Raw genomic sequence first — 141,776 nt, forward strand, 5'->3', positions numbered from 1 at the left:
AGCTGGTTCAGAGGTCAAGGAACACTAAGCAGGGTATACAGGTAAGCACAGCATTGCCTCTATCCTCCAAAAAGTGGCTTCACCACCGCACAAAGAAACACAAGACCACATCAGTTCGCATTACAAGTTTACACGGGTTAGGAGACGAGCCTCTATAGCTGCATAGTCTTCAAGTTCAGAATAATTTGGTTTAGTGCTCTTGTTGACCGTCCTTTACAAGCACTAAAGCGAAGACAAACTACCCACTGGGTACAGACGTCAGTTCAATCTAGTTTTGATTTACATTTGGTTGAGTTGTCAACAAACGTGAAATCAACAAATTCACCACGACATTGGATTTAGGTTCAAAGTTGGATAAAAAATAGATATAAATGCCCTTACGTTGATTACTTTTTGCAAATCAAATCAGTTTTCCACATTGATTCAACATCATCACATATATTTTTGGGGTTGAAATTATGTAGAAACAACATTGATTCAACCAGTTTTTGCCCAGTGGGTAACAATCTTCCCTGTAGATTTTTGAGTCTCTTAACAATATTTGTAACAGTTAATAGTAATGTTTGTGAGATTTTAGTATTTGTAATAATAATAGTTGTAACGGTTTCATTTGTGTATCATGTAACTTGGGCAGAGGTACATGTCAACATCAAAATACATTGTGAAATGGAAGAGACAGAAAATTATATTTTAAAATGTTCTGCTTAAAAAAAAAAACAATGGCAAAATCTTAAACATATTCTGCAAAATCTTTGTATCGCAAAGTAGCACGTTTTTAAGTGTAGCTTCCCACCATGTGTATTTTCAGTTTTATATTTAAATGTCTTAATATAATGATTTAATATGTGAATTTGTAAATCATAGTTCAAAGCTATAATGGTGTTTGCTGAATTTATTTTGATGCTGTATTATGGGAAGAAATATAGACCATTAATGTGAACTTGTTGTTACAGTGAACTCCTAGACAAAGTGGGAGAAAAGCACAAAGTGATTGTACAACATTTTGTGGATGTTTGTATATTATAGATGCAATTTAGTATATTAAAAAGCACAACTCTACTTTAATTCATTGATTCCATTTATCACAAATGGGCTTTTGAATTCTGTACAATCAGTTAAACTACAACGAATCAAATGTTCTTATAGGCAGTTAGCATCGAAATCTTATTAAATGAAGTATTCTAATTCCTAATTATAAACTGGATGCTTCAAGCCCTGACTGCTGATCGGCTGAAAGCCATGGTTTATCAGACCGTATACCACAGGTATGACAAAACATATATTTTTACTCTTCTAATTACATTGGTTTATAATAGCAATAAGGCTCCTCGGGGGTTTGTGGTATATGGCCAATATACTGTACCATGGCTAAGGGCTTTATCCAAGCACTCTGCATTATGTCATGCGCAAGAACAGCCCTTAGCCATGGTATATTGGCCATATGCCTTATTGTTTAATTCTATGGCAGCTACACTGTATTCATACAATAGCACAATTAGAACTACAGGGCCTTTAGAAAGTATTCAGACCCCTTGACTTTTTCCACGTTTTGTTACGTTACAGCCTTATTCTAAAATGTATTAAACTGCTTTTTTTCCCCCTCATCAACCTTCTTTTCCCCTCGTCTTCTTGGGTATGACGCTACAAGCTTGGCACACCTGTATTTGGGGAGTTTCTCCCAATCTTCTCTGCAGATCTTCTCAAGCTCTGTCAGGTTGGATGGGGAGCGTTGAGGCACAGCTATTTTCAGGTCTCTCGAGATGTTTGATTGGGTCGAAGTCCAGGCTCTGGCTGGGCCAATTAAGGACATTCAGAGACCTGTCCAAAAGCCACTCCTGCGTTGTCTTGGCTGTGTGCTTAGGGTCATGTTCCTGTTAGAAGGTGAACCTTTGCTCCAGTCTGAGGTCCTGAGCACTCTGGAGTAGGTTTTAATCAATGATCTCTCTGTACTTTGCTCCGTTCATCTTTGTCATCATCCTGACAAGTCTCCCAGTCCCTGCCGCTGAAAAACATTCCCACAGCATGATGCTACCGCCACCATGCTTCACCGTAGGGATGGTGCCAGGTTTCCTCCAAACGTGAACCTTGGTATTCAGGCCAAAAAGTTAAATATTGGTTTCATCAAACCAGATAATCTTGTGTCTCATGGTCTGAGAGTCTTTACGACTTTTGGCAAACTCCAAGCGGGCTGTCATGTGCCTTTTACTGAGGATTAGCTTCCGTCTGGCCACTCTACCATAAAGGCCTGATTGGTGGAGTGCTGCAGAGATGGTTGTCTATCTGGAAGGTTCTTCCATCTCCACAGAGGAACTCTGGAGCTCTGTCAGAGTGACCATCATGTTCTTGGTCACTCACCTGACCAAGGCCCTTCTCACTCGATTGCTCAGTTTATCTGGGTGGCCAGCTCTAGGAAGGGTCTTGGTGGTTCCAAACTTCTTCCATTTATGAATGATGGAGGTCACTGTGTTCTTGGGGACCTTTAATGCTGCAGACATTTTTTTGTACCCTTCCCCAGATCTGTGCCTCAACACAATCCTGTCTCTGGGCTCTACGGACAATTCTTTCGACCTCATGGCTTGGTTTTTGCTCTGACATGCACTGTCAACTGTGGGACCTTTATATAGACAGGTGTGTGCCTTTCCAAATCATGTCCAATCAATTGAATTTACCACAGGTGGACTCTAATCTCAAGGATGATCAATGGAAACAGGATGCACCTGAGCTCAATTTCGAGTAAAGGGTCTGAATACTATGTAAGTAAGGTTATTTCATTCTTCTTTCATTCACATTTGTAAAAATTTATTATAACCTGTTCGCTTTGTCATTCTGAGGTATTGTGTGAAGATTAAAGATTTTTTATTGATTTAATCCATTTTAGAATAAGGCTAACATAACATTTTGAAAAAGTCAAGGGGTCTGAATATTTTCTGAAGGCACTGTATGGACAGTGATCAATAGAATTCTAATGCTACGGGCAGAATCATCAATAGAATTCTAATGCTACGGGCAGAATCATCAATAGAATTCTAATGCTACGGGCAGAATCATCAATAGAATTCTAATGCTACGGGCAGAATCATCAATATAATTCTAATGCTACGTGCAGAATCATCAATAGAATTCTAATGCTACGGGCAGAATCATCAATAGAATTCTAATGCTACGGGCAGAATCATCAATAGAATTCTAATGCTACGGGCAGAATCATCAATAGAATTCTAATGCTACGGGCAGAATCATCAATAGAATTCTAATGCTACGGGCAGAATCATCAATATAATTCTAATGCTACGTGCAGAATCATCAATAGAATTCTAATGCTACGGGCAGAATCATCAATAGAATTCTAATGCTACGGGCAGAATCATCAATAGAATTCTAATGCTACGGGCAGAATCATCAATAGAATTCTAATGCTACGGGCAGAATCATCAATAGAATTCTAATGCTACGGGCAGAATCATCAATAGAATTCTAATGCTATGGGCAGAATCATCAATAGAATTCTAATGCTACGGGCAGAATCATCAATAGAATTATAATGCTACGGGCAGAATCATCAATATAATTCTAATGCTACGTGCAGAATCATCAATAGAATTCTAATGCTACGGGCAGAATCATCAATAGAACCCTAATGCTATGGGCAGAATCATCAATAGAACCCTAATGCTATGGGCAGAATCATCACTAGAATTCTAATGTTATGGGCAGAATCATCAATAGAATTCTAATGCTACGGGCAGAATCATCACTGCTCTGTTTCAGACTTTTTTCTGATTGTCAATTTCAGACAGAATAAAATAAATGTACAGTCAATGGTGTGAGCAGTTGTAGTGACATGCTAAAACATTCGTTTTAATATTCCCCCACTGATGACACACCTGAAATAATCATGAATTGTTGTTGTCAGAGCACTTCAAATCAAATGTTATTGGTTACATACACATATTTAGCAGATGTTATTGGTTACATACACATATTTAGCAGATGTTATTGGTTACATACACATATTTAACAGATGTTATTGGTTACATACACATTTAGCAGATGTTATTGGTTACATACACATATTTAACAGATGTTATTGGTTACATACACATATTTAGCAGATGTTATTGGTTACATACACATATTTAGCAGATGTTATTGGTTACATACACATATTTAGCAGATGTTATTGCAGGTGTAGTGAAATGCTTGTGTTCCTAGCTCCAACAGTGTAGTAATATCTAACAATACACACCAATCTAAAAGTAAAATAATGGAATTAAGAAATATATAAATAATAGGACGAGCAATGTCAGAGTGGCGTTGACTAAATTACAGTAGAATAGAATACAGTGCATATATATATATACAGTGCCTTGCGAAAGTATTCGGCCCCCTTGAACTTTGCGACCTTTTGCCACATTTCAGGCTTCAAACATAAAGATATAAAACTATTTTTTTGTGAAGAATCAACAACAAGTGGGACACAATCATGAAGTGGAACGACATTTATTGGATATTTCAAAATTTTTAACAAATCAAAAACTGAAAAATTGGGCGTGCAAAATTATTCAGCCCCCTTAAGTTAATACTTTGTAGCGCCACCTTTTGCTGCGATTACAGCTGTAAGTCGCTTGGGGTATATGTCTATCAGTTTTGCACATCGAGAGACTGACATTTTTTCCCATTCCTCCTTGCAAAACAGCTCAAGCTCAGTGAGGTTGGATGGAGAGCATTTGTGAACAGCAGTTTTCAGTTCTTTCCACAGATTCTCGATTGGATTCAGGTCTGGACTTTGACTTGGCCATTCTAACACCTGGATATGTTTATTTTTGAACCATTCCATTGTAGATTTTGCTTTATGTTTTGGATCATTGTCTTGTTGGAAGACAAATCTCCGTCCCAGTCTCAGGTCTTTTGCAGACTCCATCAGGTTTTCTTCCAGAATGGTCCTGTATTTGGCTCCATCCATCTTCCCATCAATTTTAACCATCTTCCCTGTCCCTGCTGAAGAAAAGCAGGCCCAAACCATGATGCTGCCACCACCATGTTTGACAGTGGGGATGGTATGTTCAGAGGGATGAGCTGTGTTGCTTTCACGCCAAACATAACGTTTTGCATTGTTGCCAAAAAGTTCAATTTTGGTTTCATCTGACCAGAGCACCTTCTTCCACATGTTTGGTGTGTCTCCCAGGTGGCTTGTGGCAAACTTTAAACAACACTTTTTATGGATATCTTTAAGAAATGGCTTTCTTCTTGCCACTCTTCCATAAAGGCCAGATTTGTGCAATATACGACTGATTGTTGTCCTATGGACAGAGTCTCCCACCTCAGCTGTAGATCTCTGTAGTTCATCCAGAGTGATCATGGGCCTCTTGGCTGCATCTCTGATCAGTCTTCTCCTTGTATGAGCTGAAAGTTTAGAGGGACGGCCAGGTCTTGGTAGATTTGCAGTAGTCTGATACTCCTTCCATTTCAATATTATCGCTTGCACAGTGCTCCTTGGGATGTTTAAAGCTTGGGAAATTTTTTGTATCCAAATCCGGCTTTAAACTTCTTCACAACAGTATCTCGGACCTGCCTGGTGTGTTCCTTGTTCTTCATGATGCTCTCTGCGCTTTTGACGGACCTCTGAGACTATCACAGTGCAGGTGCATTCATACGGAGACTTGATTACACACAGGTGGATTGTATTTATCATCATTAGTCATTTAGGCCAACATTGGATCATTCAGAGATCCTCACTGAACTTCTGGAGAGAGTTTGCTGCACTGAAAGTAAAGGGGCTGAATAATTTTGCACGCCCAATTTTTCAGTTTTTGATTTGTTAAAAAAGTTTGAAATATCCAATAAATGTCGTTCCACTTCATGATTGTGTCCCACTTGTTGTTGATTCTTCACAAAAAAATACAGTTTTATATATTTATGTTTGAAGCCTGAAATGTGGCAAAAGGTCGCAAAGTTCAAGGGGGCCGAATACTTTCGCAAGGCACTGTATTAAAAAAATAAAAAAATAATCACATTTTATTTGTCACATGTGCCTAATACAACATTTCAGCCCTAAGCCTTTTAAAACTACTGGACGACTGGCATGTTGTCATCATCATCTTCAAATGTAAATATTTATTAAGTGAATGTAGAACATTTCATTTCTTTTTGGTCTCCTCTTACATATGATATCATGCAGTATTGATGACCAATTATTTTAAATACCCATTTACAGGTGGGTGTTAAAACATTGTCGGTAGATGGGGTTATTTATCCAGGTCAAGAGCTTTGAGGTCTTGTGAAAAGCACTATAATTGTTATTTTTGGTTTATTTGGACTGTTGTACCTTGGAGAATGCTTTAAGTAATCTCAGCTATTTCGATTATTGCTTAACACAACGGAAGAAGGTATGCTTGGGCAAACTTTTCGTGTACTGTACATGAAATAGGCCTGTAAAGCACTAGGATTAATACCAATGCACCACACCCTAGCTCGTGACCTACTTTTCAGGTTGCCATTGTAAAGATCTGGCTCAGCTCAAATGTCAGCCTCCTATGAGGATAATCTATGCCCAAATAGGGTAAACAATCATTTGATTGGATCAGTGATCAGACTCTGACCAATCAAAAAAGCTGTCTCCTACCAAGACACAAGAAAGCGCCTTGTTGTAAGGAAGTAGCCTACAATCAAGAAATGTAGAGGAGCAATGATGTGACGGCATCTCTATGCAGCTGGAATGGGTAAGTCCTATTCGTTGCTATAGATCAGTGCTTGACTTGGACTGAAATAGGTGCCATTACTCATTTTGGGTGTGGGTACTGTTAATATTTAAGTGCAGGAGCTCCACAAACTTTTGAGCAAAAATTCTATAAGAGGAACAGGAACTCAAACAGTAGAAAATCTGAGGTGCCAGTACTCTGCTCAGGTGAGCTCCTGCCCAAGTCAAGCACTGCTATTGATTAATTGTATACTTTATTAATGTACAATTTGGAGTGGGCACATGAAGGCAATAATAATAATAATAATAATAATCAAAGTGATATCGTGAATTAGAATAAAGGTCATACGTTATTTTAAATGTTTGAGTAAACCATCGATGTAGAACCGGAATAAACATTCTACCAACACAAACAAAAAATATACAACCATCTATTTATTTTACACACTATGATGAGCTACTTTAATGAATTAGTATGGGTATGATACATGGATTCAGTGAAACGAAACTAAGGCAGCAATCAGGCTAGTGGATCAGGTTACACATTTAAGAGGTGACATATACCAAATAAAGCACATTTGTGGCCAGTTCTGAATAAGTTAATTATAGCATTCTGAAATGGCTTCAACTTGACATGTAAAAAAGTGAACACTTAAAATAATCTCTTTACATTATGATTGATGAAATTAGCTTTGTGATTTAAAATAAATGTAAGTCCTGAAAATAAAGTAATGTATGGAATGCATTTTGAACCAGCAGCTATCGTGTAATAATTTGATTTGATTTGAATAACGCTCGTCAATTTTTTTTTCAGTGTTCGTTTATTCAACTTGTGTTCAAAACTGGATGAACATTCTATTCCTGTTTTGAAGTAAGCATATTTTGACAAGCATGTTTTTATATACATTTTGGTTTAATAATTTCAATGAATCACTTCAGCAGTGGCGTGTATTCATGGATCCTTCAATTCGCAAGAGGCTGAATATACAGTTGAAGTCAGAAGTTTACATACACCTTAGCCAAATACATTTAAACTCAGTTTCTCACAATTCCTGACATTTACTCACAGTAAAGATTCCCTGTCTTAAGTCAGTTAGGATCAACACTTTATTTTAAGAATGTGAAATGTCAGAATAATAGTAGTGATTTATTTCAGCTTTTATTTCTTTCATCACATTCCCAGTGGGTCAGAAGTTTACATACACTCAATTAGTATTTAGTAGCATTTCCTTTAAACTGTTTAACTTGGGTCAAACGGTTCGGATAGCCTTCCACAAGCTTCCCACAATAATTTGGATGAATTTGGGCCCATTCCTCCTGACAGAGCTGCAGTAACTGAGTCCGGTTTGTAGGCCTCCTTGCTCACACACGCTTTTTCAGTTCTGCCCACAAATTTTCTATGGGTTTGAGGTCAGGGCTTTGTGATGGCCACTCCAATACCTTGACTTTGTTGTCCTTAAGCCATTTTGCCACAACTTTGGAAGTATGCTTGGGGGCATTGTCCTTTTGGAAGACCCATTTGCAACCAAGCTTTAATTTCCTGACTGATGTCTTGAGATGCTGCGTCAATATATCCACATAATTTTACTTCCTCATGATGCCATCTATTTTGTGAAGTGCACCAGCCCCTCCTGCAGTAAAGCACCCCCACAACATGATGCTACCACCCCCGTGCTTCACGGTTGGGATGGTGTTCTTCGGCTTGCAAGCCTCCCCCTTTTTCCTCCAAACATAACGATGGTCATTATGGCCAAACAGTTCTATTTTTGTTTCATCAGACCAGAGGACGTTTCTCCAAAAAGTACGATCTTTGTCCCCATGTGCAGTTGTAAACCGTAGTCTGGCTTTTTTATGCCGGTTTTGGAGTAGTGGCTTCTTCCTTGCTGAGCGGCCTTTCAGGTTATGTCGATATAGGACTGGTTTTACTGTGGATATAGATACTTTTGTACTTGTTTCCTCTAGCATCTTCACAGGGTCTTTGCTGTTGTTTTGGGATTGATTTGCACTTCTCGCACCAAAGTATGTTCATTTCTAGGAGACAGAACGTGTCTCCTTCCTGACCGGTATGACGGCTGCGTGGTCCCATGCTGTTTATATTTGCGTACTATTGTTTGTACAGATGAACGTGGTACCTTCAGGCATTTGGAAATTGCTCCCAAGGATGAACCAGACTTGTGGAGGTCTAAAATTAGTTTTCTGAGGTCTTGACTGATTTATTTAGATTTTCCCATGATGTCAAGCAAAGAGGCACTGAGTTTGAAGGCAGGCCTTGAAATACATCCACAGGGACACCTCCAATTGACTCAAATGATGTCAATTACCCTATCAGAAGCTTCTAAAGCCATGACATCGTTTTCTGGAATTTTCCAAGCTGTTTCAAGGCACAGTCAACTTAGTCTATGTGAACTTCTGACCCACTGGAATTGTGATACAGTGAATTATAAGTGAAATAATCTGTCTGTAAACAATTGTTGGAAAAATGAATTGTGTCATGCACAAAGTAGGTGTCCTAACCGACTTGCCAAAACTATATTTTATTGACAAGAAATTTGTGGAGTGGTTGAAAAACAAGTTTTAATGACTCCAACCTAAGTGTATGTAAACATCCGACTTCAACTGTATCTCATCAATAGAAAGCAAGCGAAACAGCGCCCCTCTGTCTCTGTATGTGTAGCCCATCTATCTGATGCTGTCTGGTCAAAAAGAGTATGACATTGTTGCCACCCGTGGCATTGAATGCAAGGTAATTCGGTGAGCATTTGGCCTCCCTTGATAAAAAAAAAAAACTACAAGTATTAAATAATAGCCTATCAGTGTTGAGCTAAACTGTTAATGGTCCTGGCGCACTAAAAAAAGTGTCAAGGGAAGCCCGTTTGGATTTGGCTTCACTTCAATCACATCGAGAGCAATACTTCATTGACAGAAACTACTTGAATTGTTGCATCTCGTTGTGTTGTTGGATAACTAGCTAAAATTGTATTTTTCCTAAATTAGCCATGGATGGGGATTTGGACTTGTGGTTTTTCTTAATTCTCTGTACTGTCCAATGATTATAACGGCGATTCTGATCCATTCATACATTGTTCCCCTGGCCTGAGAGGATGGACGTACAATATATAGCTAGATGTAGTAGGCTAATATTAACTAGCTAACATTCTCCATAAAAGAAAGGCTAGCGAGCAAGCATTTTAGCCAGGTAGCCTAGGACAACAACAAAAAAAGCATGTACTGTTGGACAGTCATAGACTGTTTCATCAACATGAAAGTGTGGAGGATGGCATTGGCGTTTCTCTACAAGTAGGGTGAGTCAACGTGTTTTTTCTACTTGCGAACACCCACACACAAACACACAACAGAACCATGGACAGCCACATAATTTTTAGCTTACGTTGATTGGAATAAATTGTTTTTGACATTTTTTTTGTTGTCACAGTATTAGACTAAGCATAGGTGATTAGATGATGTTGAATTGGTGCCGGAATACTGGAGGTAGCTCCTGTTTTCTTTGAGACTTGCGGTAACTCGAAAATGTAATTAACATTAACTTGCTTGACTATGCTGTAGGTCACATAACTTGTTTGTTACATGTATTATGCTTTGTGGACTCCACCGGACAGATGTTTCTCTCCGGTTTTGTTTTAAAACTAAGGTGTGGTTTAATTTATTCTGCCACGGTGTCTTCTTATTGTCTCAGCCTTAGGCCTATACAGTACATTCAGAAAGTATTCAGACCCCTTGACTTTTTCCACATTTTGTTATGTTACAGCCTTATCCTAAAATTGATTAAATCGTTTTTTCCCCTCATCAACCTACACACAACCCCAAAATGACAAAGCAAAAACAGTTTTTTAGCCATTTTTGGGATAGGGATGTCCTTGTCTCATCGCGCACCAGCGACTCCTGTGGCGGGCCGGGCGCAGTGCGCACTAGCCAAGGTTGCCAGGTGCACGGTGTTTCCTCCAACACATTGGTGCGGCTGGCTTCCGGGTTGGATGCGCGCTGTTAAGAAGCAGTGCGGCTAAGTTGGGTTGTGTATCGGAGGACGCATGACTTTCATCCTTCGTCTCTCCCGAGCCCGTACGGGAGCTGTAGTGATGGGACAAGATAGTAGCTACTACAACAATTTGGACACCACGAAATTGGGGAGAAAAAGGGGATAAAAATTCAGAAAAAAAAAAAAAAGTGTTCTGGAAATATAAAGTTCATAATATTTTATTGATCAAACATTCCAATTGCAAAATTATGCATAAACTATGAGGTGGACTCCAGTTACATACCTGTGGTGTGTCATCTTCATCACCACATACTCTGCCAGAGACACGGCATGGTATCGACGAAGATGCCATAATGTTGACTCATCGAGTTCCTGTGTCTTCACCAAGGCCGTGAATCTCAAGTTCTGCCATCTGTAATACATACGCAAATACAGTGCCTTGCGAAAGTATTCGGCCCCCTTGAACTTTGCGACCTTTTGCCACATTTCAGGCTTCAAACATAAAGATATAAAACTGTATTTTTTTGTGAAGAATCAACAACAAGTGGGACACAATCATGAAGTGGAACAACATTTATTGGATATTTCAAACTTTTTTAACAAATCAAAAACTGAAAAATTGGGCGTGCAAAATTATTCAGCCCCCTTAAGTTAATACTTTGTAGCGCCACCTTTTGCTGCGATTACAGCTGTAAGTCGCTTGGGGTATGTCTCTATCAGTTTTGCACATCGAGAGACTGACATTTTTTCCCATTCCTCCTTGCAAAACAGCTCGAGCTCAGTGAGGTTGGATGGAGAGCATTTGTGAACAGCAGTTTTCAGTTCTTTCCACAGATTCTCGATTGGATTCAGGTCTGGACTTTGACTTGGCCATTCTAACACCTGGATATGTTTATTTTTGAACCATTCCATTGTAGATTTTGCTTTATGTTTTGGATCATTGTCTTGTTGGAAGACAAATCTCCGTCCCAGTCTCAGGTCTTTTGGAGACTCCATCAGGTTTTCTTCCAGAATGGTCCTGTATTTGGCTCCATCCATCTTCCCATCAATTTTAACCATCTTCCCTGTCCCTGCTGAAGAAAAGCAGGCCCAAACCATGATGCTGCCACCACCATGTTTGACAGTGGGGATGGTGTGTTCAGCTGTGTTGCTTTTACGCCAAACATAACGTTTTGCATTGTTGCCAAAAAGTTCAATTTTGGTTTCATCTGACCAGAGCACCTTCTTCCACATGTTTGGGGTGTCTCCCAGGTGGCTTGTGGCAAACTTTAAACGACACTTTTTATGGATATCTTTAAGAAATGTCTTTCTTCTTGCCACTCTTCCATAAAGGCGAGATTTGTGCAATATACGACTGATTGTTGTCCTATGGACAGAGTCTCCCACCTCAGCTGTAGATCTCTGCAGTTCATCCAGAGTGATCATGGGCCTCTTGGCTGCATCTCTGATCAGTCTTCTCCTTGTATGAGCTGAAAGTTTAGAGGGACGGCCAGGTCTTGGTAGATTTGCAGTGGTCTGATACTCCTTCCATTTCAATATTATCACTTGCACAGTGCTCCTTGGGATGTTTAAAGCTTGGGATTTTTTTTTGTATCCAAATCCGGCTTTAAACTTCTTCACAACAGTATCTCGGACCTGCCTGGTGTGTTCCTTGTTCTTCATGATGCTCTCTGCGCTTTTAACGGACCTCTGAGACTATCACAGTGCAGGTGCATTCATACGGAGACTTGATTACACACAGGTGGATTGTATTTATCATCATTAGTCATTTAGGTCAACATTGGATCATTCAGAGATCCTCACTGAACTTCTGGAGAGAGTTTGCTGCACTGAAAGTAAAGGGGCTGAATAATTTTGCACGCCCATTTTTTCCGTTTTTGATTTGTTAAAAAAAGTTTGAAATATCCAATAAATATCGTTCCACTTCATGATTGTGTCCCACTTGTTGTTGATTCTTCACAAAAAAATACAGTTTTATATCTTTATGTTTGAAGCCTGAAATGTGGCAAAAGGTCGCAAAGTTCAAGGGGGCCGAATAATTTCGCAAGGCACTGTATATGATAGAGTTTGAACATCTTCATCCAGACCCTTGATTCAGAACCTGGAACACAAATGTTGTGTATTTAAGTCTAAGCTGTTGGGGCGGGGGTTCGAAGCTGACATGTGGAATTGTTTTAAGATGGTCATACTATGGATCATTTAGCTATTTGATTTGGAGTTTTAGGACCTCTTTAGGTTTAAAATATAAAATTGTTTGTAAACTTTTGAATTTGGCCTTTCACTACTATAGCACATAGAAACGCATTGAATAACACATTCATAAATGGCAAAAATGACAGTCCAAAAATAAGTGTCTGTCCTATATCTAGGAGATATAAGAAAGCTCAGAACAGAAAATATATAAATATATATAAGCATTTTTTTATACATATTTAAACACTTTTTGGGGAGTAGGCACAAAACTAAGCTTTTTATCCAGTACTGGTTACCTTCAGACAAGTCACTAGCATAAACTGATGGATTTTGATGGTAATGATTTTATTATGTTACTTATATTTAAGCACCAGTGCATCAATAAACTCTAGGGGGTTTTAATGCATGTTTGAACAAGAAAAATGAACTGACTCAGGGGCTGAATAATTTTGCACGCCCAATTTTTCAGTTTTTGATTTGTTAAAAAAGTTTGAAATATCCAATAAATGTCGTTCCACTTCATGATTGTGTCCCACTTGTTGTTGATTCTTCACAAAAAATACCGTTTTATATATTTATGTTTGAAGCCTGAAATGTGGCAAAAGGTCGCAAAGTTCAAGGGGGCCGAATACTTTCGCAAGGCACTGTATGTGTATAATTATTTTATTTTTTACACATATAACTCATTTTTTGGGTAGGCACACAGTGGGAACCACATGTGGAGATGATCCGTTCATCTACTCTGCGTCTCACAAAGACACAGCGGTTGGAACCAAAAACCGTCCTGTACTTCCATTAAAAAATGTTTAACCGGTACCGGTTATCTGCAGACGAGTCCCGTGACACTTGTGGGGGTCATAGAACCAAACAGAGAGAACCATTGTGAGAGTCTCCCCCTTCCATAGAGTGTTCGGACACTACAGACGCTTTGTGAGAAGACTGATTTTCGGGATGTCTCACACACCAACTAGCTCTGCCACCTTTCACTGCTGATGCGAAAGTGCGACATCGGCAGATATGTCTAGATTAAATTGACGGATTTTGATGGAGATTTTTTAAATTATGTTACTTAGATTGACACACCGCTGCATCAATTGACTTTTGTGAAGAAAAATAACCGTGGCACACATCTGAATGCACTCACAATGATTCCTTTCGATTATTCCTCACAACGATCTGTTTTCCTGAAATGCATTGTGAAAGCCTAACACCCTAATATCGTATTTTATAACACGCTTTCAAATGATGCCCACCTGACCCAGATTGCGATTTATAATGGAACGTTTCTGGTTTGCGTGAACAGTAATTGTGTGATGGTAAGGATGTAGGGTTGTGTTCCAAACAACTACAACTGTGCTTGCTCTAGTTCCTCAACGACACAGCTAGAAGAGCTCAAAGAAGCTCCCTATAGTCCTAGACTCTTCTTTGAGTCATAAACGTGCATTGAAATTACTGAGGAACTATGCACACTTTGGAGAGGTTTGTCCACTTGGAGACACCAGTTAGTCAGCTCACTCAAACCCTCAAACTCAAAAAGTTTTTGTCTTATGTTGCACCTACCCCATATTTGCCAGGAATATTATTCTCATGTTACTGATTGTATCCAGAGTATATTCAGATTTCGTTAATATTTATGCTTCTGCTATTGTTGTCCTCACCTATTTGGTTGAATAATTTTCCCATAATCTCAAAACAATTGCTACCATGGTTATGCATTTCATAGTTCTTCTGTGAGAAACATTTCAGTTTAGCCCTATCCATATACAGTTGAAGTCAGAAGTTTACATACACTTAGGTTGGAGTCATTAAAACTTCAACCACTCCACAAATTTCTTGTTAACAAACTATAGTTTTGCCAAGTCTGTTAGGACATCTACTTTGTGCATGACACAATTCATTTTTCCAACAATTGTTTACAGACAGATTATTTCACTTTTAATTCACTGTATCACAATTCCAGTGGGTCAGAAGTTTACGTACACTAAGTTGACTGTGCCTTTAAACAGCTTGGAAAATTCCAGAAAATGATGTCATGGCTTTAGAAGCTTCTGATAGGCTAGTTGACATCATTTGAGTCAATTGGAGGTGTATCTGTGGATGTATTTCAAGGCCTACCGTAAAACGCAATGCCTCTTTGCTTGACATCATGGGAAAATCAAAAGAAATCAACCAAAACATTGTAGACCTCCACAAATCTGGTTCATCCTTGGGAGCAATTTCCAACCGCTTGAATGTACCACGTTCATCAGTACAAACAATAGTACGCAAGTATAAACATGATGGGACCAGGCAGCAGTCATACCACTCAGGAAGGAGACGCATTCTGTCTCCTAGAGATGAACATACTTTGGTGCAAAAAGTGCAAATCAATCCCAGAACAACAGCAAAGGACCACAGTAAAACCAGTCCTATATCGACATAACCTGAAAGGCTGCTCAGCAAGGAAGAAGCCACTGTTCCAAAACCACCATAAAAAAGCCAGACTATGGTTTGCAACTGCACATGGGGACAAAGATCATACTTTTTGGAGAAATGTCCTTTGGTCTGAGGAAACAAAAATAGAACTGTTCGGCCATAATGACCGTAATTATGTTTGGAGGAAAAAGGGGAAGCATCACCTCAAGACATCAGTCAAGAAGTTAAAGCTTGGTCACAAATGGGTCTTCCAAATGGACAACCGTAAACAATCCCAAGCATACTTCCAGAGTTGTGGCAAAATGGCTTAAGGACAACAAAGTCAAGGTACTGGAGTGGCCATCACAAAGCCCTAACCTCAATCCCATAGAAAATGTGTGGGCAGAACTGAAAAAGCGTGTGCGAGCAAGGATGCCTACAAACCGGACTCAGTTACTGCAGCTCTGTCAGGAGGAATGAGCCCAAATTCACACAATTTATTGTGGGAAGCTTGTGGGAGGCTATCCCAAATGTTTGACCCCAAGTTAAACAATTTAAAGGCGATGCTACCAAATACTAATTGAGTCTATGCAAACTTCTGACCCACTGGGAACGTGATGAAAAAAAATAAAAGCTGAAATAAATCATTCTCTACTATTATTGACATTTCACATTCTTAAAATAAAGTGTTGATCCTAACTGACCTAAGACAGGGAATTTTTTACTAGGATTAAATGTCAGGAATTGTGAAATACTGAGTTTAAATGTATTTGGCTAAGGTGTATGTAAACTTCCGACTTCAACTGTAGGCCAAATCCCACAAGTACAAAGGGTTAATATACCACATCCACGATTTCCTATGTTTTGGAATTGAAGTATAGAGAGGGTTGAGGTACGTCAGCAAGTCTAGACCATCTGACCCGATGCTTTGGAGGGAGCCCTTTGAGTCATAAACTCTGATCTGATTGGATGATTGTCACAGAACACAATGCCACAGATGTGTCAATTGGCATGCTGACTGCCAGAATGTCCACCAGAGTTGTTGCCAGAGAATTGAATGTTAATTTATCTACCACAAGCCGCCTCCAACATTGTTTTAGAGAACTTGGCAGAACGTCCAACTGGCCTCACAACCGCAGATCACATGTAACTAAGCCACCCCAGGACCTCCACATCCTGCTTCTTCACCTGCTTGATCATCTGAGACCAGCCCCCAAGACAGCTGATGAAACTGAGTTTGCACAACCACTGAATTTCCGCGCAAACTGTCAGAAACCGCCTCAGGAAAGCTCGTCATCCTCAGCAGGGTTTTGATACGGTGGGCAAATGCTTACCTTCGATGGCCACTGGTACACTGGAGAAGTGTGCTCTTCACGGATGAATCCCGGTTTCAACTTTACTGGACAGATGGCAATATGGCGTCGTGTAGACGAGCGGTTTGCTGATGTCAATGTTGTGAATAGAGTGCCCCATGGTGGCGGTGGGTTTATGGTATGGGAAGGCATACGTTTTCGGACAATGAACACAATTGCATTTTATTGATGGCAATTTGAACGCAGAGATACCGTGACAAGATCCTGAGGCCCATTGTCGTGCCATTCATTCTCTGTCTTCACCTCATGTTTCAGCATGATAATGCACGGCCTCAAGGATCTGTACACAACTCCTGTAAGATGAAAATGTCCCAGTTCTTCCATGGCCTGCATACTGTACTCACCAGACATGTCACCCATTGAGCATATTTAAGATGCTCTGGGTTGATGTGTACGACAGCGTGTTCCAGTTCCCGCCAATATCCAGCAACTTCACGCAGCCATTGAAGAGGACTGGGACAACATTCCACAGGCCACAATCAACAGCCTGATCAACTCTATGCGCAGGAGATGCATGAGGCAAATAGGGGTCACACCAGATACTGACTGGATTTTTGATCCACAAGGTTTCTGTGACTAACTGATGCATATCTGTAGTTCCAGTCATGTGAAATCCACAGATTTCAATTGATTTATTTCCTTATATAAACTGTAACTCTGTAAAATCTTAGAAATCTTTGCATGTTGCGTTTCTATATTTTTTTGAGTGTAGTTTCTCTACTGAAAAAACGATCAAACTTAGCTCTGTATTATTATCAGCCATCATTCACCTTTCACCGTCTCCTTTCATCTCTTTGGTCGAAAATCCGGTTCGGAGAGCAGTCAAGCCGTGATTGGTCCAAAAACCTGACCAATTGCATTTCAGTGGACTGCTACAGGCTATGTTAATTGTCTTGAATTTCCCTGTTAAAAAGTAAAGTAAGCAGTTGTGAGAGCAAATTGGTCATTGGGGAGCAAACTGGAAAATTGGTGTGATGGGAGAGAGAAGACATCCCTGTGGGGAGTCGGGATGTGGCGTATTTATGAAAGTGCAGTAAAGTCTTGACATAAAGTAAGTATTTCTTCAGGTGAACAAAAATCTCTACTCTCTAATTAATTGTGGAAATGCAGTTCTCTCGCTCAGTCACACTAGCAAGATCAAAAGATAATTTGCACGCACCACACTGGCCTGTCCTCTGCTCGCCACATTTCTTCTCTAGACTCAAGTGTTTGCTCGAGCAATTATGTTTCATCTTGCTCGCGTGTGCCATCTCGCGCCAGTTAGACTTTTGAGTCATAGAAAAGTGCCTGATATTCTAACAGGCTGACCACACCGCTGGTGTCGCTTGCGCCAGTGTTGCAAAATAAATTTTAAAATCCATGTTATTCAATTATTGCGCCAACGAGCGTCTGCGTTGCCAAGGGCTAAAATAGATAAAAATCAGTTCTATTTCTGATGCAGATCGCGCTGCAAGTCCTGCCTCTTCCATATCCTCATTGGTTTAGAGAAGCAGGTACCCACGTGCCATCTCCTCATTGGTTATACCCACGTGGGTGATGGAAAGACGATCTGTTTTGCCGGTCGTTGTGGTAATACTAAAAAAAAGTTTAGATGCCAATCACCATATAAATTAAAAGATGAAAAATCCTGGAAGGAGGAGAGATGACTGGAAACGGTTGACGGTTTTATGTGTGGATTAATTGTTGGAGTAGAGGGCCTTGTGCATTTCAGGTAAAATAACAACTCAATGTTTATATCCCAGGACAAATTAGCTAGCAACAGCAAGCTAGCTAAATAGGACAAATTAGCTAGCAAGTGCAAGCTAACTAGCTAAATTGCCATACATGTTTAATGCTTTTCGACCTGTCCCCAAGTTAATGTAATTGGTTCAGATTTTGTTGTGAAATTTTAAGCTGCATGTCGTGATCGCGTTTGGTGTAGGGGGACAAAATATATTTATGCACAATGGCACACAATGGCTTACGATGGCGCAGGCGCGCAGCCGGTTAGGGTTCTGTGTAAGAATTGATTTGTGTCGATTCAGCTGCGGGGATCGGGGCACCACCAGTACAGAGCTTGCTCAGGAATGGCAGCAGGCAGGTGTGAGTGCATCAGCATGCACAGTGAGGCGAAGACTTTTGGAGGATGGCCTGGTGTCAAGAAGGGCAGCAAAGAAGCCACTTCTCTCCAGGAAAACATCAGGGACAGACTGATATTCTGCAAAAGGTACAGGGATTGGACTGCTGAGGACTGGGGTAAAGTCATTTTCTCTGATGAATCCCCTTTCCGATTGTTTGGGGCATCTGGAAAAAAGCTTGTCCAGAGAAGACAAGGTGAGCTCTACCATCAGTCCTGTGTCATGCCAACAGTAAAGCATCCTGAGACCATTCATGTGTGGGGTAGCTTCTCAGCCAAGGGAGTGGGCTCACTCACAATTTTGCCTAAGAACACAGCCATGAATAAAGAATGGTACCAACACATCCTCCGGGAGCAACTTCTCCCAACCATCCAGGAACAGTTTGGTGACAAACACTGCCTTTTCCAGCATGATGGAGCACCTTGTCATAAGGCAAAAGTGATAACTAAGTGGCTCGGGGAACAAAACATTGATATTTTGGGTCCATGGCCAGGAAACTCCCCAGACCTTAATCCCATTGAGTACTTGTGGTCAATCCTCAAGAGGCGGGTGGACAAACAAAAACCCACAAATTCTGACAAACTTCAAGCATTGATTTTACAAGAATGGTCTGCCATCAGTCAGGATGTGGCCCAGAAGTTAATTGACAGCATAACAGGGTGGATTGCAGAGGTCTTAAAAAAGAAGGGTCAACACTGCAAATATTGACTCTTTGCATCAACTTCATGTAATTGTCAATTGCTGTGGATTGTGTAGCCCAATCACAAGGCATGTCTACATGCAGCCAAAACAGGCCTTAAAATACAATCACAGGTTGGAAAGCAAATGGATTCTGATGAAAAGAGAAGACTAATCTGTCTGTAGGCTACCAAATACAGTGATTCAGAAAGTACCAAATACAGTGATTCAGAAAGTATTCACTTGTTCCACAGCCTAAATTTAAAATGGATAAAATGTTGATTGTGTCACTGGTGTCACACAATATTGTGTCACACAATATCCATAATGTCAAAGTGGAATGGATGTTTTTAGAAATGTTTTCTGAAAAGCATGGTGAAGTTATTAATTACACTTTGGATGGGTTATCAATACACCCAGTCACTAAAAAGATACAGTCGTCCTTCCTCACTCACTAGCCGGAGAGGAAGGAAATCGCTCAGGGATTTCATCATGAGGCCGAATGTGATTTTAAAACAGTTACAGAGTTTAATGGTTATAAAATAATAAAATTGAAGATGGATCAACAACATTGTAGTCTACAGAATACAAATATTCCAAAACATTCATCCTGTTTGGAACATGGCACTGAAGTAATACTGCAAAAAATGTGGCAAAGTTATTAACTTTTTGTCCTGCATACAAAGTGATATGTTTGGGGCAAATCCTATACAACACATCACTAAGTACCCACTCTTCATATTTTCAAACATGGGGGTGGCTGCATCATTTTATGTGTATGCTTTTCATCGACAATGACTAGGGAGTTTTTTTAGAATAAAAATAAATGTAATAGAGCTAAGCACAGGCTAAATTCTAGAGGAAAACCTGGTTCAGTCTGTTTTCCAACAGACACTGGCAAACAAATTCACCTTTCAGCAGGACAATAACCTAAAACACAAGGCCAAATGTACAGTTGCTTACCAAGACGGCATTGTATGGCAAGACTTGAAAATGGCTGTCTATCAATGATCAACAACCAACTTGACAGAGCTTGAATAATTTTTTTAATAATAATGTACAAATATTGTACAATCCAGGTGTGCAAAGCTCATAGTGGTGGAAAAAGTACCAAATTGTCATACTTGAGTAAAAGTAAAGATATTTTCTATTAAGGTGACTCAAGTAAAAGTGAAAGTCACCCAGTACTACTTGAGTATAATTTTAAAGGTATTTGGTTTTAAATATACTTAAGTATCAAAAGTAAAAGTATAAATAATTTCACATTTCTTATATTATTAAGCAAACGGCACAGTTTTCTTTTTACTTTTGTTTTTGTTTTTTTAATTGAAGGATAGCCAGGGGCACACAACAACACTCAGACATAATTTACAAACTAAGCATTTGTGTTTCGGGAGTCCACCAGATCAGAGGCAGTAGGGATGACAAGGGATGTTCTCTTGATAAGTGTGTGTGAATTGGACAAATTTTTTTCTTTAGGAATGTAGTGGAGTAAAAGTAGTCAAACATGTAAATAGTAAAATACAGATACCCCCCCACCCCCCCCCCAAAAAAAACGACTTAAGTAAAAATTAACATCTGTTGTTCTGCCCCTGAACAAGGCAGTTAACCCACTGTTTCTAGGCCGCCATTGAAAATAAGAATTTGTTCTTAACTGACTTGCCTAGTTAAATAAAAGAAAGTAAAATACTACTTAAGTACTTTACACCACTGAGAAACTTACCCAGAAAGCCTCACAGCTGTTATCGCTGCCAAAGGTTATTCTAACATGTATTGATTCAGGGGTGTGAATACTTATGTAAAAGAGATATTTCTGTATTTAATTTTCAATACATTTGCAATTATTTCAAAAAACCTGTTTTCAATTTTTTATTTTGGAGTATTGTGTGTAGATGGGCATGAAATAAAATAAATGTAATGCATTTTGAATTCAGGCTGTAACACAACAAAATGTGGAATAAGTCAAATGTGTATGAATACTTTCTGAATGCACTATATATATTTTAGATATAGGCTACCTTAATTTAAATTACCACATTTTCATGAATTTGATTATATAATCTTGAAGTATAGGCAAAAAAAACTACCAGGGAAGCATACAGCAAAAACTAAACAATTTGGTTTGTCTCTCTTTTCTATTTCAGTAATATTTTATTCACAATGAGCCATTCAATGGAATCTGCAATTCAGATTGAAAAGTGGACGAAGGAAGAAGTTCATCAGTGGTTGACGACGCAGGTTAACATTCACCATATATATGCAGACAAGTTGCTAGAAGAGGAGGTATCAGGGGAAGACCTAGAATACTTCCAAAAGAAGGATCTTCTGGATCTGAACATAAAACATGGTCCGGCTGTGAAAATTGTGTCAATGCTTGAGGATTTGAAGAGTGGATTACAGCATAAATCACAATTTCCTGCATACGTCAAGAAATGGACACCAGAACAAGTTTGTCAGTGGTTAAGGGAAGAGGCGAAGGTATACCACCAATATGTAGACCGTATTTTGGAAGAGGAAGTGTCAGGCGATTGCCTGTTTTGCTTCAAAAAGAATGATCTTGTGGAACTAGGCATTAAACATGGTCCTGCTGTTAAAATAATTGGCATGCTAGAAAAGTTAAACAATGGACCAGAGCCTATATTACAACCCCCCACACACATCAACGGTGACCAAGAAAATCTACAGAAAACACCTGAGAAGCAAGTAGAACTATGTCAAGTTCTACCAGTTCAGACTGTATCCCCCATGAAGACAGAACCAAACACGGAAGAGCTCAAAATAGTGGAAACATCAGGGAAAACGGTTACACGAAAGAAGGAAGAACCAAAACCACAGGCCATGGTTGCAGAAAAGTTACCGTCCAAGGTAGGGGTTGTGTAGCATCTTCCTTATTTAATGAGGTACGCTTCTCTCGCACACACACACACACACACACGCAACATACAGTAAGTCCTTGCTTAGTAAAGCAGGTTATATTTGCAAATTAAACACAACAATACGTGTGTGGCAGCAAACCATTACCATTTTGATTGACTTCTCGGCCCCCCAAAAAAAACATTTAAAACAAACCCTATTTCATTCCCACAGATCTCAAGCACGCCAAGTTCCCTTACCTTGCTCCAGAATACCCTTGATGACTTACATCAGGACGAGTTTAAACGCTTTAAGTCTTCTCTGAAAGACCTAAAACTGAATGGATATAGACCGATTGCACGGAGTCACTTGGAAGACAGCAAGACCCGCACAGAAGTAGCGGACTCGATGACAAAGCACTATGAGGAAGAGACATTGAATGTCACTCTTCAGATTCTAGGGAGAATCGAACACAATGAACTGGCTGCCCGTCTGAAAAGGGATATGGGTAAGTGAAACAATATTCAAATGAGTCTTTGAATCTCAATCACAGCCAATTAACATTGGACCTGTATTAATACAATATAACTGTTTTTAGGTTAAAAAGTAATAATTGTCAATTTGTCACAAACAAGACCATCAGTAATATTTGTTAGGATCACCAGTAATTGATTTAGTTTTGTAATTATTTCTTCAGGTCCACAAATGATGACCGCACAGGACCCCAAAAAGGATTTGAGGAGAGAGACCAATCAGGGTGATAAATTGAAAAACATGTTAACTTGTGGAGGAAATATGATGGACTACTATGATCAATTCGTTATTGTTGTGAACAAGTGTCACAGTGAGCAAATAGAACATCTACAGTTTCTGAGCAAGTTGAAATTGTTCTGTGTCCTGGACTTTGATCCTGACTCTGCAGCTCCTGGTGGCGTATGCAGTTCATACAGAGAATCAAGAGTGGCAAATCTCCATCTCCCAGCCCAATTCCAAGGCGAACCAAATGTTGTGATAAAAAATCTCAACCTGTATAAGCAGACCAGCTGGGTGTTTTGTAATGGGAGGCATGACCTTGACAGGGAATCGGATAGACAGCTGGACTACAAAGACTGGTTCAGGGGAAAACGCAGAGAGATTGAGCATATGGTTTCATTCATTTGCAAACCTGAAGTTCTTCCAAATGGAAGAACTCTTGTCATATTTCTTCTACTGTCACCTGTAACTGATAGAGATCCTGTCTTTGATACTTTCCTGGCATTCTACTCACATGCCGAGGAAAGCATTGTGAGTATTTGTGAATCTAGGAGCACATTTGAGAAATGGAAAGACTTGATACAGGAGAAATGTGAGTCTGACATCACCAGGCAATCAATATTTGAATTAACACTCGGTGAAGTCAATGGTACTATAATGTCACTTGGACCACACAATCAGCCATCAGGAAGACTCCTTCCATCTTCTGACTCCAGCACTGTTGTTCTCCAACAAAAGGATGAAGACCGGATGACAGCTCTAGACATTTTGTGTCAGAATGAATGTGAGAAAGTCTATGATGAAAATTGCACAGAGTTTCAAGACTTCAAAATTAAAGTTGAAGAGGAGTTCTACAGAGGGGGTAAAGTCAACTGGTGGAACTTCTATTTTTGTGAGAAACCCAAAGCAAAGCCTTTCATTAGAAGAGACAAATATGACAATCTGAAAAAGATGGTGAAATATCAAGATCCCAAAACCACATGTGTTTTGCTGAATTTGTTCCACCACCCAGGTTGCGGAGGCACCACCTTAGCCATGCATGTTATGTGGGATTTACGCAGAGAGTTCAGATGTGCTGTGTTGAAGGACAATACATTACCAAAAGCTGAAGTGGCTTTTCAAGTCAAAAACCTAATGAGGCTCGGGAGCCAGAAATGCACACCAGTTCTGCTGTTAGTAGATGACTCAAAGGAAGCAGAGAACACACAGGCTCTCCAGAACTGCATTCGTCAAGCTTTTGAAGAGGAAAACACAAGCAGAACTGTAGAAGATTCATCAAACTCAAAAGTCATTATTGTGAGTTGTGTTCGTTGCCATAACCCTGAGGACCAGTTCAAACACTGCTCAACAAACAGACTGCAGATAACTGCTAAACTGACCAAAAAGGAACAAGATGATTTTGAGGAAAAACTGGTGGAACTTAAAGAAAGTCATGAAAAACCTGAAAACTTCTACAGTTTTATGATCATGAAGAGTAACTTTGACAAGAAGTACATAGCTGGTGTTGTGAGCAACACTCTGAAGGACTTGGACATGAGCACAAAGAAAGCTCAACTCCTTGCTTTCTTAGCACTGTTGAACTCATATGATGCAGAATCAGACATATCTATGTCTCTCTGTGAGGAATTTTTGGGGATGAAAAGTTTGCGAATGGCTTACTGGGGTGAAGATCGTGTACTTGACAGAATGGAGCCTTACTCCAATTTGCTAAAACAATTAAATGTTGAGGAACGTGGAGGATACAAAGCAATTCGAATCCTTCATCATGATATAGCCTCTGCATGTCTTGAAGAGTTGGACAGACGCTACAACATTAAACGGAGTGAAATAACCTTGGACATGCTGCACTATGATATATTGTTCAAACCCTGTGTAGTAAAAGACACCCTCATGCTAACAATTCAACGTGTGCTAGTTGAAAGGCAGCGCAAAAAAGTTGGAGCGACTCATTTTTCTCCATTGATAGAAAAGATTCACAGTCAAGAGGGAGGACAAAACATCCGAGACATCTTTGTGAAAGCATCTTCCCGGTTTGTTACAAGGGCATCTATTCCTCAAGCTCTTGCAAGGTATCTCTACCTCTATGAGCAAGATTTTCCCCAAGCACTCATTTGGGCAGTAAAGGCCATGGGCGTCAAAGAAAACTCATACACAGCTGATACAGTTGGACAGGTTTACAAAAGTAATCTTAAACACAATATTCAGAGTGAAAAGCTAAAGACTCCACTCAAGCCAGAGGACTTTGAGACTAACCTAAAGATAGCACAAAAAGCCTCAAATGCCTTTCAAATGGCTCAAAAGCTGGCCATGAAGAATGAAACGGAAGAGCAAACTGATGAAAATCTCACAAAAACACCCTACAACACCTCTGGTTATGTGGGAGAGATGGAAACTACACTGACAGTCTTTGAAATGATAAGCAACCTGCCATTCTTTGAAGGTACTGATAAAGTGAAAAGGATGTACATGCAGAGCTTTCTGAAAGGAACATTACCCATCAAACATGTGCCCAAAGAAGATAACGAAATCAACAGTAAATATGTTGATATTATCAAAGAACATACACAATTTCTCCTTGCTTTGAAACCTCAGGTCAAGGAAGTTTTTGAATTCTTCAATGGTTACTTCACATACATAAAAGGAAACAATACAGGAGAGCTTGAATCATTGAATCAGAAGAAAATCTCTGATCATTTCACCAGATACATAACACTGGTCTGCTCTTCCCCAGCGGAAATATTTAAAGAACGAGCGGACAAACCTGAACTCAGATTAAGCGTGGATATTGAAGAGCATAGGATGTTTCTGGAGGAAAATAATGCAGACACCTTTGCAGGGATACTTGCAAAGTTGCATCAAAAGATCGACAAGACTGCAGAGGAAGTGGAAAAAATCACAGAATGCTACACATTCCTGCGCCAGAATTCTGTGCAAAATAGAAAAGTAGAAACCAATTTCATTTTGGTAAATATAATTCTCCACACACTGAAGCCAAGATCTAAACACGTGAAGAGACACAATGAACTCAGTGATATTCTTAAGAAAACATTGCAAGATATAGGATTGCAACATCCCTACCCAGAGCCATACTATCTGGCTTTGTTGTTGCTTTGGCCAGATTCAAATGCAGAAGACACCAATATAAGGGCATATGTGAACTCACTTGGGAAGTCATCCCACAGGCAAATGTCTTATTTGTTGAGAAAGAGCAGCACCATTGCTCACTTCTACTTGGGTCCAAAAAAAGGATTACAAAGACTTGTAACTAAACCCAAACTTGATGAGTGTTTTTCACGCCTACCACGTGCTGATTTGGCCCAACTTTGGCGGAGTGGAAACATTTTTAAGGAGAGGGAAATCGTTGACCGTCTCTATAGGGTCAATGGAACCGTTGAGCAATCAGAACTTTATGCCAATTATGGCAAACTCAAAATCCCAGTTCGGCCAGCCTATCTGGGTGGAATAAGAAGTGGTTTCAGCACTGAAAAGGTGTCGTTCTTCTTAGGATTTGCCATAGATGGACCACTTGCGTACGATATCAAGTATGAATAGGCTATGAGAAGCCCATGTTAAAAAGGCCTCAATGATTCAACTGTATGTTGCGGTCCAAGAGTGTGGACCATGGGGGAAGTATGGATTAACCACAACCTGACAATCAAAAACAAGACAACCATCTACAAAACACATTTGCTTAATGGAGGCATGGATAATCAATGCCAGAAACCCACTGAAAGAAAACAAATCAGTCAGAAGAAGAAGAAGTCCAAGCATGTGGTGGAAAGCAGACCAGTGTCTACAGTCTACACACAGGCTGGATAACATCAGAGAGGTGACATGCAGCGGCCGAGACCTCCAAATGGTTATCAGCCACATCCGAAAGGCTGGCCTCAGAGAATAGCGCAGCTACCCTACTCGCTACAGGGATACTACACAGCGAGAGCTGGATGGACTAGTGTTGAATCAAGACGGGATCGTCATCCCAGCTTCACAGGAAGAAGATGTTCTACAACCGATACACAAAGGTCACATGGGGCTGACAAAGTGCCAGAGAAAGGCCCAAGATGTCTGTGTGGTTGCCGGGCATCAGCACCCACAAAGCAAGAAAAGTGACATCATGCAAGTTCTGTACAGAGAATAAACCAACTCAAAAGAGAGGGCCACATGTTACGACACCTTTATCTAAAAGGTCTGTGTCAGAAGATCACGGTTGACCTGTGTGAGCAATAGAGGGCAAGAAATACCTTGAAGTGGTGGAATACTTCTCCAGAGACATAGACCATCTACCAACTACCACAAGTGAGATGGGGGATTCCTACCAAACTCGTTAGCGGCAACGCTACCCAGTTTGTCTGTACTGAGTTAGACGAGTTCAGAAAGAAGTATGGTTTCATCCATATACCACCTCCAGCCTCTATTACCTGCAGGCAAACGACGCTGCAGAAAAAGCTGTCAAACAGCTAAACAAATTCTCAAACAACCAGCTTTGATGTGCTACCGAGCCACGCCTATCAGTGCAACGGGAGCAAACCAGCGCAACTCATGACAGGACGGCAGATCCGGATGACCGTCCCCATGCTGAAAAACTACAACCAAAGCACATCAGCCACGATAGTGTGAAACATAAGGATCAGAAAGTCAAACAAGCTTCTACAACAAGAGGTATTCAGTGCGCCCCTTACCTGAACTATACCCTTGACAGAGTGTAAGGGAACTAATCTTTGGGGCGGCAGGTAACCTAGTGGTTAGAGCGTTGGGCCAGTAACCGAAAGGTTGCTAGATCGAATCCCTGAGCTGACAAGGTATGGTCTCCATTAGGATACTTGTAGTATAGGCTACTTGTTTCTGTTAAACAGCCACCAGACTACCATGAAGGCACATGTTTTACTCTTCCAATCCTCTGGGTTATATTTGGTAGACACTGTGATTTAGTAATACTGTTCAATACTTCTCTCTTGCTCATTGAGACAAGAATGAGAATGATGTGTTTTACTCAGTGTGCATAGGCGCCAGCACCAAACAACAAGTGTTCTTACTGGGGAGAGTGACAACTAATGAGGTTACTGCCAGAGTTCGACCTCAGAGCTGTATATACTTTGAGTCTCTAGTGTTTGGAGAAACATCCAGCGAGATTGGAAATGCTGATGCAATGAGGAGTTTAAATAATATATATATATATATATATATATATATATATATATATAGTCCTTTCAATCTGGATGTTCAAGAATGTAAAATATCTGTGAAGTTTACATCCTGCCATCCTGGGAGAAACCAGGGAAGTAACTGCTGGAATGACGAAAGACTGTCAAGACAAGACATTCTACGTGCTCCTGGATGCAATATCCAGAAATGCAGGAAAATGCATGTGATGTCTAACAAGTAGATTTGAGAATGGAGAATAATGAAGCATTGTGTGTGTGCATTGTTATTTTTGGCATATCAAGCCGAAAAAAATGAATATGAAAAGTTTTGTATCAAGGTGACACTTATCTTTATGTTGCAGCAGGACTGTGAATACACATATCTATTGTAAATATCTCAATTTCACAGATATTGTACATGTTGTAACATTGTGGTAATCAATGTAAATAACTGTAGGACCAACTGTACAATTATGTAATGAGCATATTGTATTATGAGAGAAACTCATACGAACAACAAGTACAGTTGTACAGGTAGAGGGATATTCTGCAGATACGAAGGCCTGAAAATTGAAATGTATTATACACTATGTGTTATTCTCTAATATTGTTGAGTTACTTTCTTGTTTATTTTGATGGATTATAAACTAGAATTGCTCCTGAGTAGAATGGACACCCTTTTGCTGCGACACAACGTACAGGCAATTATGTACTGTGCAATATGCATGTCCAGTACATTTTTCATTTTGGGACATCATGTAATACGAATGGGCTAAATAACAATGTGTTTAAAATGTGTTTTCTAAAGTTTATAATTGTAATATTATTAATAATATTGTTAATACTATTAAGAATAGCATTGTTTTATTTGTATTACTGTTACCATAATCACTACAGTTAATGCTGTTAACAATATTGTCAATGCTATAATATGATTTGTGCTATTAAAGGGGCAATCAGCAGTTGTTACATCCATTTTTGGACTTATAAAAAATATGTATTCATTGATTCTTGAAGAATTTAACTTCTAAATGCCTCATGAGCTTTGTTCAACTGTCGTGCCCCATCAGAACCCAAAATATAAGCTTGTTTTTCTCCAATGTTTGTAAACATAGAACATGTGAACAATATAGCCTCAAAACATGGTTCAAACTATAATTTTGATATCATAGATGGTCAGTCATCCATAGTTCTGAATTTGAGAGGGGTTACATATCCCCAGTCTCATCCCTCAGGTTTTTACTGAATCAAAGACAGTCTGCTTTGTTATCATTTCTACTGCTGATGGCCGCTTTTTCGTATTGTTAAACAAAATGATAAGTCTTACAAATTTCGACCATTTGTAATAAAAACCAATTTTAAAAAATAGCCTTCATTTGCAGGGAAATCGCAGAGGTCACGGCCTTATTCTTCAAATTGTTTACTTCACAAAAACATACATTTTCAGGAGCAATTCTGAAAAAAGTTTATTGCACCTTTCATATATTGCTTGCAGCACTTTTGAAATATGAATATTAATGGAGGCACACATTAAAAATGATTTGTTTTATAATTCCATTCATTTTGTTACAAAACTAGTCCTCAACTGTAAATGTTAAATAGCCCACTAAAGACAAAACGAGTTCAGTCAAAAATGTTAAAATGCTGAATTATTCATGACTAATCGTGTTCACGGTATACTCGGTGACATCACATCTCCAGCACTTGAGCAACCAGAATGGTTTCTCTCTAGGTGAATTCTAAGGTTGTCTTTCGCAGCAAACCTCTCCCCACACTGTATGCAGATGAAGGGTCTTTCTCCTGTGTGAACACTCTTGTGTCTGATGAGATTACTAGAGTCCGCAAACCGCTTTCCACACAGTGGGCAAACAAATGGTTTCTCTCCCGTGTGGACATTCTGATGTTTCTTCAGATAACCGGCTTGGCCAAACCTCTTCCCACACTGAGAGCAGCTGAAGGGTTTCTCTCCTGTGTGAACCCGCTGGTGAGACTGAAGATACTTTGGACAAGTGAAACTTTTTCTACAGAAGCCACAAACAAACCGTTTTTCTCGCTTGCCAACCCTGTGCTGAATTGTATGTCCTGCCATGTAGCGTTGGACTATGCCCACCTTTGACCTTGCGGTGTTCTCTCTCATATTTTCTTGACTGTTAGAGAAAATATTTCCAAAGTTTTCACTAGCCTCGGAAGAGATGCTGTTTTGCAGATGCAAATCATTACTGCTATCATTATCATAATAATTATCATTACTGCTAGATTGATATTTTTCTTCATAGGGTCCAGAATCAAGCATTGCAGCCTCTGGTTTCACATTGTGAGATTCAACAGCGAACAACGTTTCCTCAGCTACGGAAGTCTGTCGTTGTTGCTTTGTGTGAGCTGTGACACGAGTGGGGCTCATTTCTGCAGCATAAGAGCAAGCTGGATCCTCAGAATCTGTTTCAGTGCTTCTTGGTGTCCACAAGCCTGAGTATCCCTGCCTCTGTACGTGGTGTGCAACGTTCGTATGCTGAAGTTTCTGGAACGTGCTCTCGCTTTCTTGGTCTGCGTTGATGTGAGAATCATAGTCCTCAAAGAGACTGTCGGTCTGAGTGTGCCCAATCACATCGCTTTTGTCTTCATCAGCACCTGATTCAACACTGCCTATAGAGAGGAAATAATTGATTAAATATAACTGAACAGTGAATCATAGTGTATAATTGCCTTTCCTTGACATTTGGAGAAATCATTCTAAGATGGGGTTGGTATTTTCTATTATAGATAATTCCATTCCATATGACTGGCATTTTACAATTTATTATAGGCTTCCATTGCACTTACTCTCCCCTTTTATCATTGGGTAATTCTGTAGGCTTATGGTGCCCTCCAGTCTTTCCTCTTTGATTTGGATGCACCCAGGCTTACGCATCTCCTTCACCATAGACTGTAAGGGAACCAGATTCATCCTTTCTTTAAAAGTTTTCAACAATATGACGTCTCATAGATCATTATATAAGTATGGTCTGTATTGTTGTATGTATTGAATATGCACTTTTTTTATGACCATTGAGAAGGACTCCTAGACCCCCCATACTCAACTGGCGGACCGGATCTGGACCTAGAACGCGGTCAATTCGGACTGCGGGTTCCGAAAAAATTAAATATAAAGTTGGGGCTTTTTTACTCAATCGGGGCTTCAACCCCTGGTATCATATAAACACACATAAGACATGGGAGAATGCGTAGAAAATTTCTGGAAATTCACTTTAGAACAGTAACAAAAAAAATCTCTACCCCATGCAAAATGTGCAGAATTGTGTGAAATCTGCTTTAAAAATGCAACATTTTCTCTCCGCAAACAAGAGGGTGTGAGCAGATTGGGGTTGCATGGGTTGCGACGTGACGGTTTGTTACTACGCCGATAAATTGCATTATCCAATCCGATCTTAACCACCTAGGAAATTTGTGTGACCAGACCTTCTCAAATAGTACTTGAGTATCCCTGTCCTAGAGTATCATACCAGTACTACATTTTTAACTAGGGTGCCTGAAACCGTAGTTAACATTTTCCACATTATTAGTCATCTACCTTCATGACAGCACAAGACTGTTTTATAGAATCTTCATTTTCGTTGCTTGGATGCTCCTCATCGCTGCAAAGGTCGTTCAACTCTTTCCCCATGGGACTCCCGTTATATCGATTTTCACCAGTCTCTAAATACACAAAAAGAGTTAAAAACGGACCTGGCACAACAGAAATTAGGAGAAAACCCATGCAAACTATAGAATTGACTACGGTGGATAGTAAACTAGTGGTGGTATCAAAAACATTGGTTAAATCCCTGCAATTGTAAACAAAAGTTACCCAAGTTGAGGACTGGTCTCACTGGGAGGTGATTTCTGATGGAGCGCTCGTGAGCTAGGCCAACTGACTTCTTTCCATGTCCATGCGCATTACGTGTCTCCATTATATGTAACTTCTCCCTCAAAACGTCATTTTCTTTTTGACTTCGAGATATTTCCAAGTGTAAAACGGCGTATCCATCGTCCACAAGTTCGCATATTTCTGACACGGCCGCGTTCATCAAGACCTCCATAATGGAGGTGAGCTGTGTGTGAAAAGGAACGGAAGACGACATTGTGTCCCACAAATGGACTGACAATCTTGTTACAGCAAGGTACCTCCAAATATTTTGTACCCTAATCCACACAGACACACGGCATTTGTCTATGAGTCAGTTGATGTTGTTAGAGGATTTATAACGTTACAGTTGTAACAGAGACTCCAACCTACCGTAAAGGAAGAAGCATTCCGCACTACAAGACTGCGTGAGAGTACTACGCCAATCACGTTTCCAAATTCTTACCCAATGGGGTTGCTTGTTGGAAATCATTGCACACAATGCGCACGCGCTTGTCCAGCGTGGACTACAGACATAAACCAGAGATGAAGGCGGTTTTTCGAATCTTTACATAATCCATTTAGAAACCAATTAAAAATATAGTACATTTAGTCCCTACAATTTTCGGATATGTCTGAGTGTCATAGAAATGTGAGAATAGAGGATATAGACAGAGGACACAGATATGAAGACAATTAATTAACTCCATTTATTTAAAAAAAATCTTGGACCCAAAAAACCACATTGTGTTACAAAAAAAATATTATTTTAAGTCAATAAAGAAACATTACAATACTGTTCTATATATAATTATGTGGATGGACCTACACATAAACATAGCATAGGCCTACGTTTGAATCATTTTAACATGTTTTAAACTCAAAACCACTGGTGGAAAAAGTACCCAATTTTCATATTTGAGTAAAAGTAAAAGATACCTTAAAATAAAATGACTCGAGTAAAAGTCACCCAGTAAAATACTACTTGAGTAGTCTAAAGTCTAAAAGTATTTGGTTTTAAATGTACTTAAGCATCAAAAGTATAAATCATTTAAAATGTCTTATATTAAGCAAACCAGACAACACGATTTTCTTGTTTTTTACATTTACGGATAGCCAGAGTCACAGTTCAGCACGCAGACTTCATTTACAAACGAAGCATTTGTATTTAGTGAGTCTGCCAGATCAGCGGCAGTAGGGATGACCAGGGATGTTCGCTTGATAAGTACTCGAATTAGACCATTTTCCTGTCCTGCTAAGCATTCAAAATGTAACGAGTACCTTTGGGTGTCAGGGAAAATGTAAGGAGTAACAAGTACATTATCTTCTTTAGGAATGTAGTTGAGTAAAAGTTGTCAAAAATATAAATAGTAAAGTGAAGTACAGATACCGTAGTACTTAAAAGTATTTTTACTTAGGTACTTTACACCACTGCTCAAAACGTTACAAAATATGCTTAAACCTAAAATCGGTGTGGCTAAATGGGCAAAACAACACTAAAGTGATAACAAGCATTGACACTCCCCAGGAAACATTCCCATGCCTTGCCACCTGATTAACTATTGTCTACTAACATTGATTTACTTGCTATTGTGATTAGTCGCATGTTTTTTTTTAATTCATAAATTGTTTGTATTTGATTATACAGCAAATAGTTAGAATAGTCAGCATTGGACAATAACAATTTCATTGTGTACAAAACATTAGGAACACCTGCTCTTTCCATGACATAGATTGACCAGGTGAATCCAGGTGAAAACTATGATCCCTTATTGATGTCACTTGTTTAATCCGCTTCAATATAACGCGAATGTCTAGCTACCCAAAGGTTGCGAGTTCAAATTTGAGCTAATTACCAACTTTTCAACTACTTACAACTTTTTTTAGCTAACCCTTCCCCTTATCCTTTTAGCTAACCCTCTCATCGCCTATAACCCTAACATGAACTCTCTCTTTTAGCTAACCCTTTCTCCAACCTTTTAACTTAACTCCTAAAAGTAACCATAACCTTAGCCCTAAACCCTAGTTTAGCTAACGTTAACCAGCTACAATTCGTAAGATATTTTACGTTTTGCAGTTCGTAACATTTAATACGATTTGTAGTTCGTAACATATCATAGTCTCTGATTTACATATAATATAACACGAAATGCTCTGAGACCAATGCAGGAAGCTTGGCCCCAGTGATGTAAGCACTACCCTCTGTAGCACCTTACGGTCAGATGCAGAGCAGTTGCCATACCAGGCTGTGACGCAACCGGTCAGGATGCTCTCGATGTATTTGATACCATTCCAGCCATTACCACGAGCCCGTACTCCCCAATTAAGGTGCCACCAACCTCCTGGGACTGGGTTTATGAAATTTGGACTCTCCATGGGAACGAGGGCTTTCCTCCGACCCTCCTCGTCTACAGACACGCCCATTTGCTGCAGTTGAGCGTCCATAGCAACAACTCCATGGGGGGGAAGTGACTGACAGGAGTTTTGAAATAATTCCAGTGACACTAAAGTTCTTCAGTGAGGTTTTAGCTAGCTACTTTGCTCTCTCATGGACGCTAATATTTATAACAACGCTATGCAGAACAAAGTTGCTTGGAAGTGGCGAGTTATCGACTACATGCGAACATGCTAATGTTAATTGGGCTATTTTTGGCTAACGTTAGATAGCTCGCTATAATTAGTATTATTGTTTACATTTTGTAGCTAGCTAATGTTAGTTGAGGATGTCTGCATCCATAAAATCAAGCCCGTCACCTCCTGTCTTACCGAAACCAGAGGGCCGAAGGATAAAGTCAAGTCATTCTCTTGTATCGCCTGTGGAAGATCATGACAGAGGTAAACTATGGACAGACAGGTGTATGCGTGGTGTTTCTATCCTGCTTGTTAAGCTAGCTACTAGCTACACGGTTTGTGCTATCCGGGATCCTTCGGACGTCCCTGGAGTTGACATTTTAAAATGGTTAAGGTTGGTTGGGGGGACGCCCCAAGGTTCTTACATAGCACTGGCCCTAGTTACATATAGCTTGCAACAGTAGCTGTGGCAGAACATGTGCTCTCTCTCTATTATGTACCTATGAATTCCAATATTTCAGCTTCCAGACATTTTCCCTTACAATACAATACTTTGCAGAACACCTTTATAAATACATTTGATTGATTGACTCAATTGAGCATTATGTTGTATGTTTGTGTCTGTCCTCAGCCCTTTTAGAACTCCCTGAGCTGAAAGAGAAACAGGTGCCAGTGACAGATCGATCAAAGATGCAGCTTGTCCCGATGCAGAATGACTTGATCCCAGATGAGCTCCTGGCCACCCTCACCTCAACCATCTGTCCCCATGATAGGTTGGGACCCCCAAAGCTAACCAAGACCCCCAAAGACTTCAAGGTATGGTTTATGTATGGTAACTGATCCAGGGCTTTAGTGCGGTTTGGTCCAGCATAGATGTCAAATGCCAGAGTCAAGTCTAACCAGATTCCTCTCACATGACACACTACATTGTTTGTAAGTAAATCGTTTTTTTTGTTTGTCTATGGTTGTTTATTCTTGGTTTAACTGCCTCCCTTAGGTCTATGGAATACGACACACGGACGCGGTTTGGCATCACCCAGTTGGACGCAAGAAATACAAATACTTTCTCGACCAACCAACGTCATTGACTGGAGCGGGCAGGTTTGACCAATACGAATTCTTGTTGGGAATTTGCAATGCAAAGGGGACATGAGCTGCCATATCAGTGTATCTAAATGTTTATAGCAAAATGCATTACTCATTTTCTGTCTGTGATTGTTTTGTGTTGTGTACTGTGTGTTGGCTCAGGGACATCTCCTTTTTGTGTGATTCCATGGCCTCTCAGAGGGAGAGGATTCCCCTGCCACCCATGGCTGACAGGGGCACCACCCACACACAGGGCATTCAAAAGGCAAGCAGAGCCCGGACATGCATATAAAAACACAAATGGACGCTTATATTTTGCAATGTCCGGGGCCCCAGATTGGCATAGGCTGCACATTTTAGACCATTCCATTGGTCCTAAAGTGAAATCTCCACGCACCGGGGAAGCGGGAGATGCAAACGAGTGCACCCAAATGCCATTGCCTTTAAATGTGTGGCCATCGTCAATGAATTGATCTGATTCCAGACACGGTCATTACCAGACACAGTCTGTTCTGTGTTGTTTAACAGGCCCTTGTGTTGTTCTCCCCAGGACATGAGCCTTATGGAGAGCCTCATCCCAGAGGAATATCACATTGTGAAAAACAAAGGGGTTCAAGGACTGGAGTGCTATGACGAGTGAGTGAGGAAGATTCTACTGTGTGTTGTATTTTCCCCCTCCGCTGACTTCTATTCCTCTCTCCCGTTTTAGTAAATTCACAGTACTGTTGGAGGACGACGAAAGGATGCTCAAAGTCTTTCCATCAATGTGAGTGAAAAAGTGATCATGTCAACATGCAGTGTTCTGAATGACTGTAACAACATGGCAAATGTCTATAGCAGTAATCAGAGTTACAGGAAGTGCAGACTTTTGTTCTATCTCAGCACTAACACCTAATTCAGCTGATCAGATTATTGATCTGTACACACACTGTAGCTCTCACGACCAGGGTTGGTGACCACTGTTATGTGTGTGTTTCTGTGCGTGTGTGTGTGCGTTTTTGTGTGTGTGTTTGTGTGTGCGTGTGTGTGTTTGTGAGTGTGTGTGTTTGTTTGTTTGTACGTGTGTGTGTGTATACTTGTGTGTGTGTGTGTGTGTTTGTACGTGTGTGTGTTTGTACGTGTGTGTGTTTGTACGTGCGTGTGTGTTTGTACGTGTGTGTGCGTGTGTTTGTGTGTGTGTGTGTGTGTGTTTGTACGTGTGTGTGTATATGTGTGTTTGTGTGTGTGTATGCCTCAGGAGGCCCAGTGGGCGGCTGGAGGCAGTGCAGCTGATGAAGGTGATGGATGAGATGTTGGACAGAGCAGGGGTCAACCAGGAGTACAGAGCACTGACTGGACTGTCACAGGTAAACCAGGACACAGGGTCAATCCCAAATAGCACCCTATTGCCTAGGTAGTGCACTACTTTCGACCAGGGCATATAAATAATGCACTATATAGGGAATAGGGTGCCATTTGGGATGCAAACAGTATCATGTTTATTCTATAGCTTTCTGTCTCTGACATTTTATCACATTTGTTGTCATGTTTATGACAAGATTATGACACTGTAATGACGTACAGTTCAAATCAAGTGTGACCGAATTGGCATAGGTAACATATGTAAGTTTCCTGAAGTGACATAATGTATGTAACTGAACTGGATTGGACAGGACATTACCGTTGACTTAATCCAACCATCTTAGCTCATTTTTTTCTCTGTGCCTTGTCCACTAAATATGTTTGATGATATCGTTTGCGTTCCAAATGGCACCCTATTCCCTATAGTGTAATACTTTTGACCAGAGCCCTATGGGTCCGGGGTCAAAGTATTACCCTATGTAGTGAATAGTGTGCCATTTGAGACACACATCATCTCTGTGACCCCCTACCCAGATGCAAGGCCTTCTAGAGCTGGTGCGTGTGGAACAGAACATCTACAACATAGTGTTCCATGAGCTGATCAGACAGGTCAGTGTGGAGTGTGCTGAGAGAGGACAGCTCCTGGCTAAGCTCAGGTAAGTACAGGGGGGAGGGGACTCCATGAACCTTTTTCTCCAGTGTGCCCTTATGAATGCGATCCAGGATCCAGTTCATACAATGAGTGGACAAAACATTAAGAACACCTGTTCTTTCCATGACATAGACTGACCAGGTGAATCCAGGTGAAAGATATGATCCCTTATTGAGGTCACTTGTTAAATCCACTTCAATCAGTGTAGATGAAGGGGAGGAGACAGATTAAAGAAGGATTTTGAAGCCTCCCGGGTGGCACACTGGTCTAAGCTGTGCCACCAGAGACTCTGGGTTCGAGCCCAGGCTCTGTCGCAGCCGGCCGCGACCGGGAGGTCCATGGGGCGACGCACAATTGGCCTTGCGTCATCCGGGTTAGGGAGGGTTTGGCCGGTAGGGATATCCTTGTCATATCGCGCCCAATGGGCCGCAGTGCACGCTAACCAAGGTCACCAGGTGCACGGTGTTTCCTCCGACACATTGGTGTGGCTGGCTTCCGGGTTGGATGCGCGCCTTGGTTGGGTTGTGTTTCGGAAGACGCATGGCTCTTCTCTCCCGAGCCCGTATGGGAGTTGTAGCGATGAGACAAGATAGTAACTAAATTCAATTAAATGTTTTTTTTTAAATGGTCAACCACAAACCTGTGGGAAGCATTGGAGTCAACATGGGCCAACATCCCTGTGGAACACTTTCAACACCTTGTAGAGTCCATGCCCTGATGAATTGAGGCTGTTCTGAGTGCAAAAAGGAAGGGGGGGTGTAACTCAATATTAGGAAGGTATACTCAGTGTAGGTCTAACTGTGTCCCTCCCTGTGTGCTCCTGTGGTCCAGACAGAGGTATGTGGCTCTGTTGGACCGTATCCCCAGGCAGCTGAAGGGTCTCCACACAGAGACACTGGCCCAGAGAGCTCTGGACCGCAGGCTCACAGAGGAGATCATCTGCTTCAGGAGCTCCATCTCTAAGCTTAACACGTGAGCCTGGGACTGTGTGTGTGTGTGTGGGGGGGGGGGGTGTCTGCAATTACAGAATCTATATTGATATATACAGTACATCATTTAGAAGATTTTTTTCCCTTTAGCTATGTATATGATTTTTGTCTGTGTATTCTTGTGCGTGTGCACTTCAGAGAGCTGTGTAAGATGAGGGAGCATGACGAGTATGTGTCCAAGCAGGCTGAGAGAGCACAGGAGGAGCTGGCCAAGGCTCTGGAACAATCACAGAAGAACTCTGAGTAAGTGACTGATTGGCCATCATACCTGCTGCTGTGCATACTGTACACGGACACTATTTACTAAGTTTAATGATTTAAGCTTTGCTCCTTGTCTTCTATCCCCTATCTGAATATGCTTTATGTCTCCTATCCTTCTACCCCCTATCTAAATTGTGCAAACTTTGCAAAGATGAAATCTCTGAAAATAATCTGGGATAATATGTACACAAATGGCTAAATATGAACAAGTAGGAACAACTCTTATCTACTGTACTATAAACTGTACTAGGATGTATGACCTATGACCTCTATGTACCTGTGTCCTCAGTGTGGTGGGAGAGTACCATGGCCTGTATGAGATGCAGAGGAGGAGATTGGAGGGACAGGTGGCCAGACTGACGGATGAGAGGGACCTGTGGAGCAGAGTCACTTACAACCTGGCCCTCAAGGTCGGTCTCTGTCTGTCTGTCCGCCCGTCCGTTCATCTGTCCTTCTCTCTTTGTTCCTCTGTCTGTCTGTCTGTCCGTCCGTCCGTCCGTCTGTCTGTGTCAGTCTGTCCGCCGGTCCGTTCCTACCACTTGTCACTCAAGGTCTGTCGGTCTGTCTTGTCTTGTCTTGTCTGTCGGCCTGCTGTCCTTCTGTCAGTATTTCTGTCTGTCTTTCGGTCTAACTTTCCATCTATCTTGTCTGTTTGTCCGTTCGTCAGTCCTTGTCAGCCATCTTGTTGTAGCATTAGCAACATTAGGACATGTTGAAATACAATAGAATGCATAGCTATGTTAGGACATACAGTACCAGTAAAAAGTGGACACACCTACTCCTTTACTCGAATAATAGTGAAGACATCAAAACTATGAAATAACACATATGGAATCATGTAGTAACCAAAGAAGTGTTAAACAAATCAAAATATATTTTAGATTCTTCAAAGTAGTCACCCTTTGCCTTGATGACAGCTTTGCATACTCTTGGCATTCTCTCAACCAGCTTCATGAGGAATGCTTTTCCAACAGTCTTGTAGGAGTTCCCACATATGCTGAGCACTTGTTGGCTGCTTTTCCTTCACTACGCGGTCCATCTCATCCCCAACCATCTCAATTGGGTTGAGGTCGGGTGATTGTGGAGGCCAGGTCATCTGATGCAGCACCATCACTCTCCTTCTTGGTCAAATAGCCCTTACACAGCCTGGAGGTGTGTTTTGGGTCATTGTCCTGTTGAAAAAAAAATGATAGTCCCACTAACCAGATGGTATGGCGTATTGCTGCAGAATGCTGTGGTAGCCTTGCTGGTTAAGTGTGCCTTGAATTCTAAATAAATCACTGACAGTGTCCCCAGTAAAGCACCATCACACCTCCTCCTCCATGCTTCACAGTGGGAACCACACTTGCGGAGTTCATCACAAAAACACGGCGTTTGGAACCAAACATCTCATATTTGGACTGATCAGACCAAAGGACAGATTTCCACCTGTCTAATGTCCATTGCTCGTGTTTCTTGGCCCAATCAAGTCTCTTCTTTTTATTAGTGTCCTTTAGTAGTGGTTTCTTTGCAGCAATTTGACCATGAAGGACCTGATTGGCGCAATCTCCTCTGAACAGTTGATGCTGAGATGTGTCTGTTACTTGAACTCTGTGAAGCATTTATATGTGCTGCAATCTGAGCTCTAATGAACTTATCCTCTGCAGCAGAGGTAACTCAGGGTCTGCCTTTCCTGTGGCGGTCCTCATGAGAGCCAGTTTCTTCATAGCGCTTGAAGAAACTTTCAAAGTTCTTGAAATGTTCCGCATTGACTGACCTTCGTGTCTTAACCTTTTGCGTGTAGGGGGCAGTATTTTCGTTTTTGGCAAAAAAACGTACCCATTTGAAACGGCCTATTTCTCAGCCCCAGAAACTAGAATATGCATATAATTGTCAGATTATGATACAAAACACTCTAAAGTTTCCAAAACTGTCAAAATATTGTCTGTGAGTATAACATAACTGATATTGCAGGCGAAAACCTGAGGAAAATCCAATCAGGAAATGCCTCTTATTTTGAAACCTCTCTGTTCCTATGCATGCCTATCCTCAATTTAAAGGGATATCAACCAGATTCCTTTTTCTATGGCTTCCCTAAGGTGTCAACAGTCTTTAGACATAGTTTCAGGCTTTGTTTTGAAAAATGAGCAAGAAAGATCACATTGCGTAAGTGGATAGGTGGGGGATCTGAGTGAGTTTTGCGGCCATTGTTTCTCCCTGTCTTATTGAAAAACCTACACTCCCAGTTGATATATTATCGAATATATATATTTTAAAAACAACCTGAGGATTGATTATAAAAAACGTTTGACATGTTTCTGTGGACATTATGGATATTATGTGGAATTTTCGTCTGCGTTGTCGTGACCGCTCTTTCCTGTGGATTTCTGAACATAACGTGACAAACAAACGGAGGTATTTTGGATATAAAAATAATCTTTATGGAACAAAAGGAACATTTGTTGTGTAACTGGGAGTCTCGTGAGTGAAAACATCCGAAGATCATCAAAGGTAAACGATTCATTTGATTGCTTTTCTGATTTTCGTGACCAAAGTACCTGATGCTAAGTGTACTTAACGTTTTGTCATGCGATCGATAAACTTACACAAATGCTTGGATTGCTTTCGCTGTAAAGCATAATTTCAAAATCTGAGACGACAGATGGATTAACAAAAGGCTAAACTGTGTTTTGCAATATTGCACTTGTGATTTCATGAATATTAATATTTTTTGTCATATTATTTGACTGTGGCGCTATGCTATTCAGCAGTTGCTGATGACAATTATCCCTCTTAAGGGATGGGTAGCGTCAAGAAGTTAAAGTAATGATGGACTGTCGTTTCTCTTTGCTTATTTGAACTGTTCTTGCCATAATATGTACTTGGTATTTTACCAAATAGGGCTATCTTCTGTATACCACCCTACCTTGTCACAATACAACTGATTGGCTCAAACATTAAGAAGGAAATCAATTCCCAAAATTAACTTTTAAGAAGGCACACCTGTTAATTGAAATGCATTCCAGGTGACTACCTCATGCAGCTGGTCGAGACAATGCCAGGAGTGTGCAAAGCTGTCATCAAGGCAAAGGGTGGCTACTGTGTAGAATTTAAAATCTAAAATATATTTTGATTTGTTTAACACTTTTTTTGGTTACTACATGATTCCATATGTGTTATTTTATAGTTTTGATGTCTTCACTGTTATTCTACAATATAGAAAATAGTTAAAATAAAGAAAAACTCTTGAATGAGTAGGTGTGTCCATACTTTTGACTGGTATTGTAGATTTCAAAGTGAAGACGAGGAGAGAAGGGAGCAGAACCGCAGACTTCTCTCGTCCTGATCCTAGTGTTAACTGGGGTTTATTCTTTTGGCACCAAACGGAAGAAACAGGGAGGAGCTACCAGGACATTTTAGTTTTCCGTTGCAAAATATTTTGCTACGAAGTACCGTTATGAATACAACCCTATATATCAGAGTTGTTGATATTGATTTGTTTCCTCCCAGGTGATCAAGTTGAACAACCTCCAGCTGGCCAGCAGGCTTCACGTCAGTGAGCAGACCTGGACCAAGACTGCTGAGCACTTTACACTCTTCCTGACCTCCAAGGTAAACTCCACACTGTCATAGGCCATTCACCGTAGATGGGAATTCCTGCTTTTCTGAAATCATCTATTATTGATACGGTATTCTATTTTTCTATGTTGTCCTGGTCTCGTCCCTCATATGACAAATTGACTGAATTGGAATAAAACAACTTCATACTGATGAAAATAATAATGAAACATAAACCTTATATCTCGTAGGACACAGAAGACCTGAACCATATCATGCAGCTGACAGAGCAGTGGAAGGAGCAGCTGACGTCCTTTGTGCAGAGTCTGAGAGAGGCTGAGCACGGTCACTGTGAGGGGATAAGTAGCATACAAGCTGACATCGTCAAATGGCACACGTTTGTTGGCACCAACATCAGGTAGCGTAGACATGCCCACTGGCACCTACTCATAGAAATGACTGTCAGCCTGTCACGAGAGCAGTTGTCATTGTTTTGTCTTCATATCATTGTGATGTTTGTTTGTTTTGTAGGAGCCCGGATCCGAAATTTGAGAAAGTTTCAGAAGAACAGCTTTATTCAGATTTGAAACAGTGGTCCAATGTAAGAATTGTTCTTCTGTTCCTGTTTTAATGTTGAGGTTTTTAACGCTTTCATATGTGTATCACTGGATATATTTTAGTACTAGACTGGAACAAAACCCTGCACACTCTGTGAGTCCTCAGGACCAGGAAAGAAGAATACTGCTCAACTGTATGTCACCAGTGTAGCACCACTGTAATACCCTTTTCACACTACTGAGTGAAACCGTGCTGAGCCAAGCTTAGCTGTACTGAGCTGGCCTGTTTATTTTATTGAACCTTTATTAAACTAAGCAAATCAGTTCTTCTTAATCCCAGATGGTGTAGCAGTCAGATGTCTTTGTCGTGTCGCATGTGTATATATATCTTTTATATATTTTTTCTTTGCATATTTTTCTAAACCTTAACTTCAAAATACTCTCTTGCAACCCGCCTCACCCAATGTGGTATGGATCTGCTTTTTTCGAAAGTGTTTTTCCCTTCACTTCTGAATCGGAACCCCCAACAGAAGCTAGCCAGCTAACTAGCTACTAGCTAGTAGTCAGCTAACCACTGCTAGCGGTCATCAGCTATCCTTTAGCTCGGAAAACTCTCGCCTGTTTGCACAACACGATTCAAACCAGAGCATACCGGACCTATTTTTCTCTCCATATCCCCGGTTTTCCCACCGCAAGCTCTGAACCTTTTCACCTGGATCATCGCAGCTAGCTAGCTGCAATCCTAGTGGCTACTCCTGGCTAATGTCTCTGTCCCGAAGCAATCACCAATTAGCCTGAAGCTAGCCCATGCTAAGCCCATCTCCCGGCTAACTGAAGAGGTCCATCAGCCATTCCTGGGCTACAATACATATACCTGAACCCCTTTTACTGCCGGTACGAAGCCCCGCCGATCCTTCACGAAAGAAGTACTGACATAATCTGCCCCAGGAGGTTATTAAACTGGCCCCTCCGTTGCGACGTCCCCTGAATACCCATCTGCTAGCCTGCTTTCCGCGGCCCGCTAGCGGTCTAGAGCAAATCGGACCGTTAGCTGAATTTCTTTGGCCACTATACCTATTTTGCCAATTGGTCTGGACCCCTTTACCACATGGAACTGGACCCCTTTACCACACTGAACCCTACTAATCCATCACAACTGACGAGGAGTCTCCGCACGAGGAGGCTATAACAGACTTCCTCCGTTGCGATGTCCTGGCCGGGGCTAGTTTGCTAGCCCCGGCCAACTAGCTGACTGAATCGCCGTGTCTCCAGCCAGCCTTACTACTCACTGGACTCCTGTGATCACAATGCATAGGTTTACCTCCACTGAATCCACATCCTACCATACCTTTGTCTGTACATTATGCCTTGAATCTATTTTATTGCGCCCAGAAACCTACCCCTTTTACTCTCTGTTTCAAACATACTAGACGTCCAGTTCTTATAGCCTTTGAATCCTGGCTTAGGAAGACCACCAAAAACCCTGAAATTTCCATCCCTAACTATAACATTTTCCGACAAGATAGGACTGCCAAAGGGGGCGGTGTTGCAATCTAACATTTTTATACTTTTAAAAATCCACCTTTCCAGAAACCAGAAAGTCTCTCACCGTTGTAGCTTGCTTTAGACCACCCTCTGCCCCCAGCTGTGCCCTGGACACCATATGTGAATTGATTGCCCCCCATCTATCTTCAGAGCTTGTGCTGCTAGGTGACCTAAACTGGGACATGCTTAACACCTCGGCCATCCTACAATCTAAGCTTGATGCCCTCAATCTCACACAAATTATCAATGAACCCACCAGGTACAACCCCAAATCCGTAAACATGGGCACCCTCATTGATATCATCCTAGCCAACTTGCCCTCCAAATACACCTCTGCTGTCTTCAACCAAGATCTCAGCAATCCCTGCCGCATTGCCTGCAACTGTAACGGGTCTGCGGTCAAATGACCACCCCTCATCACTGTCAAACGCTCCCTAAAACACTTCAGCTTGCAGGCCTTTCTAATCGACCTGGCCTGGGTATCCTGGAAGGATATTGACCTCATCCCGTCCGTAGAGGATGCCTGGTTATTCTTTAAAAGTGCCTTCCTCACCATATTAAACAACCATGCCCCTTTAAAAAAGTGTAGAACCAGGAACAGATATAGCCCTTGGTTATCTCCAGACCTGACTGCCCTTGACCAGCACAAAAACATCCTGTGGCGTTCTGCATTAGCATCGAATAGCCCCCGTGATATGCAACTTTTCGGAGAAGTTAGGAACCAATATACAGGCAGTTAGGAAAGCTAAGGCTAGCTTTTTCAAGCAGAATTTTGCATCCTGTAGCACAAACTCAAAAAAGTTCTGGGACACTGTAAAGTCCATGGAGAATAAGAACACCTCCTCCAAGCTGCCCACTTCACTGAGGCTTGGAAACACTGTCACCACCGATCCACCACCAATCCACTATAATTGATCCGCCACCAATCCACTATAATTGAGAATTTCAATAAGCATTTTTCTACGGCTGGCCATGCTTTCCACCTGGCTAACTCTAGCCCGGTCAATAGCCCTGCACCCCCCACAGCAACTTGCCCAAGCCTCCCCCATTTCTCCTTCGCCCAAATCCAGATAGCTGATGTTCTTAAAGAACTGCAAAACCTGGACCCCTACAAATCAGCCGGCTAGACAATCTGGACCCTCTCTTTGTAAAATTATCTGCCATAATTGTTGCAACCCCTATTACTAGCCTGTTCAACCTCTCTTTCATATCGTCTGAGATTCTCAAAGATTGCAAAGCTGCCGCGGTCATCCCCCTCTTCAATGGGGGAGACACTCTAGATCCAAACTGCTACAGACCTATATCTATCCTACCCTGCCTTTCTAAGGTCTTCGAAAACCAAGTTAACAAACAGATTACCGACAATTTCGAATCCCACCGTACCTTCTCCGCTATGTAATCTGGTTTCCGAGCTGGTCATGGGTGCACCTCAGCCACGCTCAAGGTCCTAAATGATATCATAACCACCATTGATAAGAGACATTACTGTGCAGCCGTATTCATCGACCTGGCCAAGGCTTTTGACTCTGTCAATCACCACATTCTTATTGGCAGATTCAACAGCCTTGGTTTCTCAAATGATTTTCTTGCCTGGTTCACCAACTACTTCTCAGACAGAGTTCAGTGTGTCAAATCGGAGGGCCTGTTATACGGACCTCTTGCAGTCTCTATGGGGGTGCCACAGGGTTCTATTCTCGGGCCGACTCTCTTCTCTGTATACATCAATGATGTCGCTCTTGCAACAAAGCATCCTTCACTCATGCGTCAAACACCCTCGTAAACCTGACCATCCTACTGATCCTCGACTTCGGCGATGTCATTTACAGAATAGCCTCCAACACTTTACTCAACAAATTGGATGCAGTCTATCACAGTGCCATCTGTTTTGTCACCAAAGTCCCATATACTACCCACCACTGCAACCTGTACGCTCTTTTGGCTGGCCCTCGCTTCATACTCGTCGCCAAACCCACTGGCTCCAGGTCATCTACAAGTCTTTGCTAGGTAAAGCCCCTCCTTATCTCAGCTCACTGGTCACCATAGCAGCACCCACCCGTAGCATGCGCTCCACCAGGTATATCTCACTGGTCACCCCCAAAGCCAATACCTACGTTGACCGCCTCTCCTTCCAGTTCTTTGCTGCCAATGACTAGAACGAACTACAAAAATCGCTGAAGCTCGAGACTCATATCTCCCTCACTAGCTTTAAGCACCAGCTGTCAGAGCAGCTCACAGATCACTGCACCTGTACATAGCCCATCTGTAAATAGCCTGTCCAACTACCTCATCCCCATACTGTATTAATTTATTTATTTAGCTTGCTCCTTTGCACCCCAGTATCTCTACTTGTACATTCATCTTCTGCACATCTACCATTCCAGTGTTTAATTGCTTTATTGTAATTACTTCGCCTCCATGGTCTATTTATTGCCTCACCTATTTATTGCCTTATCTTACCTCATTTGCACACACTGTATATACAGTGCCTTGCGAAAGTATTCGGCCCCCTTGAACTTTGCGACCTTTTGCCACATTTCAGGCTTCAACATAAAGATATAAAACTGTATGTTTTTGTGAAGAATCAACAACAAGTGGAACACAATCATGAAGTGGAACGACATTTATTGGATATTTCAAACTTTTTTAACAAATCAAAAACTGAAAAATTGGGCGTGCAAAATTATTCAGCCCCCTTAAGTTAATACTTTGTAGCGCCACCTTTTGCTGCGATTACAGCTGTAAGTCGCTTGGGTTATGTCTCTATCAGTTTTGCACATCGAGAGACTGAAATTTTTTCCCATTCCTCCTTGCAAAACAGCTCGAGCTCAGTGAGGTTGGATGGAGAGCATTTGTGAACAGCAGTTTTCAGTTCTTTCCACAGATTCTCGATTGGATTCAGGTCTGGACTTTGACTTGGCCATTCTAACACCTGGATATGTTTATTTTTGAACCATTCCATTGTAGATTTTGCTTTATGTTTTGGATCATTGTCTTGTTGGAAAACAAATCTCCGTCCCAGTCTCAGGTCTTTTGCAGACTCCATCAGGTTTTCTTCCAGAATGGTCCTGTATTTGGCTCCATCCATCTTCCCATCAATTTTAACCATCTTCCCTGTCCCTGCTGAAGAAAAGCAGGCCCAAACCATGATGCTGCCACCACCATGTTTGACAGTGGGGATGGTGTGTTCAGCTGTGTTGCTTTTACGCCAAACATAACGTTTTGCATTGTTGCCAAAAAGTTCAATTTTGGTTTCATCTGACCAGAGCACCTTCTTCCACATGTTTGGTGTGTCTCCCAGGTGGCTTGTGGCAAACTTTAAACAACACTTTTTATGGATATCTTTAAGAAATGGCTTTCTTCTTGCCACTCTTCCATAAAGGCCAGATTTGTGCAATATACGACTGATTGTTGTCCTATGGACAGAGTCTCCCACCTCAGCTGTAGATCTCTGCAGTTCATCCAGAGTGATCATGGGCCTCTTGGCTGCATCTCTGATCAGTCTTCTCCTTGTATGAGCTGAACGTTTAGAGGGACGGCCAGGTCTTGGTAGATTTGCAGTGGTCTGATACTCCTTCCATTTCAATATTATCGCTTGCACAGTGCTCCTTGGGATGTTTAAAGCTTGGGAAATCTTTTGGTATCCAAATCCGGCTTTAAACTTCTTCACAACAGTATCTCGGACCTGCCTGGTGTGTTCCTTGTTCTTCATGATGCTCTCTGCGCTTTTAACGGACCTCTGAGACTATCACAGTGCAGGTGCATTTATACGGAGACTTGATTACACACAGGTGGATTGTATTTATCATCATTAGTCATTTAGGTCAACATTGGATCATTCAGAGATCCTCACTGAACTTCTGGAGAGAGTTTGCTGCACTGAAAGTAAAGGGGCTGAATATTTTTGCACGCCCAATTTTTCAGTTTTTGATTTGTTAAAAAAGTTTGAAATATCCAATAAATGTTGTTCCACTTCATGATTGTGTCCCACTTGTTGATGATTCTTCACAAAAAAATACAGTTTTATCTTTATGTTTGAAGCCTGAAATGTGGCAAAAGGTCGCAAAGTTCAAGGGGGCCGAATACTTTCGCAAGGCACTGTATACTTTTTTTCTACTGTATTATTGACTGTATGTTTGTTTATTCCACGTGTAACTGTGTTGTTGAGTGTGTCGAACTGCTTTGCTTTATCTTGGCCAGGTCGCAGTTGTAAATGAGAACTTGTTCTCAACTAGCCTACCTGGTTAAATAAAGGTGAAATAAAATTAAAAAAATTTAAAAAAAAGTTAAGAACAGATATTTACATTGACTGCCTACCCAGGCCAAACTCAAACCTGAACCACACTAGGCCAATTGTACGCCGCCCTATGGGACTCTAAATCACGGCCGGTTGTGATACAGCCAGGATGCGAAACAGGGTCTATAGTGACGCCTCTAGCACTGAGATGCAGTGCCTTAGCCTCTGCACCACTCGGGAGCTGCTGCTGTGAGTCAGGTATAACGGACAGTCCCACTGACATCTCCATCCTCTCCCCCATCCTTCAGGCGTTGACCATTCAGTGTGAGCGCTACGGGGGCGAAGACCTCCTCTCCTGCCAGGAGACCCTCAAAATGCTGGGCCAGCTGCAGGAGGCCTGGGAGGAGGTGGGCCTCCGGCTCTTCAGGAGACACCCGGCCCCAGACGGCGAGCCCCCCAGGGGCCAGGAGGCCATGAGGGAGCTGGGCCTGGCCGTGTCGGAGCTCCACAAGCAGCTGGGCACGCGCATCAACGGCGAGAGTGGTGAGCTTAGAAATGGAATGACCCATCGTCACAGAAAAGTTTATTAGAATTGGGCTGCATGTTCTATAGATTGTATTTCTATGGCGGTGAGAGAGTGTGAGATACGGACGCAGTCTGGAGGGAATATACAGCAGATCCCAGGAAACCGGAGCCGAAGGTAGAATTCTGGAGAACTACGTACTGGGTGTGCAGGGTTTTTTTTCATCCCATCACGAACCCCCCCTGATTCAACAAATGTTGGTCCATACTGAAGAACCCTGATAATCCCATACATACCTGAATGTATCCCTTACCAACGGGTCTGTGTGGCCCTTTCAGGAATCCACAAGCAACTGATGAGTCTGGTCGGGGTGATGGAATTCTGGGCCACCCGACTGAAGGCCCTTGTTGGCCGCACCGAGAGGCTGCCCCACTGTGATTGGCTGAAGCTGGAGAAGGCCCTGGGTAGCTGGATGTTGCTGGCGGAGGAGTCCTTGAAGCACGTCCACAGCACCCAGCCTGAGAATGAGAGGGTCAAGCACAAACCACACGTCCAGTGAGTTCTCCTGGCTCCTCTTTGTACGTTATATGTTTGTCCCAAATGGCACAATATTCCCTGTATAGTACACTACTTTTGACCAGAACCCGTTTGTTGCAAAGCTTCTTTTTTTTTTTTTGTCAAACAATTTGTGTCTATTCCAGGATCGAGATCAATGATGTCTTCAATACTCTCCGGGAGTTCATCTTGACCCAAGCCAACTTCTTTGACTGTGAGAACCGAAGGCTATGTGAGGAGGTACTGGAGATGGGCATAGCTGTCCCTGGATAGCAATTCCTTTACCTGCTATTGGAATGTGTGTACGTTTGATTTTATGGATGCATTCCAAATTGCACTCTATTCCCTTTATAGTGCACTGGTTTTGACCAGAGACCTGGGAAGATATTAATGCGTCCCAAATGACACCCTATTCCCTATATAGTGCACTACTGTTAGGGAATAGGGTCACTATAAAAGGAGTAGAGTACCCCTCCAGCCCCTACGTATTGTCTCTGGCCTGTGTTTCCAGGTGAACTCCATCCACACGGCTCTGACTCGCTGGATGGTGGACATGCTCCTCCAGATGGTCCCAGACCACTGTGACGACCAGGAGCAAGACGCCCTGCCGGGGATCAACACCACCGCCATCATGGAGGTCTCCCTGGAGCAACTAGAGGAAGACGCCAAGAACCTCTCAGAGAAACTGGACTACTTCTCCAAATATATCACCAGGTAAATATCAAATCAATCTTTATTTGTCACATGCGCCGGATAAGTGTAGACCTTACTGTGAAATGCTTACTTACAAGCCCTTAACCAACAGCGGAGTTCAAGAAGAGTTAAGAAAATATTTACCAATTAAACTAAAGTAAAAAATAATAATAATAATAATTTTTTTTAAGTAATAATAATAATAAAATAAGTAACACAATAACACAACAATAACGAGGCTATATCCTGGGGTACTGGCACCGAGTCATTGTGCGGGGGTACAGGTTAGTTGAGGTAATTTGTACATGTAGGTAGGGGTGAAGTGACTGCCTAGATAATAAACAGCAAGTCGTAGCAGTGTACAAACAAATGGAGGGGGTACCGGTGGCCATTTGTTTAATTGTTCAGCGGTCTAATGGCTTGGGGGTGGAAGCTGTTAAGGTGCCTTTTGGTCCTAGACTTTGCGCTCTGGTACCGCTTGCTGTGCAGTAGCAGGGAAAACAGTCTAACTTGGATGACTGGAGTCTCTGACAATTTTATGGGCTTTCGTCTGACACCGCCTGTTATATATGTCCTGGGTGGCAAGAAGCTTGGCCCAAGTGATGTACTGGGCCGTATGCACTACCACCTGTAGCACCTTACCGTCAGATGCTGAGCAGTTGCCATACCAGGCGGTGATGCAACCGATCAGGATGCTCTCGATGGTGTAGCTGTAGAACATTTTGAGAATCTGAGGATCCATGCCAAATCTTTTCCGTCTGCTGAGGGGGAAAAGGTTTTGTCGTGCCCTCTTCACAACTGTCTTGGTGTGTTTGGACAATGATAGTTCATTGGTGATTTGGACACCAAGAAACTTGAACATCTGGACCCGTTCCACAACAGCCCCGTTGATGATAATGGAGGCCTGTTCGGCCTGCCTTTTCCTGTAGTCCACAATCAGCTTGTCTTGCTCACATTGAGGGAGAGGTTGTTGTCCTGGCACCACACTAACAGTTCTTTGACCTCCTTCCTATAGGCCGTCTCCTCATTGTTGGTGATCAGGCCTACCACTGTTGTGTCGTCAGCAAACTTAATGATGGCGTTGGAGTCGTGTTTGGCCACGCAGTCGTGGGTGAACAGGGAATACAGGAGGGGACTAAGTACACACCACTGAGGGTCCCCAGTTTTGAAGATCAGCGTGGCAGACGTGTTATTGCCTACCCTTACCAACTGGGGGCGGCCCGTCAGGAAGTCCAGGATCCAGTTGCAGAGGGAAGTGTTTAGTCTCAGGGTCCTTAGCTTAGTGATGAGCTTTGTGGGCACTATGGTGTTGAAGGTTTTTTTTTTTTTTCACGTGTTCCTTTTGTACAGGTGGGAAAGGGAAGTGTTGAGTGCGATATCTGTGGATCTGTTGGGGCGGTATGCGAATTGGAGTGGGTCTAGGGTATCCGGGAGGATGCTGTTGAGGTGAGCCATGACCAGCCTTTCAAAGTACTTCATGGCTACTGACGTGAGTGCTACGGGGCGGTAATCATTTAGGCAGGTTACCTTCGCTTCCTTGGGCACAGGGACTATGGTGGTCTGCTTGAAACATTCAGGTATTACAGACTCGGTCAGGGAGAGGTTGAAAATGTCAGCGAAGACACTTGCCAGTTGGTCCGGACATGCTTTGAGGACACGTCCTGGTAATCCATCTGGCCCGCGGCTTTGTGAATGTTGACCTGTTTAAAGGTCTTGCTCACATCGGCTACCGAGAGCGTTATCACACAGTCATCCAGAACAGCTGGTGCTCTCGTGCATGCTTCAGTGTTGCTTGCCTTGAAGCGAGCATAAAAGGCATTTAGCTCATCTGGTAGGCTCTCGCCTGGGTTTCCCTTTGTAGTCCGTAATAGGGCATAGCGGGGTGAGATCTTGCGTGGAGCCCCAGATCGAGGGAGATTATCAGTGGTATTGTATGTCTTCCATTTCATAATAATTGCTCCCACAGTTGATTTCTTCAAACCAAGCTGCTTACCTATTGCAGATTCAGTCTTCCCAGCCTGGTGCAGGTCTACAATTTTGTTTCTGGTGTCCTTTGACAGCTCTTTGGTCTTGGCCATAGTGGAGTTTGGAGTGTGACTGTTTGAGGTTGTGGACAGGTGTCTTTTATACTGATAACAAGTTCAAACAGGTGCCATTAATACAGGTAACGAGTGGAGTGTGAGAGCCAGAAATCTTGCTTGTTTGTAGGTGACCAAATACTTATTTTCCACCATAATTTGCAAATAAATTCATCAAAAATCCTACAATGTGATTTTCTGGATTTTTTTTCTTCTCATTTTGTCTGTCATAGTTGAAGTGTACCTATGATGAAAATTAAGTGGGAGAACTTGCACAATTGGTGTCTGACTAAATACTTTTTTGCCCCACTGTATGTACATACGGTCACTGTGGGGACGACGTCGTCGATGCACTTATTGATGAAGCCGATGACTGAGGTGGTATACTCCTCAATGCCATTTATCAGAAGCTTTTTTCCGACTTACAGTAGTGCGTGCATACATTTTCGTGTGGGTGGCCCCAGAGGGAATCGAACTCACAATTCTGACATTGCAAGCGCCATGCTCTACCAACTGAGCCACACTGGATCGTAAATTTTGTAAGCATACCGATGAGTGGATCATGTGGATTTCGGGTGTAAGAAGATGGTTCACACTAACTCAGAGCTTTTTTTTCTCTCTCTCTGTGCAGCTCTTGTCGGGCCATTGTGGAGGAGGAGATTCAGAGGAGCATGGCTCGGGATGACTCAGAGAATGAGCTTTCTGAGCTCAGTAAACTGCAGGTACTCACTGACCCACACAAAGGCTTGCTGTGTAGAGCCTGCTAACATTCTCATTGTTTTGCACTCAAGGATGTGAATGCTAAGCTTGTGTGTTTGTGCTTGTGTGTGCATGCGTGTATATGTGTTTGTGTGTGTGTGCGCGCGTTCACGCTGCTCAGAGGGAATGTGGCGAGTGGATGGAGTCCTGTCGGATCCTGCTGTCCGACAAGAAGGGCAGTCCCGTGGAGCTGCTCGTCACACTGAATTTGGTCCATCGTTCTTTCACGGAACTCCTTCCCTCTGCGATGCCCAGCATGGAATCTCTGGTGAGCCTGTCATAATCCTTTACTGTGATCCCTCGCTACCTTGCAGTTAGCCACCTGATGTGTGAATACCATCCCACTGGGCACTGACATCAGTTTAATGTTTAGTTTTGATTTACATTTGATTGAGATGTCAACTAACGTAAATTCAAAGTGAATGAATTTTTTTGCCATATCATTGTAGGTTAAATATATAGATGGAGGTAAAAAGTTGGGTAAAAAAATAATAATCCCAAATTCCTTCATGTTGATGACTTCTTTGAAACCCAATCAGTTTTCCGTTTTCATTTGTGAACATCAGTAGGAAAAATATAGCCTAAATTGTTGTTGGTGAAATGACGTGGAAACAACGTTGATTCAACTAGCTTGATGGCTGTTTTGATGTAATTTTAAACATTTTTAAAAAGTCAAGAGCTTTGTTTATGTGATATAAACTCAGCAAAAAAAGAAACGTCTTCTTACTGTCAACTGCGTTTATTTTCAGCAAACTTAACAAGTGTAAAAATGTGTATGAACATAACAAGATTCAACAACTGAGACAAACTGAACAAGTTCCACAGACATGTGACTAACAGAAATGGAATAATGTGTCCCTGAACAAAGGGGGGGGGGTCAAAATCAAAAGTAACCAGCTGCATTAAGTACTGCAGTGCATCTCCTCCTCATTGGACTGCACCAGATTTGCCAGTTCTTGCTGTGAGATGTTACCCCACTCTTCCACCAAGGCACCTGCAAGTTCCCGGACATTTCTGGGGGGAATGGCCCTAGCCCTCACCCTCCGATCCAACACGTCCTAGACGTGCTCAATGGGATTGAGATCTGGGCTCTTCGCTGGCCATGGCAGAACACTGACATTCCTGTCTTGCAGGAAATCACTCACAGAACGAGCAGTATGGCTGGTGGCATGGTCATATGCTGGAGGGTCATGTCAGGATGAGCCTGCAGGAAGGGTACCACATGAGGGAGGAGGAGGTCTTCCCTGTAACGCACAGCGTTGAAATTGCCTGCAATGACCACAAGCTCAGTCCGATGATGCTGTGACACACCGCCCCAGACCATGATGGACCCTCCACCTCCAAATTGATCCTGCTCCAGGCCTCGGTGTAATGCTCATTCCTTTGACGATAAACGCAAATCCGACCATCACCCCTGGTGAGAGAAAACCACGACTTGTCAGTAAGAGCACTTTTTGCCAGTCCTGTCTGGTTTGTGCCCATAGGCGACGTTGTTGCCGGTGATGTCTGGTGAGGACCTGCCTTACAACAGGCTTACAAGCCCTCAGTCCAGCCTCTCTCAGCCTATTGCGGACATTCTGAGCACTGATGGAGGGATTGTGCGTTCCTGGTGTAACTCGGGCAGTTGTTGTTGCCATCCTGTACCTGTCCCGCAGGTGTGATGTTCGGATGTACCGATCCTGTGCAGGTGTTGTTACACGTTGTCTGCCACTGCGAGGACGATCAGCTGTCGTCTCACAGTACGGACATTGCAATTTATTGCCCTGGACACATTTGCAGTCCTCATGTCTCCTTGCAGCATGCCTAAGAGACAGAACCCAAACTGGCTGCGTGCGTGCGCCATCGTGCATAAATGTATTTTGTCCCCCCACACCAAACGCGATCACGACACGCAGGTTAAAAAATCAAAACAAACCAATTATATTAATTTGGGGACAGGTTGAAAAGCATGAAACATTTATGGCAATTTAGCTAGGTAGCTTGCAATTGCTAGCTAATTTGTCCTGGGATACAAACATTGAGTTATTATTTTACCTGAAATGCACAAGGACTTCTACTCCACCAATTAATCCACACATAAAACAGTCAACCGAATCGTTTCTAGTCATCTCTCTTCCTTCCAGGCTTTTTCTTCTCTTGACTTTATATTGCGATTGGCAACTTTCATAAATTAGGTGTATTACCGCCACTGACCTCGTTTGTCTTCAGTCACCCACGTGGGTATAACCAATGAGGAGATGCCACGTGAGTACCTGCTTCTATAAACCAATGAGGAGATGCCACGTGAGTACCTGCTTCTATAAACCAATGAGGAGATGGGAGAGGCAGGACTTGCAGCACGATCTGCGTCAGAAATAGAACTGACTTCTATTTTTGCCCTTGGCAACGCAGACGCTCGTTGGCGCGAGCAAACAGTGTGGGTGCAATAATTTAATAATATAGATTTCAAAATTTATTTTGCAACGATCATGCACGCGACGCGAGCGATGTAGTCAGCCTGTAAGGCACATTCACGCAGATGAACAGGGACCCTGGGCATCTTTCTTTTGGTGTTTTTCAGTGTCAGTAGAAAGGCCTCTTTTAGTGTCCTAAGTTTTCAGAACTGTGACCTTAATTGCCTACGGTCTGTAAGCTGTTAGTGTCTTAACGACCGTTCCACAGGTGCATGTTCATACATTGTTTATGTTTCATTGAACAAGCATGGGAAACAGTGTATAAACCCTTCACAGTGAAGATCTGTGAAGTTATTTGGATTTTAACAAATTATCTTTGAAAGACCGGGTCCTGAAAAAGGCAGTTTATTTTATTGCTGAGTTTATAATTACATCACCTGCTTTCCTCAGATGAACCTACCGGCAGTTGTTCCACTAGAAGCTTTGGATGAAGAAGAGGAGCCGAACAAGAAGAGTCCAATGGAATTCATTGAGGTCGTACACATGGTGAGCTTATACCTGCAGTAGCTACACCAAAGAATACTACTAAAACACATTTTGAAACAAAACTGCCCATGTCCTATTCCAGTACCTGAGAGGTGTTCAACAAGGACTCCTAATCCAAATCATTGAAATTACCTGACTTGGTACCGGTACCCCCTGTATATAGCCTCGTTATTGTTACTTTTTATTTTATTTTTTTACTTTAGTTTATTTAGTAAATATTTTCTTAACTTTACTTCTTGAACTGCATTGTTGGTTAAGGGCTTGTAAGTAAGCATTTCACGTTAAGGTCTACACCTGTTATATTTGGCTATGTGACAAATAACATTTGATTTGACTTGCAAGTGACTTGTTTTTATACAGCTCTGGGGTGAGATCTAGAATGAGCTTCCCATCCCCCAATCCTAATCTTTACCATTAATGGGGAAATGCTAAACGGACCCTAGTTCTATTAGCAACTTCACCCATCACATATTTTCACTCACGATTTAATATTGTTCAGAGAGCCAGAGGTTGGATGTCTCATCGACTGCAGTTTTGGAATTGTTCTGCAATACCTATTTTTGACCTGTAGGTGGAGGCAGAGTACCCAGAAGAGGCCTTGGAGTGCTCACTGGCCGGCTCTATTATGAAGCTGATAGGCCATGATGGTAACATCATTGAGCGAACCCTGGGGGAGGATACTATTCAGCTGGATGGGGTCAGTACATGGTGCTGTGTGTTTTACCAGTATATAATTTCATTATGAAAACATTGTTGTAGAAAGACAGACATTCAGATCCAATGTCCAAATCTTCTTTGTTTGGCCCTCGGCAGACTGAAGACATGGTTGCCCGTCCACACACACCTAACGGTCAGAGAGCCTTTGATGCCCTGGCCACAGTAGGGGTTCTGCAGCACGAGTTACTGTAAGTTATTTGTCATTCATGAGCGGCCACACTATCTAAAGTGCTTCACTTTATTTTTCTGTCCGACAAGGGCCATCTTGCCTGTGTGCTTTTTTGATTTTGTGTGCCTGTTTGTCTCTGTCTGTCTGTACCTGCCTGTCTGTCTGTACCTGTCTCTCTGTCTATCAGTGGGGTTGAGGCTCGTGTCCAGCGAGCAGAGGAGCGGGCCCTAAAGGCAGAGGAGGCCCTCCAGGCTGCGCTGGAGAAGATCCAAGATCTGGAGAGACAGCTACAGGGTAGGCCCAGTCTGGAGGCCAAAGGTAGGTCAACACCGTAACACTCCTCTGTGATAGGTCAACACCGTAACACACCTCTGTGATAGGTCAACACCGTAACACACCTCTGTGATAGGTCAACACCGTAACACACCTCTGTGATAGGTCAACACCGTAACACACCTCTGTGATAGGTCAACACCGTAACACACCTCTGTGATAGGTCAACACCCTAACACACCTCTGTGATAGGTCAACAATATAACACCTCTGTGATAGGTCAACACACCTCTGTGATAGGTCAACAGCGTAAAACACCTCATTGATAGGTCATCACTGTAACACCCCTTCAGTGATAGGTCAAAACTGTTGAATTTGTGTTTTGGACACTCATCCATACAATTTGCATTGCAGTGAGCAAGCAGTCTGTGGCAGCGTCTCCCAAGTCAAAGGTGTCCAGCCCTGAACCCAAACCAGTGAGTCAGAAGCCTGAGCCTAGCCCCAGACAAACCAAGCCCAAGAAACGCTGAACCCTGAAAACAGTACTGTAGCTTCAGATGTAATGTGAAACTCTGCTCCTCTGAGGATCCAACGACTTTGTATTTGACAAACGAATAAACGCAAAGTGATGTCTAAGTATTGTATGACTTGGCGTTCAACAATGTTTAATCAGTTGCCTTTTTTTGGGTTGTTCTGTCATCTGCATGCTATTTGTTAAGCAATCATGTCCTTACAGCAAGGTTATGTGACATTTGGTTCCCTCTATAGTCATGTTTATACTATATGGTTCTATAGTCATGTTTATACTATATGGTTCCCTCTCTAGTCATGTATATACTATATGGTTCCCTCTATAGTCATGTATATACTATATGGTTCCCTCTATAGTCATGTTTATACTATATGGTTCTATAGTCATGTTTATACTATATGGTTCCTTTTCAATAATAATAATATTTATTTATTATGGACCCTATTTACCCTCATATTACCCTGTCTGATTTAGCTGGTTTGCAGTGTGTCGTCATCAGTATACAATTAAAACATATTTCTACTGAGTTATATAAAACAGAGTTATATTTTCACACTTCTTCAATCTGATATGAAGGGTGTATCTCAATCTTAAATGGTGTCCTCTCCTTGCTTCCGTCTCTTCATCAGCACTGATATGAAACAACTGGAGTGGCAAAATCAGGTTCCTTGGGACCCAACATGCAGCTCTTGCATCTGAATTAAGACGCTTCCCTTTGTCTACTTACTACATCATGGGCCATCGGTCTTTCTCTTTAGTCTCTCCTGTCAGAATGGGATTGGCTGGAGCTGGGGTGGTTAAGCATCAGAGGGCAGGTCAGAGGGGATGGTGAGGGTGTGTAGCAGGAGGTGGGCGGTGGTGGGGGGGAACCAGAGAGGGCGTCCAGGGAAGACTTCAGAGTCTCACAGGCTGCAACAATCACCTACAGGACAGGGAGGAGGGGATGCTAGGGTTGGCAATGCTTGCTGTTTGGCTTTTTATGTTTATCATTCCTCCATTCTGACATACGTTGATGCCTGGACACACACACCTCTTTCATTCCGTACTTTTATTTGGGCTTGTCTCAGCCTCTACAGCTAGACTATGCTGCAGCTCAATGGGGAGACGAAGGTCCTCTCTGAATTGAACACGGTGTAGCGGTGGGGGGCTGGCCAGCAAGTGACTAGAGTGTGAAGTAACACAAGCGTAGACCAATTTTGACCTTTCTCCTGGAAAACGCCATAGCGCCGGAAAACAATAAAACCAAAACCTAGCTCTTCTTTGAGCCTTTCTACACGGGTCTTCCGGTCCCTCTGCTACCGGACAGCTAAGCTGTTTACCGGCATATCCAACAAAAGAAAACAGAAATCCAACAGGCTTAATCTTACTGGGGTCAGGTCTAGGGCCAAATAACATCCGGTAGGTTCCTGTCCAGTTGGGTTCGAGATCCCTCCCAGCGTTGGAGGGCTTTGTATGTCAGCTCTTGCTGCTCCAGACCAAAAACAGATCTGGCTAAAGCCAGGTAAAAAATAATAACACCACCCAACCTCCAAGCTAAGCTTTATTCTGGTGTGTGTCATTAGGCTCTTACCCTTCCAGGTCTACCTCTCTTCTGGCCAGCAGATGTCGCCAACGAGCAGGAATAGAACGGCCTTCACACACCCACCCTTTCAGTCCATCACAATGGTGAAATGCGCACACAGTGGACACATGTTTTTGGAAATTCCAACATGTACCTGCTCCATTCACAGAATGTTTTACGACACCAGCCTTTGAAAACGAACCAGCCTTTGAAAAGTTGTTTTGTTCAGGAAATGTTACAAATGCCCATTTGTAATTAGTCATTGATGATAGTCTTACATTTTTGCTCTGTCCATCTTGATCCCACATTGGCAAGCTACAGAATCAATAGCCACATGTAGATATAGAAGGCAGCATGATTCACTCTAGTGTTGAGAATATATACCACCATCCATTCAGAGCTTGCTTGGCTTAATGGACCAATTAATGGACCAATTGGATAGTTCAAACTGTAAACCCCACCTATCTGGCACTCTAGTTAGGTTAGACTGAGCAAACAGTATTTGAACAATTTTAAATAGTATCTGATCTCAGGTATACAGACCTGTATCAAAGAGTGAACTGTAGGTTAGGTACCTGGATCTCACTTAAATGTAAACATCTCTGTCTGTCACCTGCAGCACGGTACTCACACTTGACAGGGCAGTCCAGCATAGAGCCATGTTCTCCTTTCAGTAAATATAACATTCCCTGCTCATCAGATCCTTGGTTACCACCTGGAAAAGATTCATGCTCAGAGAAAATTATATTTTAATATTTGATGTAGTTTGTGTTTCTCTGTAGAGTTGTCAGAGGAGTTACCGTACTGTGACCAATTGGATAACAATTGAGCATTTTTGGAAGGATTTCCACTTTCTAAAAAACATAGAGGAGTGGGAGGTATAAAAGTAGGCCTTGGTCCCGGAAGCAGTAGATAAGGATTGGAGAGGTACTGACTTACTGTGTAGTGTACAGTATAATGAACATATGGACAATGGAGGTTGTTCACAAGACTTGTGCTGTGGTAAATCTTACCAGTTGCCTTTTCAAATCCATTTTAAACCCATTTGAGAAATTCAGAGAGATTTGTTTGAGGCATGTGTCATCTCGCCTAAGACAATTCTTCCATGTTCTCATTTTTTTTTTGTCATTGTGTTTTCCTGTGTCACCATTTTATGAGTAACCCGCAAGGTGTGTCCCCAAGACAATCCAATTATTCGTAGAAACTATGAATGACTCGTTCAATGAGTCATCAAATAATATTATAATAACAAGTCCCCTGGGTCTCACTCGCAGTAAGTGAAGATCACAGCTCTCTCATGCTCCCTCACAACCTGTCAATCAACACAGTGTATATGTCTGAACTGATTGCCCCCCATCTATCTTCAGAGCTCGTGCTGCTAGGTGACCTAAACTGGGACATGCTTAACACCCCAGCCATCCTACAATCTAAGCTTGATGCCCTCAATCTCACACAAATGATCAATGAACCTACCAGGTACCACCCCAAAGCCGTAAACACGGGCACCCTCGTAGATATCATCCTAACCAACTTGCCCTCTAAATACACCTCTGTTGTTTTCAACCAAGATCTCAGCGATCACTGCCTCATTGCCTGCATCTGTAATGGGTCAGCGGTCAAACAACCTCCACTCATCACTGCAGTGGGCAGCTAAAAAATCCACTATAATTGAGAATTTCAATAAGCATTTTTCTACAGCTGGCCATGCTTTCCACCTGGCTACCCCTACCCCAGTCAACAGCACTGCACCCCCCACAGCAACTCGCCCAAGCCTTCCCCATTTCTCCTTCTCCCAAATCCAGTCAGCTGATGTTCTGAAAGCGCTGCAAAATCTGGACCCCTACAAATCAGCCGGACTAGACAATCTGGACCCTTTCTTTCTAAAACTAGCTGCCAAAATTGTTGAAACCCCTATTACTAGCCTGTTCAACTTCTCTTTCGTGTCGTCAGAGATTCCCAAAGATTGGAAAGCAGCTGCGGTCATCCCCCTCTTCAAAGGGGGAGACACTCTAGACCCAAACTGCTACAGACCTATATCCATCCTACCCTGCCTTTCTAAGGTCTTCGAAAGGCAAGTCAACAAACAGATTACCGACCATTTAGAATCCCATGCAACCTTCTGCGCTACGCAATCTGGTTTCAGAGCTGATCATGAGGGCATCTCAGCCACGCTCAAGGTACTAAACGATATCTTAACCGCCATCGATAAGAAACTATACTGTGCAGCCGTATTCATTGACCTGGCCAAGACTTTCGACTCTGTCAATCACCACATCCTCATCGGCAGACTCGATAGCTTTGGTTTCTCAAATGACTGCCTCAACTGTTCACTAACTACTTCTCTGATAGAGTTCAGTGTGTCAAATCGGATGGCCTGTTGTTCAGGCCTCTGGCAGTCTCTATGGGGGTGCCACAGGGTTCAATTCTTGGGCCGACTCTCTTCTCTGTATACATCAATGATGTCGCTCTTGCTGCTGGGGAGTCTCTGAACCACCTCTACGCAGACGACACCATTCTGTATACTTCTGGCCGTTCTTTGGACACTGTGTTAACAACCCTCCAGACGAGCTTCAATGCCATACAACTCTCCTTCCGTGGCCTCCAACTGCTCTTAAATACAAGTAAAACTAAACGCATGCTTTTCAACCGATCACTGCCTGCACCCTCCCGCCCATCCAGCATCACTACTCTGGACGGCTCTGACTTAGAATATGTGGACAACTACAAATACCTAGGTGTCTGGTTAGACTGTAAACTCTCCTTCCAGACTCACATCAAACATCTCCAATCAAAAGTTAAATCTAGAATCGGCTTCCTATTTCGCGACAAAGCATCCTTCACTTCACTTGTCGCCAAACCCACTGGCTCCAGGTCATCTAAAAGACCCTGCTAGGTAAAGTCCCCCCTTATTTCAGCTCACTGGTCTCCATAGCAGCACCCACCTGTAGCACGCGTTCCAGCAGGTATATCTCTCTGGTCACCCCCAAAACCAATTCCTCCTTTGGCCGCCTCTCCTTCCAGTTCTCTGCTGCCAATGATTGGAACGAACTACAAAAATCTCTGAAACTGGAAACACTTATCTCCCTCACTAGCTTTAAGCACCAGCTGTCAGAGCAGCTCACAGATTACTGCACCTGTACATAGCCCATCTATAATTTTGCCCAAAAAACTACCTCGTCCCCTACTGTATTTATTTATTTATTTATTTTGCTCCTTTGCACCCCATTATTTATATTTCTACTTTGCACATTATTCCACTGCAAATCTACCATTCCAGTGTTTTACTTGCTATATTGTATTTACTTCGCCACCATGGCCTTTTTTGCCTTTACCTCCCTTATCTCACCTCATTTGCTCACATTGTATATAGACTTATTTTTCTACTGTATTATTGACTGTATGTTTGTTTTACTCCATGTGTAACTCTGTGTTGTTGTATTTGTCGAACGGCTTTGCTTTATCTTGGCCAGGTCGCAATTGTAAATGTGTACTTGCTCTTAACTGGCCTACCTGGTTAAATAAAGGTGAAATAAAAAATAAAATAAACTGGTTACCAACATAATTAGAGCAGTATAAATACATGTTTTGTCATTCCCGTAGTATACGGTCTGATATATCATGGCTGTCAGCCAATCAGCATTCAGCACTCGAACCAACCAGTTTATAGTGACATTTAAGATATTGATAATTTCTTACCTTCCTCCTCCTGCCATTCACTCTCTATTAAGGCCATAAACTCTTTGTTCTCCTCTCCGCTCACGTTCTCTCTCACGCTATGCACGTCCACAACAGTTGAGGTGGACATGACTGGCCTGTCTTCTATCTCTTCCTCTCCCTTGGTCTCCTGGGTAATCCCTCTTGGTACTACCTTCCTCATGTTCCTCAGGGAGCCTCACTGTCTTGGTGCCCCTGTGACCGCGGCCACTGAAAGTCGGGGACCCAGAATGTTCTCTCTTCGCCATCTTCCATGCCCGCGGCGAGGGGAAGCTGACTCCGGGTGTTTCTCCATCCCTCTTGGCATGTCTGTGGCTGGTGAGAAGCTTGCAACCCAAAGCTTGTTGCTAGTTGGTTTGCTGTTTGAGTGGCTGTCTTGGTTTCAACGGCCCTCCCTTCCTCAGTTGTGATCACCTGTAGGACAGGAAGGAGGCCTTTGTCAAGGAATGCTAGTTTGAAATATAAGTTGTAATTTTTTGTTTTGTTTACATGATCATACCCAGTCATGTGAGGAATATCATTGGAAAAGGGATTACTTTGAAGATCTTTGTGCTTGGGTCTGGGAGTCACTGTTGGGAATGTGCACACTCAGATGTTTGTGCTTGGGTCTGGGAGTCACTGTTAGGAATGTGCAGACTCAGATGTTTGTGCTTGGGTCTGGGAGTCACTGTTAGGAATGTGCAGACTCAGATGTTTGTGCTTGGGTCTGGGAGTCACTGTTGGGAATGTGCAGACTCAGATGTTTGTGCTTGGGTCTGGGAGTCACTGTTAGGAATGTGCAGACTCAGATGTTTGTGCTTGGGTCTGGGAGTCACTGTTGGGAATGTGCAGACTCGGATGTTTGTGCTTGGGTCTGGGAGTCACTGTTGGGAATGTGCAGACTCGGATGTTTGTGCTTGGGTCTGGGAGTCACTGTTGGGAATGTGCAGACTCGGATGTTTGTGCTTGGGTCTGGGAGTCACTGTTGGGAATGTGCAGACTCGGATGTTTGTGCTTGGGTCTGGGAGTCACTGTTGGGAATGTGCAGACTCAGATGTTTGTCTTTTCCAAAAAGGTGTTGGTTTTTAGTACAGGAAAGGCACACATCCCCCCAGACATAATTTAATTAAACTGTAAATTAAGTATTTGACCTACATTTCCCCATCTGTAATGAATTCTCATCAAGGCCCTCACCTAAGCCAAGAAACAAAGTATTTTAGTTTATTCGAAATTATTAGATTTGATGAACAAATTATTGAATAGTCTGTCATTCATATGTCTTATTATTGTTCATTAATATTAGGCTATTAATTATGGCTCCGTTGTTTCAGCTTTTGAAATAATTCATTGTTTTAATATAATAATTGTATTGTATTCATAGTTGTAGTAACTTTTGTAGATGTATGTAATAACTTTTGATAACGTTAAGCAACTTGCCATGGCAATAACAAGGTTAATCATGATTTTGGAAGTGATTTTGTCTGTATTTGCTCGCCATACTTGCACGTACACGTGAGTGTTCGTGATTCGAGAAAATGTGTCTTAAGTGGGTAAACCATTCAATGTTCCTATATATTGCACAGCTTTGGAAGAAAACATGTGATCTGAGACTACTAGGTGTGAATAAGCCAAATGCATTTAAAAAAATCTAAATTAATATTTAAGTAGTTATCTTCTAACTGTATGGCTCGTGACGTGCTCTGCTTTTGTCTCGCTAGTGTGGTGGAATGTATCTCTGGTCCAGCACGTTACTAACGCCCTGCACCAGAGCTAAGTGGAATGTATCTCTGGTCCAGCACGTTACTAACGCCCTGCACCAGAGCTAAGTGGAATGTATCTCTGGTCCAGCACGTTACTAACGCCCTGCACCAGAGCTAAGTGGAATGTATCTCTGGTGCAGCACGTTACTAACGCCCTACACCAGAGCTAAGTGGAATGTATCTCTGGTCCAGCACGTTACTAACGCCCTGCACCAGAGCTAAGTGGAATGTATCTCTGGTGCAGCACGTTACTAACGCCCTGCACCAGAGCTAAGTGGAATGTATCTCTGGTGCAGCACGTTACTAACGCCCTGCACCAGAGCTAAGTGGAATGTATCTCTGGTCCAGCACGTTACTAACGCCCTGCACCAGAGCTAAGTGGAATGTATCTCTGGTGCAGCACGTTACTAACGCCCTGCACCAGAGCTAAGTGGAATGTATCTCTGGTCCAGCACGTTACTAACGCCCTGCACCAGAGCTAAGTGGAATGTATCTCTGGTGCAGGGCGTTAGTAACGTGCTGGACCATAGATACATTCCACCACACTAGCGAGACAAAATCAGAGCACATCACGAGCCATACAGTTAGAAGATTACTACTTAAAGATTAATTTAGATTTTTTTAAATCTAAATCTAACCTGTTTCAGCTGTGCTAATTGATGCTATTTGGACAGTGTTGGCTACATGCTGTTAACGAATTGAATCCATTAATTTATCTGCACCTGCAGAGTTCAGACGAGTACCGTGGAATAAATTGACAGGCTGATTGACCTGTAGGAAAGGTTGGTCTTCACGAGTTGTTAGTGTAAGTTAGCTAAAATATGGAAACTGAATGCTTGTTAGACTGGCTAGCCTATTTCATCTTTTTTTTGTGAACAACCTACAGTACTTTGATGAAATACGTTTCACATTGTGACCGCTTGTAACAGTCGTTAGCCTAATTAGCTAGTTGGTCCAATGGGGGGTGGATTATTTGCACATTTCAGTGTTTATTGTTCAGAAAATGCATTAGTTAGCTAAACTGTAGCCTCTGTCAAGTCTCGCAGAATGACCCAGGAGCAGTTGCTTTCGAGCCTGAAGAAGGATGTGCGCTCCCTGCTCATCTCAGCCAAGCAGGGCCTGACCCCAGATCAGTTGAAGAGAGACTACATCAACATGCTGGGCCACCCCATGCCCCTGAGGATCCTTGGCTTCCGCAACGTGCTGGACATGATCCGCGAGATGCCCGACGTGGTGCATATCCTCTATCTGGGAGATGGCAGCATAGTGCTGAAGGGTAAGTACTGAGTACTCGTCCCACTGTTGATTTGCTGACTGTTATGTCAAAGCAAGTTTGTTTTGTCTTTAACACGTGACATTATAGGCAGAATTGTTTTGGCACACAGCATGCTATAGTTTTCATATTTGTTGACAAGAGTTACATTTTCCCTCGTGCTTGAGTATAGTATGCACAGTATCAGGAGAGGAAGAATATACCAGAACACAGATATCAATTCAACTCAAGCATATCAACCCATCACTCCAGTGGCATACCGTAGTTTCAAGGTAGTTTTCCGCAAGGTCTGAGCAAGGCCTTTTTGCATTGAGGTTTGAGCGAAAATATTTTACAGCAAATGTTCTGTAATTCTAAACATTTTTGCCATGGCTTATGACCTGTTCTGTTCATATGCTATCTGGGAAGGAGGGGGGGGGGGGGGGGTGACCTCCAGGGGGTCCCAACCAACATTATTTGTTGATTTTTTTGGGGGGGGGGGGGGCCCAGAGCCTGTGGGCCCTCCTGCCTTGCGGGGAGGGGGGGGGGGGGGGGTTCTATTTTTTTCACCAGTGCATCTTTTTTTCCCCATTCTGCAGCGGTGGCTGATGATACCACCAGAGGCATAGTGGAGTTGGTGGCCAAGCAGCGCAGTGCCAAGAAGACCCCTGCTCAGCGTGGCGGTGTGGGCTTCTTCTCCCCACGCTACCAGCATCACAACCCCATGGTCCTGCCGCGGCGTGGCCGTGCACCCCCGGCCCTGCCGGCTCAACTCCGGGCCCAGCTCCACCAGCTGCTCTCCCATGGGGCCGTGGGTTTATCGGAGCTGGAGACAGCCTTCGTCCGCCGCTTCGGCTTCCCTTTACGTGTCAACAACTACGGTTTCTATTCCATCGCCGAGATGCTGGCGGCGGCCGCCGACCTGGTGGCAGTCACACAAAGCAGGATGGGCTCCCAGCTGTCCCTCAGGGGGGCAGTGGTGGCATCACGGAGGACTGGACCCATAAAGCCGTTATTCCCATTGAAGCAGACCTTCAAAACTGTTCCTATCGTAAGGCAGATGACCCAGACAAACTCAGGTTGGTTGGTCCCACAGTGAAAGCTATAACTCAATTTTAAGCATATAGTGTTTAATTTAATTGATTGCTGCTCATGTACAGTACACATTGATAAAAAAACAAAAAAAAGTTTTATATATATATATCCAGTCCCAGTAGAAAGACACACCACGGAGTCCAGTACTCCGAATCCAGTGTCCAATACTCAGAATCTTGTGGTACCAGCGCCACTCCCTGAGGCTGCAGTCCTTAACAGCCCAGAGGGAGACCAGGGCTCTCTGCCAATGGATTACACAATACCACAGCCTGAACCTGAACCCACGCAGGATGGACAACTGTTTCAGAAGTGTGTCATCAAGGTGTGTACACTGCTGTCTGTAGCTCTGTGGTGTGTGTGTTCAGCCACGTAAAAATAGTTTCCCCCGTGATCTTGTTTTTGATTGGGTGCACAGCCTGCCAACGTAACATTTAGATCTGCCAACATCAGGCTTACAACCAAGTTACTGTGCTGTATATTGGGTCTGTGCTGATTTTTAGAGAAGGGAATCGAATGTGCTTCTGAATAGCAGTAGTGAAAAGTAGAACAAATGCCTTGTAGCCCCTCCCCCTTGTCATGTTTTGCTTGTGTTGATTGGCATCTGCAGCTGGAGGAGGAGCTTAGGCAGCGTATTCTGGAGAACGGGGAAGCGGGCACTGTCAGTCCAGAAGTAAAGGCCAAGCTTCGCCAGGTCAGTCCACGGGATGCATCCCAATGAGCACCCTATTCCCTTTATAGTACACTACTATTGACCAGGGCCAATTTTACCAGGGTTCATATAGTACACTACTATTGACCAGGGCCAATTTTACCAGGGTTCATATAGTACACTACTATTGACCAAGCCCAATTTTACCAGGGTTCATATAGTACACTACTATTGACCAGGGCACTATATAAGGAATAGGGTGCCATTTGGGACACATGCTGTCTTCACCTAAATACCAAATCCATCTAATGACAGTAGAGATTCTAACACGATCGAACCTTCCATATAGGTTGTAGCCCAAAACAGTGAGGGACTGTCCGTCCACGATCTCCCTGCAGAATTCAAGGTATTTTATACTGACAAATCAAATAAATTTCCTTTGGAATGCCTACATACTAACCAATGCCGAATGAAGACTAATCATTTTTTAGTTTTTTAAATCACCAAGTATTACTTCTTGTTAGTGTCTTGTATGTTGCTCTGACCTTTGTTGCCCTTATGACCCACGGTTGACCCCAGAGGGTGTTTGGGGAGGAGCTGCCGGTGGTCCAGAGTGGCTTCCTGAGTACCACGGAGATGGTGGGCGCCCTGAGCGACACGCTCTACCTGCGGCCCATGGCGGGCGACGAGGGCAACCACTGGGTGGTCATGGACATCCAGAATGCCCCTGGACACACAACGCCTCAACAACCAGGTCTGCTACACTCCTCTGGCTTTAACCTAGGATCAGATTACACCATTACCAATCCTCAAATGAACCATCAGGGGGGTAAACAAATATCTGACCTTAGATCAGTGGTTAGAGGGAAATATCTGGCTCACACACAACACCTATCCACTTTATTCCTAGCCATATGATAGTTTAGGACAATCACATTTTGATTGATTACTAACTCATTGTTATAACCAAAAAGTCTAACTTTTGCTGCCCATTTAAGATTCAACAAAACAGGTATTTTTGGGTGTAAGTGTGTCATGACTGATCTCATTCAATATGTCACTTTGGTATTATTTGTGTGGTAGGAACGGCGGAGCCCGAAGGCCCCGTTGAGGGTGTCAAGGCTCTGAACCCGTCAGGTACGGGCTACTACTTCAGCTGTGGGGAGTCTCCCTGGGAGGGAGAGGGAGGCGAGACCAAGCCCAACTTGGAGGAAGACCTGGAGCTCCGCATCACCACCAAGACCTCCTACCAGGTGAGCTGGAGCCTGGGGAAAGGCAGGTCACAACGCTCAAAGTCCTGATAAAATAAATTTAGTGTGTACGTGCTGGGCACAAATGAAAGCCTGTTTAACAGACAGGAAAATCTGTCTCACTATGGTCCATATCTGTGTAGAATGTGTTTATGTATACTTGTTCACATGCATGAGAGTGTACACACATATTCTGTTTATGGCTGCTTCCCTCAGATGGTGGATATGTACGGCTCGTTGCCGGTGCGTTGTCGGCGTGGGGCGGTGATTCCCCCGGACGCCATGCGGGGCCAGAGGCTGAGGGCCCCCACGTGCAGGGGCCCTCGGGAGCTGGTGGCCGTGCTGGTGGAGCATGTGGAGTCTCCCTCGAACTTCTACATCCGCTTTGATGAGAGCCAAGAGGCCCGCGCCCTGGAGAACATGATGATTGAGATGAGGTGAACAACAGCCCTCTGCTGGACTGGAGGGATAGGGAGGAGAGGCTTCCCTGCCTCATTGGCTGGGATTTGACATGTAGTCCAATTGGCTTATTTGGTATGAATGTGCAGTAACTGTTCATATCTAGTAGTCTTCCACTGTGTTACCCTCAACTAGCTCATGTGTTTTTAGGTCAATGCACATGAAAGAGAAGAGACTTGGGGTGTAAGCAACTGAATGCTATGTGGTGGTGCTCTCTTGTCCTCCCTCCCTCCAGGAGCTGCTACACCTGTCCCGAGGTGTTGGAGCGTTACCGTCTACCGGAGCGCTACGTGCGTACAGGCCAGGTGTGCTGCGTGGCGCCCCAGGGCATCTGGTTCTACCGCGTGGTGGTTCACCGTGTCCTCAACAACACCCATGCAGAGGTCTACTACGTGGACTTTGGAGACCTCACCACTGTCCAGAGGAGCAGCCTCAACTTCCTCAAGTAGGACTGTGGCCAAATGACACCATATTTCCTATATACAGGGTTTGTAAGGTCATGAAAATCCTGGAAAAGTCATAACATTTTAAAATGATGTTTTCCAGTCCTGGAAAAGTTTTGGGAATTGATCAAATCTGAAACGCTTTGGAAAAATAATGGTAATTAATTTCAAAATGTCTGTTAATGTAATTTATTTAGGCACATTATCATATCAGCCAGGATCTTTAGTGCGTCTATGTTAGAGGGGCAGTCGGACATTGCAGCAGCAGGTAGGCCTTTAGAATATGATGGAGAACAGACTAATAACTTGGTAGCCAATTCAAAACACATCTTGTACCCGCTCGTTAACTGTTAACCTATTATTAGCGTGAATTAATTTTTTGTTCCAAAAAACTCTCCAACGACAATTGCGAACAAGGACATAGAAAGTTAACCTTTTTAACGAAACAAACAATTCACGGCGTTGTATTAGTTGGGATTCGGTTCAATTGCGGTGAATCGAATCATGAGAATCGCAAACAGTAATTTTAGAAAAAAAAATTCTAGCCTTTCTTTTGGATTATGTGGCTTCAAAACTAGTTTTGTAGATACTTCCAGTTGATTTGGACATCCAATGTAGGGGACATTGCAACTCAATAGATGCTTGTCAGCCTGCTAAGTAAACACTTATTCTAAGTTAGCTAAGATGCATAGCGAAGTTACATTTCCTCAAGTCCATTTTTGGTCTGGTTGAATATAAAGATTTGTAGCCTACCATTGCCATTTCATCTTTGATATATTGAATCAGCGAATGATTTCAAAAGGCATAATACGTGTTTGGTTGTTTGGTTAAAATTTGGTCAAAAGTCATGAAATTCCATCTGTCAAAATGTGTATGAACCCTGTATATCATACACTACTATTGACCAGCCATTTGGGACAAATCCCCTGTCCACAACCAACCCCTTTCCCCTTGCCCGTGGCATAGATCTGAAAGGACTGGATAGGTAGTGTGTAATTTGGGACGTAGCCTGTTGTCATGTCCAGAACCCTAGACCCCTACTCCTTAGGCACTTGTCTAAGATCTTGTCTAGATCTGAGAGGACTGGATAGGTAGTGCACTGAAAAGGGAATAGGGTGTCATTTGGGATGAAGACAATGTTTTCCTTTCTTTTGCCCACTAATCATCAGCTGTAGAACTGAGAAGGAAAGGTATTGGAAGTGACTGTTTGTATCCCTAGTATCTGATGTCACCATGTGTTGATCAATGCGTTACTCTGTGCAAGGTGGTAACAGAGAGAGTTTTGTCTATCCCCCTCAGGTCTTGTTATTCAGAGCTCCCAGCACAAGCAGTCCCGTCATCGCTGGCTGGAATCAAGCCTTTCGGTGTAAGACCTTCTACGCGACTGTTTACACAATCTACCTTCCGTGGACCCAGATTTATGAATTAAGTGTCTCGAGTATGATTACTGATTTAGGATCAGATCCCCCCCACCCCGCTGTCCATATAATTTCAAACAAATCCTATATCAGTACTACTTCTCTGAGAGGCTTAATACATACAGTCTCTGGTCTGAGAAATACTGAAACTTGCCCTCTTAATACATACAGTCTCTGGTCTGAGAAGTACTGAAACCTGCCCTCTTAAGACATACAGTCTCTGGTCTGAGAAGTACTGAAACCTGCCCTCTTAATACATACAGTCTCTGGTCTGAGAAATACTGAAACCTGCCCTCTTAATACATACAGTCTCTGGTCTGAGAAGTACTGAAACCCGCCTTCTTAATACATACAGTCTCTGGTCTGAGAAGTACTGAAACCTGCCCTCTTAATACATACAGTCTCTGGTCTGAGAAGTACTGAAACCCGCCCTCTTAATACATAGTCTCTGGTCTGAGAAATACTGAAACCCACCGTGTGTTTCTCCTCCCAGGGCAGCTGGAGTGCCAACGCCAAGACCTCCTTCCAGAAGCTATGTTGTGACCGTACCCTGGTGGCAGCCCTGCATGGCTACCATGCCGACTTCCTGCAGCTCTTTCTGTGCGACACACACACCGAGGAGGATGTGTACATCCACAGCGCCCTGCAGGCCCAGGGCCATGGGCTCTGCTGCGCACCCACCGTCAGCGCAGCGGTCAGTCACGTGCTGAACATACAAACCTATCAAATGTCAAGGCATTTCCCATTTAGTTATTCAATCATCCAATGCAATCTCCCATAACCTTCTCTTCATCCCATCTGTCCTCTCAGTTGTGTAACCAGTTCAACCCAGTGAGCCTCTATCTGGGCGAAGGCGTGTTCGGCGAGGGAATGGAAATAGAGGACGAGGACCCCACCCTGGAGCCTTGCCACGAAGCCACCACCATCACTTTCCAGCACAACACCACCCAACCCCTGTCCAAGAGCTCCCCTTGCCCCACTCACACGGTACAGATTACCCTCTCACATGCACGCATATTCACACACAGAGACGACACCCTGTCTATCTCTCACTATACCATTCTCTCCTCCACTAACACTGTCCACATAACAGCTCTTATCAGACTACAGAAGGCCTAGCAGAGCAGTCCCAGCATTAGTAGTAGTACTTAGTAGTAGCAGTCCCAGCGTTAGTAGTCCCAGTCCCAGCGTTAGTAGTCCTAGTGTTAGTAGCAGCAGTAGTAGCAGCCCCAGTGTTAGTAGTAGTAGTAGTAGTAGCAGCCCCAGCGTTAGTAGTAGCAGCAGCCCCAGCGTTAGTAGTAGTAGTAGCAGCCCCAGCGTTAGTAGTAGCAGCAGTAGTAGTAGCAGCCCCAGCATTAGTAGTAGCAGCCCCAGCGTTAGTAGCAGCAGTAGTAGTAGTAGCAGCAGCCCCAGCGTTAGTAGCAGCAGTAGTAGTAGCTCCAGTGTGAGTAGTAGTAGTAGCAGCCCGAGCTTTAGTAGTAGTAGTAGTAGTAGTAGCAGCCCCAGCTTTAGTAGCAGTAGTAGTAGCAGCCCCAGCGTTAGTAGCAGCAGTAGTAGTAGCAGCCCCAGCGTTAGTAGCAGCAGTAGTAGTAGCAGCCCCAGCGTTAGTAGCAGCAGTAGTAGTAGCAGCCCCAGCGTTAGTAGCAGCAGTAGTAGTAGTAGCAGCCCCAGCGTTAGTAGCAGCAGTAGTAGTAGTAGCAGCCCCAGCGTTAGTAGCAGCAGTAGTAGTAGCAGCCCCAGCGTTAGTAGCAGTAGTAGTAGCAGTAGTAGTAGCAGCCCCAGCTTTAGTAGCAGCAGTAGTAGTAGCAGTAGTAGCAGCAGCAGTAGTAGTAGTAGTAGCAGCCCCAGCGTTAGTAGCAGTAGTAGTAGTAGTAGCAGCCCCAGCGTTTGTAGCAGTAGTAGTAGCAGCCCCAGCTTTAGTAGCAGTAGTAGTAGCAGCCCCAGCTTTAGTAGCAGTAGTAGTAGTAGCAGCCCCAGCTTTAGTAGCAGCAGTAGTAGTAGCAGCCCCAGCGTTAGTAGCAGTAGTAGCAGCCCCAGCTTTAGTAGCAGTAGTAGTAGTAGCAGCCCCAGCTTTAGTAGCAGCAGTAGTAGTAGCAGCAGTAGTAGCAGCAGCAGTAGTAGTAGTAGTAGCAGCCCCAGTTTAGTAGCAGTAGTAGTAGTAGCAGCCCCAGCTTTAGTAGCAGTAGTAGTAGTAGTAGTAGTAGCAGCCCCAGCTTTAGTAGCAGTAGTAGTAGTAGTAGCAGCCCCAGCTTTAGTAGCAGTAGTAGTAGTAGTAGTAGCAGCCCCAGCTTTAGTAGCAGCAGTAGTAATAGCAGCAGTAGTAGTAGTAGTAGCAGCCCCAGCTTTAGTTGTTAGTAGTAGTAGTAGTAGTAGCAGCCCCAGCTTTAGTAGCAGCAGTAGTAGTAGTAGTAGCAGCCCCAGCTTTAGTAGCAGCAGTAGTAGTAGTAGTAGCAGCAGTAGTAGTAGTAGCAGCCCCAGTTTTAGTAGCAGCAGTAGTAGCAGCAGCTCCAGTTTTAGTAGCAGCAGTAGTAGTAGTAGCAGCCCCAGCGTTAGTAGTAGCAGTAGTAGCAGCTCCAGTGTTAGTAGCAGCAGTAGTAGTAGCAGCTCCAGTTTTAGTAGCAGCAGTAGTAGTAGCAGCTCCAGTTTTAGTAGCAGCAGTAGTAGTAGCAGCTCCAGTGTTAGTAGCAGCAGTAGTAGTAGCAGCTCCAGTGTTAGTAGCAGCAGTAGTAGTAGCAGCCCCAGCGTTAGTAGCAGCAGTAGTAGTAGCAGCTCCAGTGTTAGTAGCAGCAGTAGTAGTAGCAGCCCCAGCGTTAGTAGTAGTAGTAGTAGTAGCAGCTGCCCCAGTGTTAGTAGCAGCAGCAGTAGTAGTAGCAGCCCCAGCGTTAGTAGCAGCAGTAGTAGTAGCAGCCCCAGCGTTAGTAGCAGCAGTAGTAGTAGCAGCCCCAGCGTTAGTAGCAGCAGTAGTAGCAGCAGCCCCAGCGTTAGTAGCAGCAGCAGTAGTAGCAGCTGCCCCAGTGTTAGTAGCAGCAGCAGTAGTAGTAGTAGCAGCCCCAGCGTTAGTAGCAGCAGTAGTAGTAGCAGCCCCAGCGTTAGTAGCAGCAGTAGTAGTAGCAGCCCCAGCGTTAGTAGCAGCAGTAGTAGTAGCAGCCCCAGCGTTAGTAGCAGTAGTAGTAGTAGTAGCAGCCCCAGCGTTAGTAGCAGTAGTAGTAGCAGCCCCAGCGTTAGTAGCAGTAGTAGTAGCAGCCCCAGCTTTAGTAGCAGTAGTAGTAGCAGCCCCAGCTTTAGTAGCAGTAGTAGTAGTAGCAGCCCCAGCTTTAGTAGCAGCAGTAGTAGTAGCAGCCCCAGCGTTAGTAGCAGTAGTAGTAGTAGCAGCCCCAGCTTTAGTAGCAGTAGTAGTAGTAGCAGCCCCAGCTTTAGTAGCAGCAGTAGTAGTAGCAGCAGTAGTAGCAGCAGCAGTAGTAGTAGTAGTAGCAGCCCCAGTTTAGTAGCAGTAGTAGTAGTAGCAGCCCCAGCTTTAGTAGCAGTAGTAGTAGTAGTAGTAGTAGCAGCCCCAGCTTTAGTAGCAGTAGTAGTAGTAGTAGCAGCCCCAGCTTTAGTAGCAGTAGTAGTAGTAGTAGTAGCAGCCCCAGCTTTAGTAGCAGCAGTAGTAATAGCAGCAGTAGTAGTAGTAGTAGCAGCCCCAGCTTTAGTTGTTAGTAGTAGTAGTAGTAGTAGCAGCCCCAGCTTTAGTAGCAGCAGTAGTAGTAGTAGTAGCAGCCCCAGCTTTAGTAGCAGCAGTAGTAGTAGTAGTAGCAGCAGTAGTAGTAGTAGCAGCCCCAGTTTTAGTAGCAGCAGTAGTAGCAGCCCCCGTGTTAGTAGCAGCAGTAGTAGTAGTAGCAGCCCCAGCGTTAGTAGTAGCAGTAGTAGCAGCTCCAGTGTTAGTAGCAGCAGTAGTAGTAGCAGCTCCAGTTTTAGTAGCAGCAGTAGTAGTAGCAGCTCCAGTTTTAGTAGCAGCAGTAGTAGTAGCAGCTCCAGTGTTAGTAGCAGCAGTAGTAGTAGCAGCTCCAGTGTTAGTAGCAGCAGTAGTAGTAGCAGCCCCAGCGTTAGTAGCAGCAGTAGTAGTAGCAGCTCCAGTGTTAGTAGCAGCAGTAGTAGTAGCAGCCCCAGCGTTAGTAGTAGTAGTAGTAGTAGCAGCTGCCCCAGTGTTAGTAGCAGCAGCAGTAGTAGTAGCAGCCCCAGCGTTAGTAGCAGCAGTAGTAGTAGCAGCCCCAGCGTTAGTAGCAGCAGTAGTAGTAGCAGCCCCAGCGTTAGTAGCAGCAGTAGTAGCAGCAGCCCCAGCGTTAGTAGCAGCAGCAGTAGTAGCAGCTGCCCCAGTGTTAGTAGCAGCAGCAGTAGTAGTAGTAGCAGCCCCAGCGTTAGTAGCAGCAGTAGTAGTAGCAGCCCCAGCGTTAGTAGCAGCAGTAGTAGTAGCAGCCCCAGCGTTAGTAGCAGCAGTAGTAGTAGCAGCCCCAGCGTTAGTAGTAGCAGCCCCAGCGTTAGTAGCAGCAGCCCCAGCGTTAGTAGCAGCAGCCCCAGCGTTAGTAGTAGCAGCCCCAGCGTTAGTAGTAGCAGCCCCAGCGTTAGTAGCAGCAGTAGTAGTAGCAGCCCCAGCGTTAGTAGCAGCAGTAGTAGTAGCAGCCCCAGCGTTAGTAGCAGCAGTAGTAGTAGCAGCCCCAGCATTAGTAGTAGCAGCCCCAGCTTTAGTAGCAGCAGTAGTAGTAGTAGCAGCCCCCGTGTTAGTAGCAGCAGTAGTAGTAGCAGCCCCAGCGTTAGTAGTAGCAGCCCCAGCGTTAGTAGCAGCAGTAGTAGTAGCAGCCCCAGCGTTAGTAGCAGCAGTAGTAGTAGCAGCCCCAGCATTAGTAGTAGCAGCCCCAGCTTTAGTAGCAGCAGTAGTAGTAGCAGCCCCAGCGTTAGTAGCAGCAGTAGTAGTAGCAGCCCCAGCGTTAGTAGCAGCAGTAGTAGTAGCAGCCCCAGCGTTAGTAGCAGCAGTAGTAGTAGCAGCCCCAGCGTTAGTAGCAGCAGTAGTAGTAGCAGCCCCCGTGTTAGTAGCAGCAGTAGTAGTAGCAGCCCCAGCGTTAGTAGTAGCAGCCCCAGCGTTAGTAGCAGCAGTAGTAGTAGCAGCCCCAGCGTTAGTAGCAGCAGCCCCAGCTTTAGTAGCAGCAGTAGTAGTAGCAGCCCCAGCGTTAGTAGCAGCAGTAGTAGTAGCAGCCCCAGCGTTAGTAGCAGCAGTAGTAGCAGCCCCAGCTTTAGTAGCAGCAGTAGTAGTAGTAGCAGCCCCAGCGTTAGTAGCAGCAGTAGTAGTAGCAGCCCCAGCGTTAGTAGCAGCAGTAGTAGTAGCAGCCCCAGCGTTAGTAGTAGCAGCCCCAGCGTTAGTAGCAGCAGCCCCAGCGCTAGTAGTAGCAGCCCCAGCGTTAGTAGCAGCAGTAGTAGTAGCAGCCCCAGCATTAGTAGTAGCAGCCCCAGCTTTAGTAGCAGCAGTAGTAGTAGTAGCAGCCCCCGTGTTAGTAGCAGCAGTAGTAGTAGCAGCCCCAGCGTTAGTAGTAGCAGCCCCAGCGTTAGTAGCAGCAGTAGTAGTAGCAGCCCCAGCGTTAGTAGCAGCAGTAGTAGTAGCAGCCCCAGCATTAGTAGTAGCAGCCCCAGCTTTAGTAGCAGCAGTAGTAGCAGTAGTAGTAGTAGCAGCCCCCGTGTTAGTAGTAGCAGTAGTAGCAGCCCCAGCTTTAGTAGCAGCAGTAGTAGTAGTAGCAGCCCCAGCGTTAGTAGCAGCAGTAGTAGTAGCAGCCCCAGCGTTAGTAGCAGCAGTAGTAGTAGCATCCCCAGCTTTAGTAGCAGCAGTAGTAGTAGTAGCAGCCCCAGCGTTAGTAGCAGCAGTAGTAGTAGCAGCCCCAGCGTTAGTAGTAGCAGCCCCAGCGTTAGTAGCAGCAGTAGTAGTAGTAGCAGCCCCAGCGTTAGTAGCAGCAGTAGTAGTAGCAGCCCCAGCGTTAGTAGCAGCAGTAGTAGTAGCAGCCCCAGCGTTAGTAGCAGCAGCCCCAGCGTTAGTAGCAGCAGCCCCAGCGCTAGTAGTAGCAGCCCCAGCGTTAGTAGCAGCAGTAGTAGTAGCAGCCCCAGCATTAGTAGTAGCAGCCCCAGCTTTAGTAGCAGCAGTAGTAGTAGTAGCAGCCCCCGTGTTAGTAGCAGCAGTAGTAGTAGCAGCCCCAGCGTTAGTAGTAGCAGCCCCAGCGTTAGTAGCAGCAGTAGTAGTAGCAGCCCCAGCGTTAGTAGCAGCAGTAGTAGTAGCAGCCCCAGCATTAGTAGTAGCAGCCCCAGCTTTAGTAGCAGCAGTAGTAGCAGTAGTAGTAGTAGCAGCCCCCGTGTTAGTAGTAGCAGTAGTAGCAGCCCCAGCTTTAGTAGCAGCAGTAGTAGTAGTAGCAGCCCCAGCGTTAGTAGCAGCAGTAGTAGTAGCAGCCCCAGCGTTAGTAGCAGCAGTAGTAGTAGCATCCCCAGCTTTAGTAGCAGCAGTAGTAGTAGTAGCAGCCCCAGCGTTAGTAGCAGCAGTAGTAGTAGCAGCCCCAGCGTTAGTAGTAGCAGCCCCAGCGTTAGTAGCAGCAGTAGTAGTAGCAGCCCCAGCGTTAGTAGCAGCAGTAGTAGTAGCAGCCCCAGCGTTAGTAGCAGCAGTAGTAGTAGTAGCAGCCCCAGCGTTAGTAGCAGCAGTAGTAGTAGCAGCCCCAGCGTTAGTAGCAGCAGTAGTAGTAGCAGCCCCAGCGTTAGTAGCAGCAGTAGCAGCAGTAGTAGTAGCAGCCCCAGCGGTAGTAGCAGCAGCCCCAGCGGTAGTAGCAGCAGCCCCAGCGTTAGTAGCAGCAGCCCCAGCGTTAGTAGCAGCAGCCCCAGCGTTAGTAGCAGCAGCCCCAGCGTTAGTAGCAGCAGCCCCAGCGTTAGTAGCAGCAGCCCCAGCGTTAGTAGCAGCAGCCCCAGCGTTAGTAGCAGCAGCCCCAGCGTTAGTAGCAGCAGCCCCAGCGTTAGTAGCAGCAGCCCCAGCGTTAGTAGAAGCAGTAGTAGTAGCAGCCCCAGCGTCAGTAGTTATTAGTAGTAGTAGCAGCCCCAGCGTTAGTAGTTATTAGTAGTAGTAGAAGCCCCAGCGTTAGTAGCAGCAGTAGTAGTAGCACCATCTTTAGTAGCAGCCGTAGTAGTAGAAGCCCCAGCGTTAGTAGCAGCAGTAGTAGTAGCGCCATCTTTAGTGCAGCAGTAGTAGTAGAAGCCCCAGCGTTAGTAGCAGCAGTAGTAGTAGCGCCATCTTTAGTAGCAGCAGTAGTAGTAGAAGCCCCAGCGTTAGTAGCAGCAGTAGTAGTAGCGCCATCTTTAGTAGCAGCAGTAGTAGTAGCAGCCCCAGCGTTAGTAGTTAGGACTGGCGGCCCCAGCGTTAGTAGTTAGGACTGGCGGCCCCAGCGTTAGTAGTTAGTAGCGGCGGCCCCAGCGTTAGTAGCGGCGGCCCCAGCGTTAGTAGCAGCAGTAGTAGTAGCAGCCCCAGCGTTAGTAGTTATTAGTAGTAGTAGCTGCCCCAGCGTTAGTAGCAGCAGCCCCAGCGTTAGTAGTTATTAGTAGTAGTAGCTGCCCCAGCGTTAGTAGCAGCAGCCCCAGCGTTAGTAGTTATTAGTAGTAGTAGCAGCCCCAGCGTTAGTAGTTATTAGTAGTAGTAGCAGCCCCAGCGTTAGTAGTTATTAGTAGTAGTAGCAGCCCCAGCGTTAGTAGTTAGTAGTAGCAGCCCCAGCGTTAGTAGTTAGTACTGGCGGCCCCAGCGTTAGTAGTTAGTACTGGCGGCCCCAGCGTTAGTAGTTAGTTGTAGCGGCGGCCCCAGCGTTAGTAGTTAGTTGTAGCGGCGGCCCCAGCGTTAGTAGCGGCGGCCCCAGCGTTAGTAGTTAGTAGTGGCGGCCCCAGCGTTAGTAGTTAGTAGTGGCGGCCCCAGCGTTAGTAGTTAGTAGCGGCGGCCCCAGCGTTAGTAGTTAGTAGCGGCGGCCCCAGCGTTAGTAGTTAGTAGCGGCGGCCCCAGCGTTAGTAGTTAGTAGCGGCGGCCCCAGCGTTAGTAGTTAGTAGCGGCGGCCCCAGCGTTTGTAGTTAGTAGCGGCGGCCCCAGCGTTAGTAGTTAGTAGCGGCGGCCCCAGCGTTAGTAGTTAGTAGCGGCGGCCCCAGCGTTAGTAGTTAGTAGCGGCGGCACCAGCGTTAGTAGTTAGTAGCGGCGGCCCCAGCGTTAGTAGTTAGTAGCGGCGGCCCCAGCGTTAGGAGATGGGGAGAGAGAGAGAACCAAGGAGGCCCTTGAATCAGTTATAGAACCCATTGCCCTTTATGGTTGTCACCAACCAAGAATACACAAAATGGGACAAACACCAAATTGAGATTCTGCAGAAATATCCTCTGTGTACAACGTAAAACACCAAATAATGAATCCAGAGCAGAATTAGGCCGATACCCGCTAATTATCGAAATCCAGAAAAAAGCCGTTCAATTCTACAACCACCTAAAAGGAAGCGATTCCCAAACCTTCCATAACAAAGCCATCACCTACAGAGAAATTACCCTGGAGAAGAGTCCCCTAAGCAAGCTGGTCCTGGGGCTCTTTTCACAAACACAAACAGACCACACAGAGCCCCAGGACAGCAACACAATTAGACCCAACCAAATCATGAGAAAACAAAAAGATAATTATTTCTAATGTGTCAAGTAATTAGCAAAAAAACAGAGCAAACTAGAATGCTATTTGGCCCTAAACAGAATACCTGACCACTGTGACTGACCCAAACTTAAAGAAAGCTTTTACTATGTACAGACCCAGTGAGCATAGCTTTGCTATTGAGAAAGGCCGCCGTAGGCAGACCCTCTGAAGAAAAAAGAGGCTGTGTGCACACTGCCCACAAAATGAGGTGGAAACTGAGCTGCACTTCCTAACCTCCTGCCAAAATAATGACCATATTGGAGACACACATTTCCCTCAGATTACATAGACAGTAATGCGTCTGTGTGCAGCTGGTGAGATGAGTCAGGCAGAAATGAGTAATGAAAGCAATTTTACTCAAATACACTGCTCAAAAAAAATAAAGGGAACACTTAAACAACACAATGTAACTCCAAGTCAATCACACTTCTGTGAAATCAAACTGTCCACTTAGGAAGCAACACTGATTGACAATACATTTCACATGCTGTTGTGCAAATGGAATAGACAACAGGTGGAAATTATAGGCAATTAGCAAGACACCCCCAATAAAGGAGTGGTTCTGCAGGTGGGGACCACAGACCACTTCTCAGTTCCTATGCTTCCTGGCTGATGTTTTGGTCACTTTTGAATGCTGGCGGTGCTTTCACTCTAGTGGTCGCATGAGACGGAGTCTACAACCCACACAAGTCAGGTAGTGCAGCTCATCCAGGATGGGACATCAATGCGAGCTCTGGCAAGAAGGTTTGCTGTGTCTGTCAGCGTAGTGTCCAGAGCATGGAGGCGCTACCAGGAGACAGGCCAGTACATCAGGAGACGTGGAGGAAGCCGTAGGAGGGCAACAACCCAGCAGCAGGACCGCTACCTCCGCCTTTGTGCAAGGAGAAGCAGGAGGAGCACTGCCAGAGCCCTCCAAAATGACCTCCAGCAGGCCACAAAAGTGCATGTGTCTGCTCAAGCGGTCAGAAACAGACTCCATGAGGGTGGTATTAGGGCCCGATGTCCACAGGTGGGGGTTGTGCTTACAGCCCAACTCCGTGCAGGACGTTTGGCATTTGCCAGAGAACACCAAGATTGGCAAATTCGCCACTGGCGCCCTGTGCTCTTCACAGATGAAAGCAGGTTCACACTGAGCACATGTGACAGTCTGGAGATGCCGTGGAGAACGTTCTGCTGCCTGCAACATCCTCCAGAATGACCTGTTTGGCGGTGGGTCAGTCATGGTGTGGGGTGGCATTTCTTTGGGGGGGCCGCACAGCCCTCCATGTGCTCGCCAGAGGTAGCCTGACTGCCATTAGGTACCGAGATGAGATCCTCAGACCCCTTGTGAGACCATATGCTGATGCGGTTGGCCCTGGGTTCCTCCTAGTGCAAGACAATGCTAGACCTCATGTGTCTGGAGTGTGTTAGCAGTTCCTGCAAGAGGAAGGCATTGATGCTATGGACTGTCCCGCCCGTTCCCCAGACCTGAATCCAATTGAGCACATCTGGGACATCATGTCTCGCTCCGTCCACCAATGCCACGTTGCACCACAGACTGTCCAGGAGTTGGCGGATGCTTTAGTCCAGGTCTGGGAGGAGATCCCTCAGGAGTCCATCTGCCACCTCATCAGGAGCATGCCCAGGCGTTGTAGGGAGGTTATACAGGCACGTGAAGGCCACACACACTACTGAGCCTTATTTTGACTTTTTTTTAAAAATTGAATTTACATTAGTTGGATCAGCCTGTAGTGTGGTTTTCCACTTTAATTTTGAGTGTGACTCCAAATCCAGACCTCCATGGGTTGATAAATTTGATTTCCATTGATAATTTTTGTGATTTTGTTGTCAGCACATTCAACTATGTAAAGAAAAAAGTATTTAATAAGAATATTTCATTCAGATCTAGGGTGTTATTTTAGTGTTCCCTTTATTTTTTTGAGCAGTGTATATCACAATACACGTTGTGTATTGCCACAAAGGCCACAAGCCCACAAATACGGACCACAATACAATAAACAATTACTCACAAACAAACATGGGGGAACAGAGGGTGAAATAACGATCAAGTAATTTCGGGATTGAAACCAGGTGTGTAAGACAAAGGCGAAACAAGGAGAGGGACCGACTTCAGTGGAAGTCGTGACAGTCGACTCCAGCAATGCACCGACACAGACCTAGGGACGAGGCGCAGGGCGATCCGAATGGAGACGGTGGAACTCCCGCAGCAACGAAAAGTCCAAGACGTCCTCCACCGGCACTCAGCATCTCCTCTGGACCGTACCCCTCCACGAGGTAATGAAGGCCCCTCGCCCGTCGCCTCGAGCCCAGGATGGCTCTAACAGCATACGCCGGGGCCTCCTCAATGTCCAGAGGGGGTGGAGGGACCTCCCGCACCTCAGACTCCTGGAGTGGACCTGCCACTACCGGCCTGAGGAGAGACACATGGTGCAAGGGATTAATACGGTAATCTGAGGGAAGCTGTAACCTGTAACATACCTTGTTCAGTCTCCTCAGGACTTTGAATGGCCCCACAAACCGCGGACCCAGCTTCCGGCAGGGCAGGCGAAGGGGCAGGTTTCGGGTCGAGAGCCAGACCCGGTCCCCCGGGGGGGGGGAGTGTGCTCTGTGCGTAACGTCTGGTCAATGTCCGCGTCCAGCTCCACACCACCGATGCCACCAGGCAAGAGGCCGGAGGTATGGGAGTGTGATCCATGGACCGCTCCTCTGTGTCATACATCCGGGAAAGTGCGTCTGCCTTAGCGTTCTGGTAACCTGATCTGTAGGACAGAGTGAAAACAAAACGTATAAAGAACATGCCCCACCTTGCCTGGCAAGGGTTCAGTCTCCTCGCCGCTCGGATGTACTCCAGATTGCAGTGGTCATTCCAGATGAGATAAGGGTGTTTAGCCCCCTCAAGTCTATGTCTCCACGCCTTCAGAGCCTTGACAACAGCCAACCGCTCTCGGTCCCCCACATCATAGTTTCGCTTTGGTGGCGTGCCCGAGAGCTGAGAGAGCATGGCTCCTATCCCAGCCTCGGACGCGTCCACCTCCACTATACACGCCAAAGAGGGATCCAGATGAGCCAGCACGGGAGCCAAGGTAAACGGAGCCTTCAGGTGACCAAAAGCCCTGTCCGCCTCAGCCTACCACTGCAGTAGCAGCGGTCCCCCCTTCAGCACTGAGTTAATGGGAGCCGCTACCTGACCAAAACCCCAGATAAACCTCCGGTAGTAGTTGGCAAACCCTAGAAACCGCTGCACTTCCTTTACCGTGGTGGGACTCGACCAATTACGCACCGCTGAAATGCAGTCACACTCCATCTCCACCCCTGAAGTGGAAATGCGGTACCCTAGGAAGGAGACGGACTGTTGGAAGAACAGACATTTCTCAACCTTGACGTACAGGTCATGCTCCAACAGTCGACCAAGCACCCTGCGCAGCAGGGACACATGCTCGGCGCGTGTAGCGGAGTATATCAGAATGTTGTCGATATACACCACCACACCCTGCAGGTTCCTGTGCAGGTCCCAGAAAATCTCTTCAACAAAGGAATGGAAGATTGATGGAGCATTCATCAACCCGTACGGCATGATGGGGTACTCATAGTGCCCTGAGGTGGTACTAAATGCCGTCTTCCAGTCGTCCCCCTCCCGGATACGCACCAGGTTGTATGCGCTCCTGAGATCCAATTTTGTGGAGAAGCACGCCCGTGCATTGACTTGATCGCACTGGCGATGAGAGGCAGCGGGTAGCTGTACCTCACTGTGATCTGATTGATACCTCGATAGTTAATACACGGGCGCAGACCTCCATCCTTCTTCACAAAAAAAGAAACTCGAGGAGGCAGGTGAAGTGGAGGGCCAACTGTATCCCTGCCCCAGGGATTCGGAGACATATGTTTCCATAGCCGCCATCTCCTCCTGTGACAGAGGATACACATGACTCCTGGGAAGTGCTGCGTCTACCAGGAGATTTATCGCACAATCCCACCGGCGATGGGGTGGTAATTGAGTCGCCGCCTTCTTACAGAAGGCGAGAGTCAAATCGGCATATTCTGAGGGGAAGCGCACGGTGGAGACCTGGTCTGGACTTTCCACCGTAGTTGCACCGACGGAAACTCCTATACACCTCCCTGACCACTCTCGTGACCACCCCTTGAGAGCCCTATGTTTTCACGAAATAGTGGGGTCATGACAGGCCAACCAGGGTAGGCCCAGCACCATGGGAAACGCAGAAGAATCAATAAGGAAGAGACTGATTCTCTCCTTGTGACCCTCCTGCGTAACCATACTTAGTGGAGCGGTCGCCTCCCTAATCAGCCCTGACCCTAATGGTCGACTATCTAGGGCATGCACAGGGAAGGGTATATCCACAGGAACAAGGGGAATCCCTAAACTATGAGCAAATGAACGGTCAATAAAATTCCCAGCTGCGCCTGAATCTACGAGCGCCTTATGCTGGGAATGCGGGGAAAACTCAGGAAATTTAATAAACACATACATGTGAGCAACAGGGGGCTCTGGGTGAGCCTGGTGCCGACTCACCTGGGGTGACACGATAGTGCCCTGCCTGCTGCCTCGACTCCCTGAGGAACCTCCCCAGCACCGACCAGCAGTGTGCCCTCTGCGGCCACAGATGGTGCAGGGAATGGCCCCTCCTCCGGTCGCCCTAAGCGCAGCACCTCCCAGCTTCATGGGCGTCGGAGCGGAGGGGATGGAACTGACAGGCCCCGATCTGGACGTCCGCGGGCAGCCAGCAGGTTGTCCAGCCGGATGGTCAGATCCACCAGCTGGTCCAACATGAGGGTGGTGTCTCGGCTGGCCAACAGCCGACGAACGTCCTCGCGCAGACTGCACCGGTAGTGATTGATCAGGGCCCTGTCGTTCCATCCCGCGCTGGTGGCCAGGGTCCGGAAGTCCCAAGCGAAATCCTGTGCGCTCCTCGTCCCCTGCTTCAGGTGGAACAGACGTTCACCCGCCGCTCGACCCTCAGGCGGGTGGTTGAAATCTGCCCAAAGCAGCGGGTGAACTTAGCGTAATTGTCCAACGCCGTTTCTCCTTCACTCCATACGGTGTTGGCCCACACCAGGGCTTTGCCTGAGAGGCAGGCGACGAGGGCGGACACGCTCTTACGTCCCGAAGGAGCCGGGTGGATGGTCGCCAGGTAGCGCTCCAGCTGGAGTAGGAACCCCTGGCATCCGGCAGCTGTCCCATCATACTCCCACGGGAGAGCGAGCCGAATCCCACTGGGACCGGGTGAAGGAGGGGTGGACAGTGTGGCCTGCTGTAGTGGGGCTGGTGGAGGACCTCCTCCTCTCTCGCAACGATCCATCGTCTGCAGCACCCGATCCATGGCGTTGCTCAGACATTGCAATATGGTCGCGTGCTGCTGGACGCGCTCCTCTACCGCCACAGGGAGGGCGTCTGGTCCTGCTGACTCCATTCGGTGGTGAGTAATTCTGTAATGCGTCTGTGTGTAGCTGGTGAGATAAGTCAGGCGCAGGACCGCAGATATGAGTAATGAAAGCAATTTTACTCAAATATATCACAATACACGTCGTATAAATACAAGGCCACAAATACGGACCGCAATACAATAAACAATTACTCACAAACAAACATGGGGGAACAGAGGGTTAAATAATTAACAAGTAATTGGGGGATTGAAACCAGGTGTGTAAGACAAAGACAAAACAAATGGAAAATGGATCGGCGATGGCTAAAAGGCCGGTAATTTTGACCGCCGAACACCGCCCGAACAAGGAGAGGGACCGACTTCGGCGGAAGTCGTGACACAGACCCACACAGAATTAGAAAACAAATCCAATTTTGATATACGCCTTTATCTATTGGGTGAAATTCCACTGTGCAATCACAGCAGCAAGATTTGTGACCTGTTGCCACAAGAAAAGGTCAACCAGTGAAGAACAAACACCATTGTAAATACAACCCATATTTGTTTTCCTGTTTGTACTTTAACCATTTGTACATCGTTACAACACTGTGTATATATACATAATATGACATTTCAAATGTCTTTTGGAACTTCTGTGAGTGTAATGTTTATTTTTGTTTATTTCACTTTTGTTTATCTACTTCACTTGCTTTGGCAATGTTAACATATGTTTCCCATGCCAATAAAGCCCCTTGAATTGAATTGAGGGGGAGGCAGAGAGAGAGGGAGGGGGGGCAGGGTGAGAGAGAGAGAGGATGAGGGAGAGGGTGGGGGAGAGACGGCTACAGTCGTTCTGCTGAAACGGGAAAGGGATGAATTGCAGTGTTCCGTCAGGACTGCTTTCTGTGGGGATGCAAGAGGGAGCGAGAGCATCATCCACCCATTATGAAAACTACTGTGGAGGTCTGAGGCCTGGCTGGGGGCTTCTTAACAGCCTTGTCCTGTGTGGAGGACTGAGGCCTGGCTGGGGGCTTCTTAACAGCCTTGTCCTGTGTGGAGGTCTGAGGCCTGGCTGGGGGCTTCTTAACAGCCTTGTTCTGTGTGGAGGTCTGAGGCCTGGCTGGGGGCTTCTTAACAGCCTTGTCCTGTGTGGAGGCCTGGCTGGGGGCTTCTTAACAGCCTTGGCCTGTGTGAAGGCCTGGCTGGGGGCTTCTTAACAGCCTTGTCCTGTGTGGAGGTCTGAGGCCTGGCTGGAGGCTTCTTAACAGCCTTGTCCTGTGTGGAGGCCTGGCTGGAGGCTTCTTAACAGACTTGTCCTGTGTGGAGGTCTGAGGCCTGGCTGGGGGCTTCTTAACAGCCTTGTCCTGTGTGTAGGTCTGAGGCCTGGCTGGAGGCTTCTTAACAGCCTTGTCCTGTGTGGAGGCCTGGCTGGGGGCTTCTTAACAGCCTTGTCCTGTGTGGAGGCCTGGCTGGGGGCTTCTTAACAGCCTTGTCCTGTGTGGAGGCCTGGCTGGGGCTTCTTAACAGCCTTGTCCTGTGTGGAGGCCTGGCTGGGGGCTTCTTAACAGCCTTGTCCTGTGTGGAGGCCTGGCTGGGGGCTTCTTAACAGCCTTGTCCTGTGTGGAGGCCTGGCTGGGGCTTCTTAACAGCCTTGTCCTGTGTGGAGGCCTGGCTGGGGGCTTCTTAACAGCCTTGTCCTGTGTGGAGGCCTGGCTGGGGGCTTCTTAACAGCCTTGTCTTGTGTGGAGGTCTGAGGCCTGGCCGGAGGCTTCTTAACAGCCTTGAACAGATCACTGATCTGACACAACAGGGTTCAGCAAAAGCCTTTAAATATAATCCTTGTTTATACTGAGTATACCAAACATTAGGAATACCTTCCTAATATTGAGTTACACCCCCCCCCCCCCCCCCCCCCCCCCCCCCTTCCTTTTTGCACTCAGAACAGCCTCAATTCATCAGGGCATGGATTCTACAAGGTGTCAAAAGCGTTCCACAAGGATGCTGTTCCTTGTGGACTACAATACAATGCTTCCCACAGTTGTCAAGTTGGCTGGATGTCCTTTAGGTGGTGGACCATTCTTGATGCACACGGGAAACTGTTGAGTGTGAAAAACCCAGCAGCGTTGCAGTTCTTGACACAAACCGGTGCGCCTGGCACCTACTACCAAATCCCGTTCAAAGGCACTTAAATATTTTGTCTTGCACATTCACCAGCTTTATGGCACACATACACAATCCATGTCAGGGTATATGCAACAGTTTGGGCAGCCTGGCTCATTGTGAACTAATTTGCCAGAATTGTACGTAATTATGACATAACATTGAAGGTTGTGCAATGTAACAAGAATATTTAGACTTAGGGATGCCACCCGTTAGATAAAATACAGAACGGTTCCGTATTTCACTGAAATAATAAACGTTTTCGAAATGATAGTTTCCGGATTCGACCATATTAATGACCCAAGGCTCGTATTTCTGTGTGTTATGTTAGACTTAAGTCTATGATTTGATAGAGCAGTCTGAGTGATGGTAGGCAGCAGCATGCTCGTAAGCATTCATTCAAACAGCACTTTCATGCGTTTTGCCAGCAGCTCTTCGCAAGCACAGCGCTGTTTATGACAAGCCTATCAGCCTAATGGCTGGTGTAACCGATGTGAAATGGCTAGCTAGTTAGCGGGATGCACGCTAATAGCGTTTCAAACGTCACTCGCTCTGAGACCTAGAGTAGTTATTCCCCTTGCTCTGCAAGGGCCGCCTGATTTTGTGGATTGATGGGTAACGCTGCTTCAAGTGTGGCTGTTGTCGATGTGTTCCTGGTTCGAGCCCAGGGAGGGGCGAGGAGGGGGACGGAAGCTATACTGTTACACTGGCAATACTATAGTGCCTATAAGAACATCCAATAGCCAAAGGTATATGAAATACAAATGGTATAGAGAGAAATAGTCTTATTAATACGATATTAACTACAACCTAAAACCTCTTACCTTGGAATATTGAAGTCTCATGTTAAAATGAACCACCAACTTTCATATGTTCTGAGCAAGTAACTCATTATTTATTTGAAGCTAAATTGATTTTATTGATGTATTATATTAAGTTAAAATAAGTGTTCATTCAGTATGGTTGTAATTGTCATTATTACAAATAAATACAAAATTGGCAGCGGCTCCAATAATCGGTATCGGCGTTGAAAAATCATAATCGGTCATATATATATATATATATATATATATATATATATATATATATATATATATATATATATATATATATATATATATATATATATATATATATATATATATATATATATATATACACACAGTACATCACAAAAGTGAGTACACCCCTCACATTTTTGTAAATATTTGAGTATACCAATGTAGTGGTTAGAGCGTTGGACTAGTAACCGAAAGGTTGCAAGTTGAAATCCCAGAGCTGACAAGGTACAAATCTGTTGTTCTGCCCCTGAACAGGCAGTTAACCCACTGTTCCTAGGCCGTCATTGAAAATAAGAATTTGTTGTTAACGGACTTGCTGAGTTAAATAAAGGTGTAAAAAAAAAAAACTTTAATTGGATGTGTGTTTTAGACCCCTAACCTTGTGGGTGGGAACAAAACCAACAAAGAGGAAGTTCTGCCTGACCTCCCAGCACTGGAGTTCATCGAGGTCAACTCTACAACTCAGGTATGACCTTTGACCCCACAATTATCAGAACATAATTCTAGCATAGCCGAAAGAGGAAGCGAGACACCCCACTCGCTGTTTTTTTCCCTGGTTCAATGAACTAAGTAGACCAGACCCAGCTGGTATCTCATTGATCACTATTGGAGACTCACCCAGTTAAGTAGACCGGAACTGACAATGTTTTTATCAATGTAAATGGCCTGAGTGAACTATCTTAATTTATGCGCTATCTTTGGTTCTAGAACATGGTGACGTTATAAGACCTTGTTATAATGTGTGTAATTAGAGTGGTCCTATATATGTGTGCTGTCTCTCCAACTCCTATGGTCAATCGTGATGAGACTGCTCTAACAGACCTGGAACGAGGCTAATGTAGAATGGAACTGGGATTATAAAAGGAATGATCTAAGGTTGTGTGTTTGTTTCTCCAGGGGGGCCTGAATGCCAACCCGTTTGCAGCTCTGCAGAGTAAGGACCCACTGCTGCTGTGCTGTAGTGACTGGGACCAGGGCTGGACACCCAATGCCCCTGCCCCCACCCCTGCCCCAGAGGTGGTACAGCCCAAGGCAAACCTGGGTAACCATGGAGACACAGCTATGGTAAGGACAGAGGTCAGACTTTTGGCCTCAGAAAATACTGCATACTTTGTTTTAGGTTGTCAGACTGAAAAGAACAGTCCCAACTAGACTGTAATATTCTACCTGAGGTCCAGTTGTTTGCGTCGTTATCTGGCAACCTGCCTAACACCACTAAGCAGCTGGTAAGAACTAATTTCATTGGAAAGCAATTGCAGTCTGCAGTCTGACCTCCTGTTGTCGTGTTTGTTAGGCATTAGACCTCTGCCCCTGCACATCCTCCCTGGACGCACTGCATATTAAATGCATATTTAATTGTTTGTTAATTGGAAGAAAATGAGAACAATTCCTCCCCCCCAATGTTCTCATAAAAAGCCCTGTTTGTGCCAAATTCCTGCATGAGGAACAAAATAAAACACAAATTAAGAACTTTGAGAGAGGGCCGGGCGATATCGAGTGTTTTCGATATATTCAAGTTTGTTTTAGCGCGATGTGGAAAATGCCTGTATCGCAGGAATGGAGGTTCTGTTATAATGTAACTTTTTACAAATGCAGCATCCCACTGTCTCTTCTGTCAGCCCAACACGTGCACAGAGGTTATCCACCAATCACAACCTTTCACAAGTTGTAACCACGCCGGAGAGGTGCAGTGGTGGTAAGAGTTCCACCAACATGGAAAGTGAGGAAGCCAGCTCAGCCTCTCTGTGAGGATGAAAACATCCAATGTTTGTTCAGTAATATGGAAGTGGTTCGGGGTTAAGAGGTCTGATGTTCAGCAAACGAATGTCCTGTGCAAAATGTGTCGAAAGACAATTGCTACGAAAAGCAGCAGTACAACCAACCTCTTCCATCACCTGCAACTGAAACACAAGATGGAATGGGAGGAAAGCATGAGACTACACAATGCCGATTCCAGTCGCCCAATTCCCAAAACGTCTGCTAAAAGACAAACTACCATACCCGCAACTTCAAACATAATCCCTTATGACAAGAGAAGTTTGAGGTGGAAGTTCGATCTATGGTCGCGCAGAATGTTAGAGCCATACCTAAGTTTGACAGTCCACTACATAAATCAACCCTGGATATTGCAAAATGTCTGCCTCCAGACGTCTTACTTCCCTGATGATCATACGGGTGAAGTAATATCCCAGGGTCTCAATGACTCTCTGGCATCGTGGAAGATGAGTGAAGACCGACAGGTGTACATGACAACTGACAGCAGGAGCAACATGATAAAAGCATTGCACTTGAACATCTGGACCCGCCTGCAGTGCTTTGGGCACAGGCTTCACCTCGCCATCAGTAAGTGTGATGTTGGATAATTAAAGTGCATTTTAACCAAATTGATACATTTTCAATCAAAATGATTATATAAATTACATATTGAAATAGCTAGTGGTCAAACATTCCTAAACAATAGAATAGACGTGTGGGTGTGTTTATTTGTGGTGTTCATTTATTTTGCACAAATAGGCCTTGAGAATTATGTCTTGGCCTTTTAAAAATGTGTTTAGAGAAAAACAGGAAATGGAGAGATATATCATCCAAACCTCTAAAGAAAAGTGATATTACTATTAGCCTGTATTCCCCAGCTCCTTCCTGTATTTCCCCAGCTCCTTCCTGTATTTCCCCCAGCTCCTTCCTGTATTTCCCCCAGCTCCTGCCTGTATTTCCCCCCCAGCTCCTGCCTGTATTTCCCACCCAGCTCCTGCCTGTATTTCCCCCCCAGCTCCTGCCTGTATTTCCCCCCCAGCTCCTGCCTGTATTTCCCCCCAGCTCCTTCCTGTATTTCCCCCAGATCCTGCCTGTATTTCCCCCCAGCTCCTGCCTCCCAGCTCCTGCCTGTATTTCCCCCCAGCTCCTGCCTGTATTTCCCCCCCAGCTCCTGCCTGTATTTCCCCCCCAGCTCCTGCCTGTATTTCCCCCCCAGCTCCTGCCTGTATTTCCCCCCCAGCTCCTGCCTGTATTTCCCCCCCAGCTCCTTCCTGTATTTCCCCCAGCTCCTGCCTGTATTTCCCCCCAGCTCCAGCCTGTATTTCCCCCCCAGCTCCAGCCTGTATTTCCCCCCCAGCTCCTGCCTGTATTTCCCCCCCAGCTCCTGCCTGCATTTCCCCCCAGCTCCTTCCTGTATTTCCCCCAGCTCCTGCCTGTATTTCCCCCCCAGCTCCTGCCTGTATTTCCTGCCTGTATTTCCTGCCTGTATTTTCCCAGCTCCTGCCTGTATTTTCCCCCCCAGCTCCTGCCTGTATTTTCCCCCAACTCCTGCCTGTATTTCCCCCCCATCTCCTGCCTGTATTTCCCCCCAGCTCCTGCCTGTATTTCCCCCCAGCTCCTGCCTGTATTTCCCCCCAGCTCCTGCCTGTATTTCCCCCAGCTCCTGCCTGTACTTCCCCCAGCTCCTGCCTGTATTTCCCCCAGCTCCTGCCTGTATTTCCCCCAGCTCCTGCCTGTATTTCCCCCAGCTCCTGCCTGTATTTCCCCCCAGCTCCTGCCTGTATTTCCCCCCATCTCCTGCCTGTATTTCCCCCCAGCTCCTGCCTGTATTTTCCCCAGCTCCTGCCTGTATTTCCCCCCAGCTCCTGCCTGTATTTCCACCCAGCTCCTGCCTGTTTTTCCCCCCAGCTCCTGCCTGTATTTCCCCCCCAGCTCCTGCCTGTATTTCCCCCAGCTCCTTCCTGTATTTCCCCCCAGCTCCTGCCTGTATTTCCCCCCAGCTCCTGCCTGTTTTTCCCCCCAGCTCCTGCCTGTAATTTCCCCCCCAGCTCCTGCCTGTATTTTCCCCCCAGCTCCTGCCTGTATTTTCCCCCCAGCTCCTGCCTGTATTTTCCCCCCAGCTCCTGCCTGTATTTCCCCCCAGCTCCTGCCTGTATTTTCCCAGCTCCTGCCTGTATTTTCCCCAGCTCCTGCCTGTATTTCCCCCCCAGCTCCTTCCTGTATTTCCCCCAGCTCCTGCCTGTATTTCCCCCCAGCTCCTGCCTGTATTTCCCCCCAGCTCCTGCCTGTATTTCCCCCCCAGCTCCTGCCTGTATTTCCCCCCCAGCTCCTGCCTGTATTTCCCCCCAGCTCCAGCCTGTATTTCCCCCCCAGCTCCTGCCTGTATTTCCCCCCCAGCTCCTGCCTGTATTTTCCCCCCCAGCTCCTGCCTGTATTTCCCCCCAGCTCCTGCCTGTATTTCCCCCCAGCTCCTGCCTGTATTTCCCCCCAGCTCCTGCCTGTATTTCCCCCCAGCTCCTGCCTGTATTTCCCCCCAGCTCCTGCCTGTATTTCCCCCCAGCTCCTGCCTGTATTTCCCCCCAGCTCCTGCCTGTATTTCCCCCCAGCTCCTGCCTGTATTTCCCCCCAGCTCCTGCCTGTATTTCCCCCCAGCTCCTGCCTGTATTTCCCCCCAGCTCCTGCCTGTATTTCCCCCCAGCTCCTGCCTGTATTTCCCCCCAGCTCCTGCCTGTATTTCCCCCCCAGCTCCTGCCTGTATTTCCCCCCAGCTCCTGCCTGTATTTCCCCCCAGCTCCTGCCTGTATTTCCCCCCCAGCTCCTGCCTGTATTTCCCCCCAGCTCCTGCCTGTATTTTCCCCCCAGCTCCTGCCTGTATTTCCCCCCAGCTCCTGCCTGTATTTCCCCCCAGCTCCTGCCTGTATTTCCCCCCAGCTCCTGCCTGTATTTCCCCCCAGCTCCTGCCTGTATTTTCCCCCCAACTCCTGCCTGTATTGTCCCCCCAGCTCCTGCCTGTATTTTCCCCCCAGCTCCTGCCTGTATTTTCCCCCAGCTCCTGCCTGTATTTTCCCCCCAGCTCCTGCCTGTATTTTCCCCCCAGCTCCTGCCTGTATTTCCCCCCAGCTCCTGCCTGTATTTTCCCCCCAGCTCCTGCCTGTATTTCCCCCCAGCTCCTGCCTGTATTTCCCCCCAGCTCCTTCCTGTATTTCCCCCCAGCTCCTGCCTGTATTTCCCCCCAGCTCCTGCCTGTATTTCCCCCCAGCTCCTGCCTGTATTTCCCCCCAGCTCCTGCCTGTATTTCCCCCCAGCTCCTTCCTGTATTTCCCCCCAGCTCCTTCCTGTATTTCCCCCCAGCTCCTGCCTGTATTTCCCCCCAGCTCCTGCCTGTATTTCCCCCCAGCTCCTGCCTGTATTTCCCCCCAGCTCCTGCCTGTATTTCCCCCCAGCTCCTGCCTGTGTTCCCCCCAGCTCCTGCCTGTGTTCCCCCCAGCTCCTGCCTGTATTCCCCCCAGCTCCTGCCTGTATTCCCCCCAGCTCCTGCCTGTATTCCCCCCAGCTCCTGCCTGTATTCCCCCCAGCTCCTGCCTGTATTTCCCCCCAGCTCCTGCCTGTATTTCCCCCCAGCTCCTGCCTGTATTTCCCCCCAGCTCCTGCCTGTATTTCCCCCCAGCTCCTGCCTGTATTTCCCCCCAGCTCCTGCCTGTATTTCCCCCCAGCTCCTGCCTGTATTTCCCCCCCAGCTCCTGCCTGTATTTCCCCCCCAGCTCCTGCCTGTATTTCCCCCCCAGCTCCTGCCTGTATTTCCCCCCCAGCTCCTGCCTGTATTTCCCCCCAGCTCCTGCCTGTATTTCCCCCCAGCTCCTGCCTGTATTTCCCCCCAGCTCCTGCCTGTATTTCCCCCCAGCTCCTGCCTGTATTTCCCCCCAGCTCCTGCCTGTATTTCCCCCAGCTCCTGCCTCTATTTCCCCCAGCTCCTGCCTGTGTTCCCCCCAGCTCCTGCCTGTGTTCCCCCCAGCTCCTGCCTGTATTCCCCCCAGCTCCTGCCTGTATTCCCCCCAGCTCCTGCCTGTATTCCCCCCAGCTCCTGCCTGTATTTCCCCCCAGCTCCTGCCTGTATTTCCCCCCAGCTCCTGCCTGTATTTCCCCCCAGCTCCTGCCTGTATTTCCCCCCAGCTCCTGCCTGTATTTCCCCCCAGCTCCTGCCTGTATTTCCCCCCAGCTCCTGCCTGTATTTCCCCCCCAGCTCCTGCCTGTATTTCCCCCCCAGCTCCTGCCTGTATTTCCCCCCAGCTCCTGCCTGTATTTTCCCCCCAAGCTCCTGCCTGTATTTTCCCCCCAGCTCCTGCCTGTATTTCCCCCCAGCTCCTGCCTGTATTTCCCCCCAGCTCCTGCCTGTATTTCCCCCCAGCTCCTGCCTGTATTTCCCCCCCCAGCTCCTGCCTGTATTTTCCCCCCAGCTCCTGCCTGTATTTTCCCCCCAGCTCCTGCCTGTATTTTCCCCCCAGCTCCTGCCTGTATTTCCCCCCAGCTTTTCCCCCCAGCTCCTGCCTGTATTCCCCCCAGCTCCTGCCTGTATTCCCCCCAGCTCCTGCCTGTATTCCCCCCAGCTCCTGCCTGTATTTCCCCCCAGCTCCTGCCTGTATTTCCCCCCAGCTCCTGCCTGTATTTCCCCCCAGCTCCTGCCTGTATTTCCCCCCAGCTCCTGCCTGTATTTCCCCCCATCTCCTGCCTGTATTTTCCCCCAGCTCCTGCCTGTATTTCCCCCAGCTCCTGCCTGTATTTCCCCCAGCTCCTGCCTGTATTTCCCCCCAGCTCCTGCCTGTATTTCCACCCAGCTCCTGCCTGTATTTCCACCCAGCTCCTGCCTGTTTTTCCCCCCAGCTCCTGCCTGTATTTCCCACCCAGCTCCTGCCTGTATTTCCCCCAGCTCCTTCCTGTATTTCCCCCCAGCTCCTGCCTGTATTTCCCCCCAGCTCCTGCCTGTTTTTCCCCCCAGATCCTGCCTGTATTTCCCCCCAGCTCCTGCCTGTTTTTCCCCCCAGCTCCTGCCTGTATTTCCCCCAGCTCCTTCCTGTATTTCCCCCCCAGCTCCTTCCTGTATTTCCCCCCAGCTCCTGCCTGTATTTCCCCCCAGCTCCTGCCTGTATTTCCCCCCAGCTCCTGCCTGTATTTTCCCCCAACTCCTGCCTGTATTGTCCCCCCAGCTCCTGCCTGTATTTTCCCCCCAGCTCCTGCCTGTATTTTCCCCCAGCTCCTGCCTGTATTTTCCCCCCAGCTCCTGCCTGTATTTTCCCCCCAGCTCCTGCCTGTATTTCCCCCCAGCTCCTGCCTGTATTTTCCCCCCAGCTCCTGCCTGTATTTCCCCCCAGCTCCTGCCTGTATTTCCCCCCAGCTCCTTCCTGTATTTCCCCCCAGCTCCTGCCTGTATTTCCCCCCAGCTCCTGCCTGTATTTCCCCCCAGCTCCTGCCTGTATTTCCCCCCAGCTCCTGCCTGTATTTCCCCCCAGCTCCTGCCTGTATTTCCCCCCAGCTCCTTCCTGTATTTCCCCCCAGCTCCTGCCTGTATTTCCCCCCAGCTCCTGCCTGTATTTCCCCCCAGCTCCTGCCTGTATTTCCCCCCAGCTCCTGCCTGTATTTCCCCCAGCTCCTGCCTGTGTTCCCCCCAGCTCCTGCCTGTGTTCCCCCCAGCTCCTGCCTGTATTCCCCCCAGCTCCTGCCTGTATTCCCCCCAGCTCCTGCCTGTATTCCCCCCAGCTCCTGCCTGTATTCCCCCCAGCTCCTGCCTGTATTTCCCCCCAGCTCCTGCCTGTATTTCCCCCCAGCTCCTGCCTGTATTTCCCCCCAGCTCCTGCCTGTATTTCCCCCCAGCTCCTGCCTGTATTTCCCCCCCAGCTCCTGCCTGTATTTCCCCCCCAGCTCCTGCCTGTATTTCCCCCCCAGCTCCTGCCTGTATTTCCCCCCCAGCTCCTGCCTGTATTTCCCCCCCAGCTCCTGCCTGTATTTCCCCCCCAGCTCCTGCCTGTATTTCCCCCCCAGCTCCTGCCTGTATTTCCCCCCAGCTCCTGCCTGTATTTCCCCCCCAGCTCCTGCCTGTATTTCCCCCCAGCTCCTGCCTGTATTTCCCCCCAGCTCCTGCCTGTATTTCCCCCCAGCTCCTGCCTGTATTTCCCCCAGCTCCTGCCTCTTTTTCCCCCAGCTCCTGCCTGTGTTCCCCCCAGCTCCTGCCTGTGTTCCCCCCAGCTCCTGCCTGTATTCCCCCCAGCTCCTGCCTGTATTCCCCCCAGCTCGTGCCTGTATTTCCCCCCCAGCTCCTGCCTGTATTTCCCCCCCAGCTCCTGCCTGTATTTTCCCCCCAGCTCCTGCCTGTATTTTCCCCCCAGCTCCTGCCTGTATTTCCCCCCAGCTCCTGCCTGTATTTCCCCCCAGCTCCTGCCTGTATTTCCCCCCAGCTCCTGCCTGTATTTCCCCCCCAGCTCCTGCCTGTATTTTCCCCCCAGCTCCTGCCTGTATTTTCCCCCCAGCTCCTGCCTGTATTTTCCCCCCAGCTCCTGCCTGTATTTTCCCCCCAGCTCCTGCCTGTATTTCCCCCCAGCTTTTCCCCCCAGCTTTTCCCCCCAGCTCCTGCCTGTATTTCCCCCCAGCTCCTGCCTGTATTTCCCCCCCAGCTCCTGCCTGTATTTTCCCCCCAGCTCCTGCCTGTATTTCCCCCCAGCTCCTGCCTGTATTTTCCCCCCAGCTCCTGCCTGTATTTCCCCCCAGCTCCTGCCTGTATTTTCCCCCCAGCTCCTGCCTGTATTTCCCCCCAGCTCCTGCCTGTATTTTCCCCCCAGCTCCTGCCTGTATTTTCCCCCCAGCTCCTGCCTGTATTTCCCCCCAGCTTTTCCCCCCAGCTCCTGCCTGTATTTCCCCCCAGCTCCTGCCTGTATTTCCCCCCAGCTCCTGCCTGTATTTCCCCCCAGCTCCTGCCTGTATTTCCCCCCCAGCTCCTGCCTGTATTTTCCCCCCAGCTCCTGCCTGTATTTCCCCCCAGCTCCTGCCTGTATTTCCCCCCAGCTCCTGCCTGTATTTCCCCCCAGCTCCTGCCTGTATTTTCCCCCCAGCTCCTGCCTGTATTTTCCCCCCAGCTCCTGCCTGTATTTCCCCCCAGCTCCTGCCTGTATTTCCCCCCAGCTCCTGCCTGTATTTTCCCCCCAGCTCCTGCCTGTATTTCCCCCCAGCTTTTCCCCCCAGCTCCTGCCTGTATTTCCCCCAGCTCCTGCCTGTATTTTCCCCCCAGCTCCTGCCTGTATTCCCCCCAGCTCCTGCCTGTATTTTCCCCCCAGCTCCTGCCTGTATTTTCCCCCAGCTCCTGCCTGTATTTTCCCCCCAGCTCCTGCCTGTATTTCCCCCCAGCTCCTGCCTGTATTTCCCCCCAGCTCCTGCCTGTATTTCCCCCCAGCTCCTGCCTGTATTTCCCCCCAGCTCCTGCCTGTATTTCCCCCCAGCTCCTGCCTGTATTTCCCCCCAGCTCCTGCCTGTATTTCCCCCCAGCTCCTGCCTGTATTTCCCCCCAGCTCCTGCCTGTATTTTCCCCCAGCTCCTGCCTGTATTTTCCCCCCAGCTCCTGCCTGTATTTTCCCCCCAGCTCCTGCCTGTATTTCCCCCCAGCTCCTGCCTGTATTTCCCCCCAGCTCCTGCCTGTATTTCCCCCCAGCTCCTGCCTGTATTTTCCCCCAGCTCCTGCCTGTATTTTCCCCCCAGCTCCTGCCTGTATTTCCCCCCAGCTCCTGCCTGTATTTCCCCCCAGCTCCTGCCTGTATTTCCCCCCAGCTCCTGCCTGTATTTCCCCCCAGCTCCTGCCTGTATTTCCCCCCAGCTCCTGCCTGTATTTCCCCCCAGCTCCTGCCTGTATTTCCCCCCAGCTCCTGCCTGTATTTCCCCCCAGCTCCTGCCTGTATTTTCCCCCCAGCTCCTGCCTGTATTTCCCCCCAGCTCCTGCCTGTATTTCCCCCCAGCTCCTGCCTGTATTTCCCCCCAGCTCCTGCCTGTATTTCCCCCCAGCTCCTGCCTGTATTTCCCCCCAGCTCCTGCCTGTATTTCCCCCCAGCTCCTGCCTGTATTTCCCCCCAGCTCCTGCCTGTATTTCCCCCCAGCTCCTGCCTGTATTTCCCCCCAGCTCCTGCCTGTATTTCCCCCCAGCTCCTGCCTGTATTTCCCCCCAGCTCCTGCCTGTATTTTCCCCCCAGCTCCTGCCTGTATTTCCCCCCAGCTCCTGCCTGTATTTCCCCCCAGCTCCTGCCTGTATTTCCCCCCAGCTCCTGCCTGTATTTCCCCCCAGCTCCTGCCTGTATTTCCCCCCAGCTCCTGCCTGTATTTCCCCCCAGCTCCTGCCTGTATTTCCCCCCAGCTCCTGCCTGTATTTCCCCCCAGCTCCTGCCTGTATTTCCCCCCAGCTCCTGCCTGTATTTCCCCCCAGCTCCTGCCTGTATTTCCCCCCAGCTCCTGCCTGTATTTCCCCCCAGCTCCTGCCTGTATTTCCCCCCAGCTCCTGCCTGTATTTCCCCCCAGCTCCTGCCTGTATTTCCCCCCAGCTCCTGCCTGTATTTCCCCCCAGCTCCTGCCTGTATTTCCCCCCAGCTCCTGCCTGTATTTCCCCCCAGCTCCTGCCTGTATTTCCCCCCAGCTCCTGCCTGTATTTCCCCCCAGCTCCTGCCTGTATTTCCCCCCAGCTCCTGCCTGTATTTCCCCCCAGCTCCTGCCTGTATTTCCCCCCAGCTCCTGCCTGTATTTCCCCCCAGCTCCTGCCTGTATTTCCCCCCCAGCTCCTGCCTGTATTTCCCCCCCAGCTCCTGCCTGTATTTCCCCCCAGCTCCTGCCTGTATTTCCCCCCCAGCTCCTGCCTGTATTTCCCCCCAGCTCCTGCCTGTATTTCCCCCCAGCTCCTGCCTGTATTTCCCCCCAGCTCCTGCCTGTATTTCCCCCCAGCTCCTGCCTGTATTTCCCCCCAGCTCCTGCCTGTATTTCCCCCCAGCTCCTGCCTGTATTTCCCCCCAGCTCCTGCCTGTATTTCCCCCCAGCTCCTGCCTGTATTTCCCCCCAGCTCCTGCCTGTATTTCCCCCCAGCTCCTGCCTGTATTTCCCCCCAGCTCCTGCCTGTATTTCCCCCCAGCTCCTGCCTGTATTTCCCCCCAGCTCCTGCCTGTATTTCCCCCCAGCTCCTGCCTGTATTTCCCCCCAGCTCCTGCCTGTATTTCCCCCCAGCTCCTGCCTGTATTTCCCCCCAGCTCCTGCCTGTATTTCCCCCCAGCTCCTGCCTGTATTTCCCCCCAGCTCCTGCCTGTATTTCCCCCCAGCTCCTGCCTGTATTTCCCCCCAGCTCCTGCCTGTATTTCCCCCCAGCTCCTGCCTGTATTTCCCCCCAGCTCCTGCCTGTATTTCCCCCCAGCTCCTGCCTGTATTTCCCCCCAGCTCCTGCCTGTATTTCCCCCCAGCTCCTGCCTGTATTTCCCCCCAGCTCCTGCCTGTATTTCCCCCCAGCTCCTGCCTGTATTTCCCCCCAGCTCCTGCCTGTATTTCCCCCCAGCTCCTGCCTGTATTTCCCCCCAGCTCCTGCCTGTATTTCCCCCCAGCTCCTGCCTGTATTTCCCCCCAGCTCCTGCCTGTATTTCCCCCCAGCTCCTGCCTGTATTTCCCCCCAGCTCCTGCCTGTATTTCCCCCCAGCTCCTGCCTGTATTTCCCCCCCAGCTCCTGCCTGTATTTCCCCCCAGCTCCTGCCTGTATTTCCCCCCAGCTCCTGCCTGTATTTCCCCCCAGCTCCTGCCTGTATTTCCCCCCAGCTCCTGCCTGTATTTCCCCCCAGCTCCTGCCTGTATTTCCCCCCAGCTCCTGCCTGTATTTCCCCCCAGCTCCTGCCTGTATTTCCCCCCAGCTCCTGCCTGTATTTCCCCCCAGCTCCTGCCTGTATTTCCCCCCAGCTCCTGCCTGTATTTCCCCCCAGCTCCTGCCTGTATTTCCCCCCAGCTCCTGCCTGTATTTCCCCCCAGCTCCTGCCTGTATTTCCCCCCAGCTCCTGCCTGTATTTCCCCCCAGCTCCTGCCTGTATTTCCCCCCAGCTCCTGCCTGTATTTCCCCCCAGCTCCTGCCTGTATTTCCCCCCAGCTCCTGCCTGTATTTCCCCCCAGCTCCTGCCTGTATTTCCCCCCAGCTCCTGCCTGTATTTCCCCCCAGCTCCTGCCTGTATTTCCCCCCAGCTCCTGCCTGTATTTCCCCCCAGCTCCTGCCTGTATTTCCCCCCAGCTCCTGCCTGTATTTCCCCCCAGCTCCTGCCTGTATTTCCCCCCAGCTCCTGCCTGTATTTCCCCCCCAGCTCCTGCCTGTATTTCCCCCCAGCTCCTGCCTGTATTTCCCCCCAGCTCCTGCCTGTATTTCCCCCCCAGCTCCTGCCTGTATTTTCCCCCCAGCTCCTGCCTGTATTTCCCCCCAGCTCCTGCCTGTATTTCCCCCCAGCTCCTGCCTGTATTTCCCCCCAGCTCCTGCCTGTATTTTCCCCCCAGCTCCTGCCTGTATTTCCCCCCAGCTCCTGCCTGTATTTCCCCCCAGCTCCTGCCTGTATTTCCCCCCAGCTCCTGCCTGTATTTCCCCCCAGCTCCTGCCTGTATTTCCCCCCAGCTCCTGCCTGTATTTCCCCCCAGCTCCTGCCTGTATTTCCCCCCAGCTCCTGCCTGTATTTCCCCCCAGCTCCTGCCTGTATTTCCCCCCAGCTCCTGCCTGTATTTCCCCCCAGCTCCTGCCTGTATTTCCCCCCAGCTCCTGCCTGTATTTCCCCCCAGCTCCTGCCTGTATTTCCCCCCAGCTCCTGCCTGTATTTCCCCCCAGCTCCTGCCTGTATTTTCCCCCCAGCTCCTGCCTGTATTTCCCCCCAGCTCCTGCCTGTATTTCCCCCCAGCTCCTGCCTGTATTTCCCCCCAGCTCCTGCCTGTATTTCCCCCCAGCTCCTGCCTGTATTTTCCCCCCAGCTCCTGCCTGTATTTCCCCCCAGCTCCTGCCTGTATTTCCCCCCAGCTCCTGCCTGTATTTCCCCCCAGCTCCTGCCTGTATTTCCCCCCAGCTCCTGCCTGTATTTTCCCCCCAGCTCCTGCCTGTATTTCCCCCCAGCTCCTGCCTGTATTTCCCCCCAGCTCCTGCCTGTATTTCCCCCCAGCTCCTGCCTGTATTTCCCCCCAGCTCCTGCCTGTATTTCCCCCCAGCTCCTGCCTGTATTTCCCCCCAGCTCCTGCCTGTATTTCCCCCCAGCTCCTGCCTGTATTTCCCCCCAGCTCCTGCCTGTATTTCCCCCCAGCTCCTGCCTGTATTTCCCCCCAGCTCCTGCTGTATTTCCCCCCAGCTCCTGCCTGTATTTCCCCCCAGCTCCTGCCTGTATTTCCCCCCAGCTCCTGCCTGTATTTCCCCCCAGCTCCTGCCTGTATTTCCCCCCAGCTCCTGCCTGTATTTCCCCCCAGCTCCTGCCTGTATTTCCCCCCAGCTCCTGCCTGTATTTCCCCCCAGCTCCTGCCTGTATTTCCCCCCAGCTCCTGCCTGTATTTCCCCCCAGCTCCTGCCTGTATTTCCCCCCAGCTCCTGCCTGTATTTCCCCCCAGCTCCTGCCTGTATTTCCCCCCCAGCTCCTGCCTGTATTTCCCCCAGCTCCTGCCTGTATTTCCCCCCAGCTCCTGCCTGTATTTCCCCCCAGCTCCTGCCTGTATTTCCCCCCAGCTCCTGCCTGTATTTCCCCCCAGCTCCTGCCTGTATTTCCCCCCAGCTCCTGCCTGTATTTTCCCCCCAGCTCCTGCCTGTATTTCCCCCCAGCTCCTGCCTGTATTTCCCCCCAGCTCCTGCCTGTATTTCCCCCCAGCTCCTGCCTGTATTTCCCCCCCAGCTCCTGCCTGTATTTCCCCCCAGCTCCTGCCTGTATTTCCCCCCAGCTCCTGCCTGTATTTCCCCCCAGCTCCTGCCTGTATTTCCCCCCAGCTCCTGCCTGTATTTTCCCCCCAGCTCCTGCCTGTATTTCCCCCCAGCTCCTGCCTGTATTTCCCCCCAGCTCCTGCCTGTATTTTCCCCCCAGCTCCTGCCTGTATTTTCCCCCAGCTCCTGCCTGTATTTCCCCCCAGCTCCTGCCTGTATTTCCCCCCAGCTCCTGCCTGTATTCCCCCCAGCTCCTGCCTGTATTTCCCCCCAGCTCCTGCCTGTATTTCCCCCCAGCTCCTGCCTGTATTTCCCCCAGCTCCTGCCTGTATTCCCCCCCAGCTCCTGCCTGATTTCCCCCCAGCTCCTGCCTGTATTTTCCCCCCAGCTCCTGCCTGTATTTCCCCCCCAGCTCCTGCCTGTATTTCCCCCCCAGCTCCTGCCTGTATTTTCCCCCCAGCTCCTGCCTGTATTTCCCCCCCAGCTCCTGCCTGTATTTCCCCCCCAGCTCCTGCCTGTATTTCCCCCCCAGCTCCTGCCTGTATTTCCCCCCAGCTCCTGCCTGTATTTTCCCCCCAGCTCCTGCCTGTATTTCCCCCCAGCTCCTGCCTGTATTTCCCCCCAGCTCCTGCCTGTATTTTCCCCCCCAGCTCCTGCCTGTATTTCCCCCCAGCTCCTGCCTGTATTTTCCCCCCAGCTCCTGCCTGTATTTCCCCCCAGCTCCTGCCTGTATTTCCCCCCAGCTCCTGCCTGTATTTCCCCCCAGCTCCTGCCTGTATTTCCCCCCCAGCTCCTGCCTGTATTTTCCCCCCAGCTCCTGCCTGTATTTCCCCCAGCTCCTGTATTTTCCCCCCAGCTCCTGCCTGTATTCCCCCCCAGCTCCTGCCTGTATTTTCCCCCAGCTCCTGCCTGTATTTTCCCCCAGCTCCTGCCTGTATTTTCCCCCCAGCTCCTGCCTGTATTTCCCCCCAGCTCCTGCCTGTATTTCCCCCCAGCTCCTGCCTGTATTTTCCCCCCAGCTCCTGCCTGTATTTCCCCCCAGCTCCTGCCTGTATTTCCCCCCAGCTCCTTCCTGTATTTCCCCCCAGCTCCTTCCTGTATTTTCCCCCCAGCTCCTGCCTGTATTTTCCCCCCAGCTCCTGCCTGTATTTCCCCCCAGCTCCTGCCTGTATTTCCCCCCAGCTCCTGCCTGTATTTCCCCCCAGCTCCTGCCTGTATTTTCCCCCAGCTCCTGCCTGTATTTTCCCCCCAGCTCCTGCCTGTATTTCCCCCCAGCTCCTGCCTGTATTTCCCCCCAGCTCCTGCCTGTATTTCCCCCCCAGCTCCTGCCTGTATTTCCCCCCCAGCTCCTGCCTGTATTTTCCCCCAGCTCCTGCCTGTATTTTCCCCCCAGCTCCTGCCTGTATTTCCCCCCAGCTTTTCCCCCCAGCTCCTGCCTGTATTTCCCCCCAGCTCCTGCCTGTATTTCCCCCCAGCTCCTGCCTGTATTTCCCCCCAGCTCCTGCCTGTATTTTCCCCCCCAGCTCCTGCCTGTATTTCCCCCCAGCTCCTGCCTGTATTTCCCCCCAGCTCCTGCCTGTATTTCCCCCAGCTCCTGCCTGTATTTTCCCCCCAGCTCCTGCCTGTATTTCCCCCCAGCTCCTGCCTGTATTTCCCCCCAGCTCCTGCCTGTATTTTCCCCCCAGCTCCTGCCTGTATTTCCCCCAGCTCCCAGCTCCTGCCTGTATTTCCCCCCAGCTCCTGCCTGTATTTCCCCCCAGCTCCTGCCTGTATTTCCCCCCAGCTCCTGCCTGTATTTCCCCCCAGCTCCTGCCTGTATTTTCCCCCCAGCTCCTGCCTGTATTTCCCCCCCAGCTCCTGCCTGTATTTCCCCCCAGCTCCTGCCTGTATTTCCCCCCAGCTCCTGCCTGTATTTTCCCCCCAGCTCCTGCCGTATTTCCCCCCAGCTCCTGCCTGTATTTCCCCCCAGCTCCTGCCTGTATTTCCCCCCAGCTCCTGCCTGTATTTCCCCCCAGCTCCTGCCTGTATTTCCCCCCAGCTCCTGCCTGTATTTCCCCCCAGCTCCTGCCTGTATTCCCCCAGCTCCTGCCTGTATTCCCCCCAGCTCCTGCCTGTATTCCCCCAGCTCCTGCCTGTATTCCCCCCAGCTCCTGCCTGTATTCCCCCCAGCTCCTGCCTGTATTTCCCCCCAGCTCCTGCCTGTATTTCCCCCCAGCTCCTGCCTGTATTTTCCCCCCAGCTCCTGCCTGTATTTCCCCCCCAGCTCCTGCCTGTATTTCCCCCCCAGCTCCTGCCTGTATTTCCCCCCCAGCTCCTGCCTGTATTTTCCCCCCAGCTCCTGCCTGTATTTCCCCCCAGCTCCTGCCTGTATTTCCCCCCAGCTCCTGCCTGTATTTTCCCCCCAGCTCCTGCCTGTATTTTCCCCCAGCTCCTGCCTGTATTTTCCCCCCAGCTCCTGCCTGTATTTTCCCCCCAGCTCCTGCCTGTATTTTCCCCCCAGCTCCTGCCTGTATTTTCCCCCCAGCTCCTGCCTGTATTTCCCCCAGCTCCTGCCTGTATTTCCCCCAGCTCCTGCCTGTATTTCCCCCCAGCTCCTGCCTGTATTTTCCCCCCAGCTCCTGCCTGTATTTCCCCCCAGCTCCTGCCTGTATTTCCCCCCAGCTCCTGCCTGTATTTCCCCCAGCTCCTCCCCAGCTCCTGCCTGTATTTCCCCCCAGCTCCTGCCTGTATTTCCCCCCAGCTCCTGCCTGTATTTTTCCCCCAGCTCCTGCCTGTATTTCCCCCAGCTCCTGCCTGTATTTCCCCCCAGCTCCTGCCTGTATTTCCCCCCAGCTCCTGCCTGTATTTCCCCCCCAGCTCCTGCCTGTATTTCCCCCCCAGCTCCTGCCTGTATTTCCCCCCCAGCTCCTGCCTGTATTTCCCCCCAGCTCCGTGCCTGTATTTCCCCCCCAGCTCGTGCCTGTATTTCCCCCCAGCTCCTGCCTGTATTTTCCCCCCCAGCTCCTGCCTGTATTTTCCCCCCAGCTCCTGCCTGTATTTCCCCCCAGCTCCTGCCTGTATTTCCCCCCCAGCTCCTGCCTGTATTTTCCCCCCAGCTCCTGCCTGTATTTTCCCCCCAGCTCCTGCCTGTATTTTCCCCCCAGCTCCTGCCTGTATTTCCCCCCAGCTCCTGCCTGTATTTCCCCCCAGCTCCTGCCTGTATTTCCCCCCCAGCTCCTGCCTGTATTTCCCCCCCAGCTCCTGCCTGTATTTTCCCCCCAGCTCCTGCCTGTATTTCCCCCCAGCTCCTGCCTGTATTTCCCCCCAGCTCCTGCCTGTATTTCCCCCCAGCTCCTGCCTGTATTTTCCCCCCAGCTCCTGCCTGTATTTTCCCCCCAGCTCCTGCCTGTATTTCCCCCAGCTCCTGCCTGTATTTCCCCCCAGCTCCTGCCTGTATTTCCCCCCAGCTCCTGCCTGTATTTCCCCCCAGCTCCTGCCTGTATTTCCCCCCAGCTCCTGCCTGTATTTCCCCCCAGCTCCTTCCTGTATTTCCCCCCAGCTCCTTCCTGTATTTTCCCCCCAGCTCCTGCCTGTATTTTCCCCCCAGCTCCTGCCTGTATTTCCCCCCAGCTCCTGCCTGTATTTCCCCCCCAGCTCCTGCCTGTATTTTCCCCCCAGCTCCTGCCTGTATTTCCCCCCAGCTCCTGCCTGTATTTCCCCCAGCTCCTGCCTGTATTTCCCCCCAGCTCCTGCCTGTATTTCCCCCCAGCTCCTGCCTGTATTTCCCCCCAGCTCCTGCCTGTATTTCCCCCCAGCTCCTGCCTGTATTTCCCCCCAGCTCCTGCCTCGTATTTCCCCCCAGCTCCTGCCTCTATTTCCCCCAGCTCCTGCCTGTGTTCCCCCCAGCTCCTGCCTGTATTCCCCCCAGCTCCTGCCTGTATTCCCCCCAGCTCCTGCCTGTATTCCCCCAGCTCCTGCCTGTATTTCCCCCCAGCTCCTGCCTGTATTTCCCCCCAGCTCCTGCCTGTATTTCCCCCCAGCTCCTGCCTGTATTTCCCCCCCAGCTCCTGCCTGTATTTCCCCCCCAGCTCCTGCCTGTATTTCCCCCCCAGCTCCTGCCTGTATTTCCCCCCCAGCTCCTGCCTGTATTTCCCCCCCAGCTCCTGCCTGTATTTTCCCCCCAGCTCCTGCCTGTATTTCCCCCAGCTCCTGCCTGTATTTCCCCCCAGCTCCTGCCTGTATTTTCCCCCCAGCTCCTGCCTGTATTTTCCCCCAGCTCCTGCCTGTATTTCCCCCCAGCTCCTGCCTGTATTTTCCCCCCAGCTCCTGCCTGTATTTTCCCCCCAGCTCCTGCCTGTATTTTCCCCCCAGCTCCTGCCTGTATTTCCCCCAGCTCCTGCCTGTATTTCCCCCCAGCTCCTGCCTGTATTTTCCCCCCAGCTCCTGCCTGTATTTCCCCCCAGCTCCTGCCTGTATTTTCCCCCAGCTCCTGCCTGTATTTCCCCCCAGCTCCTGCCCCCAGCTCCTGCCTGTATTTTCCCCCCAGCTCCTGCCTGTATTTCCCCCCAGCTCCTGCCTGTATTTCCCCCCAGCTCCTGCCTGTATTTTCCCCCAGCTCCTGCCTGTATTTTTCCCCCAGCTCCTGCCTGTATTTCCCCCCAGCTCCTGCCTGTATTTCCCCCAGCTCCTGCCTGTATTTTCCCCCCAGCTCCTGCCTGTATTTCCCCCCAGCTCCTGCCTGTATTTTCCCCCCAGCTCCTGCCTGTATTTCCCCCCAGCTCCTGCCTGTATTTCCCCCCCAGCTCCTGCCTGTATTTCCCCCCAGCTCCTGCCTGTATTTTCCCCCCAGCTCCTGCCTGTATTTTCCCCCAGCTCCTGCCTGTATTTCCCCCCAGCTTTTCCCCCCAGCTCCTGCCTGTATTTCCCCCCAGCTCCTGCCTGTATTTCCCCCCAGCTCCTGCCTGTATTTCCCCCCAGCTCCTGCCTGTATTTCCCCCCCAGCTCCTGCCTGTATTTTCCCCCCAGCTCCTGCCTGTATTTCCCCCAGCTCCTGCCTGTATTTTCCCCCAGCTCCTGCCTGTATTTTCCCCCCAGCTCCTGCCTGTATTTCCCCCCAGCTCCTGCCTGTATTTCCCCCAGCTCCTGCCTGTATTTCCCCCCAGCTCCTGCCTGTATTTTCCCCCAGCTCCTGCCTGTATTTTCCCCCAGCTCCTGCCTGTATTTCCCCCAGCTCCTGCCTGTATTTTCCCCCCAGCTCCTGCCTGTATTTCCCCCCAGCTCCTGCCTGTATTTCCCCCCAGCTCCTGCCTGTATTTTCCCCCCAGCTCCTGCCTGTATTTTCCCCCCAGCTCCTGCCTGTATTTCCCCCCAGCTCCTGCCTGTATTTCCCCCCAGCTCCTGCCTGTATTTCCCCCCAGCTCCTGCCTGTATTTCCCCCCAGCTCCTGCCTGTATTTCCCCCCAGCTCCTGCCTGTATTTTCCCCCCAGCTCCTGCCTGTATTTCCCCCCAGCTCCTGCCTGTATTTCCCCCCAGCTCCTGCCTGTATTTCCCCCCCAGCTCCTGCCTGTATTTTCCCCCCAGCTCCTGCCTGTATTTTCCCCCCAGCTCCTGCCTGTATTTCCCCCCAGCTTTTCCCCCCAGCTCCTGCCTGTATTTCCCCCCAGCTCCTGCCTGTATTTCCCCCCAGCTCCTGCCTGTATTTCCCCCCAGCTCCTGCCTGTATTTCCCCCCCAGCTCCTGCCTGTATTTTCCCCCCAGCTCCTGCCTGTATTTCCCCCCAGCTCCTGCCTGTATTTCCCCCCAGCTCCTGCCTGTATTTCCCCCCAGCTCCTGCCTGTATTTCCCCCCAGCTCCTGCCTGTATTTCCCCCCAGCTCCTGCCTGTATTTCCCCCCCAGCTCCTGCCTGTATTTTCCCCCCAGCTCCTGCCTGTATTTCCCCCCAGCTCCTGCCTGTATTTCCCCCCAGCTCCTGCCTGTATTTCCCCCCAGCTCCTGCCTGTATTTCCCCCCAGCTCCTGCCTGTATTTCCCCCCAGCTCCTGCCTGTATTTCCCCCCAGCTCCTGCCTGTATTTCCCCCCAGCTCCTGCCTGTATTTCCCCCCAGCTCCTGCCTGTATTTTCCCCCCAGCTCCTGCCTGTATTTCCCCCAGCTCCTGCCTGTATTTCCCCCCAGCTCCTGCCTGTATTTTCCCCCCAGCTCCTGCCTGTATTTCCCCCCAGCTCCTGCCTGTATTTCCCCCCAGCTCCTGCCTGTATTTCCCCCCCAGCTCCTGCCTGTATTTTCCCCCCCAGCTCCTGCCTGTATTTTCCCCCCAGCTCCTGCCTGTATTTCCCCCCAGCTCCTGCCTGTATTTCCCCCCAGCTCCTGCCTGTATTTCTCCCCAGCTCCTGCCTGTATTTCCCCCCAGCTCCTGCCTGTATTTCCCCCCAGCTCCTGCCTGTATTTCCCCCCAGCTCCTGCCTGTATTTCCCCCCAGCTCCTGCCTGTATTTCCCCCCAGCTCCTGCCTGTATTTCCCCCCAGCTCCTGCCTGTATTTCCCCCCCAGCTCCTGCCTGTATTTTTTCCCCCCAGCTCCTGCCTGTATTTCCCCCCAGCTCCTGCCTGTATTTCCCCCCAGCTCCTGCCTGTATTTCCCCCCAGCTCCTGCCTGTATTTCCCCCCAGCTCCTGCCTGTATTTTCCCCCCAGCTCCTGCCTGTATTTTCCCCCCAGCTCCCGCCTGTATTTCCCCCCAGCTCCCGCCTGTATTTCCCCCCAGCTCCCGCCTGTATTTTCCCCCCAGCTCCTGCCTGTATTTCCCCCCAGCTCCTGCCTGTACTTCCCCCCAGCTCCTGCCTGTATTTCCCCCCCAGCTCCTGCCTGTATTTTCCCCCCAGCTCCTGCCTGTATTCCCCCCAGCTCCTGCCTGTATTCCCCCCAGCTCCTGCCTGTATTCCCCCCAGCTCCTGCCTGTATTCCCCCCAGCTCCTGCCTGTATTTCCCCCCAGCTCCTGCCTGTATTTCCCCCCAGCTCCTGCCTGTATTTCCCCCCCAGCTCCTGCCTGTATTTTCCCCCCAGCTCCTGCCTGTATTTCCCCCCCAGCTCCTTCCTGTATTTCCCCCTAGCTCCTGCCTGTATTTTCCCAGCTCCTGCCTGTATTTTCCCCCCAGCTCCTGCCTGTATTTTCCCCCCAGCTCCTGCCTGTATTTTCCCCCCAGCTCCTGCCTGTATTTCCCCCCAGCTCCTGCCTGTATTTCCCCCCCAGCTCCTGCCTGTATTTTCCCCCAGCTCCTGCCTGTATTTTTCCCCCAGCTCCTGCCTGTATTTTTCCCCCAGCTCCTGCCTGTATTTCCCCCCAGCTCCTGCCTGTATTTCCCCCCAGCTCCTGCCTGTATTTCCCCCCAGCTCCTGCCTGTATTTTCCTCCCAGCTCCTGCCTGTATTTCCCCCCAGCTCCTGCCTGTATTTTCCCCCCAGCTCCTGCCTGTATTTCCCCCCAGCTCCTGCCTGTATTTCCCCCCCAGCTCCTGCCTGTATTTCCCCCCAGCTCCTGCCTGTATTTCCCCCCAGCTCCTGCCTGTATTTCCCCCCAGCTCCTGCCTGTATTTCCCCCCCAGCTCCTGCCTGTATTTCCCCCCCAGCTCCTGCCTGTATTTCCCCCCCAGCTCCTGCCTGTATTTTCCCCCCAGCTCCTGCCTGTATTTTCCCCCCAGCTCCTGCCTGTATTTCCCGCCAGCTTTTCCCCCCAGCTCCTGCCTGTATTTCCCCCCAGCTCCTGCCTGTATTTCCCCCCAGCTCCTGCCTGTATTTCCCCCCAGCTCCTGCCTGTATTTCCCCCCCAGCTCCTGCCTGTATTTTCCCCCCAGCTCCTGCCTGTATTTCCCCCCCAGCTCCTTTCTGTATTTCCCCCCAGCTCCTTTCTGTATTTCCCCCCAGCTCCTGCCTGTATTTCCCCCCAGCTCCTGCCTGTATTTCCCCCCAGCTCCTGCCTGTATTTCCCCCCAGCTCCTGCCTGTATTTCCCCCCAGCTCCTGCCTGTATTTCCCCCCAGCTCCTGCCTGTATTTCCCCCCAGCTCCTGCCTGTATTTTCCCCCCAGCTCCTGCCTGTATTTCCCCCAGCTCCTGCCTGTATTTCCCCCCAGCTCCTGCCTGTATTTTCCCCCCAGCTCCTGCCTGTATTTCCCCCCAGCTCCTGCCTGTATTTCCCCCCAGCTCCTGCCTGTATTTCCCCCCCAGCTCCTGCCTGTATTTTCCCCCCAGCTCCTGCCTGTATTTTCCCCCCAGCTCCTGCCTGTATTTCCCCCCAGCTCCTGCCTGTATTTCCCCCCAGCTCCTGCCTGTATTTCCCCCCAGCTCCTGCCTGTATTTCCCCCCAGCTCCTGCCTGTATTTCCCCCCAGCTCCTGCCTGTATTTCCCCCCAGCTCCTGCCTGTATTTCCCCCCAGCTCCTGCCTGTATTTCCCCCCAGCTCCCGCCTGTATTTCCCCCCAGCTCCTGCCTGTATTTCCCCCCAGCTCCTGCCTGTATTTCCCCCCCAGCTCCTGCCTGTATTTTCCCCCCAGCTCCTGCCTGTATTTCCCCCCAGCTCCTGCCTGTATTTCCCCCCAGCTCCTGCCTGTATTTCCCCCCAGCTCCTGCCTGTATTTCCCCCCAGCTCCTGCCTGTATTTCCCCCCAGCTCCTGCCTGTATTTTCCCCCCAGCTCCTGCCTGTATTTTCCCCCCAGCTCCTGCCTGTATTTCCCCCAGCTCCTGCCTGTATTTCCCCCCAGCTCCTGCCTGTATTTTCCCCCCAGCTCCTGCCTGTATTTCCCCCCAGCTCCTGCCTGTATTTCCCCCCCAGCTCCTGCCTGTATTTCCCCCCCAGCTCCTGCCTGTATTTCCCCCCAGCTCCTGCCTGTATTTCCCCCCAGCTCCTGCCTGTATTTCCCCCCTGCTCCTGCCTGTATTTTCCCAGCTCCTGCCTGTATTTCCCCCAGCTCCTGCCTGTATTTCCCCCAGCTCCTGCCTGTATTCCCCCAGCTCCTGCCTGTATTCCCCCCAGCTCCTGCCTGTATTTCCCCCCCAGCTCCTGCCTGTATTTCCCCCCCAGCTCCTGCCTGTATTTCCCCCCCAGCTCCTGCCTGTATTTCCCCCCCAGCTCCTGCCTGTATTTCCCCCCCAGCTCCTGCCTGTATTTTCCCCCCAGCTCCTGCCTGTATTTCCCCCCAGCTCCTGCCTGTATTTTCCCCCAGCTCCTGCCTGTATTTTCCCCCCAGCTCCTGCCTGTATTTTCCCCCCAGCTCCTGCCTGTATTTTCCCCCAGCTCCTGCCTGTATTTTCCCCCCAGCTCCTGCCTGTATTTCCCCCAGCTCCTGCCTGTATTTCCCCCCAGCTCCTGCCTGTATTTTCCCCCCAGCTCCTGCCTGTATTTCCCCCCAGCTCCTGCCTGTATTTCCCCCCAGCTCCTGCCTGTATTTTCCCCCAGCTCCTGCCTGTATTTCCCCCCAGCTCCTGCCTGTATTTCCCCCCAGCTCCTGCCTGTATTTCCCCCCAGCTCCTTCCTGTATTTCCCCCCAGCTCCTGCCTGTATTTTCCCAGCTCCTGCCTGTATTTTCCCAGCTCCTGCCTGTATTTTCCCCCCAGCTCCTGCCTGTATTTTCCCCCCAGCTCCTGCCTGTATTTCCCCCCAGCTCCTGCCTGTATTTCCCCCCAGCTCCTGCCTGTATTTTCCCCCAGCTCCTGCCTGTATTTTTCCCCCAGCTCCTGCCTGTATTTCCCCCCAGCTCCTGCCTGTATTTCCCCCCAGCTCCTGCCTGTATTTCCCCCCAGCTCCTGCCTGTATTTTCCCCCCAGCTCCTGCCTGTATTTCCCCCCAGCTCCTGCCTGTATTTTCCCCCCAGCTCCTGCCTGTATTTCCCCCCAGCTCCTGCCTGTATTTTCCCCCCAGCTCCTGCCTGTATTTCCCCCCAGCTTTTCCCCCCAGCTCCTGCCTGTATTTCCCCCCAGCTCCTGCCTGTATTTCCCCCCAGCTCCTGCCTGTATTTTCCCCCCAGCTCCTGCCTGTATTTCCCCCAGCTCCTGCCTGTATTTCCCCCCAGCTCCTGCCTGTATTTTCCCCCCAGCTCCTGCCTGTATTTCCCCCCAGCTCCTGCCTGTATTTCCCCCCAGCTCCTGCCTGTATTTCCCCCCAGCTCCTGCCTGTATTTCCCCCCAGCTCCTGCCTGTATAGCTCCTGCCTGTATTTCCCCCCAGCTCCTGCCTGTATTTCCCCCCAGCTCCTGCCTGTATTTCCCCCCAGCTCCTGCCTGTATTTCCCCCCCAGCTCCTGCCTGTATTTTCCCCCCAGCTCCTGCCTGTATTTCCCCCCAGCTCCTGCCTGTATTTCCCCCCCAGCTCCTGCCTGTATTTCCCCCCCAGCTCCTGCCTGTATTTTCCCCCCAGCTCCTGCCTGTATTTTCCCCCCAGCTCCTGCCTGTATTTCCCCCCAGCTCCTGCCTGTATTTCCCCCCAGCTCCTGCCTGTATTTTCCCCCAGCTCCTGCCTGTATTTCCCCCCAGCTCCTGCCTGTATTTTCCCCCAGCTCCTGCCTGTATTTTCCCCCCAGCTCCTGCCTGTATTTCCCCCAGCTCCCGCCTGTATTTCCCCCCAGCTCCTGCCTGTATTTCCCCCCAGCTCCTGCCTGTATTTCCCCCCCAGCTCCTGCCTGTATTTTCCCCCCAGCTCCTGCCTGTATTTTCCCCCCAGCTCCTGCCTGTATTTCCCCCCAGCTCCTGCCTGTATTTCCCCCCAGCTCCTGCCTGTATTTTCCCCCAGCTCCTGCCTGTATTTTCCCCCCAGCTCCTGCCTGTATTTTCCCCCCAGCTCCTGCCTGTATTTCCCCCAGCTCCTGCCTGTATTTCCCCCCAGCTCCTGCCTGTATTTTCCCCCCAGCTCCTGCCTGTATTTCCCCCCAGCTCCTGCCTGTATTTCCCCCCAGCTCCTGCCTGTATTTCCCCCCAGCTCCTGCCTGTATTTCCCCCCAGCTCCTGCCTGTATTTCCCCCCAGCTCCTGCCTGCATTTCCCCCCAGCTCCTGCCTGCATTTCCCCCCAGCTCCTGCCTGTATTTCCCCCCAGCTCCTGCCTGTATTTCCCCCCAGCTCCTGCCTGTATTTCCCCCCAGCTCCTGCCTGTATTTCCCCCCAGCTCCTGCCTGTATTTCCCCCCAGCTCCTTCCTGTATTTCCCCCCAGCTCCTGCCTGTATTTTCCCAGCTCCTGCCTGTATTTCCCCCCAGCTCCTGCCTGTATTTCCCCCCAGCTCCTGCCTGTATTTCCCCCCAGCTCCTGCCTGTATTTCCCCCCTGCTCCTGCCTGTATTTTCCCAGCTCCTGCCTGTATTTCCCCCAGCTCCTGCCTGTATTCCCCCCAGCTCCTGCCTGTATTCCCCCCAGCTCCTGCCTGTATTCCCCCCAGCTCCTGCCTGTATTCCCCCCAGCTCCTGCCTGTATTCCCCCCAGCTCCTGCCTGTATTTCCCCCCAGCTCCTGCCTGTATTTCCCCCCAGCTCCTGCCTGTATTTCCCCCCAGCTCCTGCCTGTATTTCCCCCCAGCTCCTGCCTGTATTTCCCCCCAGCTCCTGCCTGTATTTCCCCCCCAGCTCCTGCCTGTATTTCCCCCCCAGCTCCTGCCTGTATTTTCCCCCCCAGCTCCTGCCTGTATTTTCCCCCCCAGCTCCTGCCTGTATTTTCCCCCCAGCTCCTGCCTGTATTTCCCCCCAGCTCCTGCCTGTATTTCCCCCCAGCTCCTGCCTGTATTTCCCCCCAGCTCCTGCCTGTATTTCCCCCCAGCTCCTGCCTGTATTTCCCCCCAGCTCCTGCCTGTATTTTCCCCCAGCTCCTGCCTGTATTTCCCTCCAGCTCCTGCCTGTATTTCCCCCCAGCTCCTGCCTGTATTTCCCCCCAGCTCCTGCCTGTATTTCCCCCCAGCTCCTGCCTGTATTTTCCCCCCAGCTCCTGCCTGTATTTTCCCCCCAGCTCCTGCCTGTATTTCCCCCCAGCTCCTGCCTGTATTTCCCCCCAGCTCCTGCCTGTATTTTCCCCCCAGCTCCTGCCTGTATTTCCCCCCAGCTCCTGCCTGTATTTCCCCTCAGCTCCTGCCTGTATTTTCCCCCCAGCTCTACTTTGAGATGGGTTTTGTTTTCACATTCTTCTAAATGACATGATATTAATGCTGAATGCTGTGTGAATGTAAATATGCATTTGTTTTAGCCGGTTGTGTTTCTATGATTTGGTGCTTTCCGAAGTCCCAGTCAACGCATGATCTTCCTTACTACCCTTTCTGCCCCCCATGTGTTTCAGCCCCCCCCCCCTTCACCTAGTGCCAGTGAGCTGAAGGAGCCATGCTCTGCAAATGGAGGGGCGGGGTCCCATATACCTGCTGTGCCCCCCCAGCCCTCCACTCTGAAAACCCTGAGCCTCCGTACCCCCGGATTGACGCAGACCCAGACTGCCCCATACGGTACGGTTAACAAATACACACACGGTAAACAAACCATTACACACACATAAACAAACCATTACACACACACACACACACACGCACACAGTAAACAAACCATTACACACGCACACAGTAAACAACCCTTTAGACACACACACACACGATGCAGAAAACATTTTACATACACACACAGGGGTTAGCCTGAGCACTAATGATGCTAGAGAAACACAATGAAATTCCCCACTAGTGAATGGCCCTGCACAGAGAAACTGACACGGATCCTATATGTTACCATAGCTATTTGACCAAATGGTGTTACCTAATTGCATAAGCCTTGATATTGATACACTGTTACAGTGCAGTGGTTTTGGTTAAGCTGTGAACAAAAGACCTGAACAGGCCATGGAAATACAACAAGCAGACTGAGCTTTACACATCATCTAATGTTGTTCAGCAGCAGTGTTGCAGCTATATAAATCAAATTGTATTTGTCACATGCGCCAAATACAACAGCAACCTTACAGTGAAATGCTTACTAACAAGCCCTTAACCAACAATACAGTTTTAATAAAAATACCAACAACAAAAAAAAGATAAGAGTAACAAATAATTAAAGAGCAGCAGTAAAATAACAATAGCGGGGCTGTATACATGGGGTACCAGTACAGAGGCAATGTGGAGGCTGTATACAGGGGGTACTGGTACAGAGGCAATGTGGAGGCTATATACAGGGGGTACCAGTACAGAGGCAATGTGGAGGCTATATACAGGGGGTACCGGTGCAGAGGCAATGTGGAGGCTATATACAGGGGGTACCGGTACAGAGGCAATGTGGAGGCTATATACAGGGGGTACCGGTACAGAGGCAATGTGGAGGCTATATACAGGGGGTACCGGTACAGAGGCAATGTGGAGGCTATATACAGGGAGTACCGGTACAGAGGCAATGTGGAGGCTATATACAGGGGGTACCGGTACAGAGGCAATGTGGAGGCTATATACAGGGGGTACCGGTACAGAGTCAATGTGGAGGCTATATACAGGGGGTACCGGTACAGAGTCAATGTGGAGGCTATATACAGGGGGTACCGGTACAGAGTCAATGTGGAGGCTATATACAGGGGGTACCGGTACAGAGGCAATGTGGAGGCCATATACAGGGGGTACCGGTACAGAGGCAATGTGGAGGCTATATACAGGGGGTACTGGTACAGAGGCAATGTGGAGGCTATATACAGGGGGTACTGGTATAGAGGCAATGTGGAGGCTATATACAGGGGGTACTGGTACAGAGGCAATGTGGAGGCTATATACAGGGGGTACTGGTATAGAGGCAATGTGGAGGCTATATACAGGGGGTACCGGTACAGAGGCAATGTGGAGGCTATATACAGGGGTTACCGGTACAGAGGCAATGTGCGGGGGCAACGGAAAAGTCATGCATACGAAAATTGTGCATTGATGTCTGTTGGCGACTAATGCAAAGATGCTGTTTTTATCTTAAGTTAGGATTCTGACTCTGCTGCCATGGAAGATGTCTACATCATAAGGTGTTTCCTGTGTTGTCTAGGTATGTCCGTGTTCCCTCTGTTTGGAATGGGGGACATGCTGCGTGTCACCTCGCCCTTTGCCCTGGGCCCGGCTGCCCGTCTGGCTACCGGCACTGGTTTCCATCTCCTCAACTGGTACCCTCACAAAATGGCCTGAACACACACACACTTCCTCAATGCACAGCTGGTCAAACCAACATCATCCTGCTATGTGCAGACATGATCCTTACCTGTTAGAATGTTAGCTACCTACAGTCAGACATGATCCTTACCTGTTAGCTACCTACAGTCAGACATGATCCTTACCTGTTAGCTACCTACAGTCAGACATGATCCTTACCTGTTAGCTACTTACAGTCAGACATGATCCTTACCTGTTAGAATGTTAGCTACCTACAGTCAGACATGATCCTTACCTGTTAGAATGTTAGCTACCTACAGTCAGACATGATCCTTACCTGTTAGAATGTTAGCTACCTACCTTTCAGACATGATCCTTACCTGTTAGCTACCTACAGTCAGACACGATCCTTACCTGTTAGAATGTTAGCTACCTACAGTCAGACATGATCCTTACCTGTTAGCTACCTACAGTCAGACACGATCCTTACCTGTTAGCTACCTACAGTCAGACACGATCCTTACCTGTTAGAATGTTAGCTACCTACAGTCAGACATGATCCTTACCTGTTAGCTACCTACAGTCAGACATGATCCTTACCTGTTAGCTACCTATAGTCAGACATGATCCTTACCTGTTAGAATGTTAGCTACCTACAGTCAGACATGATCCTTACCTGTTAGCTACCTACAGTCAGACATGATCCTTACCTGTTAGCTACCTATAGTCAGACATGATCCTTACCTGTTAGAATGTTAGCTACCTACAGTCAGACATGATCCTTACCTGTTAGCTACCTACAGTCAGACATGATCCTTATCTGTTAGCTACCTACAGTCAGACATGATCCTTACCTGTTAGCTACCTACAGTCAGACAATCCTTACCTGTTAGCTACCTACAGTCAGACATGATCCTTACCTGTTAGCTACCTACAGTCAGACATGATCCTTACCTGTTAGCTACCTATAGTCAGACATGATCCTTACCTGTTAGAATGTTAGCTACCTACAGTCAGACATGATCCTTATCTGTTAGCTACCTACAGTCAGACATGATCCTTACCTGTTAGCTACCTACAGTCAGACATGATCCTTACCTGTTAGCTACCTACAGTCAGACATGATCCTTACCTGTTAGCTACCTACAGTCAGACATGATCCTTACCTGTTAGCTACCTACAGTCAGACATGATCCTTACTTGTTAGCTACCTACAGCCAGTCCTCTTTTTTTGGTTTGATATTGATGTCGTGTCATAGACTTCTCCCATGTTTTCTCTAACACTACAAGGAATGTGTGCAGAGTTGATCGCTCCTTCTTCGAAATAGAAAATAATCGGAAAGCTTGTTTTGTAGAACTTTGAGTTGTTTTTACCGGTTAAGTTTTATTTTCTGCCTTTAAGTACGCTTTGATCCGTTTTATGTGTTTCATATTGTAATGACCAGGTTAGTTTCCTCCTTTTCTACCTGTTGCCTGTTTAACTGCTCAGCAGGTTTGTTTCCTTAGAGGACAGGAGACTTTTCAAATTACACTGTTTCGAAACAGAAAGAAATAATGTCATTTTATTTTTTTGAAAATAAACCAAATTGAAAACTTGTGAACCCGTGGAGATGTTGAATTTGATTTCATGTTCACACAGAGTAGGAACGGTACAGTGACAATGTCCAAAGTAGAACAAGAATGTCAAATAAAGGTAAGAATGACAATGCAAATGCTTAAAATCTCGTCCCATCAGATACGCCCACACGTCGGGGTCAAGTGGCACACAAATCAAATCAAATGTATTTATATAGCCCTTCGTACATCAGCTGATATCTCAAAGTGCTGTACAGAGACCCAGCCTAAAACCCCAAACAGCAAGCAATGCAGGTGTAGAAGCACGGTGGCTAGGAAAAACTCCCTAGAAAGGCCAAAACCTAGAGGAACCAGGCTATGTGGGGTGGCCAGTCCTCTTCTGGCTGTGCCGGGTGGAGATTATAACAGAACATGGCCAAGATGTTCAAATGTTCATAAATGACCAGCATGGTCAAATAATAAGGCAGAACAGTTGAAACTGGAGCAGCAGCACGGCCAGGTGGACTGGGGACAGCAAGGAGTCATCATGTCAGGTAGTCCTGAGGCATGGTCCTAGAGCTCAGGTCCTCCGAGAGAGAGAATTAGAGAGAGCACACTTAGATTCACACAGGACACCGAATAGGACAGGAGAAGTACTCCAGATATAACAAACTGACCCTAGCCCCCCGACACATAAACTACTGCAGCATAAATACTGGAGGCTGAGACAGGAGGGGTCAGGAGACACTGGCCCCATCCGAGGATACCCCCGGACAGGGCCAAACAGGAAGGATATAACCCCACCCACTTTGCCAAAGCACAGCCCCCACACCACTAGAGGGATATCTTCAACCACCAACTTACCATCCTGAGACAAGGCCGAGTATAGCCCACAAAGATCTCTGCCACGGCACAACCCAAGGGGGGGGGGGGGCGCCAACCCACACAAATGACAGAAGAGCTTTTGAAACGGAGGAAGTACTGTGGACAGCACTACCCAAACCTGTCGCAAAAGATCGGTCTTTTTTGTTTACCATTTCAAAACTTGTTCATCTGTTTGTGCCAAATGAATAGTCACCCCAGGTCAGAGTGTGAAGAGGTGGTCAGCATCTAAGAAAAGAGAGGAGAAAGCAGCCTGTCATCCTCCATCGCCCCACACCCCTCGCTCTTCTGCCCCCACCTATCACCTCCCTGTGCATCCATCACATGTGACGGAACCTAACCCTCCCACCCCAACCACCAATCCACTGATTCATCCTTTTACTCATTCGCTCCTCTCTTTTTATTCATGCTCTCTGCTTTTTCTGCAGCACGTCACTTCAAATAAGACATTACAACAGGCCTACAGCGTGTTGAGGTGTACTCGGAGAGAGGACGAATAATCCTGGGACATGATGATGGAAAAACAATAAATAAAATAAATCGTCTGCATCAGGCCATGAGTGATCTGAGTTGACGACTTGTTTCCCTATGACTAAACTACTCTGCCTCATCAGGAAACACCACCCACTCACCCCTGTGTACAGCTGTATCTAAAAATGTCCCCCCCCTGTCAAAACGATCAATGTCAGAGGACACAGGACGCTGTTTTCTATTGAGGTGCTGCCAGTGACACGACAAGACCTCCGTCCTTCATTTTGGATCCAGGTGACATGGCGAGCCAGGGGTCCGGATGCGCCTGTGTTGTGTCCTTGGATCCTCACTGGTCCCTGTGCACTGAACTCTGCCAATTAGCCTATTAAATGGTTCCTTAATGAGTCCTGCCTGAGCAGCATTGGAGGAGGCCTGGACATTTAGAAGGCCATAGCAGGGAGAACGTATGCTGCCTTCAGGGTAATGCCTCATTGCAGCTCAAAGGGGGGCGGGCAGCACAGAAACCAGAATTAGCAACGGAAAGCATAAGTTACAGTACTGTATAGCAGTGGCTTAAACCTCTGTGGACTAGTACTGGTCGCAGAGATTTTAGGTCCCTGGCCTTAGATGGTGTGCTGACACCAATTTAGTCAGTTCTTAAGTGTTAACTTCAATGCAAGTCTGCCTCCAAGAAGGGAGGGCCATATCTTGCTGGTTAAGAAACAATTTAATATCAGCTTTATCCTCGGGTTCTCGATCTGACTGTTCACAGGTTGATTAAAAAGAACCTAGACTATACAGTACTTTCAGAAAGTATTCACACTCCTTGACTTACTCCACATTTTGTCGTTACAGCCTGAATTCAAAATGGATTAAATATATAATTTTTGTGACTACATGGAACTATATTCCACATCAAGTAACTGATGCAGTAAATTACATTTAAAAATACACCTTATGGAACAGCAGGGACTGTGAAGCATCACAAACATAGACACACTCATACACACGATAACATGCGCACTAAACACATGGATTTTGTGGTGTAGATATGTGGTAGTGGATTAGGGGCCTGAGGGCACACACTTAGTGTGTAGTGAAATCTGCTATGAATGTATTGTAATGTTTTTAAAAGTGTACAACTGACTTAATTTTTCTTTACCCCAGGAAGAGGCTAATGGGGATCCATATTATACACAATGCCCCATTATGACAAAGTGAAAAAATATTTTTATACATTTTTGCTAATTTATTGAAAATTATATTTCTGTATATGTCATTTACAAACAGTACCAGTCAAAAGTTTTGACACCTACTCATTCAAGAGTTTTACTTTATTTTGACTATTTTCTATGTTTGTAGAATAATAGTGAAGACATCAAAACTATGAAATAACACATGGAGTCATGTAGTGACCAAAAAAGTGTTAAACAAATTAAAATATATTTTAGATAATGGCTGCTTTTCCTTCACTCTGCGGTCCAACTCATCCCAAACCATCTCAATTGGGTTGAGGTCAGGTGATTGTGGAGGACAAGTCATCTGATGCAGCACTCCATCACTCTCCTTGGTCAAATAGCCCTTACACAGCCTTGAGGTGTGTGTTGGGTCATTGTCCTGTTGAAAAACGAATGATTGTGCCACTAAGCATAAACCAGATGGTATGACATAATGCTGCAAAATGCTGTGGTAGCCATGCTGGTTAAGTGTGCCTTGAATTCTAAACAAATCACTGACAGTGTCACCAGCAAAGCACCATCACACCACCACCTCCATGCTTCACGGTGGGAACCACACATGTGGAGATCATCCATTCACCTACACTGCATCTCACAAAATCTCAAATTTGGACCCGTCAGACCAAAGGACAGATTTCCACCGGTCTAATGTCCATTGCTCGTGTTTCTTGGCCCAAGCAAGTCTCTTCTTTTTATTGGTGTCCCTTAGTAGTGGTTTCTTTGCAGCAATTCGACTATGAAGGTCTGATTCACGCAATCTCTTCTGAACAGTTGATGTTGAGATGTGTCTGTTACTTGAACTCTGTGAAGCATTTACTTGGGCTGCAATTTCTGAGGCTGTTAACTCTAATGGGAGGTAACTCAGGGTCTTCTTTTCCTGTGGCGGTCCTCATGAGAGCCAGTTTCATCACAGTGCTTGATGGTTTTTGCGACTGCACTTGAAGAAACTTTCAAAGTTATTGAATTTTCCGCATTGACTGACCTTCATGTCTTAAAGTAATGATGGACTGTCATTTATCTTTGCTTATTTGAGCTGTTCTTGTCATAATATGGACTTGGTATTTTACCAAATAGGGCTATGTTCTGTATACCACCCCTACCTTGTCACAACACAACTGATTGGCTCAAACGCATTAAGAAAGAAAGAAATTCCACAAATTAACAAGGCACACCTGTTAATTGAAATGTATTCCAGGTGACTACCTCATGAAGCTGGTTGAGAAAATGCCAAGAGTGTGTAAAGCTGTCATCAAGGCAAAGGGTGGCTACTTTGAAGAATCTCAAATATAAAATATATAACACTTTTTTGGTTACCACATGTAATTTCATAGTTTTGATGTCTTCACTATTATTCTACCATGTAGAAAATAGTAAAAATAAATAAAAACCTTTGGAATGAGTAGGTGTGTCCAAACTTCTGACTGGTACTGTATGTGTTCACACCCCTGACTAGTCTTTCTGGGTAAGTCTCTAAGAGCTTTCCACACCTGGATTGTAAACATTTTCCCATTATTCTTTTCAAAATGTTTCAAGCTCTGTCAAATCGGTTGTTGTTCATTGGTAGAGAACGATTTTCAAGTCTTGCCATAAATTTTAAGTCAACTTTAACTTCTTGGTAAGCATCTCCTGTGTAGATTTGAACTGGGTTTGGGAAACCTTGGATAGACCATCTAAAGCAGGGCTTTCCAACTCTGTTCCTGGAAAGCTACCCTCCTGTAGGTTTACACCAGGGCCTCCAACCCTGTTGAAATGAAAACCTACAGGAGTGTTGCTGTCCAGGAACAGGGTTGGAGAGCCCTGGTGTAAACCTACAGGAGGGTAGCTCTTCAGGAACAGGGTTGGAGGGCTCTGGTGTAAACCTACAGGAGGGTAGTTCTTCGGGAACAGGGTTGGAGGGCTCTGGTGTAAACCTACAGGAGGGTAGTTCTTCGGGAACAGGGTTAGATCTAGAGTATGTGTTACCAAGTCCAAACCTTTGTACTATGATCTAGTCGCCAGTGCCACCTCCTCCTGTTCACAATGTTACTCCAAGAAACCTAGTTTGGCATTATAGACCGATAGGCAAACATACGCTACGCAATTGCACACACACACACCCATAGTGAGTCATTAGCTGTGTTTGTGCTCCCCTCCCCCTCTTCTCCTATGCACTGCTTCTGTCTCTGCTGCTGAATTCTGATGGCTTCAGTCCAACATCGCCAGTACCAATAATAAACTCCATATTCAAGAGGAGCTTCTGAGCAGAGAGAGAGTGTGTGTGTGTGTGTGTGTGTGTGTGTGTGTGTGTGTGTGTGTGTGTGTGTGTGTGTGTGTGTGTGTAAAATGAGGCGCATTCTTATTTTTATCCTCCTTTGAAAGGCTTATCTCCTATATATTACATTTTAGGAACAAATTAAGTGGAAGCAAATTGAGAAGCTTATCATTTCCATAATCCCCCCTCCCCCTCCTCCCGGGCATCTTTGGGTGCACAGACCAACTAACACTGGTTAACCATTTGGTTGATAATCCAAGTTCCATAGACATTACAGTGATAGCTAGCTCTTTCACACACACTTTTTCAAGCTGGTAACAACTATGTCGAAGGGGGACACCATTGTATACAAGTGCTAGAACGGGCAACTCCACCTATATAGCCATCACTCAATAACTGACCAATGGAGGCTTGTTGGTTAATGAGGATCATTCATGTAGGCTGGTTGGTCAGAGGATGGGAAGGAGGCTGGTTTGTCATAGGATGGGAATGGGGCTGGCCGGCAAGTGAGGCAGGCGTCCAGTGCTCTCTCTGGGAGAATTTATAGCTGTGTGAATGAATGCCGGCCTTGAAGGGTCCCTGGGGGCAGAGTACTTCAGCTCAGCTCAATGGAGCAGTGTGACCACAGGGATGGAGTGTAGTTGGCTGTCTGGGTAATATTGGCTGCTGGGAATGTTTTGGTCAGGGCACTGATCAAAGGTCAAATAGGGGGTGATTATATTTGGCATGTTTCACGGCATGTACAAGTGTGAGGTGTGAAATGGAAAGGTGTTTTTTGCTTATCCCAACTCCCCCTGAGACACCGTCGGAGAGAGGGGTCACGGCCAGGGATCAGCCATTAGTGACGGCGACCCTGAAGCATTTAGGGTTAAGTGCCTCGCTCAAGGGCAGATCGACTGATTTTTTTTACACTTTGTCGGCTCTGGGATTTGAATTAGCAACTACCTGCCTCCCTACACACAGTAGGCTGGCTACCTGTTGAAAACAATGTGGTGGAGATCAGTTACAACCCTATCGGGATGTTAGATTCAGTGTGTGTGTGTGTTTAATTCCAATCCACTTTCTTCCAAAAATGTGTACTACTGTCAATAAGTCAGTCAGTAAGTACCCCAAAACATTCTCAACAATGGCCCCTAACCACACGGTTACTGATGGCATCCACTGTTCATTTGATAAGACAGCCACAATCTGCAGTAGTCAAACAGTTTACTGTAGTCAAATGCAGCTCCTGTGAGCTGTTCTAGTCTGTTGGCGTTGAGGCAGAGTTAATATTTGATGGCACTAGTGAGATGACAGTTCCATTACAGGTTATTTATGAGGGCCAAGTATAATAGATATGCAGATACCACAGCATAGCGCTGTCAGCAGTTGCAGAAGCATCGTCTCGATTGGGAGTGTGTGAGGGGTGTGGGGTGTGTGTGAGGGGTGTGGGGAGTGTGTGAGGGGTGTGGGGCGTGTGTGAGGGGTTTGGGGAGTGTGTGAGAGGTGTGGGGTGTGTGTGAGGGGTGTGGGGCCTGTGTGAGGGGTGTGGGGAGTGTGTGGGGAGTGTGTGAGGGGTGTGGGGCGTGTGTGAGGGGTGTGGTGCGTGTGTGAGGGGTGTGGGGTGTGTGTGAGGGGTGTGGGGAGTGTGTGGGGAGTGTGTGAGGGGTGTGGGGCATGTGTGAGGGGTGTGGGGTGTGTGTGAGGGGTGTGGGGTGTGTGAGGGGTGTGGGGAGTGTGTGGGGAGTGTGTGAGGGGTGTGGGGAGTGTGTGAGGGGTGTGGGGTGTGTGTGAGGGGTGTGGGGCGTGTGTGAGGGGTGAGGGGTGTGGGGAGTGTGTGAGGGGTGTGGGGAGTGTGTGAGGGGTGTGGGGAGTGTGTGAGGGGTGTGGGGTGTGTGTGAGGGGTGTGGGGTGTGTGTGAGGGGTGTGGAGAGTGTGTGAGGGGTGTTGGGTGTGTGTGAGGGGTGTGGGGCGTGTGTGAGGGGTGTGGGGCGTGTGTGAGGGGTGTGGGGAGTGTGTGAGGGGTGTGGGGTGTGTGTGAGGGGTGTGGGGAGTGTGTGAGGGGTGTGGGGTGTGTGTGAGGGGTGTGGGGTGTGTGTGAGGGGTGTGGAGAGTGTGTGAGGGGTGTTGGGTGTGTGTGAGGGGTGTGGGGCGTGTGTGAGGGGTGTGGGGCGTGTGTGAGGGGTGTGGGGAGTGTGTGAGGGGTGTGGGGAGTGTGTGAGGGGTGTGGGGTGTGTGTGAGGGGTGTGGGGCGTGTGTGAGGGGTGTGGGGCGTGTGTGAGGGGTGTGGGGCGTGTGTGAGGGGTGTGGGGAGTGTGTGAGGGGTGTGGGGAGTGTGTGAGGGGTGTGGGGCTTCAAAGCTGCCACACTGAATGTAATAGCAAGCAGGGAGTTGAGAGGAAATGTGCCGCACTGGCGGGTGAATTTAACTTCTTCTGTTTTACACTTGTGTCCAGATTCTTGTTAACCTACTCTAGTCATTCCATAGAAAGAAGGCATTTTAGCTGAATTGTTAATAGCAGTGGAAACTAACGTGAATTGCAACGAGAGAAGTGTACTCTCATTTGTTTCGTCCGGTAGTCAGCATCACACAGAAGGTTTGTGATCTAGAAGAGATCATTTCCACTTCATTGACTATCCATGTAGTCTATCAGCTGCAGTATGCCTTACTGCTTGTCTTATCATGAGCTGTCTGTTGTATGTGTACAGGGATTTTTATGCCATTGAAATACTTGGGTCCAAAAAGTGTAAACTTAAGAGACTTAAAATCAGACATAAAGTACACTATATATACAAAAGTATGTGGACACCCCTTTAAATGAGTGGATTTGACTATTTCAGCTACACCCATTGCTGACAGGTGTATAAAATAGAGCACACAGCCTTGCAATCTCCAAAGACAAACATTGGTAGTAGAATGGCCTTACTGAAGATCTCTGTGACTTACAATGCTGTATCGTCATAGGATGGCACCTTTTCAACTAGTCCGTTTTAGAGCTGCCCCGATCAACTGTAAGTGCTGTTATTGTGAAGTGGAAACGTCTAGGAGCAACAACTGCTCAGTCACAGAACAGAGTGCTGAAGCGCATAGCGCATGGCCGAGCAGCCGCACACAAGCCTAAGATCACCATGCGCAGTGGAAACACTTTCTCTGGGGTGATGAATCATGCTTCAGCATTCAGCAATCCGAATGGACGACTCTGGGTTTGGTTGATGCCAGGAGAATGCTACCTGCCTGAATGCATAGTGACAACTATAAAGTTGGGTGGAGGAGGAATAATGGTCTGGGGCTGTTTTTCATGGTTCCGGCTAGGCCCCTTAGTTCCAGAAGGGAAATCTTAACGCTACAGCATACAATTACATTCTAGACGATTCTGTGCTTCCAACTATGTGGCAACAGTTTGGGGAAGAACCTTTCCTGTTTCAGCATGACAATGCCCTCGTGCACAAACCAAGGTCCATACAGAAATGGTTTGTCGAGATCTGTGTGGAAGAACTTGACTGGCCTGTGCAGAGCTCTGACCTCAACCCCATCGAACACCTTTGGGATGAATTGGAATGCCAACTGCATGCCAGGCCTAATCCTTCAACATCAGTGCCCGACGTCACTAATGCTCTTGTGGCTGAGTGGATGCAAGTCCCCGCAGCAATGTTCCAACATCTAGTGGAAAGCCATTCCAGAAGAGTGGAGGCTGTTATAGCACCAAAGAGGGGACCAACGCTATATTAATGCCCATAATTTTGGAATGAGATGAACGAAGTGCAGGTGTCCACATACTTTTGGTAATGTAGTGCATGTAGAAAAAATAATGGACCTATATATTCTGAAACTATATAATATTTGAGAACTGACAATTACCATAATAAAAGCTGCACAGTCAGGGAAAATAGAAAATTCCGAAAACATAGAATAAGCAGTATTTTTTTTACCAGTATTGATTTTGTTATTATGTTTGAGCAAAAGAACACAGCCACGGCAAAATGCACAGCATTGCAGGAAATTAGCTTTAAAACTGAAACAATTTCTTTCAGCTCCATAGAGACATTTTGAGATTGGAGGAAATAGGCGTTCAAAGATCTCTTTATACCACCAAGATGGGGGCTTCTTTTCTCTAAAATTCAGCGGCACCGACAGGCAGACAGCGCCCATTGCCACACTTCCTGAAACACTAAGCTTCTTTTTTATCCATAAAAAAGCCTGATATAGTGGAGCTGCAGTGCTAGCATAGTGGAGACAAGTACACCTACTTTTGACCAGAGCCCGTCGGGAAATAGGGGGCTGTTTGGGACACAACTAGTGGGTCACATGATGGATGGATACACTTACAGAGAGAGCCGGCACAATGCTTAGTCATGATCAATCATCTCCCGCACTCCTCCGCTGTCCCAGAGGTCATTTGGTCCTCTAACACTGTCTGCATGTTAAATATGCACCACCTTTCATCTCCGTACAGTCAGTGACTGAGGAATAGTAATGGATGATGCATTATTCATATTGTCAGTTACACCAGTTACACCACAACAATCCCTCATTAAATATCCCTCAGTCTGTAGGTCTGTAATTTGTATTGAAGATTTTGTGCCAATTTGTTGCAAAGATGAACTCACTCACTCTCTCTCCAGCTTACTCTTTTACTCTCCCTCTTTCAAACACCAAAAAGATAGATATTTGTCAGCCAGCCAGGCATGACAAAGTGACACCCTTTCACCCAGTGAAAAGCAGCTGTCCAGTGGTCTACTGTACGAGCTGTATGACACAGTGATTGATGCTGTTAAACTGAGGGGAGCATTATGCCCCTCCCTTTGACAGAGAGAGCTCAGCCCAGCACAGTAGCAGGAGGGGCAGGCAGGCCAGATAAGCATCACGTAAGAGTACCCTGCAGCCCGGGAAATGATATTAGCTCTGATCAGACAGCCACAGACCTCATGCTCACCAGGAAGCCGCTGGTCGCCATGGATACGGGATGGCTCCCCCGGCCCATGTTGTCATTGGTTTCTTCGAGGTGGACTTGCTTATTGGCTATTAATGAGGAACACACAACTACTGTAGCCTGTTGACGTTTTGCAATAATTGTCCCCCACTAAAATGCCAAAAGCAAGGGGAGATGTTGTATTCTGTTAGTTGTTAGTAGTAGATCTAAGTTTGTTTATTATAGGGTTAGGAACACAAGGTTAAACAGGTTCCTCAAATATCCAATAAGCAATTGTGTTAGGTGTAGTGTGTTAGATTTAGTGAATGACAATTTTACCCTCCTCAATTTTTACCCCTCCATTTCATTGAATCACTAACTGCTGGAGAGTCTGGATAGAACTTACACTAACCGCCTACTAGTGTGTAATTATTAGTGTAACGGGTTGTCATTATGGACGTTTGATTGAAACAAATGATTAGCCTTTACAGTTGGTTGGGCCTTATTGTTGTCAATGGGCAAAATCGCCACTATTAATAACCATTAGTCAGATGCACTACTTTCGACCAGGGCTGATAGGGGGACAGTAGTGTACTATGTAGGGAATAGGTTTCCATTTGGGATACAGACTCTGTGTTCCTGAAAGGTCACTCCGCTCAGAATGTCTGGTTGGGACGGACTGACCCAGCATTTTAAACACAGATCTTGTTTCACACTTGGTTCTAGAATCTTCACTGATCAAAACACTCTGTCACAATGCTTCAACAGAATACCCTCCCCATGACGTCCCTTCCTTCCCACGGTATTTCTGTCAAAATGGCCTAATCTTTCATTCTCCTCTCGTGTCACTTTTTCTTCCCTCGCCTCCTTTTAAAGTGATCAATTCTTTTTGAGTAATCGGATACTATATCTGATCACACTATTTGGAGAGGCTCTATAGATGTTATCAAACTATTAACTTAAGTGTTTTATGTATACCGACCTCTTTCAGTATGGGCATTACACTGCACATTTTGTGGCCTATTATGGTTTAGATTAGGAGAATGTAGCCTGTAAGCCTAAGTGGTAAACTCCCGGATGGATCCATTCCCAACCCAATCAGGACCTTATCCCATCTCTAGAGCCGTGTTCAGCGATCTGTAAGATGTTGTTATTATAATGGGAATGAAAAGACATTGAACTTGAAATAGTGTTCTTCATCAGAGAGTGGGGGAGTTTGACTCTTGATTTGACATGTTTGGCCATTAGGTTTCCCATCAACTCAATGTAAAGATAGTTGTGGCTATCATATTCCAATTATCCTTATGTATCATGCAGTAGTCATGTGCAATTAAAAACAGTATATACAGTGCATTCGAAAAATATCCAGACCCCTTGACTTTTTCCACATTTTGTTACATTACAGCTTTATTCTACAATTGATTAAATTGTTTTTTCCCCCTCATCAATCTACACAAAATACACCATAATGACAAAGCAAAAATAGGTTTTTAGAAATGTTTGCAAATATTACCGTTCAAAAGTTAGTGGTCTTTAAGAAATGTCCTTGTTTTTGAAAGAAAAGCACATTTTTTGTCCTTTAAAATAACATCAAATTGATCAGAAATACAGTGTAGACATTGTTAATGTTGTAAATGACTATTGTAGCTGGAAGCGGCTGATTTTTAATGAAATATCTACATAGGCGTACAGAGGCCCATTATCAGCAACCATCACTCCTGTGTTCCAATGGCACGTTGTGTTAGCTAATCCAAGTTTATCATTTTAAAAGGTTAATTGATCATTAGAAAATCCTTTTCTTCTGAAACTCATCAATATATTCTTGTTCTGAGAAATGAAGGCTATTCCGTGTGAGAAATTGCAAAGAAACTGAATATCTCATACAATGCTGTGTACTACTCCCTTCACAGAACAGCGCAAACTGGCTCTAACCAGAATAGAAAAAGGAGTGGGAGGCCCGGTGCACAACTGAGCAAGAGGACAAGTACATAAGAGTGTGTAGTTTGAGAAACAGACGCCTCACAAGTCCTCAACTGGCAGTTAATGAAATAGTACCCACAAAACACCAATCTCAACATCAACATAATTTACAACATTAACAAAGTCTACATTGTATTTCTGATCAATTTGATGTTATTTTCATGGACAAAAAAATTGCTTTCTTTCAAAAACAAGGACATTTCTAAGTGACTCCAAACCTTTGAATGGTAGTGTATACAGTGGCTTGCGAAAGTATTCGGCCCCCTTGAACTTTGCGACCTTTTGCCACATTTCAGGCTTCAAACATAAAGATATAAAACTGTATTTTTTTGTGAAGAATCAACAACAAGTGGGACACAATCATGAAGTGGAACAACATTTATTGGATATTTCAAACTTTTTTAACAAATCAAAAACTGAAAAATTGGGCGTGCAAAATTATTCAGCCCCTTTACTTTCAGTGCAGCAAACTCTCTCCAGAAGTTCAGTGAGGATCTCTGAATGATCCAATGTTGACCTAAATGACTAATGATGATAAATACAATCCACCTGTGTGTAATCAAGTCTCCGTATAAATGCACCTGCACTGTGATAGTCTCAGAGGTCCGTTAAAAGCGCAGAGAGCATCATGAAGAACAAGGAACACACCAGGCAGGTCCGAGATACTGTTGTGAAGAAGTTTAAAGCCGGATTTGGATACAAAAAGATTTCCCAAGCTTTAAACATCCCAAGGAGCACTGTGCAAGCGATAATATTGAAATGGAAGGAGTATCAGACCACTGCAAATCTACCAAGACCTGGCCGTCCCTCTAAACTTTCAGCTCATACAAGGAGAAGACTGATCAGAGATGCAGCCAAGATGCCCATGATCACTCTGGATGAACTGCAGAGATCTACAGCTGAGGTGGGAGACTCTGTCCATAGGACAACAATCAGTCGTATATTGCACAAATCTGGCCTTTATGGAAGAGTGGCAAGAAGAAAGCCATTTCTTAAAGATATCCATAAAAAGTGTTGTTTAAAGTTTGCCACAAGCCACCTGGGAGTCACACCAAACATGTGGAAGAAGGTGCTCTGGTCAGATGAAACCAAAATTGAACTTTTTGGCAACAATGCAAAACGTTATGTTTGGCGTAAAAGCAACACAGCTCATCACCCTGAACACACCCTATCCCCACTGTCAAACATGGTGGTGGCAGTATCGTGGTTTGGGCCTGCATTTCTTCAGCAGGGACAGGGAAGAGGGTTAAAATTGATGGGAAGATGGATGGAGCCAAATACAGGACCATTCTGGAAGAAAACCTGATGGAGTCTGCAAAAGACCTGAGACTGGGACGGAGATTTGTCTTCCAACAAGACAATGATCCAAAACATAAAGCAAAATCTACAATGGAATGGTTCAAAAATAAACATATCCAGGTGTTAGAATGGCCAAGTCAAAGTCCAGACCTGAATCCAATCGAGAATCTGTGGAAAGAACTGAAAACTGCTGTTCACAAATGCTCTCCATCCAACCTCACTGAGCTCGAGCTGTTTTGCAAGTATGAATGGGAAAAAATTTCAGTCTCTCGATGTGCAAAACTGATAGAGACATACCCCAAGCGACTTACAGCTGTAATCGCAGTAAAAGGTGGAGCTACAAAGTATTAACTTAAGGGGGCTGAATAATTTTGCACGCCCAATTTTTCAGTTTGTGATTTGTTAAAAAAGTTTGAAATATCCAATAAATGTCGTTCCACTTCATGATTGTGTCCCACATGTTGTTGATTCTTCACAAAAAAATACAGTTTTATATCTTTATGTTTGAAGCCTGAAATGTGGCAAAAGGTTGCAAAGTTCAAGGGGGGCGAATACTTTCGCAAGGCACTGTATATATAAAAAAAAACATCACATTTACATATTCAGACTCTTTACTCAGTACTTTGTTGAAGCACCTTTGGCAGTGATTACAGCCTCGAGTCTTATTGGTTATGACTCTACAAGCTTTGCACACCTGTATTTGGGGAGTTTCTCCCATTATTCTCTGCAGATCCCCTCAAGCTCTGTCAGGTTGGATGGGGAACGTTGCTGCACAGCTTTTTCAGTTCTCTCCAGAGATATTCGATCGGGTTTAAGTCCGGGCTCTGGCTGGGCCACTCAAGGACATTCCGAGATTTGTCCCACTCCTGTGTTGTCTTGGCTGTGTGCATAGGGTCGTTGTCGTGTTGGAAGGTGAACCTTCGCACAAGTCTGAGGTCCTGAGTGCTCTGGAGCAGGTTTCCATCAAGGATCTCTCTGTTCAATGATCTTTCTGTTCATCTTTCCCTTGATCCTGACTAGTCTCCCAGTCCCTGCCACTGAAAAACATCCCCACAGCATGTTGCTGCTACCACCATGCTTCACCGTATTGTTGGTGCCAGGTTTCCTCCAGACATGGCGAATGGCATTCAGGCCAAAGAGTTCAATCTTGGATTCATCGGACCAGAGAATCATGTTTCTCATGATCTGAGAGTCTTTAGGTACCTTTTGGCAAACTTTTACTGAGGAGTGGCTACCATCTGGCCACTCTACCATAAAGGCAAAAATACATTGCTGAAAAGAACTGCATTTATACGTTAAAGTGCAATTATCTTTCAATGCGTAACTACATTTTGTCTCCATTGGCACCAATACTAGCAGATGTGGTACTATTCCCAGGGACATAATTTCAGCAGAACCTCATGGCCACTAGGGTGGCGCCTCACGTTTGCCCCGTGCAATTTGTTACGAGTCCTCTGTTATTTACACCTCTAGCTAGGTTCGTTGAAGTGGCCTTGCGCATGCAATCTCTCTCCCCAACCTAGCCATTCACTCATCCACTCTTAACTTGTTGGATTGGATATCTGCATTTCCACCTTCTGGATTACTGAGTTTCTTTGCGCAGAGAATATAAAAGGATTCCACGAATTAAAATAGCTTTAAGGGCGTAACATTGTTAGTTCCATCATTCTTTCCAAACAATAATTTGATGCGTATCGATTATTTGCTTTTCACAAGTTCGCGTGTGAGTATTTCTTCCATATATTTTTCGTGAGTAAACTAAATTATCACAACGATACCAATTTTTCACCGGATGATAATCGTTATTCCTATTCTCTGACCTCTATTGAACATAGCCTACTATCCATCACCAAGACTGTTGCGTTCTTCCAGAGACAACACACGGTGCAGGCTACTCATCGGATGACAGTCCACTGCAATCCGTAGCCTATCAAGTGCCTTCTTTTATTTTCGGCAATGCAATAACGTTTTGCCGTGCCTTTAACCGTGGTAAAACTCAAGAGCAATAACGCAAGTTGAGGAAACGAACAATGTAACACCCACAGTGTCCGACAGGTAAGTATAACCTTCGTTTTGTGGTGTGGGCTCAATTATCGGACGACGGGAAATAGCCTACAACATTTTGAGATATTCTATTCGTTCTGGAAAACCTTAAACATTCACATACTTGGTCAAATAAATCCAGACGTTCCATTCAGTTATGAACGTTTTGTTTATGGACAGATCTGTGGTAGCGTTTGTTTATTGTCTCCAGAATATAATAAAAATGATTCATGCGGTGATGTGAAATTTGACTTTATAGTGTGCCACCTGGCAGGATCAAACATTATAGGCTAATGTGGCTCTCTTGAGTCTATTTGAACGTGAAATGTGCCTGTTATGGGTATCAGTAGTGGTCGATGAACCCGAGACGATTAAAACCCACTAATTGTAGAATGTAGCTGAGAACAATATGAAACTCAAGGTATAGGCTACCATTTCACCCTATACCTCACATTCGATTTAAGTATTACTGTGAACTATGTTATGCTTAAATAACAGCTCTGACATGTATTCTCCCCCCCCAAAAAAATCCAAAACATTGATTTGTACTTTGGGGACACAGTGCTGCTTGCATGACTGTCATATTGAAGAGGATATCAGTTACACAGACACACAGACACACACAGACACACACAGACAGACACACACACACACACACACACACACACACACACACACACACACACACACACACACACACACACACACACACACACACACACACACACACACCCACCCACCCACACACACACACACACACAGTCAAAATGAAGTGGTTATGCTGCAGGTCTGGATGTTGAGCCCACTCACTGATAAATGAACACAGAGAGGGGAAAAAGACAACTCAATAAGAAAGGATTGTTAAGGTTGCCTGTCCTCTCTCTGACTCTATCACGCCATCTCCCCCTTATTCTTTCACCTTCAGCAGAGGCAATGCTGCAATGGACTGATTTCCCATGGGACTCTGCAGTGTTGTCCATATGTGGCTAACAGGATATGAGATCAGAAGATCACAGCTACAACATAGAGAGGATATGCCATGTCATACTGTAGGCTACTTACAGTGCAATCCCATTGGCTTCTGTTGATGGAGCTGATAGCTCATGTCTTGAGTGAGAGTTTATTTTCATTTTTTAACCATCTTTTACGGCACAATGCATCACTGAGCTTTTTCACTAGGTACCAACCAGTGTTTAGAAGTGCAGTCAATAACTTGATGATACAGTATTTATCCATGTAGAAACTCATTAGAAGTGTGGTGAGGCAGTGAGTAATAACATCTTAAGTTATTGTACTAAAATAAACCCCTGCACTACTCCTCTCTCCACCTTCTTTACATAAGCATTCCTGGTTCTAAAAGTTCCATATCTCTCATGTCAAAGTCTCTCTGGCATTTTAACTTCTGAGATCTAAGTGATGATTTAAAATGCTTATTCAACTGGTTGTTTGGATCCTGGATGCTGATTGGATGAGCAGCGTTTCCAAGCCGTGCTGTATTGGCGGTCAAAGGCACACCTATGCCTGCTAACAGTTCCATCTGAAAATGATTACTGTGCCTCCATAAGAATATCATGTTCATGTAGCTTTCCGAATCGTCTCCTGCAGCAGGGGTTAATGTACGCCTCGCTGTCTGCCTGTCCGACCTCGGAAACAATCTTTCACTTTTGAATTTCAAGCTTTTTAGCACACACAGGAGAAACGTCCTCTATCGTGTCGGACCGAACAACACCATTTACCCATGACTGTATTCACGATACAGCACTTCCTCTTGTGCCTTTTTGCTTACATACAGCACTTTAAGTGAGGTGAGAGTGCAGTCGGGTTAAAACGTCTCATTTACCAGAGGAGGATAGTCAAAGATCTCAGGAGAGAAGACTTCATTGACCACTAAAGCAGCTACTGTAGCTAGCTGATCTAATAGCACTGATATACATCCCCTTCATACATGAAACCAAACGGTAGAACATACTCTATTAGTTGCTCCTCTGGTTTGTAAATGTAATGAACTATTTTAAGCTATATTTTCCCCAAGAAAAGTTACAGAATATATACTTGATGATATCCCCTTCTGGATTGGTATCTGGTATCTCCCATAACTCGCCCTAGAGAAGGAAGCACTCTCTCAACCTTTCCTTTTGGTCAAGTTTTCCAACCACCTCCTGACGTTGCCATAGATGCATTCCCTTGGAGAACAGGCAGAGATGAATGCTTTTCCAGGGAGATTGAATACCTTGCCAAAACTACTCTGTGATTAAAAAATATATTATTGCTAGATTGATATTTAAAATATTGAAAAGCCAAGATTTTATAGTTGCAGGATCCTGGTGTTTCCAAGTGCAAAGTTAGAGATGGATCTATCAAAAGATTAATGTAATTATCTAACAATGAGTGAGAGACCTTGTGGGCTGAGTAGGAGCATTCAAAACCCAAAGACCATGATGAAACCACAGGGTTTCTTCATCAGTTGTAATGTAATTGGACAAAGAGTAACAATCCACTGTGTTAGCTGGACGGCTGCTTGGCCAGAGGTGAACGAAAATAGACTATTATTGGAGATCAGTTCTGCTCTGTCTATCCAAACATACAAACATTGACACAACAGGCAAAGCGCACTTAAGATTTGCACCCGTCTCTATAAGATTTAAAACATATAGAATATTTAACGATCAATCAAACATGGATGTTGTAGTTCTTCCGCATTCGGGGTAAGAATGTAGATTTTATCCGTGTGAAACGACTGTGGGTTCTTCTCTTTCTGTTTGCACAGCAGCTTTTGGGGTTGGTGAAAGCACCATGCTGCTCTGCCGAGTGCTCAGGGCCATCTGCAGTACGAGTACAGCAGCAGAGCATTGAAACACTGCCAAGGTGAATGAAGACTGTCAGGCCAGAGTTGGAGGCAGAGCTGGGGGCAGATCCCTGGCACAGCACCTCACCAGGACCTACCTCGCTCTTGGAACACTACTACTGTACTTAGGAATTGTTCATTTATCTAGGGTGACTCATCAGCTACACTCTCTGGTGTTGCTGTTTTTACTCCAGAACAAGGAACCCTTCTCAGAAACACAGTTCAGTTGTTCTAAGCTGATGTCAAACGTGCAGCCCTCTGCTTTCCTCAGCACCCAGGTAGGTGCTTGGCTGTACATTGGCAGGAGAAGAGTTGGGATGAGTTACCCCAGTGTTGTTAAAAGTGATTTGAGAAAGCCTCGTAAAGAGCTGTGTCAATGCAATCCCCCGAATGATCCATCTGTATCAACTGTCCAGGCATTTAGTATGGTTGTAATGGATTAACTTTTAGTTAACATTTACAGTGCCTTGCGAAAGTATTCAGCCCCCTTGAACTTTGCGACCTTTTGCCACATTTCAGGCTTCAAACATAAAGATATAAAACTGTATTTTTTTTGTGAAGAATCAACAACAAGTGGGACACAATCATGAAGTGGAACGACATTTATTGGATATTTCAAACTTTTTTAACAAATCAAAAACTGAAAAATTGGGCGTGCAAAATTATTCAGCCCCCTTAAGTTAATACTTTGTAGCGCCACCTTTTGCTGCGATTACAGCTGTAAGTCGCTTGGGGTATGTCTCTATCAGTTTTGCACATCGAGAGACTGACATTTTTTCCCATTCCTCCTTGCAAAACAGCTCGAGCTCAGTGAGGTTGGATGGAGAGCATTTGTGAACAGCAGTTTTCAGTTCTTTCCACAGATTCTCGATTGGATTCAGGTCTGGACTTTGACTTGGCCATTCTAACACCTGGATATGTTTATTTTTGAACCATTCCATTGTAGATTTTGCTTTATGTTTTGGATCATTGTCTTGTTGGAAGACAAATCTCCGTCCCAGTCTCAGGTCTTTTGCAGACTCCATCAGGTTTTCTTCCAGAATGGTCCTGTATTTGGCTCCATCCATCTTCCCATCAATTTTAACCATCTTCCCTGTCCCTGCTGAAGAAAAGCAGGCCCAAACCATGATGCTGCCACCACCATGTTTGACAGTGGGGATGGTGTGTTCAGGGTGATGAGCTGTGTTGCTTTTACGCCAAACATAACGTTTTGCATTGTTGCCAAAAAGTTCAATTTTGGTTTCATCTGACCAGAGCACCTTCTTCTACATGTTTGGTGTGTCTGCCAGGTGGCTTGTGGCAAACTTTAAACGACACTTTTTATGGATATCTTTAAGAAATGGCTTTCTTCTTGCCACTCTTCCATAAAGGCCAGATTTGTGCAATATACGACTGATTGTTGTCCTATGGACAGAGTCTCCCACCTCAGCTGTAGATCTCTGCAGTTCATCCAGAGTGATCATGGGCATCTTGGCTGCATCTCTGATCAGTCTTCTCCTTGTATGAGCTGAAAGTTTAGAGGGACGGCCAGGTCTTGGTAGATTTGCAGTGGTCTGATACTCCTTCCATTTCAATATTATCGCTTGCACAGTGCTCCTTGGGATGTTTAAAGCTTGGGAAATCTTTTTGTATCCAAATCCGGCTTTAAACTTCTTCACAACAGTATCTCGGACCTGCCTGGTGTGTTCCTTGTTCTTCATGATGCTCTCTGCGCTTTTAACGGACCTCTGAGACTATCACAGTGCAGGTGCATTTATACGGAGACTTGATTACACACAGGTGGATTGTATTTATCATCATTAGTCATTTAGGTCAACATTGGATCATTCAGAGATCCTCACTGAACTTCTGGAGAGAGTTTGCTGCACTGAAAGTAAAGGGGCTGAATAATTTTGCACACCCAATTTTTCAGTTTTTGATTTGTTAAAAAAGTTTGAAATATCCAATAAATGTCGTTCCACTTCATGATTGTGTCCCACTTGTTGTTGATTCTTCACAAAAAAATACAGTTTTATGTCTTTATGTTTGAAGCCTGAAATGTGGCAAAAGGTCGCAAAGTTCAAGGGGGCCGAATACTTTCGCAAGGCACTGTATTTTAACAGGGAGTCATACTGAGACCAAGGTCTCTTTCACAGATGAGCCCTATACACATATACACTATACACATCAATATACACTATACACATCAATATACACTATACACATCAATATACACGATACACATCAGTATACATCTCAATACACGAAAAGCATAACAGTCATAGAAATCAAACACATTCTTCAGTAAAAAGGTACTAAACCATCCTTTTGAATTGCCCTACTGCAGGGCTTCCCGCACTCGGTCCTGGCCCCAAATTCATGATGAATAACATCTGTTCATTTTAGCAAAACCTGCAACATGCTAGCTAAGTCGTAGTTCACTCGTACTGCCGTTTACACAGTCAAGCTTCAAGTGCATGCCGATGTAGCTAGGCGCTGATTTAGCTAAATAAAGTACTTTGTGTGGAGAACGTTTCTGCCAGCCAGGGTGTGCCCTATAAGCATTCCCATCTCATGGAGGCTCTTTGAGTTAAATCCTCAAACCAGTTCTCCTCTGGGGGCTCTTTGAGTTAAACCTGCAGTCCAGTTCTCCTCTGGGGGCTCTGTGAGTTAAACCTGCAGACCAGTTCTCCTCTGGGGGCTCTGTGAGTTGAGTTAAACCCGCAGACCAGTTCTCCTCCGGGGGATCTGTGAGTTGAGTTAAACCCTCAAACCAGTTCTCCTCTGGGGGATATGTGAGTTAAACCCACAGACCAGTTCTCCTCTGGGGGCTCTGTGAGTTGAGTTAAACCCTCAAATCAAACCAGTTCTCCTCTGGGGGTTCTGCGAGTTAAACCCGCAGACCAGTTCTCCTCTGGGGGCTCTGTGAGTTGAGTTAAACCCTCAAACCAGTTCTCCTCTGGGGTCTCTGTGAGTTAAACATGCAGACCAGTTCTCCTCTGGGGGCTCTGTGAGTTGAGTTAAACCTGCAGACCAGTTCCCCTCTGGGGGCTCTGTGAGTTAAACCTGCAGACCAGTTCTCCTCTGGGGGCTCTGTGAGTTGAGTTAAACCCGCAGACCAGTTCTCCTCCGGGGGATCTGTGAGTTGAGTTAAACCCTCAAACCAGTTCTCCTCTGGGGGATATGTGAGTTAAACCCACAGACCAGTTCTCCTCTGGGGGCTCTGTGAGTTGAGTTAAACCCTCAAATCAAACCAGTTCTCCTCTGGGGGTTCTGCGAGTTAAACCCGCAGACCAGTTCTCCTCTGGGGGCTCTGTGAGTTGAGTTAAACCCTCAAACCAGTTCTCCTCTGGGGTCTCTGTGAGTTAAACATGCAGACCAGTTCTCCTCTGGGGGCTCTGTGAGTTGAGTTAAACCCGCAGACCAGTTCTCCTCTGGGTGCTCTGTGAGTTGAGTTAAACCCGCAGACCAGCTCTCCTCTGGGGGCTCTGTGAGTTGAGTTAAACCCGCTGACCAGTTCTCCTCTGGGGGCTCTGTGAGTTGAGTTAAACCCTCAAATCAAACCAGTTCTCCTCTGGGGGTTCTGCGAGTTAAACCCGCAGACCAGTTCTCCTCTGGGGGCTCTGTGAGTTGAGTTAAACCCTCAAACCAGCTCTCCTCTGGGGGCTCTGTGAGTTGAGTTAAACCCGCTGACCAGTTCTCCTCTGGGGGCTCTGTGAGTTGAGTTAAACCCTCAAATCAAACCAGTTCTCCTCTGGGGGTTCTGCGAGTTAAACCCGCAGACCAGTTCTCCTCTGGGGGCTCTGTGAGTTGAGTTAAACCCTCAAACCAGTTCTCCTCTGGGGGCTCTGTGAGTTAAACCCGCAGACCAGTTCTCCTCTGGGGGCTCTGTGAGTTGAGTTAAACCCTCAAACCAGTTCTCCTCTGGGGGCTCTGTGAGTTAAACCCGCAGACCAGTTCTCCTCTGGGGGCTCTGTGAGTTGAGTTAAACCCTCAAACCAGTTCTCCTCTGGGGGCTATGTGAGTTAAACCCGCAGACCAGTTCTCCTCTGGGGGCTCTGTGAGTTGAGTTAAACCCGCAGACCAGTTCTCCTCTGGGGGCTCTGTGAGTTGAGTTAAACCCTCAAACCAGTTCTCCTCTGGGGGCTCTGTGAGTTGAGTTAAACCCTCAAACCAGTTCTCCTCTGGGGGCTCTGTGAGTTAAACCTGCAGGGTCTTGAAGAGAATCTTAAAGAGATAAAGTCTTGATGAGAGTGTTGAAGCGTTAGAGTCTTGAAGAGTGTGTTGAAGTGGAAGTCTTGAAGAGTGTGTTGAAGAGGTAGTCTTGAAGAGAGTGTTGAAGAGGTAGAGTCTTGAAGAGAGTGTTGAAGAGGTAGTCTTGAAGAGAGTGTTGAAGTGGTAGAGTCTTGAAGAGAGTGTTGAAGAGGTAGTCTTGAAGAGAGTGTTGAAGTGGTAGAGTCTTGAAGAGAGTGTTGAAGAGGTAGAGTCTAGAAGATAGTGTTGAAGCGGTAGTCTTGAAGAGAGTGTTGAAGAGGTAGAGTCTAGAAGAGAGTGTTGAAGCGGTAGTCTTGAAGAGAGTGTTGAAGAGGTGGAGTCTTGAAGAGTGTGTTGAAGAGGTAGAGTCTTGAAGAGAGTGTTAAAGAGGTAGTCTTGAAGAGAGTGTTGAAGAGGTAGAGTCTTGAAGAGGAAGTATTGAAGAGAGTGTTGAAGTGGAAGTCTTGAAGAGTGTGTTGAAGAGGTAGAGTCTTGAAGAGAGTGTTGAAGAGGAAGTCTTGAATAGAGTGTTGAAGTGGAAGTCTTGAAGAGTGTGTTGAAGAGGTAGAGTCTTTAAGAGTGTGTTGAAGTGGTTGAGTCTTTAAGAGTGTGTTGAAGAGGTAGCGTCTTGAAGAGAGTGTTGAAGAGGTAGTCTTGAAGAGAGTGTTGAAGCGGTAGAATCTTGAAGAGAGTATTGAGAGTCTTGGAGAGAGTGTTGAAGAGGTAGAGTCTAGAAGAGAGTGTTGAAGAGGTGGAGTCTTGGAGAGTGTTGAAGAGGAAGTCTTGAAGAGAGTGTTGACGAGGTAGAGTCTTGAAGAGTGTGTTGAAGAGGAAGTCTTGAAGAGTGTGTTGAAGAGGTAGAGTCTTGAAGAGAGTGTTGAAGAGGAAGTCTTGAAGGGTGTTGAAGAGGTAGAGTCTTGAAGAGAGTGTTGAAGTGGTAGAGTCTTGAAGAGAGTGTTGAAGTGGTAGAGTTCTGAAGAGAGTGTTGAAGAGGTAGAGTCTTGAAGAGAGTGTTGAAGAGGTAGAGTCTTGAAGAGAGTGTTGAAGAGGTAGAGTCTTGAAGAGAGTGTTGAAGAGGTAGCGTCTTGAAGAGATTGTTGAAGAGGTAGAGTCTTGAAGAGGTGGTGAGTAGTGTGTGTGAGGATGTGGAGCTAAACAGAACAGATTGTATAGACCAAAACATGCTGAGTTTGTCAGTTTTCCTTCTATCTGCAATCGATTGAATCCAAGCCAGAATCTGTGAAGAGCTGAACAGTGGAGAGCTGAGCAGAGCAGTAGTGAACAGAGTTGGAACAGATGTAACCAGAAATCTATACAGATTATGGGGGGGACAAAGAGTATAACTCAGGAGGAGCAGACTAGCATACAGC

General features: G+C 46.8%; 5 protein-coding genes across 6 annotated transcripts in view; 4 read left to right on the forward strand and 1 right to left on the reverse strand.

Moving 5' to 3' along the window:
• Positions 1-6,682: 6,682 nt before the first annotated feature.
• On the forward strand, positions 6,683-29,155 carry LOC110486057 (sterile alpha motif domain-containing protein 9-like). Its single transcript, XM_036947133.1, has 5 exons — positions 6,683-6,719; positions 7,512-7,568; positions 21,591-22,311; positions 22,534-22,807; positions 22,997-29,155. Exons 3-5 carry the CDS (start codon positions 21,607-21,609, stop codon positions 26,602-26,604), a joined length of 4,587 nt encoding a protein of 1,528 aa, XP_036803028.1. The 5' UTR covers positions 6,683-6,719; positions 7,512-7,568; positions 21,591-21,606; the 3' UTR covers positions 26,605-29,155.
• Positions 29,156-29,644: 489 nt separating this feature from the next.
• Positions 29,645-32,502, reverse strand: LOC110486121 (zinc finger protein 287). The gene is made up of 4 exons (XM_021557531.2): positions 32,038-32,502; positions 31,762-31,886; positions 31,014-31,116; positions 29,645-30,836 (listed from the first exon to the last, which is right to left on the reverse strand). Exons 1-4 carry the CDS (start codon positions 32,309-32,311, stop codon positions 29,863-29,865), a joined length of 1,476 nt encoding a protein of 491 aa, XP_021413206.2. The 5' UTR covers positions 32,312-32,502; the 3' UTR covers positions 29,645-29,862.
• Positions 32,503-34,382: 1,880 nt separating this feature from the next.
• On the forward strand, positions 34,383-58,628 carry axdnd1 (axonemal dynein light chain domain containing 1). The gene is made up of 25 exons (XM_021557652.2): positions 34,383-34,908; positions 35,276-35,460; positions 35,642-35,745; positions 35,893-35,995; positions 36,281-36,366; positions 36,440-36,496; positions 36,968-37,076; positions 37,606-37,727; positions 38,555-38,695; positions 38,851-38,955; positions 39,263-39,383; positions 42,463-42,564; positions 42,762-42,928; positions 43,042-43,111; positions 49,155-49,389; positions 49,708-49,924; positions 50,071-50,164; positions 50,436-50,638; positions 53,327-53,417; positions 53,576-53,722; positions 56,298-56,393; positions 56,965-57,090; positions 57,207-57,298; positions 57,467-57,597; positions 57,967-58,628. The coding sequence occupies exons 1-25, from the start codon at positions 34,797-34,799 to the stop codon at positions 58,080-58,082; spliced, it is 3,132 nt and encodes a 1,043-aa protein (XP_021413327.2). The 5' UTR covers positions 34,383-34,796; the 3' UTR covers positions 58,083-58,628.
• A 6,976-nt stretch (positions 58,629-65,604) lies between these two features.
• Positions 65,605-118,322, forward strand: tdrd5 (tudor domain containing 5). 2 transcript variants are annotated; one of them, XM_036947346.1, is made up of 17 exons: positions 65,605-65,880; positions 66,137-66,374; positions 66,950-67,429; positions 67,559-67,767; positions 68,053-68,136; positions 68,444-68,500; positions 68,674-68,848; positions 69,178-69,347; positions 69,561-69,781; positions 70,039-70,248; positions 71,546-71,612; positions 72,158-72,358; positions 72,475-72,651; positions 89,332-89,427; positions 89,859-90,026; positions 114,909-115,068; positions 116,621-118,322. In XM_036947346.1, the coding sequence occupies exons 2-17, from the start codon at positions 66,146-66,148 to the stop codon at positions 116,755-116,757; spliced, it is 2,841 nt and encodes a 946-aa protein (XP_036803241.1). In that variant the 5' UTR covers positions 65,605-65,880; positions 66,137-66,145; the 3' UTR covers positions 116,758-118,322. The 2 variants fall into 2 exon arrangements, with proteins under 2 accessions (XP_036803241.1, XP_036803214.1); XM_036947319.1 differs by having other exon boundaries at positions 65,606-65,903.
• A 14,429-nt stretch (positions 118,323-132,751) lies between these two features.
• The window catches only part of LOC110486340 (protein FAM163A), a 31,092-nt gene continuing 22,067 nt past the window's right edge, over positions 132,752-141,776 (forward strand). Inside the window, exon 1 of the mRNA XM_021557898.2 lies at positions 132,752-133,340. The gene's annotated coding sequence lies outside the window, so the exon portion shown is untranslated. The remainder of the gene's footprint in view (positions 133,341-141,776) is intronic.

Source organism: Oncorhynchus mykiss, chromosome 1 (assembly GCF_013265735.2).
Source record: "Oncorhynchus mykiss isolate Arlee chromosome 1, USDA_OmykA_1.1, whole genome shotgun sequence".
In the NCBI taxonomy this organism is placed as follows: Eukaryota; Metazoa; Chordata; class Actinopteri; order Salmoniformes; family Salmonidae; genus Oncorhynchus; species Oncorhynchus mykiss.

Excerpts from the sequence above, each read along its gene's own strand:
- LOC110486057 (XM_036947133.1), top strand. The coding sequence starts at position 21,607 with ATGAGCCATTCAATGGAATCTGCAATTCAGATTGAAAAGTGGACGAAG. Across the intron at positions 22,312-22,533 it reads CAGAAAAGTTACCGTCCAAG|ATCTCAAGCACGCCAAGTTC; the intron begins GTAGGGGTTGTG and ends TCATTCCCACAG. Across the intron at positions 22,808-22,996 it reads CCGTCTGAAAAGGGATATGG|GTCCACAAATGATGACCGCA; the intron begins GTAAGTGAAACA and ends TTATTTCTTCAG.
- tdrd5 (XM_036947346.1), top strand. The coding sequence starts at position 66,146 with ATGACCCAGGAGCAGTTGCTTTCGAGCCTGAAGAAGGATGTGCGCTCC. Across the intron at positions 89,428-89,858 it reads AGGTCAACTCTACAACTCAG|GGGGGCCTGAATGCCAACCC; the intron begins GTATGACCTTTG and ends TTGTTTCTCCAG. Across the intron at positions 90,027-114,908 it reads ACCATGGAGACACAGCTATG|CCCCCCCCCCCTTCACCTAG; the intron begins GTAAGGACAGAG and ends CATGTGTTTCAG.
- LOC110486121 (XM_021557531.2), bottom strand. The coding sequence starts at position 32,311 with ATGTCGTCTTCCGTTCCTTTTCACACACAGCTCACCTCCATTATGGAG. Across the intron at positions 31,117-31,761 it reads AGTCTTGTGCTGTCATGAAG|TCTATGGTGAAGGAGATGCG; the intron begins GTAGATGACTAA and ends GTTCCCTTACAG. Across the intron at positions 30,837-31,013 it reads CCCAATGATAAAAGGGGAGA|GCAGTGTTGAATCAGGTGCT; the intron begins GTAAGTGCAATG and ends TCCTCTCTATAG.
- axdnd1 (XM_021557652.2), top strand. The coding sequence starts at position 34,797 with ATGTCTGCATCCATAAAATCAAGCCCGTCACCTCCTGTCTTACCGAAA. Across the intron at positions 38,956-39,262 it reads CAATCACAGAAGAACTCTGA|TGTGGTGGGAGAGTACCATG; the intron begins GTAAGTGACTGA and ends CTGTGTCCTCAG. Across the intron at positions 49,925-50,070 it reads AAGCACAAACCACACGTCCA|GATCGAGATCAATGATGTCT; the intron begins GTGAGTTCTCCT and ends TGTCTATTCCAG.